We start from the raw sequence: 144,179 nt of genomic DNA, 5'->3' as shown, positions 1-144,179 counted from the left end.
TGTAGTTTGCAGAGAGAAAAAAAAAGAAATGCATTTTTAAAAACAATAACCAGCCCTTACTTGAAAAACAAGCAAACCCGTGTGATTGGCCTCTCTCTCCATAGAAGAAGAGTATATGGAATGAGTGAATACAAGCATTAGGGATTGAACAAATGAATCAATTCTACTCATAAAACATCCCCCACAGCAAGCTTGCGTGACAGCAAGCTTTTAAAGAAGAGTACAAAAACTCTACTCTTTACAATATGGCTGGTAGCTGTGTTACCTTCGACTGTTAACATTTTTTGTATGTTTATGTGTGGTTTTTTTTGAGACAGGGTTTTCACTTTGTCTCCCAAGCTGGAGTGCAGTGGTGCAATCACAGCTCACTGCAGCCTCCAACTCCTTGGCTCAAGCGATCCTCATACCTCAGTCCCCCAAATAGCTGGAATCACAGGTGCATACCACCAAGCTTGGCTGATTTTTTAAATTTTTAGTAGAGAAAGGGTCTCATGATGTTGCCAGGCTGGTCTCAAACTCCTGGGCTCAAGTGATCCACCTGCCTCAGCCTCCCAAAGTGCTAGGATTACAAGTGTTAGCCACTGCACCCGGCCACATTTATGTATCGCATTAGCATGGGAGCCCAAGTGTATCTCTCCTACCTGCCTACATGGTACCTGGCATATAGTTGGGACTCATAGCAATTTTTGCAGCTGCTCAGTAACTTCTCCCCATTGAGTGTAGGGCCCATATGTTGACAGATGGGACAGAATGCGAGCTTCCCGCTGCTCATAAAGGCAGCCCCCATTTCTTTTCCTGCTCCTCACCACTAGGCGAGGTCTGCTAGTCCACACCAACCCCGTGTCCTTTGTGACCTTCCATAAGGTAGGAGAGGTAGGCTTTGTCCTTACTAGAGACCCAATCTCACAGCAGGGCTGACACTTTGGAGATAGGAAAGTATAGTAGGCCTCAGATGATCCAGTTTATAGAGTAGTCAAAAGCCCAGACACCACCTGTTTTCAATATGAGTTTCTCCATTACCAAACACACATTTTTACTTAGGCTTCTGGTTAGGCCAAAGGCTGAACCAGCCTCCAGTTCCCCACCGGCCCAGCCCTCCCCACAGTAGGGATCCACCTGTATAATTCAGCTTGCCTGGGCCATGGTGGTCTAGCTGGCATCCACTCATGGTGCCCTTGAGCCTAAGTGCTCACTCAGCATATCTGCTATCCAAATAGCCACCCGACAAGTCTGGCTACATCACCAGACAGGGTCCTTCTTGCCTGTTATTAAATAAATGAATGGGATGAGCCACATCTTCCCTCTGAGGAATAGCCAGAAGCACAGACAAAATGTAAACCATATTCCTCTCAGCTAGTCATGACAAGGTTCTGAAGACCATCTGATATGGTTTGGCTGTGTCCCCACTCAAATCTCATCTTGAATTGTAGCTCCCACATTCCCACATGTTGTGGGAGGGACCTGGTGGGAGATAATTGAATCATGGCGGTGGGTCTTTCCCATGCAGTTCTCCTGATAGTGAATAAGTCTCATGAGATCTGATGGTTTTAAAAGGGGAGTTTCCCTGCACAAGTTCCCTTCTCTTGTCTGCCACCATATGAGATGTGACTTTCACCTTCTGCCATGATTGTAAGGCCAACCCAGCCATGTGGAACTGTGAGCCTATTAAACCTCTTTCTTTTGTAAATTACCCAGTCTCAGGTATGTCTTTATTAGCAGCATGAAAACAGACTAATAAACCATCTTAGTGACATGTTCTCTTGAGGATGTGAAACTGTCCAGCGGCTGGTGTTTGTTTGGAGCTAATGAGTGATATGGGAAACTTGGAAGCAGCCACCCACACCCATCCCTTCCTCTCCACCCTTGCCTCAAATCCCCAAGTGACAATGTCATAGTTTCAGTTCCAATGTTTGCTCTCTGTGAAAATGTAGATCCTCCAGGAGGGAAAGCAGACCATCAGAACCTCTGGGGCTTGTAGGGTGGAGGTAAGAAGGAGCTGATATCTGGGAGGTTGAGTGGGCCTGGGACAAATTTGACTTGCCTCACACTTTTTTTCCGGAGCAAATTCTGAATTGTACACAACTCACAAAATTCCAGATGGAATTTCAGTTGGTGACCCTGTTATAATGTAGTATATATTATTGCCACTCAAAGTGGAGTCCCCAGACCAGCAGCAGTGGCATCAGCTAGGAGCTTATGGTATATGAAACCTCAGGCTTCACCCCAGACCTACTAAATCAGAAGCTGTATCTAAAAAGATTCATAGATGATTGATGTGACATTGAAAATTGGAGAGTTATTAGTATATGGAGACTCAAAGAGCCCTGGTTACAAATGCTGGATGTAGAACTTACTAACTTTGTGATCTTGGGAAAGGTCATTAAATTCTCTGAGCCTCAGTGTCCTCACCTGGAAAATAAGGATTATATTCCCTGTCTCACAGGGTTGTTATAAGGATTAAATAATAGTGTTTATTATAATATTAGTTAGCACAGTGGCTGGTACATGGTAAGTATAGACTAAGAAGTAGCAATCAATTCATTATAATCCCAGCACACTGGGAGGCCAAAGAGGGTGGATCACTTAAGCCCAGGAGTTCAAGGCCAGCCTTGGCAACATAGTGAGACCCCATCTCTTAAAAAAAAAATTAGCCAGGCCTGGTGGCACGCACCTGTGGTCCTAGTGACTCAGGAAGCTGAGGTGGGAGGATTGCTTGATCCCAGGAGGTCAAGGCTACAGTGAGCCATGACCCTGCCATTGCACTCCAGCCTGGGAGACAGAGTGAGACCCAAACAAAAAACAAACAAAAAAAGGTGACAGGCAAGGTGGCCGAATAGGAACAGCTCCGGTCTACAGCTCCCAGTGAGATCAATGCAGAAGTCGGGTAATTTCTGCATTTCCAGCTGAGGTACCTGGCTCATCTCATTGGGGCTGGTTAGACAGCAGTTGCAGCCCACGGAGGGTGAGCCGAAGCAGGGTGGGGCATCACCTCACCTGGGAAGTGCAGGGTATGGGGGAACTCCTTCCTCTAGCCAAGGGAAGCCCTGAGGGACTGTGACATGAGGAACAGTGTACTGCGGCCCAGATACTATGCTTTTCCCATGGTCTTTGCAAGCCACAGACCAGGAGATTCCCTTGGGTTCCTATGCCACCAGGGCCGTGGGTTTCAAGCACAAAACTGGGCAACTGTTTGGGCAGACACCAAGCTAGCTGCATGAGTTTTTTCATACCCCAGTGATGCCTGGAATGCCAGCGAGACAGAACCATTCACTCCCCTGGAAAGCGGGCTGCAGTCAGGGAGCAAAGTGGTCTAGCTCAGCGGAACCCACCCCCATGGAGTCCAGCAAGCTAAGATCCACTGGCTTGAAATTCTTGCTGCAAGCAGAGCAGTCTGAAGTCCACCATTACTGAGGCTAGAGTAGGCGGTTTTCCCCTCACAGTGTAAACAAAGCCTCAGGGAAGTTTAGACTGGGTGGAGCCCACCACAGCTCCACAAAGCTGCTGTAGTCAGACTGCCTCTCTAGATTCCTCCTTTCTGGGCAGGGCATCTCTGAAACAAAGGCAGCAGCCCCAGTCAGGTGCTTAGAGATAAAACTCCCATCTCCCTGGGACAGAGCACCTGGGGGAAGGGGCGGCTGTGGGCTCAGCTTCCGCAGACTTAAATGTTCCTGCCTGCCGGCTCTGAATAGAGTGGCGGATCTCCCAGCACAGCACTAGAGCTCTGCTAAGGGAGAGACTGCCTCCTCAAGACAGTTCCTGATCCCCGTGCCTCCTGACCCCAGGAGACACCTCCCAGCAGGGGTCGACAGATACTTAATACAAGAGAGCTCTGGCTGGCATCTGGCAGATGCCCCTTTGGGAGTAAGCTTCCAGAGGAAGGAACAGGCAGCAATCTTTGCTCTTCTGCAGCCTCCTCTGTTGATACCCAGGCAAACAGGGTCTGGAGTGGATCTCCAGCAAACTCCAACAGACCTGTAGCTGAGGGGGCTGATGGTTGGAAGTAAAACCAACAACAGGAAAGGAACAGCATCAACATCAACAAAAAGGACATCCACACAGAAACCCCATCCGAAGGTCACCAACATCAAAGACCAAAGGTAGATAAATCCGTGAAGATGAGGAAAAACCAGTGCAAAAACGCTGAAAATTCCAAAAACCAAAATGCCTCTTCTCCTCCAAAGGATCACAGCTCCTCACCAGGAAGGAACAAAACTGGACAGAGAATGAGTTTGACAAATTGACAGAAGTAGGCTTCAGAAGGTGGGTAATAACAAACTAATCCGAGCTAAAGGAGCATATTCTAACCCAATGCAAGAAAGTTAAGAACCTTGAAAAAAGGTTAGAGGAATTGCTAACGAGAATAAGCAGTTTAGAGAAGAACATAAATGACCTGAGGGAGCTGAAAAACAAGCACGAGATCTTTGTGAAGCATACACAAGTATCAATAGCTGAATCAATCAAGGGGAAGAAAGGATATCAGAGATTGAAGATCAACTTAATGAAATAAAGCATGAAGACAAGATTAGAGAAAAAAAGAATGAAAAGGAACAAACAAAGCTTCCAAGAAATATGGGACTATGTGAAAAGACCAAACCTACGTTTGATTGGTATACTTGAAAGTGACAGGGAGAATGGAACCAAGTTGGAAAACACTCTTCAGGATATTATCCAGAAGAACCTTCCCCAAGCTAGCAAGATAGGCCAACATTCAAATTCAGGAAATACAGAGAACACCACTAAGATACTTTTTGAGAAGAGCAACCCCAAGGCACATAATCATCAGATTCAGCAAGGTTGAAATGAAGGAAAAAATATTAAGGGCAGCCAAAGAGAAAGGCTGGGTTACCCATAAAGGGAAGCCCATCATACTAACATCAAATCTCTGCAGAAACTCTACAAGCCAGAAGAGAGTGGGGGCCAATATTCAACGTTCTTAAAGAAAAGAATTTTCAGCCCAGAATTTCATATCCAACCAAACTAAACTTCATAAGTGAAGGAGAAATAAAACCCTTTATAGACAAGCAAATGCTGAGAGATTCTGTCACCACCAGGCCTGTCTTACAAGAGGTCCTGAAGGAAGCACTAAACATGGAAAGCAAAAACCAGTACCAGACACTGCAAAAATATACCAAATTGTAAAGAAAATTGACACTATCAAGAAACTTCATCAACTAATGGGCAAAATAACCAGCTAGCATCATAATGACAGGACCAGATTCACACATAACAATATTAACCATAAACCTAAATGCTTATGGTTAATATTGATGTGAATGAACATTAATGCGAAAATTCTCTATAAAATACTGGCAAATGGGCCAGGCGCAGTGGCTCACACCTGTAATCCCAGCACTTTGGGAGGCCGAGGCGGGTAGATCACGAGGTCAGGAGATCGAGACCATCCTGGCTAACATGGTGAAACCTCGTCTCTACTAAAAATACAAAAAATTAGCCGGGCTTGGTGGCAGCGGGCACCTGTAGTCCCAGCTACTCGGGAGGCTGAGGCAGGAGAACGGAGTGAACCCGGGAGGTGGAGCTTGCAGTGAGCCGAGATTGCGCCATTGCGCTCCAGCCTGGGCGACAGAGCGAGACTCCTTCTCAAAAAAAAAAAAAAAAAAAAAAAAAAAGGACTGGCAAACCAAATTCAGCAGCATATCAAAAAGCTTATCCACCATGATCAAGTTAGCTTCACCCATGGGATGCAAGGCTGGTTCAACATAGCCAAATCAATCAATGTAATCCATCACATAAACAGAACCAATGACAAAAACCACATGATTATCTCAATAGATGTAGAAAAGGCCTTCAGAAAAATTCAACACCCCTTCATGCTAAAAATTCTCAATAAACTAGGTATTGATGGAATGTATCTCAAAATAATAAGAGTTATTTATGACAAACCCACAGCCAATATCATACTGAATGGGCAAAAGCTGGAAGCATTCCCTTTGAAAACCAGCACAAGACAAGGATGCCCTTTCTCACCACTCCTATTCAACACAGTATTGGAAGTTCTGACCAGGATAATCAGGAAAGAGAAAGAAATAAAGTGTATTAAAATAGGAAGAGAGGAAGTCAAATTGTCTCTGTTTGCAGATGACATGATTGTACATTTAGAAAACCCCATCATCTCAGCCCAAAATTTCCTTAAGCTGGTAAGCAACTTCAGCAAAGTCTCAGGATACAAAATCAATGTGCAAATATCACAAGCATTCCTATACACCAATAATAGATAGACAGAAAACCAAATCATGAGTGGACTCCCATTCACAATTACTACAAAGAGATTAAAATACCTAGGAATACAACTTACAAGGAATGTGAAGGACTTCTTCAAGGAGAACTACAAACCACTGCTCAAGGAAATAAGACACAAACAAATGGAAAAATATTCCATGCTCATGGATAGGAAGAATCAATAACGTGAAAGTGGCCATACTTTCCAAAGTAAATTATAGATTCAATGCTATCTTCATCAAGCTACCATTGACTTTCTTCACAGAATTAGAAAAAACTACTTTAAGTTTCATATAAAACCCAAAAAGAGCCCATATAGCCAAGATGATCCTAAGCAAAAAGAACAAAGCTGGAGACATCATGCTACTTGGCTTCAAACTATACTACAAGGCCATGGTAACCAAAACACCATGGTACTGGTACCAAAACAGATATATAGACCAATTGAACAGAACAGAGGCCTCAGAAATAATGCTGCACATTTACAACCATCTGATCTTTGACAAACCTGACAAAAACAAGCAATGGGGAAAGGATTCCCTATTTAACAAATCGTGTTAGGAAAACTGGCTAGCCCTATGCAGAAAACTGAGACTGGACCCCTTCCTTACACCTTATACAAAAATGTACTCAAGATGGATTAAAGACTTAAATGTAAACCCTAAAACCATCAAAACCCTAGAAGAAAACCTAAGCAATACCATTCAGGACACAGGCATGGGCAAAGACTTCATGACCAAAACACCAAAAGCAATGGCAACAAAATTGACAAATGTTATCTAATTAAACTGAAGAGCTTCTGCACAGCAAAATAAACTATCATCAGAGTGAAGAGGCCACCTACAGGATGGGAGAAAATTTTTGTGATCTATCCATCTGACAAAGGGCTAATATCCAGAATCTACAAAGAACTTAAACAAATTTACAAGAAGAAAACAAACAGCCCCATCAAAAAGTGAGCAAAGGATATGAACAGATGCTTCTCAAAAGAAGACATTCATGCAGCCAACAGACATGAAAAAATGCTCGTCATCACTGGCCATTAGAGAAATGCAAATCAAAACCACAATGAGATACCATTTCATGCCAGTTAGAATGGCGATCATTGAAAAGTCAGGAAACAACAGATGCTGGAGAGGATGTGCAGAAACAGGGACGGTTTTACACTGTTGGTGGGAGTGTAAACTAGTTCAACCATTGTGGAAGACAGTGTGGCAATTCCTCAAGGATCTAGAATGAGAAATACCATTTGACCCAGCAATCACATTACTGGGTACATACCCAAAGGATTTTAAATCATTCTACTATAAAGACATATGCACATGCATGTTTGTTGCAGCACTGTTCCCAATAGCAAAGACCTGGAACCAACCAAAATGCCCATTAATGATAGACTGGATAAACAAAATGTGGCACGTGTACACCATGGAATACTATGCAGCTATAAAAAAGGATGAGTTCATGTCCTTTGCAGGGACATGCATGAAGCTGGAAACCATCATTCTCAGCAAACTAACACAGGAACAGAAAACCAAACACCGCATGTTCTCACTCATAAGTGGGAGTTGAACAATGAGAATACATGGACAGAGGGAGGGGAACATCACATACCGGGACCTTTCGGGGCGGGGGTGGGCTTGGGGAGGGATTGCATTAGGAGAAATGCTTAATGGAGATGACAGGTTGATGGATGCAGCAAACCACCATGGCACGTGTATACCTATGTAACAAACCTGCACATTCTGCACACATATCTCAGAACTTAAAGGATAATAAAAAAAAGAAAAAAAATCATTATTACTTGTGCATCTGATGCTCAACTGCTGGTGTATAATCACATTCATTTCCTTTTTGTCTCCCTCAGGACTGAAACGGCAGTGGAAGTCCACTGACAAGTCAGGTCTAAGTCCTTAATGGAAAAGGTACACACAAGCCCAAATATTAATTCAAAGCACACTTCTCATCCTTTCCGCTCTGTGCTAACTAGAAAAATGGTTTTATTTTTTGAACTCTGTCAGAATCTGTAAGTCCGAGATTGTGCAGATTTCATTATGATTAGTCTGGTCATGCCAGAGAAGTATGACATGGGTGACAAGATGACACAGTCCAACCTTTAAGGAAGCTGGATAAGAGCTAATGATGCTGGTTACCACCAAGCTGATATGACTTCCTGTCACAGCCTTGCATCAGCCACTATGTGTCCATACAGTAAGGAGACCGATGACTTTTGACAAAAGAGCAGAACTGGCACCTCCAAGAATACCGGCTCCTAAAGACAGAGGTTCCTTGGGAGACCATCGCCTGGCTCCAGCCATATGGCCTCACTCATGTGAGTTGAAACACTGCTTCAAGACCTGCCTTTGGAACCCATTCTGTGCCACGTGAGAAAAAAATCTCTCTTTTTCTTTCCTAGTCACATCCCATTTCTCAGCAAAACTGCTCACCTGGAGACTGAGGGAAACCTGTGAGGTCTTGGCTTCCCTGACATCTAGATTACAAACAAAAGGATCTGGTTGATGAAAGAACCATTTGGTCAATGCTCTGGGATTGGTCTTTACTAACTTTTGGCTATTTAAATAATCATAGCCCTCATCAGAGGCTGAAGATATGCCCCAAGGTGGGGGTTATTCCAAGTGTGCTGCAAGGTGGGAAGGCATTCCCCACTGAGTTGCAGTAACAGTGGCTAACCTCTTGATGAGACGACCTAAACAGATACTACTTGAAAAGTGAAGTCGTATTTTTTTTTTCTTTTTTGAGACGGAGTCTCGCTCTGTTGCCCAGGCTGGAGCACAGTGGCACAATCTCAGCTCATTGCAAGCTCCGCCTCCCAGATTCACGCCATTCTGCCTCAGCCTCCGGAGTAGCTGGGACTACAGGCGCCCGCCACCACGCCCGGCTAATTTTTTGTATTTTTAGTAGAGACTGAGTTTCACCATGTTAGTCAGGATGGTCTCGATCTCCTGACCTCGTGATCTGCCCACCTTGGCCTCCCAAAGTGCTGGGATTACAAGCGTGAGCCACCGTGCCCAGCCCGTATTTGTTAAAGGAGAAGAAAGACCAAGTGTGATGATGATGAGGAGGAGGAGGAGGATGATGATTATTATTTTGAGACAGAGTCTCACTCTGTCACTCAGGCTGGAGTGCAGTGGCACGATCTCAGGTCATTGCAGTCTCAACCAAGCTCAAGCGATCCTCCCACCTTGGTCTCCCAAGTAGCTGGGACTAGAGACACATGCCACCATGCCTGGCTGTTTTTCTGTTATTATGATTTTTTTTTAAGAGACAGGGTCTCACTATGTTGCCCAGGCTGGTCTTGAACTCCTGGGCTGAAGCAATCCTCCCATCTTGGCTTCCCAAGTAGCTGGGAGGCCAAGTAGCTGGGACTATGCCTAGCTAAGTTTTTCTATTTTTTCTAAAGACGGGGTTTTGCGTGTTGCCCAGGGTGGTCTCATACTCCTGAGCTCAAGCAGTCCACCCGCCTTGGCCTCCCAAAATCCTGGGATTACAGGCATGAGCCAGTGTGCCCAGTCAAGTATGACTACTAGGAACTGGGAGCAATTGTCTGAAGGAAGGGAGAGTCTACAGTTACATCAAGCTCTTGGCCACAGCTAGAGAAGGATGAATCTGCATTAACCATATTTTGACAAAGCCAAAAACCAAATTGAAAGGCCATGTCTGAATATAGGACAACTAGGCCTGAAGAAGGGAGGTGGATGGAAGGAGTAGAGCTGCTGTAAGGACAGTGGCTTCAGGGTTGGTGGTGGAGAAAGAGACACACATCAAGGAGGGTGGTGAGGAGACGAGTATCATCATAGATAGAATCAATCTTGAAATCAAAAGTAATATGTCCTTTGGCTGTGCACGGTGGCTCATGCCTGTTATTCCAGAACTTTGGGAGGTCGAGGTGGGTGGATCACTTGAGGTTAGAAGTTCAAGACCAGCCTGGCCAACATGGTGAAACCCCATCTCTACTAAAAATACAAAGATTAGCCAGGCGTGGTGGCATGTGCCTGTGACCCCAGCTACTGAGGAAGCTGAGGCAGGAGAATCACTTGAACCCAGGAGGAGGAGGTTGCAGTGAGCCAAGATCGTACTACTGCATTCCAGCCTGGGCAAAAGAGCGAGCTTCTGTCTCGAGAAAGAAAAAGGGCGGAGGGAAGTAATATTATGTCCTTTGAAAGATAGAAAGTGCCCTGACAATGCAGGCATAATTAAGGGCACACATCCCAGCTGGAAATAGAACAAATCTTTCCATAGCAACATACTGATATTCGAGAACAACTGACTAGAATCCATGACTCTGGTGAATCTGGGCTCCTCCCTCTGGTCTGGTCAGGCAGTGATGATCCACATAGCCAGAGAAGAACAGAATCACTGGAGCACAAATGGTCTCCTGATCTCTACCCCAAGCCTTCCCTTGGGTACCACCACCAACCCCTAACCCATGGCAGCACATGACAGTCAATACTACCAACCTCTGAACAGTCTTGGCCAAGGTTGGGAATCATTGTTATTCCCCATTCACCCAGATTCATGTGAACACACCAAATATACCATCCAACTCTCACTGTTTGTGGTGGCACCAAGGGAAGTGCTTCCCTCCTGCCATAGGGACAACCAGGAATTCAACTAGGCTTCTCCAGTGTAATTGGAGAGGGGACCATGTGGGGCCAACATACAATCACTACTTTCAAGGTTAATGCTACAAGGCATTTCCTGAAAACATTTCCTCCCAAAATGTTAGTTATTAGGTTATGCTATGGTCTAATCTCTTGTTAAAATTTAAAGCGTTCAAACTAAAAATGGGTTTGGAGTATGAAAAATATCTACAGATCTTAACACAGAAAAGCCAGTTTTTTCCTAGAATTATTTGGTTGTTTATTTGTTTTAAGTATCTCTTGGCAACACATATGATCCTGCAAGGACATTTTTGTTAGCAACTTCTGAAAACATCCATTTCCAGTGGAAATACTAATGGAAACTTCAAAGGCTTTCCCACCTAATCACTGAGCAAACAGTACATTTGTGTACACTTTGGAGTCTGTGGAGAAAACTTTCTAATATTGAGAGCTGCCCAAAGATAGAGTATCATTGTAAGTAATGACATCCCTGTCACTGGAAGTGTTCAAGCACTGATTGGGCAACCACTTGACAGGACTTTTGTAGAGGACAACCAATTATCAAGGATTTAAGATTGGCTGACCGAGGTGGCTCAAGCCTGTAATCCTGGCATTTTAGGAGGCCACAATGGGAGGCTCACTTGAGCCCAGCCTGGGCAGCATAGTAATACCCTGTCTCTACAAAAACACAAACAAACAAACAAGCTGGGCATGGTGGTGTGTGCCTGTAGTTCCAGCTATTTGAGAGGCTGATGTGGGAGGATCCCTTGAACCCAGGAGGTTGAGGTTGCAACAAGCTGTATTTTCACACCACTACACTCCAGCCGGGGTGACAGAGTGAGACCTTATCTCCAAAAAAAAAAAAAAAAGGATTCAAGATTGACTTGACTTGGATGACCTTTAAAGGACTGTGGGAGGTAAACTGAGCTGGTGTGTCTAGAAAGTGATATATTGATTTCCATGTAGCTCTACCTTCCGGAATCCCTGAAGCTCAATTAAGTTTCCCGTTCATGCCAAAGTTGCCGATTGCTAATGCACTGATATAGTGCTCCATTTCTCTATCCCAGATGTAGCAAGAGTACCCTATATTCCTACTAGTGTTACCCTCTGGTAGTACACAGGTGTAGCCAACCCAGTTATCTGCCTACCCAATAGCCATTCCTCCCTTATACCTTGTCAGTTATCTTCTGATGTGTTCAGTGTTCATCCTCCTTCCTGCAGCCATGTCTATTAGGTAGGACTGGCCTCAGCTCCTGGCACGAAACTTGGATCATATTTATACTCTGCAGTTTAGGGCATGTGAGCTGATTCTACGCACCAAGAGGTGAGGGGACATCTGCTGGAAGAAGGTATGTACTGGGAAAGATTGGTTAGCTTTTCAAATGAAACTTGAGGGAAATAGTCTTTTATTGCTACCAGCAGAAAGTGTTATGTGGAGATGTGTTCTTACTAGAACTGTTTCAGCCATCTTGCAGCCATGAGGAGTTTCAACATGTTGAAATTAGCAGAGCTGAAATATGGAAAAAACCTTGATACTTGATAACTACATTGAGAATTAACCATCCCTGAAGCTTCTCTACATCATGGCTTTTTGTTATGTGAGATGATAAGTCCCTTATGGTTTGAATCATTTTGAGTTGGATTCATCATTGTTTGCAGCCAAGAGCATTGTAACTAATACTACAGTCTTTGAAGCGATCTTGTTCTGAAACCACTCTTAACCCATGGGATCTGGGCCAGAAGATTATTTTTTAAATGGACAAGAGAAGTACTCAGAAATACCCCTTCCCTTCAACTCTGATCTATAAGCATCCCCATAACCTTTATATCCTCACTTGATTTTCTCTTGAGGAGTGATCATGCTCAGAGTGACTCCTTGATTTCTTAGAAAATGACATCCTCCACACCGTTTTTTTTTTGTTTTTTTTTGTTTTTTTTTTTTTGTTTTTTTTTTTTTGAGACGGAATCTTGCTCTGTCTCCCAGATTGGAGTGCAGTGGTTTGATCTTGGCTCACTGCAACCTCTGGCTCCAGGGTTCAGGCAATTCTCCTGACTCGGCATCCCAAGTAGCTGGGACTGCAGGCATGCACCACCACGCCCAGCTAATTTTTGTATTTTTAGTAGAGACAGGGTTTCGCTATGTTGGCCAGGCTGGTCTGGAACTCCTGACCTCAGGTGATCTGTCCACCTTGGCCTCCCAAAGTGCTGGGATTACAGGCACGAGCCACCGCGCCCAGCCACACCCTCCACACTTGCTTGACCTTTTCTGGATCCTGGGATATGGTGAACATAGCTCAGGTTCTATTTAGGAATACTCCTAACTAAAGCCCAACCTGTCAGTGTGACAGGATCATTGCAGTCTGAAGCAATTCACCTGATTCCTTTCTTCCCAGTATTTCTCTGGAGGCACCCTGATTTACTGCTCAATAGGGCTATGTGCCCTGCATCAAAGGCCAGGCTCAAAATCCCTCTCCTTAGGCCAATGGTTTTCAAAGGGTAGTCACTGGACCAGCGGCATCACATGGAAACTTGGTAGAAATGAATTCTTGAGTCCCATCCCAGACCTACTAAATCAGAACCTCTGCGGATGGGGCCTGGGTAACTGTGTCTTATCAAGCCCTCCAGGATACTGTCATAGACTTTGGCTACAGCCATGACTCCATGACTCGTAACTGGAAGTGTGAAAGCTTCCCAGGGCTCTAACTTGATTATTTTGCATTGAGAGAGTCCCACCTGACTCTATAAGCTTTTATTTTTATTTTTTGAAACAGAAAAGTCCCACTCTGTCACCCAGGCTGCAGTGCAGTGGCATGATCTCAACTCACTGCAACCTCTGCCTCCTGGGTTCAAGCGATTCTCCTGCCTCAGCCTCCTAAGTAGCTGGGATTACAGGTGCGCACCACCACACCCAGCTAATTTTGTATTTTTAGTAAAGACGGGGTTTTCACCATGTTGGCCAGGCTGGTCTCAAACTCCTGGCCTCAAGTGATCCGCCCACCTTGGCCTCCCAAAATGCTGGGATTATAGACATGAGCCACTGCGCCTGTCCTGATTCTGTAATTATACTTTCATCACTCACTATTTGATTGTCTTTCTTTTGCACTAGTGGTGAGCTCCACTGGAATGGACACCAAGTCTGTTTTTCTTCATTACTGTATTCCCAGTGCCTAGCACAATACCTGGCACATAGCATGTACTCAACCAATGTTTGTGGAATGGGTTAAGAAGGGCCCTCATGGGCCACACAAATTACTGGGTGGCATATTTTGTTCTGTACCACATTCAGCAAATTCCTAAGGTAATTCTCTAGTTAAAATGTTCCAAGTTGTACAATATGTTTTCTTTGTCTTAGTCCATTTTCTGCTGCCATAACAAAATACAACAAACTGGGTAATGTACAAAGGAAAGAAATGTATTGGTCAGGTGTGGTGGCTCACGCCTGTAATCCCAACACTTTGGGAGGCTGAGGCGGGTGGATCGCTTGAGTCCAGAAGTTTGAGACCACCTCGGGCAACATGGTGAAACCCTGTCTCTACAAAAAATACAAATATTAGCTTGGTGTGGTGGTGCATGACTGTAGTTCCACCTACTTGAGAGGCTGAGGTGGGAGAATCACTTGAGCCCAAGAGGTTGAGGCTGCAGTGAGCCATGATTGTGTCACTGCACTCGAGCCTGAGTGAGACCATGTCTCAAAAAAAGAAAAGAAAAGAAAAAACATTTATTTTTGACAGTTTTAGAGGCTGGGAAACCCAAAAGCAGCCGCCAGTATCTGGCAAAGGCCATCCCATGGTGGAAGGGCAGAAGGCAGAAGTGAGCACATGAGATGGAGAGAGCAAGATGGAGGCCAAACTTAATCCTTTTTATCAGGAGTCAACTCCTGCAATAATTAACCCACTCCTGCAACATAGGCATTGATCACTTCCTAAGGGTCCCACCTCTTAACACTCTTATAATGGCAATTAAGTTTCAACATAAGTTTTGGTAAAACCAAAACCACAGCCAAACCATAGCACTGTCCAAGCTGCGTACAACTGATAAATCGACTTTCAGGTTTTCTCAAATTGAACTCCAAAAATGAAGACAACTTCAAATTATTCCAGAATGTGACTTCTACTTAGACAACTGTCATGCTAAGAAGCCATGGGTACTGACCACTGTCCATTATAGATAGTGTATAGACAGTGTCCTGAGGGATACTTCCCTTTGTTTTTGTAAAAGACTTGACTCTGAAGAACACTAAAGACCCAAGGGCCAGTCTAAGAAGAAACATGCATAAATCCACCTCTACTCACCCACCCACCATGCCCTTCCAAGACCACATGGATTTTTGGGGAAAAACAGATTGGAATTAGGTACTAGGAAACACTTCTGCATAGCTTTCTCCTTTCTCCCTGTCAACTCTGGAACCAGAGGAGATAGTGCAGCTTTGCTATGTAACCAGGAGATTTAAGAACTTTAATTTACAGAAGGGATGGCACCTCCCCAGGACCTCAGAGTCTTAGGTAATTGGCAGGAGGGATGGGGTTAGGGATGGGCAACTGAGAGGTGCTCTTCTGAGCACCCTGCCTGCCTTCTAGGGAAGAGTTTTATGTGTGGAATTCTTTTCCTCTAGTTGCACTGATAGAAAAGAGTAGAAAGAGACACGTGTTAAGGATGGAGGAAGGTGAAAAGGCCAGGTAAAGGTACCATTGGGAGCTTTTCCTATTTGAAATCCCTAAAAGCAGAATATGTCATTATTGAAGATTTTGAATCTTTTCTTGCTAGGAAGAACCAGGCTTTACACTCCCATCTGCTCATTTTCTGTAGAACCTCAGCCATGCAGATTTCATCTAAATGGAGCCCTTCCTGGTATCACTTGGCAATGGCAGACATACAGAGACACAGCCTTTGCAGGAAAGCTCCATTCTACATGTTTACAGTGCATAGCCCACAGAGGGCACAATAATTCAGATGGGCTGAGGTCCATCTCAGAGTCCCCGCATCAGGAGCTCTTCCCTGCCCAGGCTCCAACCTATGCCCAGTGCAGGAGGTGGGGCTCAGTGGCCAGGTCTCAGAAATGCAGCTAGCCCTCATCCAAGGGCCCAAGTGACCATTGAGCCTGGTGAGCAAGGCACCATAAAATAGCCACTGCTCTGGGCAAAAGCCTGTGATGGAGCAGCTCCTGTCACCCTAGTCCCTGGAAGGGCACTCCCAACCTTGGAACACCATTGTATGTGTGCATCTTCCCAGTATCTCCTTATAACAATCCCAGCAGTAGGCAGGGCCCTTAAGAGAAAAGCCCCTAAAGTTAAACAGCCGTTTTGTAGTTTTCCAGCTGTGATCTAGGGTACTCAAGTGGTAACTTGACATAAGTCACTTGGGGTGGGGAAAGACAAGTAGGTAAGTGTCTGTCCCTCTCACACCTCACCGGAGTGGCTCCTCCTTAACCTGATTTATACTTGGTGCCCTCAACCCACCAGCTGGCTGCCTAATGCCCGAAGAGGTTTTCCAACTCCCATGTAAGCCCAGGTCCCTGCAGGATGGTGTCTGGGGAAGTAGACCCCAGGGATACCTCTCGTGTTTCTTTCCAGCTAGGAGGCCAGAGCAGAATAGAGTGGCCTAAGACATCTGGGATCTCTGGAATGACTGGCAGTAGGAGTGAGGGTGGGGCACCTAGAAGCAATGTTTGAAGATGTGGCAAAGATATGTGCATGTGACTGACCAGAATTCAAAGGTGTGACGGTGTGGGAGATGGGGAAGACCACTTAAAATATGTCTTACTACATTCCAAATCTGGACATCCAAAACATACCCCTTGAATTGAACTGAAATATCTTCACTGGAAAGCTCTGAATCAAAATTGTTGGGGGAGGCTGGTGTGTATTAGGTGTAAAGGGAGATGAACCTCCTAGGGTTGCATAGTATAGCACTGAGCACACTGTCAAGCCCAAGTATGACTCCAGTGAATCCATACTTCATACGCCAACGTAGTTCTTCTTTACATACCCTGTGCATCATGTCTCGTCCTACTCAAGAAACTGTTAGGACCTGCCCACTTGAATGCTAAATTGCCTTGCCTGGCTTTTGAGGGCTTCATAGTCTGATCCCATCCTTCACCAGTCCTGTACTAGGAAACCCATCACCTCTGCCTTTCAGACACATTTCCCTTCTGCTTCCTCACTCCCCACACTTACCCCACCACCCCACCCAGACCACACTTAGTCCCACCTCCCTGCCCTTACTCCTACAATTCCAAACCAGCCAGTGCTTTATTGAGTGTGGAAGGCAACCTGTAGCATAATAGTAAGAACTAATGACTTGTCCTGCTCATGAGAGCTCCTAGGAGAATTTCCTCCCCTCTCCTCCCTTCCTAGTCAAATTCTCCCCTCCAACCATGCCTGGTTCTAGCCCTGCCTCCCAAGCAAGTCACCCTGAACTTTCCAATGTGCACCCCTCTCCCTTGACCTGCAAGACAGCTCAGAGCTCGTGATTTCACTGGCACGTTTCCTGAGGAGCCTTGTCTCCCCAATGGAGACAGAGGCCCCATCCTATGTCAAGTTTTCCTCTTGCCCTCCTATTCAAAGGCCAGGGCCAGACCTGTCATAAATCATATGACTGCCTCAAATTCCTTGTGGTTTTGGAAGCCAGACATCCAGAGCCACATGACTGCTAGTCAAGGGCTGGCCTCTCTGGACACTTTATTTTTGGAGTCTCTGTTTCAACATGACAAGCACCTTCAAATTCTTCAGTTGGACATAAATTACCTATTTATGAACCCAAACTATGCAATGTTGGGCACACAGGGGTTCATCCAGCCCTGACTTAGGTGCAGGCTGATGGTCCAAAGGGTGGGTTGAAGAGTAATGAATACCTAGCTCCAATGGCCACCTCAGATAGTGCTGCCCTCTCCTCATTCCACTCTGATTCACCTTTTGAGTCCAGGGACTTTGTTCAGCATCAGCTGATCACCAGCAGCCTAGAGTATTAAAAAAGAAAAGTTTAATTTTTTCCTTTTTTTGTTACAGAGTCTCACTCTGTTGCCCACGCTGGAGTGCAGTAGCATAATCTCGGCTCACTGCAACCTCTGCCTCCCGGGTTCAAGCAATTCTCCTACCTCAGCCTCCCGAGTAGCTGGGATTACAGGCGTGCACCTCCACATCCGGTTAATTTTTGTATTTTTGGTAGAGACTTGATTTCACCATGTTGCCCAAGCTGGTGTCAAAATCCTGACCTCAAGTGATCCACCCACCTCAGTCTCCAAAAGTGCTGGGATTACAGCTGTGAGCCACCACGCCTGGCCAGCATCTTTAATTTGAGCAATTACATAAATCACTGCTCATTAAGACAGAACTCCTTTTTTATCAAAATGGATCGTTTACTCATTCTGAGGGGGTACTGTGCCTTTAGTTCCAGGAATTCAACTTCCCCACAGCCCCAATTATATAGGTTTGAGTCTCTGTCTTTGCAGACTAGTGAGGCATCACTTGTCATTCACTTGGAGGTAGAGCCCTCAGTTCCTGCTGATTTTGCTGCTCATCTCTGGACTTTATATCAAGGTGGTGGTCAAACCCAGAGTACAAAGCACTCCTAGGTCAAGACCTTTCCCATACTGTTCTGCACATACTGCCCTATGGGAATGCTGGGACACGTGATCAGCACACAACCAACAAAAAGCTCTGCGTTTCTTTCCTAGGTAGGAAGTGGGAATTTAAAATCTCTCCTTCCTAACACACAGATTTTGTCTGTAGATATCTTTTGTAATGTGCACTAAGACCAGTCGTGCAGGAAAAACCTATTGTTATATTCCCCCTCTAGAATAGTGCCTGTTCATCCCTATTCTTTGTGTCTAATTTCTGACCCAGGTGTAAACTTTAAGATGGAGTCTTGTCAAGGGCTCTTTAAGAAGCCCAGATGGTGTTCACTGGCCCCTACTTATCCCAAGATGTGTTTACCTCCCACACAGAGCCCCAGCTGATCAAGCAGGTATGAATTTTTCCCATGTAAACCATGATATTTTTCTCAACAAACTGTATTTCTTTAAGTGTTCAGCCTTCTCAGCCCTGTCACTGCAAGGGCACCCCCAGAACCATTGACACAGCCTGTGAATGGATAATTTCACATTCGCAGGCTGTCCTGGAAAGGGTAGACAAGATACCTTGAGTTAATAATTGTTTCTTCAGGCTGGGCACAGTGGCTTACGCCTGTAATCCCAGCACTTTGGGAGGCAGAGGCTGGCAGATCACTTGAGGTCAGGAGTTCAAGAACAGCCTGGCCTACATGGTGAAACCTTGTCTCTACACTACAAATACGAAAATTTGCTGGACATAGTGGCAAAAGACTGTAATCCCAGCTACTTGGGAGGCTGAGGCACGAGAATCACTTGAACTGGGGAGGCAGAGTTTGCAGTGAGCCAAGGTCACTCCAGCCTGGGCGACAGAGTGAGATTCTGCATCAAATACATAATAATAAAATAAATAAATTAAATTAAATTAAAATAAAATAAAATAAAATAAAGTTCTTCAAGAACCAGCACATCAATGATGGCACACAATCTGCATGCACTGAAACTCTTTCTGCTTTGAAGTCCACAGAGCAAGGAGCCACACCGTGTGAAGTCAAAAACTCTCATCATCATCAAGATTTGCCTCCAGGTGGCCCCGGACTCCTTGGCCCATACTCAGGTCAGCCAAATTAATCAGCACCTCCTATGGCCATTAACCCGACCCTTCCTCAGGGACAGGGCAGCTCTACATGTGGTAAGCTTGACAAGCCTTGTCCCTTCCTAATGATTCAGACAATGTGGGGGTAACGGAAAAGCAGCAATCAAAGGAAAAGTAGCACTTGAGCAGGTTCGGCCTGATGGCAGACCCACCGATGCTTCAAATCTGGTTCTTGCATTTCTTATATGGGTGTCACCCCTGGCCAAGTTACCTGACTTCTTTGCATCCTTTGAGTCATCTGTGAAATGGACTCACTTCTACTCTGCAGAATTCTGTAACAGAATCGATATGGCCCAGCCTTAGTGCCAGGCACACAGGTTCTTCCTGCCTCATTTTTTTTTTTCAAAGTTTTTGAGATGGAATCTTGCTCTGTTGCCCAGGGTGGAGTGCAGTGCTACGATCTCAGCTCACAGCAACCTCCAACTCCCGGGTTCAAGCGATTATCATGCTTCAGCCTCCCGAGTAGCTGGGATTATAGTTGCCCGCCACCACACCCCGCTAATTTTTGTATTTTTAGTAGAGACAGGGTTTCACCATGTTGGCCAGGCTGGTCTTGAACTCCTGACCTCAAGTAATCTGCCTGCCTCGGCCTCCCAAAATGTTGGTATTACACGTGTGAGCCACCAGGCCCAGCCCCTGCCTCACTTCTCAGTCAGGAAGTTACAAGTAAATCAACAGCAAATAACTAGTTTCTTTAAATAATAAATGTCTAAATGTTCATTACCGCTACCAGATCCTGTTGCAAAGTGTTCTGAACTGAAACAGCAGAGTAAAAACCGTTTGTCATTACATTTTAAAAGAAAGGTGCCAGTGGGGACAGTAAAGACCTTTAAAGACAAATGCACTGAAAAAGGACCAAGAGATCCTAATGGGTGTGTTCAGAAAACCACCCACTAGCTGTGATTCTTTCTTTTTGGCCAACCTGGCACCAAAATGCTCTGTGCAGTGAGTCACCATGAACAGCAGGTTACAGTCAGCTTTAGGTTATCTGTGGTGATGCAGAAAAGCACACACAGGCAGTGGTAAATCTAAGAAATTCTATTTGGTCTCTGGTATGCATTTTATATATGTGTATTTTCTTTTTCTTGGCAGGAGACTTACCTTCTTAATTATGTTTCCCTTAGGCTGTTATTAAAATGAGTCTACATTCCCCAAGCACACCCCACTGACAGCCATGGGAAGGCAGCCCATAAGTGACAGGGTAAGATCTACCTGGTATTTAGTGTTTGAAAATACACAATTACTCAATAAATCTCTCTGTGGGTAGGTCTGTGTACACGTACACACATACACACACACACACACACACACACACACACATCTTCTAATCCTACTATGCAAGAAACACAGGAATTAAGAATAACATGGAGTGGCAACAAAGTTGCTGCCAAAGGCTTCCTCAAAGACCAGAGAACAGGATCATAAAAGCCTCCTGGGGTCATCACACATATACCTTTATCTTTACTCTTTAAACACACTCGTTATCTTTCATCAGCTTTTACCTAGGATTGATGCGTGAAGATCTTTGTCTTTCCAACAACACTGTGCTTTTGTTTCCAGAATTCCTAACATTTAAGAAATGTCAAAAGTAGAGTAGAATGTACATTTAATTGCACATGTGGACGCTCATGCTGAGGAACTGATTTCTTTAGATTTTACTGAACTCAGAAGTCTCTCAAACACTGATTCATAAAAATTCAACTTCACAAGAAAACTGAAGTTGGAAAAATTTATTTGCATATTCTAATGACTGAACCATTGGACACAGTAACCTAGGGTCTAGTTACACATTTTCCTAGTACCCTCATCTCCATTCTGTGTGGTGGCTGATGCTGCTGCAAGGCATCTGGGCTTTTGAAAGCATTAAAAGTACTTTTAGGCCAGTGTGGTGGCTCATGCCTGTAATCCCAGCACCATGGGAGGCCAAGGCAGGAGAACTGCTTGAAGTCAGAAATTGAAGGTCAGCTTGAGCAACATGGCGATACCCTGTCTTTACCAAAAAAAAAAAAAAAAAAAAAAAAAAGCTGGGTATGGTGGCATATGCCTGTAGTCCCAGGTACTTAGGAGCCTGAGGTGGGAGGATCACTCAAGTACAGAAGTCCAAGGTTGCAGTGAGCTCTGATGGCGCCACTGCACTCCAGCCTGGGTGACAGAGTAATACCCTGTCTCAAAAAAAGAGAATACTTTATTCTAATAGAACATGAGTAAATTCCAGGTCACAGCAGGTCCTGTGAAGCATTTCGAAGCATGAACTGTGGTACTAACATGCTGTATTCTGAGAGGATCTTCCAAACTATTTTGGCTAATGTCTTCTGCACCGGCGATGATATGAAAACAAACTCCCAAAAGTAAACCTTAACAAAAACAGAGAGCATTCAAATTGTACACTCTGGGGTTATAGTACTATAATGCCAAATTATTCCTCACTCTATTCAATGCTTGTTTCTTGTAAAACTACTTAAATTAATCTGGGCCAAAATGCAGTAAAACACAAAATGTGCTACTACTGAGAAGCCATGCCTTTAGAATAGGAATCCTAAACTTAATTACAGAGCTGTATCCTCAGAGTCTCCTATTCTCAATATTCAAAACATTAACCTAAAGAAATAGGACATTATAAGCATAAAATACTACCTTTTTGATGGGTGCAGTGGCTCATGCCTGCAATTCCAGCATTTTGGGAGACCGAGGTGGGAGTATCACTTGAGCCCAGGAGTTCGAGACCAGCCTGGCCAACATGGTGAAATCCTGTCTCTACTAAAAATACAAAATTAGCTGGATGTGGTGGCGCACACCTGTAATCCCAGCTATTCATGAGGCTGAGATGGGAGGATTGCTTGAGCCGGAAGGTGGAGGTTGCAGTGAGCTGAGATTGCGCCACTGTACTTCAGCCTTGGGGACACAGGGAGTCTCCATCTCAAAAAAAAACAAAAAACAAAAACAAAAAAAACACAAAAAAACAAAAAAACTCTACCTTTTATATGACAAAAAGGAGTAAATTTCTATTCATATTTGCTTGTATATGCATAAATAAACTTTGGAAGAAGACATACATAAATAACTAGTAAGAGCTTACTTAGGGTGTGGGGACAACTTGGCAGATGGAAGCAGGAATGGGAGGAAAATTCACTCAGTCTCTTGATATATGTTCTGTTTTTTAAACCCTGTCAATATACTACCTAATTTAAAACTATGTACACAGTAAATATTATTTGGCATTTGGCTCATTGATGGAATAGAATTCCTGTTACCAAATGTCATCTCTCAGGTATTTTTCACATACATAAAAAGGAATTTTAGAAGAATTTTAGAAGTTAAAAAGTAGAAACTGAGTTTTGTGAAGTGTATCACGGCATGCAGTTATATTTTTCCCCATGAAGTTCAAAGTCAGAAGAATTTTGTGAGTACTTTGTTGTTGTTTCAAAAAAGGTAAAAAGTTACATTTGGCTTAGCAGTGACATTACATGTGCGTGCGCGCGCGCGCGCGCGCGCGCACACACACACACACACACACACACACACACACACACACACACCCTCCTCTAGTAGATAACTGTATTTTGCCATTGAAAGTAATGGCAAAAACTGCAATTACTTTTGCAGTAACCTAATAACTTACTACCCTTTAGCTATGTAAATAGACATATTCTGCTAACAAAGGGGAAGCAGAAATTTGTGTAGCACCATTCACACCTATTTTTATTTTGATTCTGTAATCACAAATGACAATTTTTACTTCATGTGAACTGTTAGGTTTTGAACACTCAGTAACTAAACTTTAGAAATTTATGTCAATTCTTCACAGTGTCTTTTAATCAAAATAACAGGTGCTAGTTACGATTTTTGAAATAAAATATAAACCTAAGAGTTGTAAAATGTTTCTTTAAGGTACAGAGTAGGTGACGTGTTTTAAAGAAAAATAATTTATAAATGACTTTGTAAAACACAAGCCCTTCACATGCTGTTAACTTTGGAAAACTCAGGTCTTCTCCTAACAAGGCTTTTATTCTACCTCATACTCCAAACTCTTAAGGTTTTAAAATATTCAACTTGCCTTTCTTCTTTTTTGGGGAGTGGGGGTGAGCTTGCCAGCTGGTTAGAAGCCAACAGTTATCCAGTCAGACCTGAATGGAAAAATCTATGATTTGTTTATTTCATAGTTGAAGTTCAAAAACAAGAGATAATTTAAATAATAAAAGAGTAACAGGAAAAAATGCAAAGAAAGAAAACAAATCAGTAAGAGACCAGAAGAACCTTCAGGAATATTTAATTCGGAAAATGTTATTGGTTTAGAGAACTTGACTGGAAGAAAACAACTGGGCACAGTTCAAGGTTTTAAATTAAAAACAATCTAACAAGGTCTATGGGGATAACTCTCTGAGCCATATTTTGGAGACCAGATTCATTTCTACCAAGTAAAAGTAATAGCAGTCTAAGCTAAAAAGGAAATTCCTCACAACTGAGGTAGTTACTAAGTATCAGCACATTTTCCAAGTTCTCACAAGGCCCCTTAGCTATTTACAATCTATTTTCCCTCATATATAAATGGAGTGCCTTTTCAATTTTATGTCTTCTGTGATTTGTTTAAAAAAAAACACTTATACACACCAGCCAGAATATGCCTATTTTATTAACATCATGCTTTAATAAATAACTGACTACTTCTAATAAAATTAAGCCTCTGTTTACAACAGCCCCCAATATTCCATTTTGACCACTCTGCAGAATTTGGTGTAAAAAGTTGAATGAAATGTAGACCCTGAGCTATCAAGTAATTATGTTTCAATATAAAAATAGAGAATTACTCTTACAACTGAAGATTGAACAATAACACAAACAACCTCTTTGTGGGTTTTAGGTTCAGTAAAATTAGTTAGGATCTTAATGGCTGTCTAAAGCAGGAAGAGACTTACAGAATTTTAGTCTTTCTGAAGACTTCTGGGAACTCCTTTGAAAGTGATTTGTTACATTATCAGAGTTTTATGAGCTATCATTTGGTAAGGACACAAGGAAGGGATTCCCAAGGGGCCAAGACAGTTGTTAGTCTTTGGCCTGGGACAACAGATATGGCCATGGCCTTTGCCACTTCACCCACATGGCTAAAGGTCACTGCTAAGATGTAGTCTTCTCAGCTCTACCTACTCCCACCCCGCCCCACCCCTGAAGAAAAACAACACGTACAAAAATCTGGACACCTAGTTCTCCCCTAAGTGGGCTCCTTGGCTGATATCTTGGATCGCAGCACATTGCTGTGAACCATGGCAAGTCCTTTGTTTTACTGTTAAGAGGGGGCCGGGTAAGAAAAAGACTCAAATGAAACACCTTATACTCTCTTAAAACAAAAACTGGGATCCCAAAACAAATGGAGATACACATGCACAGACAAAAACTTTGCCTGAGTGTTGACAGCTATTCCCTGAGCCCAGACTGTATCCCAGTTCTGGCTAGCTCCCAGACAGCTCCCTGTACATAGTTGGGTTTGAAATCTGGACCACTCTAACAAGGGGGATCAAGTGAGATTGTTGGTCACTTATTGCTGCCATTGGGATATTAATTCAAATAGGGTCAGTGTGAACATGAAAACTAGCACACGGTGGGCTAGCTAACCTGCCTGATTTTTAAAAAACACCCCCAAATCCAAGTGTGAACATGTGATAACTGGGACATCCTGAACGCCTTCTATCCTTCAAGGGGGAGGATATCCAGAATCTTTTTCTAAATGGGTTACAGTTTATATATAAGTGGGTTCAAGAAATGGACCCACAGTGATCTTAGCTTATGTAATTCAACTCATTCAAAGCAGTAGTCTGCAGTCTCTTCCAATTACCACCTATAAATGAAGTACGTATAACCTTCTTGGATTGATGCTTTGAATACAATCTGACAAGTGGCTCAGAAGCCTGCTCGTGTCCTCACATTCTGTCCTAACTTAATAATAATTTAAAAAAAGAAAATCACCTCCACGTCTCTCCAGATAAGGCAACTAAAATAACAGGGAGAAATGGAAATTTTACTGCTTGTTGGCCTTTTTCTTTTAATAACATGATAAATAAAACCTGCTTCTGTACAGCTATTTAATATTTCAGAAATACGTACATGTTACATGCCAAGAAGGAACCCTGGTTTGCTTGTAAGAAACAAGGTGAGATCATAGTTGGAAAAAAAAACCCACAAACGAAATGAGAAAAAAACATACAAACAAATAATAGAGTGATAAAATCACAAATGCACAACTAACTATAGTTCTTGTACCTACACTGTTAGCCACATTTAACATGGTTTGGGGGAGCAGGAACCAACTCAATGCACAGTCCCTTTTCCTCCCAAAACTGAATGAAAAAACAAAGTCAGCATTTCTTAAACCAGTGGCCACATAGTAAAAACTGTACATTGTTGTCCATTCATTTAAAAAGCAAAGTCACTAGGATGGTAGAAAAGTGATAACTGGTGCCTTTTAACTTTTTGATGATGAACACTTTTTCTCAGAGTTTGAGAATTATCTCCACTCTCTCTGCATAACCAGGAACAAGATGCAGAAGGCAGTGAGGAGGTAGGCCTGTGCCCCAGGACGGACACCTGCACTGTCGGCTTTCTCATTGGCACTCTTCCCAGCGTGGTCAGTGGCATTATAGTCAAACTCTGAAGGGCACTGCTGATACTCACAGCCACTTCCACTTCCTTCTCCACTACTTTCATCACCTAGTTTAAAAAAAATGGAATAGAGATTTCATTCCACTTGTTCTCATCAGAAGGCATACAAGAGCAATTTGTTCTTTCAAACCACAAATGCTTACTGTTATCAAAGAAGTCCACATCGTTCCCATTGTATGCATTCTTCATCTTGCTGGTCATCACTCGAAGAGCCATGATTTGACGAAGGATCAGTATGTCTGGTTTGCTGGTGTCAACCTGGACCTCTGGGTTGTTGCCCTGGTTGGCTAATCCATTTCCTGTCACTGCAAACAGGTACCTGGAATGTAAAATGACCCCAGTAAGAAGATTTGTAAAGCAAAAAGATTTTATCTGTCTGCCTCCCAAAGTGCTGGGATTACAGGCTTGAAGATTATCAAGATTATACAAGAGATTATCAAATATTTCTGCTAGATTATAGTATTTCCACTAAGCAAAATTAGATGGAAGTTCTTCAATTCCTAATGAACTCTAATCTTTCTTGTTCCTGTGGATTCTTCATTTCTCCAATTTGATGGAAACCTTCTTGAAAGCTATCCCAGCACTTTTGGAGGCTGAGGTGGGTGGATCACTTGAGGTCAGGCATTCAAGACCAACCCTGCCAACATAGCGAAACCCTGTCTCTACTGAAAATATAAAAATGAGCTGCGTGTGGTGGTGTGTGCCTGTAATCCCAGATACTCAGGAGGCTGACACAGAAAATTAACTTGAACCCAGGAGGCAAAGGTTGCAGGGAGCTGAGATTGCACCACTGCATTCCAGCGGCTGAGATTGCAGTGAGGTTGCAGAGAGCTGAGATTTCACCACTGCATTCTAGCAGGTTGACAGTGATACTCTGTGGAAGGAAGGATGGAAGGAAGGAAGGAAGGAAGCTATCCCTCTTGAGGAGGTTGGTGGGTTGAAGTAAAGAAGTATGGGTACTGGCTGGGCGTGGTGGCTCACACCTGTAATCCCAGCACTTTGGGAGGCTGAGGAGGGTGAATCACAAGGTCAGAAGATCAAGACCATCCTGGCTAACACGGTGAAAACCCGTCTCTACTAAAAATACAAAAAAAAAAAAAAAAAAAAAATTAGCTAGGCATGGTAGCAGGCACCTGTAGTCCTAGCTACTCAGGAGACTGAGGCAGGAGAACTGCTTGAACCTGGGAGGTGGAGGTTGCAGTAAGCCAAGATTGTGCCACTACACTCCAGTCTGGGCAAAAGAGCGAGACTCCATCTCAAACAAACAAACAAACAAACAGAAGTATGGGTACTTCTCTAACTTATTGAGTGTCTAAGGGAGGGACACAGGGCATCAAGTCAGAGAATAGAAGCTTTGAGAAATGGTTATTTATTAGGCTAGGCCATTGGGCAAACAGCAACGGGCATTAAATATTTTTAAAATAATGACACTATTGGAACGGCCCTAATACGAGACTATAACTACTGTCAAACTTTTGACTCAGCACTCTTTGTAAGTAACTGGGTGCCTTCTCAACACTCCCAGTGCAAAGCCTGTTCCTAAGAATGCCTAGAAGCCTTCCATGTTGTTGCTACCTACTGTGAATTGCTTCCTGATGCCTCAGTTGACAATTGCGAGAACCCTCTCTGAAGGTCACCCAGGCATCTAGGAAGGGACAGACTTCAAATTCATTCAACAGACACTAACCTGCTTTTGCCTTTCCCATTCCAGCAGTCATCCTCATTGCCGTTTCCTGCAGCCATCCTCTCATCATTGCAAACGTTGCTCGGAAGGGAGGACCAGAATTTCTTGGCCTGTTTCAGTTTCTCCTTGACATCAGTAACCTAATTATGAAACAACAAAAAAAGGATCATTGTAAGACAAGACAAAACTACCTACAAATATGCCTTCTGGCCATTTCCAAAGTATCTCCAGAGTGATATGCAATTCATTTTCAACTTTAGTTAGAAGAGGAAGATGCAACTCCAATTTATATCTTAGAAGTACAAAACCACTCAAATGAATAGTTGAAATGCAAGTTCCAAAAGGAGTGGCCTAGATCCCTCGTGCACCTCATTGTAAGTACTATCTGAGGCCTACCAGGTTCCATGCCCTGTAGGCACAAAGATAATACGCAATCTCTTCTCCTAAGGCTTTTAGAGTCAGGATCAAGCGCATATATTATGCACTCTGTGAAACATAGCTGCTATTGCTCTTTCTCTCCATCCCTGTCTCCGCAGACTCCCTCTTCTGTGTTCCTACTACTGTAGGAATACTTTCTTACATTTTTGTAGCATATTACTGTGGATAAAGCAATTTGCCTACAGTTATTCACTCTTCTCCCATCTCAGCATTTACTAAACATCATTTTATGTTAATAAGCCTGGAACATCTACTTCTCCCTCTTTGCCTCCTTGTTGGTACCTTTTGAGAACAAGGATTTGCCTTATTTCTCTGAGCTTCTCTGTGCCTAGCACAGTGATGGACACATAGTAGATGTTCAGTAAATGCATGGTGAATCTAAAGAGAAGTTCTGAGACAAGACTTATTGCATCATAACTCCTTGACTACCCAGGAACTTTCTGAGCTAGAAAATGGGACAGGCAGATTGACAGACATCCACATCCTATTTGCTTGAAAAGTGACACCCGAAAGACCCACACTTGTCAGCCTTCCAGCTAAAAATTCATTCTGAGGAAGAGTTTTCAGTTCATTGTCATTAAACACGGCCCTTCCTGCCAAAATGCTCACCAGTCGGTCCAAACTAGTGCCAGCTGCTGTGGTTGGGCGCTCCTCGGGGTGATGTGGTCTGAAGCGAGCACTGAAGGCACTTTCAGAGATGGAACGAGAAATTCGTCCAGCTGGGAGGGGCTTGGGGGGTCCACATCCCTGGAAAACCTGCATTGGAGTAAGTGTAGTCATGTTAGGGAAGTCACATGCCAACGCGGGGCGGGGCAGGGGGGAGGTAGTTCCCCAGCTCCCCTTTCCAGCATCTTGCCTTCGTTACCTTCTGAGACACTTGAACACTATTATCCTGCATGTTCATAATAGCATCAGAAATCTTCACATCAATGGGATCCATGACCGATTCAATGTTGAAAGGACCCTCTAGCCTTTCTGCCACCATCAGCATAGCATCTAATATGAGGTTTGGGGAAGAACAACACAGCATAAAAAGTCAATCATTAGTTTGGCCTTGGGTAAATCAATCTAATTCTTTTTCCTGTTTCCTGCATGGGGGCGGGGGAAGTAAGACATGGATCATAATGAATTCTTGTTTTTATGTTTTTATATCTATTTCCCTTACACCAAACTGCATTTAGTCACTATGTAACACTAGCTCTCTGAAGTGTGAAATGGCCAGATGAAGGCTTAGTTCTACAGCAGGAAACCAAATCAGGAACTTTCCTCAATACTGATTATTCGTGTGTCAGCCACTGTCACTGCAAGGCTTAGTTAGCTCCCAGAAGACAAACCTAAGGCTGGAGGCAAAATAACATGCCAGTTCTCCCAGAGACTTCCCTGGGATCTTTTCGTTTCACATTCCATTTATAAGAGTCAAAAACAAATCAGTTAAGATGCTGGCATATTAATTCTTTTCTTTCATTTTTAAAAACAAAACCCCTCAGATCCTTGAGTGCACCGTTGGAAAATACAAATGAAAGGATTCCTAGGAATTCTAATGACTTTTCAAATAATAAAACTTTGAATAATCCAATTTTTGTATTAAGAAAAACTTCTCATTGCAAATACAATGGCCTCAATTGCTCTTAAAGCATGTACCTCCTTTTTTTTTCCAAAGTGAAAAGATGACACAAGACACAGTATACAAAATTAGTGGGCTCACAGTATATATCTTCACCGATTATCCTGCTTTAGACTCTGGAGTAGTCTAGCATTTTCCAGTAAGCACTGAATCGCTTCAATAAAATACATTGTCTTTGTTTTCTTGCCATACATGTTTCTAAGGAGTATGAGGCTTAGTATTTTTGCCTGCTACCTGTTTTACAAAATTAGAAGAACTTGGAAATGAAAACCCCAAATGACAAAAAGGATGCTTCATTAATGACAAACAGTGAACTTTTAAACTTGTTTATCCCCGCTTTACACTCTAGTGCTTAGTGTATGGCAAGAAAGGAGTTAGACCAACATTATCTATCACCTTCAGGTAGTGCAAGGATGGTTACTAGAAAGAAGGGCTAGTTTCCGGAAGATTGTGCCCTTCCCAAAGAAAACCGATGACAACTGCAGCCCCCAGCTGAGCTTCTACCTAAGCTTTCTAGTGGAAAGGAACATAGGCATCAGCATATCAATGAAACCAAATCTGGTCATCAACCTTTCACCTTCAACCTAGAACAAATGCTACACAACATTTGAATGCATGGGGTCATTTCTCTAAACTACAATTCCGATGTCACAAACCACAAATAGATTTCCGTGAAATGCAATTTTTAAAACAGTAATAACAAATGAAGTTTCAGAATGCATTGTGGTAAGCGCCAATCAAGTGATGCTTCTAACTCTAAGTAAGGGCTGAAAGCATGAATATACCATTGTACTAGAGGAGAGAAAAAAATGCTTTTGATGTGCTAGCAAAAGGAGACTTTTGTAAACAAGTGGAGCACAACTTAAATGTGTTCTTCATTGTCAAATCATCAGGGCTGCCATGTACAGAAAGCACATTCCTCCATAAGCTGAGAAGAAATCACCTGCTCCCAATAAAAAGATTATGAATAGACAGATAATAAACATCTAAAATGCATACGTTTAAACAACAACAACAACAATACCCAGTGCATTTTGTATCTCCTTATTCCCCTAGTGGCGAGGAATGGCCAGATCACTAATGTGTTTGTGAAAGACTGAAAGGAAACATAAACCCCAATTCTTCTGGCTCTTTGGCGTCTTTGTAAACTCTGAGCGAGCCAGCTATACACAAGGGCCTGGGAATGGAGGGGGAAGCTGGGCCTTTGTTGGGGCCGGTGCCATGGCGTTGCATGCTGCGCAGCTGAAGAATGCAACTGAAGAGCACTCTGCCTGCATTCTGCAGCCCGGGAGCCAAAGCTGCCTCTAACCCTGGAGGAAGTCATGATTGGCTATCAATCGGCTCTTCTGTAACAGCAGCCAGCCCTGATAAGAAGCCTCAAGAGAAAGCCAAAGATGACTGGTTTGGAGTTTGGGTTTTCTTCTGGCTGATACGAGCCACGGGGCCCTTGTTTGTGGGATATCCGACTGGCTCCTGCCAGGACCTGGCTGGTGCCCCCGCCAGCAATCCCCATACTAAATTCCCACTGGCAGCAACATGCGACATTAATAGGGTTGGCCCTGAGTCAAATGAGTGTTAACACAGCTACAGTATGTGATGGAGAACAAGGTGCACTTTAGCATAATTTATGATTCTCCAGAAACTGACTTTTGTTGGTAGGGGCAAGGCAGATATTTGGTTTGTTTTTCCAAGTGAAGGTTTCATATAAACCAGCCTCTTATAAAACCAAGTTCCAAGGTGTTTTAATTATTTGGATCCATCCTGATAAAAGGTTGACGAGACTTCAACATTTACTAAAGGGTCTCAATTCATGGCTAGTTGCAGATGCAGTTAAGAGAGGAGAGGAAGAGCATGGCAACAAGAAGACAGATTTGGAAAACCGGTTCATCCTTAGTCTCTTAAAGGGTCTAGTCCAACTGCATGATTTCAGTGCTCAAGACACTGGCACTGAGTCTCCCCCCACACCCCCAGCAACAAAGCATCCCCTTCTCACTAGGGAAAGCGATTCCTTTTGCATTGTGCTGCCAATAATCAGAAACCCACATCTTCAGCCTCACGACCTGACTGGAAGAACAAAAGGCAGTTTCCCGACTTAACCCCAAGATCTGATTTAAAGAAGGGGGAAAAGCCCTTGACCATTCATTAGCTGCAGTCATTTAAAGGGGAAAGAAAAATTCCTTGCAAAGAGAAAAAAAAGGAGAGAGACAAGAAATAAAAAAAGAATTTACAGCAGAGGCATGTAAATTGGGACTGAATTCTACAACCACAAAGCAGATTAATTAAACCCTTGTGAAAAATTCATGAAAAAGCACTGGAGATTAACAATGTCTATTACTCCTGGTCTTTTATATCTGCTTATTAGGAATCAAGAATAGTATACCCATTAAAAACAAAGTTTAGATACAACTATATACCTCATCCCTCCAAAAAGTTATCACTTAAAATAACTAGGGAAAAATCGATTCAGAAATCCTATCAACTTCTACTTGGGTTTAATTTTGTTTCTTCAAAGACAACAAATGTAGTTTTAAAAATGCACAACAAGAACAGCAGCAACTTAAGTCCTCTTTGTTTCAGAGTAACTGATTTAAAACGTCAATTAAGAAAGCCAGAGTATGGTTTTGATTTGATATGGACCTGTAAACTCTAGGAAAAATACATAGGAGCATTTGTATTTTAATATAAGGATATGAGTTTAGTTATGGCTGCTGCTAGACATGTTAGAGTATCAAAATAGTGGCAGGGTCATGCCCTTCTGCGTTCCATTCCCAATGTGTGTGTAGAAAAGTCAGCAAAATTTGATCACTGTCACCATACATTTTTTTGTACCATATGGCAAATTCTACTACCTTGCCTGGAGAAACAGTGAATTATAGGGGAAATTGAAGAGGATCACGAACTTTCTTTAAAAATTCAATTTAGCAAAAGAGAACTGCAAACTTGACATTTGGGTGTGGGGATGAGAATGGGATAAAAGAGAGAGAGAAAAAAACAAAAATAGCGACTTTAGATCTGGAAATGCTATGGGTTTTTACTTTCATGAGAAATACTTTGAATCAACAATTTCTCCCATGGCTTCATTCTGGGCATGATGTGCCATTTGGCCTGTGTGTCTTTGCTGGTCTTATGCCTTCCCTTTCATGAGATTCTGCTTTTCTGTGTGTAGAAGATTTTTTCAGGTCTTCTAGCTTTGAGCTATTTAGGCTACAATTGTGCTGAAGTGCTTAATATTCACATCTTTTTTTTCCCCCTGTGTCAGTGTTCTTAAGAATCTGTTGGAGCCAATTTATTGATGCACTTTCAAATGGAGTTAATATGGTAATTAGCTCTCACACAGACTAAAAAGCATTCCCCAACCTTAACACCCCTCACTTCCCCCCAGAAAAACAAGCCAGCAAACTGCATGCACGTTCCCATGATTTGGACAAATAAGTGAAAAACAGGTGCTTATAAAGACACTCAAATTTGGCAATTATGCAAAGGTGACTGGGGTGGGGAAAAATGTGAGTTTCCTTTTGTGAGCTGTTAGTATGTGTGTGCGGTCCTACTAATACTCAGCATAATGAACTTCAACACTGGTCACTGTTGTTTCAGGCATCAAGGTAATTGACAATTGGACATTTAAATTCTCCTTAATTTGTCCTTTCCCCAAAATCATAACTAACCCTCTCAGCAATTGGCCACTTCATTTACATTGCTGTCTGGGCTCTGAGAATGGTTTTCTAGGTGGAAGATATATGCAGGAATACGTATCCCTTACATTCTCAGGGCTAAAGTCCTTCCACTCTCACCAGAGCAGACTACTATTGCTAAATCGTGTACAGAAACAGAATCCCTAAATTTCTCAATCAGATTTCACCTGATCCAAATAACAAATACATATCTGGCCAGTTTACAGAAGATTTGGTTGCAGTGTAACAGATATAACATTTTAAAAGCCACTTTTACAACTCCATGAGGACTGTACTCCAGCATTTACTTGGATACAAGCCTATAATCATAAACACAACTGACTTTTAGGGGGAAAATATCAAAAAGGCACTTTCTCAGGGAGTGGCTCATGCCTATAACCCCAGGACTTTTGGGGGGCTGAGGGTGGGAGGATCGCTTGAACCCAGGAGTTTCAGGTTACACACAGCTATGACTGTGCTGCTATACTCCAGCCTAGGTGATAGAAAGAGACTCTGTCTCTGAGAAAAAAGCATTTTCTCGTTATTAAAACCTGGCAGTCACTGTACCTATTACCTTCAGAAATGCCACCATTAGTTCAAGGGAATATTCACTTGTAGTAATGTTTTTACTATACTCAAAGTAGTTGAGTATGATCTACATAGTCAGGATTCTGACAAACACTAAATAACTAACACTAAAACAAACAAATTTCATAGCTGCCAATTACAACATTCCTTGTGACTGGAGGCTAAGCTATCTCTAGCAACGCAAATATGTTAATCACTTGCTCACCTATGAAATTGTTCCATTCAAAATCGAGATCCCCTTGGTTGGCCAAACAGCCTCTCATGATGTTTGAGCAGTAGTTGTAACATGGCTTCACAGTCACGAGACCCCGGCAGTGGGAGCAGTAGATCATCTTCAACAGGGCATGGGTACACTGGGCTGTGGGGTTTACCTAATACGTGAAAAGAAAAAAAGACAGTAGTGGTGGGGCTAAAATAGAGACAGAAATTGCTTCTATCACACTGACACTGAAGACTTGGCCATTAACTTAAGAATGAGTTGTAATTGATCACAATTAGTAAGCCTGGACTGCCTCCTGAAGACGTAGATTAGATAAAAGATACGTGCTGGGACAGGGCAGAGGAGGGAGATGAACATCACATGACCCAAAACAAACAAGGCACACCAACTCTCACCCTGTAAACACCCATTCCTCCCCCACACCCCCTTCCCTCCTGGAGTCTCTCTCTCACACACATAAATTGCTCGAATATCTCAAAATCCTTTTACAAATAACTATCCAGTGTGAGCCATGAAATGCGGTCGAGGAGACTACCTTCATGTGCCCACCATGCACGCCCTGCTAATAGCCTCAACCATCAGTGTTTGTCTTTGCCAGACTGGAACAGAAGCACATCTTCTGAATCACATTGACTACAAGGCTGTCCTTTGAACCCTAACCCCAAATCAAGGTTTAGAAGGATATCTACGGTGTCTTCTGTTCTGTGCCAAGAGCTGTGCAGAAGGCAAAGTTAACATATTCTACCGGGCAGAATATGAGTAATCTTAAACTTGGGGGGTATGTGAAGGCTTTCCAAGGCTTGGGAGTACTAAAGCACAGAGTGTTCATGGAACACTTGATGAAAGAGGTGGGGCTTTGGTTAAATTTTCAAGACAAGGGCTGGACTTAAGTGGTCAAACAAAGGGAGAGCATCCTAAGTAAGTTCAATGAAATGAACAAAACCTGTAGGAGAGTACAGGACATATCACTGCATCTCAGAATGGGGTTGGGAAATTGTGGGAAATAAGGTCAGGTGCACAGGAGTATGTGTGTGGCCAGAATTTAGAGGGGCTTAAACATCAAGCAGAAACTGGGACACCAGCTGCCGGGTGCAGTGGCTCACGCTTGTAATCCCAGCACTTTGGGAGGCCAAGGCTGGCAGATCACGAGGTCAGGAGTTCGAGACCAGCCTGGCCAGTATGGTGAAACCCCCATCTCTACTAAAAATACAAAAATTAGCCAGGCATGGTGGCGTGTGCCTGTAGTCCCAGCTACTCAAAAGGCTGAGGCAGAAGAATTGCTTGAAGCTGGGAGATGGAGGTTGCAGTGAGCTGAGATCTTACCACTGCACTCCAGACTGTGTGACAGAATGAGATGAAGGAAGGAAGGAAGGAAGGAAGGAAGGAAGGAAGGAAGGAAGGAAGGAAGGAAGGGAGGGAGGGAGGGAGGGAGGGAGGGAGGGAGGCAGGCAAGCAGGGAAGGAAGGAAACAAATTGGGACACCATATGGCAATACACATGGGGCTATGACTGGAAGTTCGTGAGGAAGGAAAGGAAGAATGACGGAAACATTACTCAAGTCAGATTGGGCTAGCCGTCCTCTGCAGAGAAATGGGACTTCATTTCATCTAGTTTTATAAGGTGAAATTATTTGAGGTATAGAAGAGCTGATTCCATCTGGTCACTTGTTTTCTTCAATGCTTAGAAAGGATTGGGGCTAGGCATAGCATTCTAGCAGCTAATTAAAAGTTCCTGTCTCCTCATTCTTTCTGCCCCACCCTCCTCTTTTGGAGTCAATATCAGAGGATTAGTGCATTCTTCTGTATAAGTACCCACCAGTTCTGCAAACATAGACTTTTGGAGGCAGATACCACAACAGGGAACAGATGCTGGGATGCAGGGCAGCCCGGCAATGCACTTCACCTGCTCTGGAGTGTTACTTTGGATATCACTTATCAGCAGTACCCTTAGGAACAGGAACAGGGGATTAGTAGTGTCAGGAGAAAAAATAAACTATCAGGCTCCTATGTGATGCATGCGCACATCCATTCCCCTCATCCTAAACAAGGCTCTAGCCTAAAAGGGGGGAATACGTGTTAACAATAAAATGGTAATTGTATACACTAAAGTCAACATTCCCTACCAAGAATTAAGATTTTTCCACAGTTTTAACCATTCCCAAATGTTTTCCTAGGCAGTAAATTAGTCCTAACTATGTATTAATGTACAGTAAAATTTTGGCTAACCAATATACCCTGGAGGAATGGCCTTTTCTGGATAGCCAGATTTGCTGGACAGCTAAAAGTTAATTCCTTTAAAGTCACAGATTGTTAAGACTTCCCTACATATCTCCCTCTCCTTTTATAAAGGAGCAAACAGGACTGGAGGGGGGAGGTGGCTTGAGAAGCATAGGATCACAGAAGTCTTAGAGTTGGAAGGGACCATAGGATCACTGAGTGTTGCTCTCACATTTGATAGATAAGAAAACCAAAGCCAAAGCCAAAGAGATTAAGCAACTTGCTGACAGTCACCTCACAACATTGGATTCCAATACTGTACCTTATCAAGCATTTGTGATGAAAAGATTTCCCAGATGTATCATGTTTCCCTGTCAGATGACAGGAAACTGTAATCTTAGGCACTGGTTATTTTCTACTTTAGTTTTAGTTGTGTTCCACATTGATGAGACTGCAAAATGGCTAGATTTTAAAGAGGTAAAAGTTATGCAAGTGGCTACGAAATGAAAAAAAAATCACTGAATAGCACGTGACATTTGTTGAATGTTATGCTTAACAGGAGACAATGCCCTAGTAAGAAGAAATGTAGAAAGCTATGGGGTCAACAAATAGTTACTGAACACCTACTATGTGCCAGCGATTATTCTGGAATGCATTTGAATTTAGGTAGCAAGGCAAGTTAAGAATTTCTATATTAGAATACAAAACCTGTTCTACAAAATACAAAGCAGTTCCAAAGTGGTAAAGGACTTTAGGAAATGAGCAAAAATTTTAGACCCAAGATAGTTATATTCAGAAAACACTTTTTTTTTTTTTTTCAAATAAGCCCTTTCTCATTCTTCTAAAAAATAACTCTAGGAAATGGTTCATTGTATTCTTAGTTCAATTGCAAGTCAAATCATTTATGCAATAGACCTTGTAGTACCCTTCCCTAAAATAGCGTGATGGAGGCTCAAGTTTTAAAAAGAGACCAAACTAAATGACACAGTAGAGTTGTATTAAGGGAAATTATGATGCTGAGTTTGGCAGAGTTCTTCCATTTCATTATTTGGCTAAGTGCTGGCTCATGCTCTGTACATGATTTGTTGTGTAACTACTAAAAATGGTCACAGGGAACTCAGCTGTAACGTCCTACAGAAACACTAAATAATACCAGAACTGAAAAGAGAGATGAGGAAGTTATAAGAAAAATGGAAAGAGAAAAGACACATAAAATATTAAAGTTAGAAAAAAATCTGTCTTTTGTCTCATAACCACTAGTCAGACCACCATGCACTATTTCACATGAAGGGAATTCAGAATCTGGAAAGCAAACCTATTTTAGTGGGATGAGGCCCTAATATAAAGGGAAGAGTTTTAAAACAGTCACAAGACCTAAAGAAACAGGTCTCCCCTGCAAAGCCTCATCCCCCTAGAAAAAACAGCAATAATGCTAGCACTGCCCAGGCCTTGGGGCCCCACCCTTGTCGACCTGCCCAGACTCAGAATGGTGAGCCCAGAGTGTCAAGGACTCTGGACTACCCTAATGGGTAAACAAAATGGCTGTCTCTCTTTTAGAGTCTTTAGGGGCATCTTAGTAAGAAGCAATGTAAGTTGGTTTAAGAGCCAAAAGTGTGCCACCACCATGGAAGAAAAAGTTACACAGTATATGGCACATGTTGAGTAGCCCTTATCAAAAATGCTTGGGACAAGAAGTGCTTGGGTTTTTTTTTTTTTAATATTCACATTATACTTATGGTTTGAGCATCCCTAAACCGAACACCCAAAATCTAAAATGCTCCAATGAGCATTTCTTTAAGCATCAGGTTGGTATTCAAAAAGTTTCAGATTTAGAGCATTTCGGATCTTAACTTTTCACATTTGGTATGTTCAATCTGCAACTTTAATTTAAGCTCTCTCGTGGAGCTTCTGGTGAAAGTCAGAGATCTCCTGGATCCAGTGGTGGCACTTACTGTCACATGGTAATATACCAGGCACTGCTGGGGGCTCTTTCATTAGCTCTCAATGGTCTCTCCACACTATTAGAGGCAAACCTTTCACCCTTAAGCAAATATAACAGTGGACTAAGTCAGACTTTGTTCTGGGGCTTTATTCATTTTGAATAGAAATTCAAGTTCATTCACATTCTACTCCCTGGTAACCCTCAAAATCAATTACTTCTTTTGAGTCTTCAAAAACTTATTTGCTGAAGTAGATTTATTCTGTAAGACCCAAAACCAAGCAGTAGATCATACCACACAGGGATTAACAAAAAGGTCTTCCTTTAATCTTCAGTTGTGTATTTATTCTCCATGGCATGGCATGGCATGGCGTGCCACTTAAATTGTTCAATTTGATTGTTACCTTGGGGCACAGCTCTTGACTAACATTTAGTATGTTTTTTCTTTTATTTAGAAGGGTTGGTTGAGCCTAGATATTAGTAAGTTCCAGAATCCTTGGGGCTGGGTTAAGAGCAGGGGTAGGAGTTATGACTACTTTTTACTAAAGTTACATTTTTCAGACCTCTCTTAGTGATTTAATAGTTACTTCTTAAAATCATATGAAGAAATGGGAAAAGAAAAACTGTACATTCCTCCCTTCCCCCTTCAAATAAAAAGAATGGTTTAATGATCTCTTAAAGAAAATGCTTATTTAGCTTTTATGGTTTCATGGTCATGAGGGTTTTGAGGTCAAGATTCAAGAGAAAATTTTTCTGTTCTATGGCAGAGTTACTACTGATAGATTTTACTGGATTTTATTGGTTTCTATGATACATTTAAACAGTATTTAGTATGTACCAGGTTTTGTTCTAAGTACTCTACATGTATTAACTCATTTAAGCCTCAAAATAATCATACAACGTGAATATTATCTCATTTCACAGATGAGGAAGTGGAGTCCCAAAGAGATTAAGGGACTTACACAAAGTCTTCCAGTCAATGGCCAAACCAGGAATTGAATCTAGGCAATTTGGTTGCAGAGTAGGTGTAGTTGACTTCCATGATATGTACCTAAATGGCTTCTTTTGAGTAACAGACTATAGGAACCTTGATGGCAGTACATAAGCCTAATCCTTTTGCCAGAGCTCCTAGACCTAGTACAGTATCTCCATGTACAATGTACACTCCACTACGGAGCTGGATGTTTTCTAGTGACAATTTTCAGTTTTCAATGTTTATTGACCAGATGAATCAATTTTTATGTTGGAGGGTAATTTAGGATCAACCGTTCTACATGGAGCAATATCTCACTAGATACTTGGATGAGATGACATATTGTTTAGTAAAACAATAATGACTTACTGAGCCAGTGCTATGTCTTTAGAACTATTCAAGGTGCCACGGGTGAGAAAAAGGATATGAAGATATATATATATTACTCATCAGTCCCTGCTCACAAATAATTCAAAGGCTCAAGACAACACTGCTGGATGTGGAGAGAAAAAAGTTCACTTGAACAAAACCAACCAGAAATCAATTACATAGTTTACCAAAGTTTTAACGTTTTGAAAGAACTATAGCTAATGTAGCAGAGATGATCAATTCCTACTATAAAATGGGACATATTTTGCATAAAAATAAAAAGATTTTGACATTATTTACATAAGAATGAGGTTTGATTCATTTACTTTTGTGGGGTGGTATGATAGAAAGGGAATAATATCTGGACTGAGTACTTCCATGTTAACTCATATATCAAAATCAATCTGAATTATTGACCCATAATGACAATACATTGATACCAAATTTTCAAGCCTATAAAATCCTTCAAGACTGACCAAGGTCTTTCTTAATGATAAGGTAACTGTAGTCGGTATCTTAAAATTTAAGATTTTAGGAGTCAATCTATGTTTCATGACAAAAGTTAGTGTGTATGTGGGGGGAAGACGCCTCATTTCCTTCTCAACTTATTAAAACTCTTTTAAAAATACTCATTCCTGCCTTCCTCAGGATATATACATTTATCATGACATCTGCATGCCATGATGATCTGCTATAAAAAGCCTTTTCTGCAAAGACTCTTTTCATATACATTGAGGCTTTCTACCCAATAACCTGCATTTTCCAAACACCACATTAAAAACTACTGCAAGCAGCCTGAAAAAAAATGCTGGAACAGAACTCTTCACATAGCCTGGATTTCATTTCAGTAATTCAGAATGAGCCTTAAGCCACATTACACAGTGATGATAGTCAACACGCTGTACTGAAGCTAGAAATACATTTCCTTTTAGTTTATTTCACCTCCTAACATACATTCATTGTACTATTTTTTTGTTTGTTTTTTGCACAGCCAATAGTAGCAAGCAAGCAGAAAAGGTCTAGATTTTTTTTTTTTTTTTTGAGACAGAGTCTCGCTCTGTCGCCCAGGCTGGAGTGCAGTGGTGCGATCTCCGCTCACTGCAAGCTCCGCTGCCTCCCAGGTTCACGACATTCTCTTGCCTCCGCCTCCCTAGAAGCTGGGACTACAGGTGCCCGCCACCACGCCCGGCTAATTTTGTTTGTATTTTTAGTAGAGACAGGGTTTCACCGCGTTCGCCAGGATGGTCTCGATCTCCTGACCTCGTGATCCGCCCGCTTTGGCCTCCCAAAGTGCTGGGATTACAGGCATGAGCCCCCGTGCTCGGCCAAGGTCTAGATTTTATCTGTTGCTTGGTAACAAAAGCACCCAATAGGAATAACAGAACTATTTCCAAAATTACGGTAAGAGTGATAGGGAATCCACACTTGCCATGTTATGTGATGAGTTTCTTCAACAATTTCCTAACCAGTTTTGAATTAAATGCATATACACAAAGAAAGGAGGATTTACATTTACAATTACAATTCAAACTTCCTAATGATTCCTAATGATTCTTCTAATAATAAAATCTAAAAAGCATAACAAAATACCCATTCAGGAATATTTCTGGAGATGTTGTAGATAAAACTGAAGCTTCATAAATACTTGAAATGTGTCTTGTCTTTGTTTCAAATGATTAGACTCAGTTAACACTTACAAGTCAACCCCCTTGAAAAGGGCTCTATTTTTGTTTCGTGAGTATGTAAACTCAATTTATTCAATTTGACACCTACCATCCTCACCCTTTCCATAGCTTGAGTCCCATCTTCCTCTTTGCAATTCTAGATTTTAAGATTGTGAGTGAAAAAGAATATTGAGAGTTGAATATGTGTCTACACTTTGCTTAAGAGCTTTTTGTATTGACTATTTTTTAAAATTTATATTTATAATGATTTTGAGAAGTGGTAAAATAGTTTGTTTAGTACTCTTGTAGGCTTCTTGGTTTCCCACAGTTAATTCTGAGAAGGATGTCCAGAAGAATGCAACACAGGGAAGGCACAACTGCTTACTTCCCCAACCCTAACCTGGGATGTGGGGAGATGCAAAACAAAGGCAAATAGAAATAAAGAGGGAGCAATGAAAATTGTTTTCAAGGCAGGACAGTCATTTAGACATCCCAATGATGAGGCACTGATTTCTAATTATAGCTTCTGTAGTTTGGGGTGAGGTGTAGACATAGTCCCATTATGTCAGTGTTAAATGAAACCATGAGAATGCAACTCTCTTTGGCATAGGAGCTATTAATTTTCATGGTGCATGTAACCACTTGTGCATTTCTGAAAGACCACAACAGACTTCATCCTTCCAGGCAAAACTGCTGCTACAAGCAGGTGAATAAGAAATGTATCATGAACCACGACAAATAAAGATGAAGTAATACAAAGATATGTAGTACAAAGGTATTCTTGAACCATCTGTTACTAATTTAAGGGGCTTTTAGGAAGTTGGAATTGTAAAGCTCAATGGAGTGAGCTGAAATCACTGGAGATTTGAGCCCAGAAAAAACAAAAGCAAGGCAAGTGTACTTCAACTACGAAGTGCCTTTCTCTTGAAGTAACTTAAGCTTGCTAGTGCTAACGGTCTTGCAAAGGTTCAGTGATAATCAAATCATTGCTCAACTTTTAACTGCAACCCTTTAGCTACAAAAGTAAACTGGGCATCCACTCATGAAGAGAAAATGGGAACATCTCTAAGTATGCAAACAAGACCATGATGCTTTTCGTATTTCACTTTAAAGACCTCTTTGCAGGCTGGGCGCAGTGGCTTATGCCTGTAATTCCAGCACTTTGGGAGACTAAGGTGGGAGGATCACTTGAGCCCAGGAATTTGAGACCAGCCTGGGCAACATAACGAGAACCCCATCTCTACAAAAAACAAAAAATTAGCTGGGTGTGGTGGCATGTGCCTGTAGTGCTAGCTATTTGGGAGGCTGAGGCAGGAGGATTGCTCCAGTCCCAGAGGTTGAGGCTACAGTGAGCTGTGATCATGCCACTGCACTCCAGCCTGGGTGACAGAGCAAGACTCCATGGAAAGAAAAGAAAGAAAAGAAAGGAAGGAAGGAAAAAAGAAAAGAAAGAAAAGAAACAAAGAAAAAACAAAGAAAGAAAGGAAGAAAGACCTCTTTGTAGATGAAGTGGCTGATGAGGTGGCTCTCTTCAATTAGGGAACACATCCCTTACTTTGAAAGGTCTTTTTTCAGGCCCGAAGCAATTAATATTATTGGGCACCAAAAGAAGAAATGTTCGTTTTTTGGGTTGTTCTAGATCCACCTGCAAACTGCTTCTTGGGCAGGGGTTAGCAAAGGTGGGAACCCATATATATATAAAACATTACGTGGGTATCCAAACTGGTAGAGAATCTTATTTATAAATTAATCAAATGAATTATTCAACATGTTCATTTTCAAATGTTTTTGATAGCCAGATCCTTTATTGTCTTTCCAATACCACTGTATCTCAAATTTTTTAACTGGTTGTTATACTCCGAAAATTAATGTAATAAATATTTTTTCAGGTATGCAAGTATGCCTTGCATGCTTGTATACAGATGCATTCCACAGATGGTAGATATTTATGGAATTCTTGTTTCAGCACCTTTAGAAACTGACTTGATGCCTATATGCCTTATTCATTTAGATAATAAAATTTAATTAAAGGGTTTGATTTCAAGTCAGTCCTTAAGTTTAGAAGCTCAGTTGTGAAGCAAAAACATTGTCTTTTTTAGGCATTCCCAATTGTGACCACAATACTTAAAGTAGCCACAAAACTTTATTTTCAACTAAACAATTGGCAAGTTATGTTTTACGCTATGTAAATTCAGCCATATTGCTCCTATTCACTGTATTCCCATACAACTACATAATTATCTCTTAGGATGACATGAGAATACAATGTCTATAGAATAGAGATCAAGTTTGAAAACAAAAATCGTTAGGGTTATATTTAGAAAGTAAATTTCTCAAGGCCAGGCGTGGTGGCTCATGCCTATAATTCCAGCACTTTGGGAGGCCAAGGCGGGCGAATCACCTGAGGTCGGGAGTTCAACTGGTCTGACCAACACGGAGAAACCCTGTCTCTACTAAAAATACAAAATTAGTCGGGTATGGGCGCATGCCTGTAATCCCAGCTACGTGGGAGGCTGAGGCAGAAAAATTGCTTGAACCCGGGAGGTAGAGGTTGCGGTGCATCGAGATTGTGCCATTGCACTCCAGCCTGGGCAACAAGAGTGAAACTCTGTCCCAAAAAAAAAAAAAAAAAAAAAAAAAAGTAAATTTCTCAAAGAATTTAACAATACTAAGGTAGACAGGGACTCTTTTTCTTTCTATTAAGAAAAATTCATACCAAAAGCAACATCAGAAAGTGATTATCCCTGCAATCCCAGTGCTTTGGGAAGCTGAGGTGGGAGGATCGCTTGAGGCCAGGAGTTCAAGACCAGCCTGAGCAACACAGCGCAACTCTGTCTCTACAAAAAAAAAAAAAAAAAAAAAAAAAAAAAAAAATTTACCCAGGCATGATAGTGCATGCCTGTGGTCCCAGCTACTCAGGAGGCTGAGGCAGGAGGATTGCTGGAGCCCAGGAGATCGAGGCTGCAGTGAGCTATGATCGTGCCACTGAGCTCCAGCCTGGGTGAAAGAGCAAGATCCTGCCTCTTTTTAAAAAGAAAGGAGAAAGAAAAAGTGACTGTGACTATTTCACATTGGGTCACATATCTTTGTTGCAAAAGTAAGAGTGTCTGCATCTTAAATATCAAAGTCAAGCTTCTTGGTTTCCCACGGTTAATTCTGAGAATGATGTCCAGAAGAATGCAACATAGGGAAGGCACAACTGCTTACTTCCCCGTAACCTGGGAGGTAGGGAGACGCAAAACAAAGGCAAGCCTTTTCTAGCCTTCAATCCTCTAACCTGCAATCACTTGTCTCTAAAACTTCTTGGTTTGGCTACCCTCCCTATCCATGTTTGTAGGTTCAGTTCTCTAAAGTATGCTCCAACCTTGCAAAGTGAGGCTAACACCAAGGCAGGCTTGAGTCTGCTGTCTGGCCCTTTTTCTCCAAGAATCAACACTGAAACTCAAAGGAAGGGGAGAGGGTTAACATAAAGAAAGTACTTTTCAAACACTAGCAAAGGGCTCTTGACCCTCTTTCTCTTTGGCACAAGTGTACACGCACATGCACATGCATGCACAGATGTCCAAGTCACACGACAGTGTCTTTCTGCCCTTTCAGTAGAGGATGAACATGAAGAATTGTTGAAGGAGAGCAAATGTGCTGGGTGCACCACAATGCAAACAACTTTGATCTGATTCACTGTGCACTGCTTTAGGGACTCTGACAAAAGTATGTCCAAGATTAATAATGGTTGCTGGGGTTGGCAGAAGTTCAAGAATCAGATATTATTCCTTCAATTTATAACAATCATCTCCCCACTTACCCTCAACTCCACCCTCATATGCCCCAATAAATATTTGCAATTTATGATGAAAATATCAAAGAAGGAGTGAACAAAAACATACTAGAAAGAATTGTTTCCTGACAGTTTATGGCCTGGAGATGAGAGAGAGAACAAACAACATAATGAATGCAATCAATCAACTAATCCTTATTATCACCCAATTCTAATATGAAAAATCCCATGAGCACCTGTTTTTCCTAATAAACCATGCTTTAGAATCTTTATCTTCACTCTGGTGAATGTAAGTTTTCTAACTAGAGTGACCCGTGTATCCTGGCCAGTCCACGACAGTCCTGGTTGCTTATTAACAATTAGTGATACTTGGCCAGCGTGGTGGCTCATGCCTGTAATCCCAGCACTTTGGGAGGCCAAGGCAGTCGGATCACCTGAGGTCAGGAGTTCAAGACCAGCCTGGCCAACATGGTGAAACTCAATCTCTACTAAAAATACAAAAATTACCTGAGTGTGATGGCACATGCCTGTAATTCCAGCTACCAGGGAGGCTGAGGCAGGAGAATCGTTTGAGTCTGGGAGGTGGAGGTTGCAGTGAGCAGAGATCTCACCACTGCATTCAAGCCTGGGTGACAGAACAAGAGTCCGGGAAAAAAAAAAAAATTGGTGACACCTGTTGTCATCTGAGCCCGGGAAGTGGAGGTTGCAGTGAGCGGAGATCTCACCACTGCACTCAAGCCTGGGTGACAGAGTGAGACTCTGTGAAAAAAAAAAAAAAAAAAAAAGTGACACCTGTTGTCTGTGAATAATTTGCTAATAAGCACCTCTTGATTTAGACAGTAAGTGTCCTGTATGGACAATAAATTATATGGTCACCTTAACTGTAGATAAACTGTGAGAGGCAATCAGGTGTCTATTTTCATGTTTGTAGTGCTGTCCAGTTTTTATGCTGTCCATTCTTCCAGTCCTCAAAACAATCAAATGGCCTCGGCAGAATCTGATGTTGTTGTGCATCCAGGCTTTTTAGCAGAGGCTGACATTTGGCTTTCTCTTTGAGGGCCTAAAGTTGACAGCACTAAGACCAGCCTTGCAAAGATCACTTTGCCCCAGTATATTTATGTTTCTTCCCTGGTATCAACTTATGGAAAGGTAGAGGTGGTAGGGTCTTCAAGAAGTTTTCAGATTTCATTTGGGGGAGGGGAGTGGCAGTGAAGGAGCAGTGGAACCCTTTTCCCCTTGAAATCTTGCTCAGATCCCCACTGTGTGAAGTCAAAGAAAGCAAAGACTCTCTGGTGGAACTGGGAGGTAAAGGCACAATTGCATAGTCTCACCCACAGAAGACTTCTTTCTCCGTTGCTTCTGCTCAAGGAATCCCCTAATGCAAGATCCTGCTCAAGAACAGAGTCTATCGGCCAGGCGTGGTGGCTCTCACTTGTAATCCCAGCACTCTGAGAAGCCAAGACAGGAGGATCACTTGAGGCCAGGAGTTCGAGACCAGCCTGGCCAACATGGTGAAACCCCATCTCTACTACAAATACAAAAAATTAGCCAGGCGTACTGGCACACACCTGTAATCCCAACTACTAGGGAGGCTGTGGCAGTAGAATTGCTTGAGCCCCAGAGGTGGAGGGTGCAGTGAGCTGAGATCCTGTCACTGCACTCTGGCCTGGGCAGCAGAGCAAGACCCTGTCCCCATCTCCAAAAAAAAAAAAAGAACAGAGTCTATCTAGTTCAATTTGCTGAATTTCCCAATGAGGAAACAGGTTCATTTCATCAGCTCCTGATCACATATTACAATTTCACTTTCTGTATTGGTAATCCTACAAAGTCATGAGTCAACAGCAGTGTAGTCCACACTGATTGTCATAGAAACCTATCTTCCAAAGAGCTCGGGGTATACCTTCTAACAAGGAAACATACGCTCACAGAGATTAAATGCTTTTCTAGATTATAACTAGTAGGCTCATAGTTACACAAAACAACCAAATGTGGAGCCTGTGTGTGTATGTTTGTTTGTATAGAAAGGAAGTAGAATAAGAGCTAAAAGGGGTATGGCAGTATTAACCCACTTTTAAAATTAAGATTCCTGAGTAAACATATATTTCCCCTTCTAAGAATAGCTACAAAAGAAACCACAATAATAATGATAGGTGAAGATTCTGATCACAGTATTGTTTAGTAACTCTAAAATGTACATGTGTAAGGACAAAGTATGGGACAGAAGAGGTAAGACAGGAACAAAAGGCTGCTATTGAGCCAACAGAATTCTGGTGATTTATTTTTCTACCTTTCCCAAACGTTCTTTTAACATGAAACAAAACAAAACAAAAACAAAAACAGAGAAGACAAAGAGTGCTTACCACGGAGACCTTGCTCACAACATCTCCGGCAACTGCTAAGCCTTGAGCAAAAGTACGGGCTGCTACAAATGCACGAGTAACCTGGAGCTTCAGTTTGCGAGGGACATCTCCGAAGGGCTTCAGCTGCTCCGTATACTTGCTCACACATTCCAGATACTCATCTGTAAAGTGGTACTGGGAGTTCACCAGGCGGAACATCCGCTCCAGGAGGCGAGCCCAGAAGTCATTTAGCATTTCTTCCAGGTTCACATTTCCCACCACGTAGTAACGCTTCAACTCTACGAAGAGATCTTTAAATAGCTCAGAATTTTGCATGTATAAATGGCCATATGTCTTCACAAACATATCATTCAGGGATTTCTCTGCATTTTCAAGTAGTTCTTTGAAGAATTCTAAAACCAACACCAAAAAAAAAAAAAAAAAAAAAAAAAAAAGGAAAAACGAAAGAGTTTTCAGTATTTAAATAACTGCTTTTCCAGTGAATTTGAAAACGGAAAAAAAAACCCACAATTAAATTGGAAAACATGTTTGTATATAGGGTGAATTTCCTTTGGGGAATGTGGCATCTCAGATCCTTTGCCAATGAAAGGAAACCTATGTCACAAAGTCACTTACATAGGTGTCTGAGAGAGGAAAAAAATGAAAATTTAAACTAACAATTTCTCAGGAGTCAGTACAATGCACACATTCTCTCATTCTCTCTCTCTTTCTCTCTGTCATAGGTGGATAAAGAAAAAATGGAAAAAAATGGGCACATGAAGTCTAAAACATGAGATTTCCCTCAACTTTTTACTTAAGAATCTAAGCCAAAATTAACCATGCCTTCTAATTGTAACCTAAGAGCAGGACAGGTGTCTTCAAAAAGTTGTTATTTTACTTGGGCCTGAATTTTTTTTCATTTCTCCTTTTTACTTATCTATATGATCATGCACTATAGCTGCCTGGAAAATGCTTGAGGCCAAAAAATATCATCAAACACCCCTACAAGCAAGCATATAAGTTTTCTGAAAATAAGTTCCTGGGCGTTTCTCTGTGACAGTAGTACAAATTGGGAGTATCCAGCTTGATCCTGGGTTTCTAAAGGATTTATACAATAACATCATGAGACTCTTTTCAATGTTCCTTCTGATTGTGTGTGTGTGTGTGTGTGTGTGAGAGAGAGAGAGAGAGAGAGAGAGAGAGCATGCATAATGGACTTAATAATAAATATAGTATATTTATGAGACAACATGAAAAAACTGAAAAATGTAAATGAGAATACCTGGTTATTTCAGATTTACTTTTTGGCCGCCATACAGCCACAGACTAAGTGTTAGATATTTTAATCTTTTAACTACAAATGGCAAACTAGTTTTCTCCTGAAGCTTTCCTCAGGAACTTCAATGAAAAAACAAGCCAACAGTGTATCTGTAACATTAATCATTCTTAAAGAATCTCTTGCCTGGTATAAAAATAAACACCTCATGATATCAAGTTTATAAGCAGGAAATATAACAAATACCAAAGCAAAATATAAGGACCACATCAAATAAGAAACTGCCTCTGAGTAAATATGGAACAGAAAAGAAAATATGACACTTACTTCAAAGCCAGAACATTGGTGAGCTTATCAAAATGCAATAGTCCTACAAAACCATTCTCTTCTCATGTTGGGTGGACAACTCAGAGACTGGCCACTAATTCCAAATAGCTTTTCAAAATCTGGATGGAGGAAACTGAATACTTTTGCAGGGAGATGTATGTGTGTGACTTTCCTGACATGCCAAGAGATTCTATACTTATACCTCTCAGCCCCTAACTCATCACTTAGTGGTTCCTTGAGGCCTAAGGATGAAGTCCACAGTCCTCCCTGGTTCCAGCTTTTCAAACATTGTAGGTATGATTTGTGTGTGTGTGTGTGTGTGTGTGTGTGTGTTTTTCTTTGCTTCTCTCCTTTTCATCTGGTTCTTTTCCCTACTATTGCTTGCCTTTTGTTTACTGGGCTTTCTTCAGAGAAACAAAGGGAAACAGACTTCCTCTGCATAGTAAACAAATAGACAGGTCAACTCATCCCCATTACAAGTGTGCAGCCTGACATTTTAACCAAAGCTCTCTCCCTGAAAGTGAGAGGGCAGAAACTGCACAAAGAGTTAGGAGAACAATAAAAGAAGCATACCAATCAGCTACCTGGGATGGCCTTTTATTCTCTCCAAAATCCCCTGAGTGGTTCTCAAAGTGTGGGCCTGGGACCAGCAGGATCAGCATCACCTGGGCACTTGCTATAAATGCAAATTCTCAGCCCCACCCCAGACTTACTGAATCAGAAACCCTGGAGGGTCCCTTTTGCTGTGCATCATTCCATTTCTACTAAGGGCACTCTCAGCACCAGCTAGGCAACTGGCTTGTCCAGGCCAAATGGTTTGGTGGACAGGCCAAAATTTTCAGCTATCTGTGATGCCGATATACCCTAAAGTTGGAGAACAACTGCTCTAGCTGCTGAAACTTCTCCCATTTCACCTATCAGTTGCAAGCACCAACAACTCAGGGGCTGTGTTGAGTGTGAAGCTGTCAGGGTAAGCATTAATGTTTTAATTAAGAGAAAATGTCTTTCCAATGAATTGTGTTTTTTAATAAATTTGTTGCATTCCTAGGAATGACTGTTTTATTGTCTTGGGGACAAATTTTCTTGTGTGGAACTCTCTCAACTAAGTGTTAACATAGATGATTAAATGTACGCAGTACTTTTCTAGAGTTCAAAGTTGAGAAGGGACCTTAAATACCATCTGGTCCATGTCCCACACCATGCTTGAATTTTGCTACCATCCTTGCCAAGTGGTGATTGCTCATGGAGGGCATTAAAGGCACATGTGGGTTGCGTTATTAAATGACCAGTGTGTTGCACACATAGCTATCATATAGTGGAAAAATAAAGCCTTGTCATCATTGAGAATAATATGCAAGCCTTGTGTCAATCCAGTGCTATTAATATTTCATGACCAAAGAAAGTGGATTCCAACAGCAACCACAGGTCCTTCCTTATATTGAATTTTTATTATATGGCTCAAAAAATTGGCACATATCAGCAGAGATTGGACATTCAGAATTATTTGACTTGTGCTTTCAGACTCATTTAGTAAGTAATTCCCTAAACTCACTTGTATTTTTAAGGAATGTTACCTGGAGTCATGTTGGTTTTTAGGGGTGGGGTGCAGTGTGACATTTCAAGCTTAGTTTTAATTTAAAACTTCTAATAAATGTCAAAGTTTAGCCTTTTGACAAAGTGCTGCAAGTCAAACAAACACTAAATCACTGAACACTTTATGGAAAAAGTAAAATGTTATCTATCTTGGAGTTCCTCATTCAGGTCAAGAGCTTGTGGGTGGATGTAGCCATATATAACATAGCTACTTTGGAGTGTAAGAGAAATGGCCTAATGAACAGGAGACCGATTTGAAACTGACATGCCCCTGTCCAACACCCACCATGGACCATACTTTGGTTTGCATGACTCACATTCTGTCTAGGAAAGTTTCTCTGTGTGTGTGTGTGTGTGTGTGTGTGTGTTTATGCTAGTGTGTACTTTAAGAGCCTAGCTTGGTGTTATATACATACTAAATCCTAATTCATTTCATCACTCAGAAAATTTATTTTCTTTCCTTCACATTTTAAAAGACTCTTTAATGTGGCTATATAAGTTGCAAATATAAAGAGCATTTGAGTGAGCATGTGGTTAATAAATGCTTGAGAAATTCTATAAAACTGATATAACGAGTTAAAACATCACAATTTCTCCAAATGGGTATGCAATTTGACAAGTATGTACTGAGTGGCTCTTATGGGCTCAAATCAAAGCACATGGTGTTTTACCATGTATCTTAACCTTCTCTCTGCCCAATCAGACCATAATGAAAATTTCTGGTAAGACAAATTTCCCCCAACCAATTCACCTTTACCATACACTGCCACTCTCCACATACGGTTTTATGAGAATACCAGAGATTTTTTTTTAAACGTCTATAAAATTGTTAATCCCGCACTACATACAAAAGGTTCCTAAATATTCATATATTTAATCTATGAGAGTCAACCAGACAAAAATCAGGGGATCCAGAAGACCCAGACTCATTTCTTTTTAGACGGATTCTTACTAGCCCTGTTACATGGGACTATTCTACCTATGCCTTTTGCCTCAAAGGGACCTCATAAGGATGGCAGACATCTTTTAAATTCTAAAATCCATAGCAATTAGGGACAATATCAACCAAAGCATAATAATTTGCTATTAGAAAGAAGGGGAAAAAATCCTTTTGCATCTATTCCTTTTATTAAACTAGCAGCTCGCATGTTCTTGCATAATTCTTTCACATCCCCAATCCTCCTTTCTATTCCCATGACATTTACCTTTACAATGACGAAAGAAGCATAAATTAGCCATTCAGATCCCGGTCCACAGCCATCAATAGCAACTTCAGTAATCGCTGCAATGTTCATCTCCATTTTTTTTTTTTTTTCCAATTATTCTCAGAACTCAGAATCAGGGTCAGATCTTAACTGCTGAAGAAGAGCTGTACAGGCCCTAGACACCTAGCAATCTTTGCTCATAATCATTATGCCTGAAACTAATTACAATACACTTGGTGACTAAGAAAGAACCAGCCAAGAGCAATGTAAACCAGGATTCCACAACGATCAAAAGCCAAGCAAATTGGAAGTTAGATCTGTGCAGCAATTGCTTGTATTCATGTAAAAATGCTGCTCAGGGAATCTGTTTTAAGTAAAGCTACTGGTATCTGAAAGAAAGTTTGAGAGGTGGTGGTTTGCAAGAATTTGAAATATAGTGTCTGTGATCAGGGTTTATTTCCCCTTCAATTTTCAGTTTGAAGGCTTAAGTATATACATTCTAAAGATAAAGCAGCTGCTACTCCTTGAACTCATGAATGGCCACTAAACACAGGGATGGAAATAAACACTGTAACACGCTATGAATCTAAAGCAGGAGGACACAGTGGGAAAAAACAGGAGATCTCTCACTCGGGGACTCTATGACCCTGCTGGGGGAAAAGGACTAATCTCTCTGAGTCTCTTTTATCCCATCCATAAAATGGGGCTATTATCACTCACCTCATATGGATAATGTTTGGCATAAAGTAGATGCTCAACAAATAAACGTTATTACTAATATGTGAGATAATAGTGTTGTCACTCTTAGAGTTTCTTTGTATCTACAATCATTTAAAAAAATCTTTAAAGACTGGTTTTTATTTTTCCTAGTGGAGTCAAACATTATCTATCTGAGGGTACATAAATGAAGCCAAAGCTGCTGGAGGTCTTCTAAGAAGACCTAAGGCCTTATAAAATTGGGAACTGTTTATCCTAAGGGAAATGCTTAATGGTTCTACCTTCAAAGGTTGTGAAATGTCCCAGATATCTATGAAGGTGGGAGTGACTGCTGGGTGAAAAATAGGGAATGGGGAAACCTCACCCTTGAGAGGAGAGTTTACATTATATTAAACAAGAGAATAACACACGCACCACATATATATAAAAAATAAGAATTAATCAGCAGGTCAACACCCTCCACCCATGTATTTCATCTGCATACTACCTTCTTTGCCAGAAGTCCACTTGGTACAAGGATTGAGCTAGGGAAGTGTAAGTACTTTCCAGTTCTAAAATATAATCATTCTAAACGCAAGTAGTACCAATTTAACATGGGAAAAACTAGAGTGAAAAGGCGAAAATTTTCCATATAAAAGTTTTCTATGTAAATATCCTGTCTTTTAAAAAAGAGAAGAACATCACGTACTTCTGGAACTTCTATCCCCAGCTACTTGTCTTACATCAAACAAACATTCAAAATTCTTGAAATAGGCCAAAGAACCTCCAGTTCTGCTACTAAATGCCACATTAGTTACTCCTTTATAAACAATCAACTGGCTATTGATTAATGAACTAGAATGCATTCTAGAATTAACCCATAACCTTAAGAGATTGGGGCCCTTTTTATTTGATCAATTTTTTTGGTGCTATAAATTACCACCTGGTATTTACATTATTAGGAAGCTGCCTTTTACATATAAGGATTGATTTTTCTCTTACTATAAATGCTGTATTTCATACCCCTGGTGTAGCATGCAAACATTAAGTTACTAGATCAACAAAAGTGCTGAAAAAAGAAGCCTCCTTGTAAATGCTACAAATCATGCCTTTCAAACTTCTAAGAAAATTTAAAGAGTTACACCCATCGACTCTTTCACCTAAGATCAAGTAATTAATGAAGAACAGCAAACATAAGCATCTAAGAATGCAAGGAAAAAAAGGAAAAGTAGCAAGTATTTTACTGACAACCTGAAACTTTGGTTTATCACTATCTCCTCCTGTTTTGCTTTTTTGATAAAGTCTGCATAATTTTTTCTGTTTTTTAAACAGGCATTTTTTTTCGAGCATGGCATAATCTCACTCCTCAAAAGTGCCTGCTAAGGCATGGTGTACCAAAAGATCATATACTCAACTTACGTTTATCAACTGATAGCAAATCAATATGCTGCTCCTTGGCCAGGTGCAGCAGCTCATGCCTGTAATCCCAACACTTTAGGAGGCCAAGATGGGAGGACTGCTTGAAGCTAGGAGTTTTAGACCACCCTGAAAAGTGAGATCCCATCTCTACAAAAATTTAAAAACTTACCCAGTCATGGTGCTGCATGCCTGTAGTCGTAGCTACTAGGGAGGCTGAGGTGGGAGAATCGCTTAAGCTCAAGAGTTCAAGGCTGCAGTGAGCTATGATTACACCACTGCACTCCAGCCTGGGCAACAGAGTGAGACCCTAACTCTAAGGAAAAAACAAAACAAAAAACCAGGCTGCTCCTTGGTGGACAGGCCAATCACCAGCTGTAGCTCTTATTAGGAGCTATTAGCATATCACAGAGTACTAGAGGATTCTGCCAAAATAAGATCAGCCTTTCTTCCCAAGGTTGCTTTTATTCGTGAACACATTTTGAATGCTAAGGCTCCAAGGGAATAAATACAATGTTTACTGATGGCCCTCATCTTTGGCTAATATGGCCAGGGACACAGGCTCAGTATTGTAAGGTCCCTTCTGCTGGGCATCATTCCATTTCTACTAAGGGTACTCTCAGTACCAGCTAGGCAATTGGCTTTAGCATGCCCAGAGTTCTGTGCATTCAGAAATGCCCAGAGAAGGTTTCAGGCATGTATAAGTAAGCTAGGGAGCTGGAGGAGCCATTGCAAGTGTTCCATGTTCTCAACTCTATGTGGATCAGTCAAAGAGGTACCATATAGCTTCAAATACACATCTCATAATAGAGTCTATCTGTTAATAATCTAATGTCAAGAGAAAAATCAGGCCAGGCACAGTGGCTCACGCCTGTAATCCAAGCACTTTGAGAGGCCAAGGTGGGCAGATCACTTGAGGTCAGGAGTTCGAAACCAGCCTGACCGATATGGTGAAACTCTGTCTCTACTAAAAATACAAAAATTAGCCAGGTGTGGTGGCATGCGCCTGTAATCCCAGCTACTTGGGAGGCTGGGGCGTGAGAATCACTTGAACCTGGGAGACAGAGGTTGAAGTGAGCTGAGATCGAGCCACTGCACTCCAGCCTGAGTGAGACTCTGTCTCAAAAAAAAAAAAAAAAAAATCAGAACATGAAATAGCAAATCATTATGATACCAATTTGCATGTAGGTATAGGTATTATCTAGGTACACAAAAAGATGAGGTAAATCACCCAAGAGTGATGGTTGGGTGCTGGGGATCAAGGATAATTTTTTTCATTCTATCTTTCTTGATTTTGTTCCCTCAGATATTTCAGTGACATTTTATAATCAGAAAAGTGACATACCTTCATGCTTTCAAAAGTAACTTTATTTCCCTTTATTCCCTTCATTCTATTTAACCACTGGAGGATTTGATGTATTTTTCTACTTTTCCAAATTTCACTGTAATACTTAATAAAAAGAAAAACATTATTTTAAAACTTCACCAAAGCAGTTTCCATATTTTTTCATAAAGAATTATGTAATTTTTTTTCCTAAAAAGTATTCCTCATTATAGCAACTTGAAAAATACGGATAGGTATGAAGAAAATACAAATATAATCCCCACTGTTAAAAGACAGTGAAAATGGCTTATCAAATTTCCTTCCTACCTTTTCCCTTGAAAATACATGTTGTTACATGGTTGAAATCAAAATGTATTTGCACCGCGTTCTTATGTAACACTATATGGTTTGTATTTTCTATGTATTTGAAACTTCTTCAGAAGCATCATTTTTTTTTTTTTTTTCGAGACAGAGTCTTGCTCTGTCACCCAGGCTGGAGTGCAGTAGTGCGATCTCAACTCACTGCAACCTCCAACTCTCTGGTTCAAGTGAGTCTTCTGACAGCCTCCGGAGTAGCTGGGATTACAGGCGTGCACCACCACGCCTGGCTAATTTTTGTATTTTAGTAGAGACGGGGTTTCACCATGTTGGCCAGGCTGGTCTCAAACTCCTGATCTCAAGTGATCCACCCAATTTGGCCTCCCAAACTGCTAGGATGACAGGCGTTAGCCACTGCGCCCAGCAGAAGCATCATTTTTAATGACTGCATACAATGACACCACATGGACGGAGAATAATGTAATCACTGTGGGGCATGCAGGCTTATTTCCAATTTCCTACTACTAGAAATAATGCTGTGATGAACATCCTATTAACATTGTACATAAGTGTTTATGCAGATCTTTCTTTCCTTGGGATACACACCCAGAAGTGGAATTACTAAATCAATAAGTATGAACATATTCAAAACTGCTGACACATTGCCAAATCTATCTGCAGAAAGGTTGTGTCCATGTACCATCCTTGCTGTCAGAGTCATATTTATTACAAGAGTTTCCATTGCTCTGCTAATTCTTTCAAGAGAGAGGGTGATGAAGATGGGTGTGGACAATGAACAAGAAAGGGCTGAAGCCTGTCTGGATAGGGAATTCTCTCAGTCAATCAGCTGGAGTCAGTGCTAGATCAACTAACCCCTGTTCTTTGCCTGGACAGACAGACATATAGAAGCAGAGCAGGCAGTGATGAACAACATTCCAAACTCCCAGGCCCAAAGAGTAATGAACCAACAGAGTTGATACAAGCAGTTCATTTGAAGCTCCTCTAAGTATTTACTTCCCTCCAGACAGATCCATTGCTTCTTGCTGATGTCATGCCTTCTGAAGAAGTCAAAGCTAATAGGAGAAGACCCAAAGTTAAAGTACTTCGGGCTCTGTAGAAGCTACACATGCATTTTCAATCCGATGAGACAGCCAATGCTACAGCCACAATTGGTCACACTTCAGATAACAACTCAAAAGGCAGAAAACCTTTGTCAATAGAGAAATGTGTGCATTTTGTCTGAGCTATTGATTTGATTACAGTAAGCTTGCAGTGGCTCATTCTGGTCAAGTTTCACAGAGAGATTATAAGAGAATTAGCAAAAGTGGCTGGCTTTTTAGTCTCTTTCATATGGAAGGAAAAGAAAATAGAATCATAAAGGAAAGAGTAGCAGTGCTTTCGAACTAAATCGAAGACCACTGGCATAAGCTGGAAGAAACACTGCATTTGCAGGAAGGCCAGAAGGCCTCGTGTCTTTCTCTGTACTTTTGAGGCTACTCAGCCTACGAAATGTTGCCCGCTGTACTGTAGCAGAGGTTTTAGAAAGCAATGATTTTTTTAAATATCTTAATGAAATGTGAGGTGAGGATTAAAAACCAATCAGTGTTGTATGTTATGCTATGCATATCTACGACACACTTTGAGGATGTTTTAGACTTTTTCCAATCTAAAACCCTCTCAGGGGATCTTTAGTAAGTAACTGTGGCCATATAAATGATAATAATCTATCTAGAAATTTCAGCTTAGTTAATGGCCATGAAGCTTAGCTGGACATATTTGTCTTTTAAGGTTAGCAGACAGCTCACTTCCACTGAGATATGCCTTTCACGGGCATATAAATTCTAATGCCTCCCACTCACTGAGCCTCTGCACTGGTTAATGGCTAATATGAACTACAGAAAATTTGCAGTTAGTGATTAAAACGCAGACTCTGCTAAGTCTGAAGAGTGCTTCATGCCCTGCCTCTGTGAAGTGATAGGAAACAAGGGGCCTTAGGGCTTAAGGGAAGGGTAGCTGCTTGGTTTACACTTGGCCCATGCAGATAGATGGGACAGACAATTATTTCTTTTATGTGCGTTTTAAGCTAATTCAGAAAATTTCTACTATTATTCAAGTTAACAAGCTTCAGGCTCATGGGAGGGTTTTTCAAAGACCTGGTGAAAGTAGCTGAGAGTTAAAAAATGATAGAGGGAAAATAGAGGGTACCATACAGACGGCTAATTAACATCTTGTAAGGCCTTTCACTAAAGCAGCTGGTCTAGTCACATGTTTAAAAGATTCACAGAATTGGTAGAATTGAAAGGGTTTTAAAGAGCATCTAGCTCAACCCCCTCATTTTATGGATGGGAAAACTGAGACTCAATTAATTGCCCCAGGTCACAGTCACAGTGGGTTCACTGCAGAACTAGGATGATAATTCACTGTGCACTGCCTCCCATCCAAAGTTGCTAAATTTGCTCTAAAAATGACAAAGGAGTTTTCCCAATAGACTAGCATCAGACAACATGCATTTCCTTAGTTCTTCAAACACGCAAAATATCTACAGTTTGATACAGGCAGTTATATAGCAATGATATTACTTCATAGTTATAACATCATTTTTACTAGGTAATTCAGAAATACATTTAACGTGGCAGCTGTAATCACCTTAACCTATTTGGGTTTTTAACTATGCTTCTTTTAAAAACTATTTTCTCACAAAATGCCAGGCATTTGGGGATGGGTCTTCATGCTGTAGTCCCAAAACACGGATTATGCCCCACTTCTATTTCTATTCCCTTTGCCAAGCAATTTTCCCTAACTCCCTCCTGAATTAAGTATGTGATTAGCATATTCATGAGATGACTAATTCAGCTAAGTTAATTAGCAGCTCTACTATCAAAAAATTCCCAGAATTGGCCAAGAGGGGGAGCAGCTAGCTCTGTCACTACCACAATCTGGCTCTGTCTCCAGCAGACAGCAGATTTCTGGTATTAAACACCCTAAGTTATAAAGTGGGTTTAAAAAACGACAGCATACAAAAACAGAGATGCCAATCTTTAAACTCAGTTATATGTATTTAAAATATAAGAAATGTGATAATTTTTGAGGCGGAGGAAGTTTTCTCTTGTACTTCACCCAAATCCAAACACACACACATGTTTATATCTTAAAAACTGATACAGAGTGTAGTCTCTTGAGATGTACAAACGATAGAAAATTAAAAGTACAGAACAAAAAAGGGCCTTAGAGGTAAGGGACCTGGAGAAGGAACTCATCTCTCAAATCCAATGACTCCAAAAATGCCAGAGCTGGCAACTATAACCCTGACCAGGGTCAACTGAGGAAGAATGATGGAAAACTGGGATAATGGAATTATTTCCGGTAACAGAAGGCTAACTCTCTACAAGCCCCCAAACATTTTTTTTGTTGGAAAGTTTTTTCTTTTTCAATAATTACTTTAAAAGTAATTATTTCTACCTTAGAAAGTAGTATCTCATAGACATAGACAGGTTTTGATGGTAGACAAAGTTGTCTGGGGTCAAAGTCACCACTTTGAATTTACACTATAAGCTTGCAGATGACAAAAGGTACTCCCTTGAAGTTGCCTGACCCAGAATATTTCCATGTGTCCTTTTACTATTTCCTTACTATATGTCCCCAGCTGTCTCTGTGCAACTTCACTGCTCCATCTTGGTTCCCTACCACCAACTTTTTAGTCTGCCCAAATTTCTCTCTTCGATTCACACCAAAGAGCCAGGGTTTAGCTATTATAATAGTTTGGATAATTCTTTGACCAAAGCAACTACCCTTGAATTTCTGAAAATCAAGACATATCCTATAGGCAGCCTGTTAATCAATGCCCTTGGATTGGCAGGCCTTGAGAATTACTGGCAAGTCCTAATTGACAGTCTTAAAAATTAGTCAATCATTGGCAGGCGTGGTGGCTCACGCCTGTAATCCCAGAGCTTTGGGAGGCCGAGGCGGGCGCATCACCTGAGGTCAGGAGTTCGAGACTAGCCTGGCCAACATGGTGAAACCACGTCTCTACTAAAAATACAAAAATTAGCTGGGTGTGGTGGTGTGTGCCTGTAATCCCAGCTACTTGGGAGGCTGAGACAGGAGAATCACTTGAACCCAGGAGGTGGAGGTTGCAGTGAGCCAAGATTGAGCCACTGCACTCCAGCCTGGGCAATAGAGCAAGGCTCCATCTCAAAACAAACAAACAAAAAATTAGTCAATCAATGCAGCACCCACAAGGGGACTATGATTTGCATATTCATAGTCAACTATTAGTACCAGTCAACTAAGATTTTTATAAAATTATCTCATTGTTTCTGTAACCTAACATGGAGAAAATGTGCAAAGTATTCTGGCATTCCAGTATTCCAGCATTCCAGTATACTGATCTCTAGATCAAATACATTTCAGCTACTACCTATTTAAAAAAACTTGTATCTATGTTCCCTAACTTTATTGTCTATGCTGTATTTTGTTATATTATTTCATTTATTTGTTTTGAGACAGGGTCTTGTTCTGTTGCCTAGGCTGGAGTGCAGTGGCATGATCTTGGCTCACTGCAGCCTTGAACTCCCAGGCTCAAGTGTTCCTCTCACCTCAACCTCCCAAATAGCTGGGACCATAGGCGCACACCACCACTCCTGGCTAAGTTTCGTATTTTTAGTAGAGACAGGGTTTTGCCATGTTGCTCAGAACTCCTGGGCTTAAGCAATCTGCCCACCGTGGCCTCCTAAAGTGCTGGGATTACAGACATGAGCCACCATGCCCAGCCTATGCCATATTTTAATTTGAAGTCAGAAAAAAACACTGGAGTTTCATAATCATTAAAGTTTTGGAACTGATCAAGGCATAGTGTTAACATATTTATTGAATGTGAAGCCTGGTAGGGAAGAGCAAGAAAAACTGTTTTTCTATCCTTTTTAAAAAACACATGTTAACACTTACAGATAAAGTTTCTCTGTATGGTTTAAGAAGAAAAAAGAAAGCAAAACAAAACAAAACAAAAACTACACATTGGAATCATAGTAGTGCTATAAAACCATGGGGAGCGAGAAGGGAAAAGAATAGCTAAACCAGCAGGCCCATAGGCAATGACTGTGGGCTCCCTGCCAGGAAGACAGAAGTCTAACAAGAAATGAGGTGGCTTGGAGTAGAAGGCCTTGGAACTTAGAAACAACTCTATCTCCACTACATTGTGCTGCCAACAGGAGAGTCATTTCTAAAGAGCAGATTTTTTTTTCCTTCTAAATTCCATTATGAAGCCCCTAAGTGGTGATTTTTAAATATCAACATCTTAAGTTTTCAAAGATGACCATTTAATTATCTAAGTTTTCTCTCCAAAGTAAAACAAAAGACTTAGGTTATTATCTTGAATGAGAAATGTCATAGTCAAGAAAACACCATTATTTTCAATAATAATAATTCAGTGATCAGGAGAGACAGGGGAGGTCTAATGATAGATTTTGCCAGTAACACCCATTTTCATGTGGTATTAACATACTGTTAAATATTCTTAACAGCTACAGCATATATGTAGAGGGATGCGGGTAATAAGAAGGATATATAGATATATAAATTGTTCCCATTCATCCAGGGAAAGGTAATAGAACTAAGACACAATTTTCCACATAGTGTGTTTGAAAAAATGGGTAGGATCAATGGCATACTACATAGACAGTGTTTTAGTTCAACTACATTATAGATTAAATATGCTTTTGTGGTCTCACCTGGGAACCTAACACTTATTAAATTGGCTATAAGTTTGAAATAACAAATCTCAAAGCCAACATTTGAAATACAACCTGTTCTTTAACTGAGGACTGCCTTATCAGCTATATCAAATCTAATTTAGTCTAACTTTCTCACCATGGTAACAAGCCCTTTGCAGAAATACTCAAAGACATTTCATATCTAGAAAATTTGTCTTGTACTTCTTCACCACACGTAATGTCAAGAAAAGCATGCTTCAAAGGTACTATGTAATTAGAATGGCCTTTAAAACAGGCACAAAGGAAATCATTCCTCTTAAAACTAAATCTACTTCATAACAATCTTCAAACTGAGTGAACAGCACCAGGGAAAAGAATCCTGAGGTGTTTTGGACTCCATATTCTATTTTTTAAAGTCTGTTATCTGTACCATTGTCCAGATAGGACCAAAGTACACTCTCAATTGGCTCATATTGGCTATTTCTTCAATATTAAGAGAAAGTGTGCCTGTGAGAAGTCATGTCTGGCACAGGTGATTAGAATGGGTTCTGTTGTGGCTTTTACATGGAAAGACTATGCAAGAGCTTCAGTTAATGTGAGGCTGGATGGAGCCCAGCTTAATGAAGGCTATAGTAAAATAGCTACTTTTGGGTCTCTGCTGCATGGAAACTCAAGAACTTTAATCCTGTCTGTGTTCTGCAAAACTTTTAGGAATTCTAGTTGTCTTTGGGGATCCATTTTGAAATTTAATTTGAAGTCTAGCATCTGTAAATTCTATTTTGACTAAGACAGTTTTCAGATGCCTGCTTTTTATTAGGAGGTCTTTTTTTCTAAAAAGGGATTTGCGTCAATAACACTATTCTGTGTTCATCCAAGAAAATAAATGAAAGCATTTAAGTTAAACTAATCTATTTTTTGGCTCCTTGTGACCATATTTCCATAATGCCTACCATACAGATTCCAGTGCATCCGGAAGTGTTCTAGCCATAAAGCTACGGGGCTAACTCGTCTCTGGTATCCAACAAGGACAACATCTTGGGAGAAAACTTAAGCACTGAGGGAGCAGAGGAGCTGTGAAAAAGCTACAGTACAGACTTAACTGCCGGCTCTTACATATGACTTGAATAACATACCATCAAACTTCTTGTAACGTGAAGCAAAGACAGCCTGCAAATGATTGCACTGTTCGCTGACCACACTTTTGAAATCATCTTTACTTTGCAGGCTGTACTTCTCCTCCATCTCTTGAGAGCAGCAGGTAGAACCCTGGGGACAGATCTTCAAATGATCACCTGCAAGATAAAAAGTAGGACAGTCAATGTCTATCATCATTCATCAAGTCTAAGAGGGAAGGGTTTGATTTAGGTTCATTTCAACCTGTGAGGTTCCTGCAAAGGCCCAGGCATTATGTGTACCTAACAAGTTCCAGGAAGCCTAAAAATATTCATTCCCTTTTTGAGAAAATAAATAAAGCCCTCTCCAAAAAGCAAAAGAACTTTCCAATCAGAGAGATGGCTAAACCACAGGAAAATTGGTGTGGTCAATAAACAATATAGTATTCCATGTCAACTAAAGTCTCTTTTATAAATTCCCAGAGATTCTCATATTCTATGCTAAATACTGCAGAAGTCATGCAAACGAGACACAGTTTTTCCAGATTTGGGAGTTTACACTCCAAGAGAGATTGTCCTTAATGACGAATGATTTATAAAATATGTGACAACAGACAAAAACTGAGCAAATATATGTGCAATAGTTATATTGTGGGGAAACAAAGGGATTTGTGCATTTCAAGGGTTGTCAGCAAAGAGGAAACTATAGGGGTTTATGTTGGATGATCTGAGCCTATGATAAATCACAAAGGGGTAATGGTAATCCTCAATCCTTAAGTTTCAGATTTTTTTTAATCCAATGTATTCTGTGCAGATGTCAGAGACTATATCTACCCTATGATTCTGTATATGTAGCATCATCCCAGTATAGACCAACAACTTCCAATAAACGCCTTTATGTAGTGATGCAGCCCCAAGAGTCAAGGGAAATGTCAAAGACACATCACTCCACAGCAACCCAACCCACGAAGTATTTCCCTCCCTTATACCAATTGCGTTTCGCTTGCAGTTTGAAGGTGAGGTTTAGGCAGGGTTTTTTTCTATACGTCCCAGAGTTCCCCCCTTGTTCTCCGTCACAGAACAAAAATTGTGCTTTGAAGAGACAATGTCTCTTCCCTCATAATGACCACAAGATGCAATGCCACTCAAAAATAAACCCCACTAGCTACTATCACTTCAGTCTCTCCAATATTAATTGGTGTGGTATAATTTTGTACACATGTTTACAAGGATTCACTTTCACTGTTCCTTCTGCTATTGCTGTCCGTGTTCTATGTAAGTCAAAACGGATCCGAAGAGAGAGGTGATCTGAGGAACTCAGGAATGAGTATATTGAAGACATATGAACCTGTCAATGGTAAGTGTGTCCAATCAACAAAGTGATGGGGAATTAAAAGCTAATCATTCAAACAACACTAATCATGGAAAACGAAATGGTCCATGAGCTGGTCATTGCTGTTTCTTGGCCATGTGTACTTACAGGAAATAGGGCTTCGCCTAATAGAGATATCAAAGCAGCTTTAGGGTAGCAGGGTATTTCAGATAAAATTGAGCTGGCAATTTATTTGACTAACACTAGATTGTCTACTGCACATATGCAAATAATTATATAATCATATATGTTCCCGATCATTCTTCCTTCCTGGCAATTAAAAAGTAAGGAGAATGTTACTGCCCCCAAAAAAGGGGAGTATGCAGCATTAAAGGACAATGTAAGAAAGGCAGAAAGGGCAACAATCTTCAAATAACTTCCTCATCCAGAAACTGCTAAAAGTTTCTTTTGGCATTTCTGAAAACCGTGGTCAACAGATAATTCTAACAGTAAAAAAAGGAAAAAAAAAAAAAAAAAAAAAAAGGTTGTGTAATCAAGTTTAGAGCTGTGAGACTGCAGAATATCTTAGATCTCGTTAGTGGCAGAAGAGGGGTTGCTATGGCTCGGTTTTATGGAAACACCTTTGTTACAACCAAAAACAAAACTCCCTCTTCACTGGCTTAACAAGTTCACAGCAGGCCTTTGGTACTGGGACATATAATTAACACAGAAAGATTCAGCTGTCTCCTGGTTTCAGGGTTGAGGTAAGGGTTCCCTCCATTACAGTCTTAACACATAAAACAATATGAAGGCCCTCAAATAGTACAGTGTTGTCGCTATATTAAATAATACATATTACACTCATACCCCCTCTAGAAAATGAATTGGATTGCTCAGAATGAGAACCCACAGAGGATGGTTCAAATGAATTACTTCATAATAAAGACTTTCAATAAAATTTTTAAAGATTGTTATAAGCTAAAATTCATTATAGGATAGGCTGTTTTTTCAAGCACCTGCAAAGATTCCATTGTGGTATGGATGAATTTTTAAGGCAAAATAACTTGTGAGTTTGGAAAATAAACTATGCTCACCTAATGTCAACAGGGTTCACACATAAGGGTCACTTACTGGATCCTATCAAAATAGGTTTCTAAGCTCACAGAAAAGTACCCATCTTTTTTCCCTGCCCCCAATGTACATGGGTACATGCACAAACACATGCGCACACACACACATACACCTCAAAGCAAGAAAATACCAAGAGACAGCAGGAAATAATAATTTTCTCTGTTGAAGAAGGTGCTAGATGTTGACAGGCTTAAACTCACCCACAGGAAATTTATACTAAGGATATACCCTTCAAAAACGGGTAGCAGCAATAAAAGTTTTCCTAGTAACCTCGTCTGAGTGGATGGCACCATTTACACTGGCACACATTAAAGGCCCAGAGTGGCCCAGGCACTCCACCCATCTCATCTCCACCAGTGACCTTCAAGCAGAACCTTATCGAGACTTGTTGATACTGGAACACTGGGGCATGACTTTGTTTTAGTGCCCCTTTCCTTCCTTCTTTCCTTCTTTCCTTCTTTCCTTCCTCCCTCCCTCCTTCCCTCCCTCTCTCCCTCTCTCTCTCTCTCTCTTTCTTTCTTTTTTTCTTTCTTTCCTTTCTTTCTGAGACAGAATCTCAGTCTACTGCCCAGGCTGAAGTACAGTGTGGTGATCTCAGCTCACTGCAACCTCCGCCTCCTGAGTTCAAGGGATTCTCGTGCCTCCGCCTCCCAAGTAACTGGGATTACAGGCATGTGCCACCATGCCCGGCTAATTTTTATATTTTTAGTAGAGACAGGGTTTCACCATGTTGGCCAGGCTGGTCTCAAACTCCTGACCTCAGGTGATCCACCCGCCTCGGCCTCCTAAAGTGCTGGGATTACAAGAATGAGCCACCGTGCCTGGCCTGCAATATCTAATTTTAAAAAGAAAAAAAATAGTGCACTTTCATCTCAGAGAGATCTTTCCGGGAAGATTTTGTCTAATGGTGAAAGGCTTGCCTTATGTAAAGGACAACAACAGGGTAGATACTTGGCTAATGTTTCTGTTGGCAAAGTTATCTGCCCCTCAGTGCAAAGTTCGCACTTTGGGCCATATAGCCCTGAATGCACCACTTATCCTGTCTGCATTTCTAAAAAGCATTACTTGAAAATGTAATTTGACATTCTTGCCAAAAGCCCTGTGACACACGTAGGCCAAGACATACTTGTGAATTAAACCCCAAGACATACTTGGGCTACTGGGGATTCAGTGCCATAACTAGTTAGTGCTAATGAGAAGCACAGGGAGGAAAAGGAGGACAAGTCTGGGTGCATTTGAAAATGAAATTATAGCTCCATATTCTGGTAAAAAATCTTTGAAGACTCGAGCAACTAATTCAGCTTTTTTAAAAAAACTTGAATATTTCTACTTTAAGCACCCAAAATGGTTTATTTTGAAAGCTAGGGCGTGCATATTATTTAAAAGGCATTCTGTCTTATGTGTTTGAGACTGCTTCTAAAATGCTGTGTCTGAGTGAGAAATCTTTTCTTTCTGGAGATTTCCTTCCTAAGCCCGGTGATCTTATATTCTTCTCATTGAAGAAAGATGCCACAAATTTTCCTTTAGGCTGAGACAGCTGAACACGAGGACAACAGAATAAAGATGGGACAGGTAGACAGCCACTGTGGGGGTAGCATCAGACACTTGTACTTTTTAACAAGGGCTCTAGGTGATTCTGACCCTTCCTTAAGAATTGTTGCTAGAAAGGCTTCTGAATTCCAGCTGTGGAACAGCTGGTTACAGCAGTTGACCATTAGTCTACTACCTTAGCGAATAGTAGATTATGATCTACAACTGGCATTTCTCTCCCATATTTCCCTAATTCAATCTCCTGCTTCCATGACTCTTGACATATAGTTTCTTCTTCATGTATCGCTTCTAGTCCCTCAAGACTCTCCTGTCTGCTTTCCACTCTCTTTTCACTCTACCCATGTAGTTCTATCTGACCCCACCCCACCTCTTAAATGGTGCATAATATGAAACTGAAGGGTTTTTTTATTTGTTGTACTTGTTGAGAATTCCTTGTTCTTAATTTAAAAAGCAGGTGAATTCAATGCTTTATGGTTTCCTAAGGAAGCACCTAAATTAAGTTGCTTTTTGTACATGGCCCTTGATTAGTTTTTTTCTTTGTGGGTCAGTGGCCCTCAATAGAAAAAAGGTCCCCCAGCCCTGTCCTAGGAGGCTTGGATGGGATTCAATGAAGCGTGCTTTTAAAGCTTAACTCTCTGGCATTAAAAACAAAAAAATCACTCGAAAGAGCCAAACTTTTTTCAATCACACCAGCTCTATGTAATTTCTCTTTAGTCTTAATATCAATGCCTTAGTTTTCAAAGCTGAACAAAGACAATCACAATAAATTACTCTCAATCCTGCTGAGTATGTATTGGTTCTTTTTTTGAAGCACTTCAAATCAATGGTTAAAGAAGTAGGCATTGAATATGAGGAATCTATTCCGTCATTTAACAGCGCTCTGAGGCAAACAATCTGTGAAACTGTGCTTTCTCGTTTTATCTCATTTATTCCTCTCACCAAAGGCTGGCTCTGATGTACAAATGGGATACAGCTCATGTTCGTTTATTTTCGGTTGCTCATAACTCAGCTTCCCATAGAAAATGTTATAAATGGTAGATAGGTTCTCAGGCCAGCCCTCAGCTTATTTACTACTAACTTGACTATTTTCAACTATGTCTAACAACCATTTTCTATATGTCTCTCAGAAAATACATTTAGAAATCCAACTAGATGCCAAGAAAGTGTCTCTCCAATTCTCACACTTTTTTGGGAGGTGGGGCAGTAATAGAGGAATACTGGTAGTTACCACTGAGGGGTCAACTTTCTTTCTGTACCTGCAGGAAATAAAGTAAATCTCTAGTGTTTACTCCCCCAGTGTCCTAAATGGAGAAAACAGAGCCAGAAAATATTGCAAGACACTGGGAGAGAATCCAGGCTTTGCCTGCACCAGTGGGATTTTTAAGGTAGACACTCTTGGTACTCGGACTGATTTTACCAATAATGCAACCAAATGCCTTTGGTAAATAAGAGAGACAAACTGTTCCCGAAGGGTAAGGACTGTAGTGAGGAACATTTGAGAAGAACAGACTGGAAAGCACTATGTAAATTGCAAACATAAGAGACTATGATTTTGCATTGGCCTTTCTTGAAGAGTGCCTCACTTGAGTTATGAAGAAAACTTAGCTTTTTACAAGGGGTTTTTAAGGAGTGAATTTAAAAGGTTCCAAATATTTAAAACTACTTGGATCTTTTATTCTGCAGAGATAGCAGCGGTCTAGGGATAAGAAGTTTGATCTAGCCGGGCACGGTAGCTCACACCTGTAATCCTAGCACTTTGGGAGGCCAAGGTGGACAGATCACGAGGTCAGGAGATCGAGACCATCCTAGCTAACAGGATGAAACTCTGTCTCTACTAAAAATACAAAAAGATTAGCCGGGTGCCTGTAGTCCCAGCTACTCAGGAGGCTGAGGCAGGAGAATGGCGTGAACCCGGGAGGCGGAGCTTGCAGTGAGACGAGATCGCGTCACTGCACTCCAGCATGGGTGACAGAGCGAGACTCTGCCTCATAAAAAAAAAAAAGAAGTTTGAGCTAGAAGTCAGGAATATGGATTTGAAGCCCAGCGCTACATGATTGGAAGCTTTTGGTAAAGACTCTTGGGAAAGTCAGTTACCCACTGGAACCTTAAAATGAAAAAAGCCCTTTGAAAACAAGGAGGTATTATGTAAATGTAAAACAGTACAATTGCAAAACAAAGAAAGAAATGAACATATCTTATGCTAAGTTACTGAAGTTTTGTGTGAAGAACAATTTCTGACAACTTGTACTAGGTGAGGGAGGGGGGCCAGAAAAGCAGCACCTTGTTAAATTCAGTTCAGCCTAAAGCTGCCTCCTTACACATTTAAAGTTTGGTCTAAAGGTTTCTCCATACATAGTGAACTGTAACCTAAACTGGGTGTGTAAACAGACTGTAACCTGCTCTTGTACCAATCACAGGTGGCCAACGGTTCAAATCATGTTCAAATAAGGAAATCACTGAGCTGTAACCAACTCAGCTGTTTCTGTACCTCACTTCCGTTTTCTGTAAGTCACTTTCCCTTTTCTGTCCATAAATCCTCTCCAACTACATGGCAGTACTGGAATCCCTCTGAACATATTCTGGTTGTCGGGAGGGGTGATAAATTTGCAAATCATTCTTTGCTCAGTTAAATTCTGTTAAAATTAATTTGTCTGTTACCAGTAGAGGGTCTTGACTGCAAGTTGTCCAGCTTCTTGGTGTTTTGAACAAAGAATTGGACAAAATGCACAGCAAAGCAAGGAAAGAATGAAGCAACAAAAGTCGAGACTTATAGAAAATTAAAGTATTCTCCACAGGGTGTGAGCCACCCAAGTAGTAGCTCATGGGCCCCGGTTACAGAATCTTCTGGGGTTCAAATACCCCCTAGAGGTTTCGATTGGCCACTTGGTGTTTACCTCATGCAAATGTAGTGGCCTGCAATCAGTCTGAGGCTAAAATGAAGTTACATAGTTACACTCTTATGCAAATGTCTGATTGGGAAAGCAACCAATCAAGAGGTACTTTATTTTTTATTTTTATTTTTATTTTTTGAGACAGAGTGTTGCTGTCGTCCAGGCTGGAGTTGAACGGCGTGATCTCGGCTCACTGCAAGCTCCGCCTCCCGGGTTCACGCCATTCTCCTGCTTCAGCCTCCTGAGCTGGGACTACAGGCGCCCACCACTGCGCCCAGCTAATTTTTTGTATTTTTAGTAGAGATGGGGTTTCACCATGGTCTCAATCTCCTGACCTCGTGATCCACCCGCCTAGGCCTCCCAAAGTGCTGGGATTACAGGTGTGAGTCACTGCGCCCAGCCCAGTCAGAGGTACTTTCAGTTTTCCTCCTGCCACACAGAAAAAGGGGGAAGGCAGGGTGTGGTGTTGCAAAGGAAGTAGCCTCTGGTCCTTCTGTCACTTAAGCGTGGAAAGTTGTGGTTTTCCTTTCAGTTTAGTTCTTGGAAGTCAGCATGAATTAGCCTCAGGTTCTCTGCCTCCAGACCCTATTCTCCTGCCTCATGTCCAAAGTTTTTCTTTTAACAAACTTTTCTCTTCTAGCAAGTACAGAAAGATGTGGAAATAGGGCACATCAAGGAGTTGAACGGCATGCATATGTGATGGTGAACTGATGGCGACCAAGCCATCAACCAAGGAATTCAAATGGCCATCAAAAGCAAAGCCACAGAAGCTTAAGGAGACATGAGGAGGAAATACAATGTGACATCCTGGATGGGATCCTGGAACAGAATAAGGACACTGGTGGGGGCAGGGGTGAACTAAGGAAATCAAACAAAAAGTTGTATGCAAATATTCATAGCAGCATTATTCATAATAGCCAAATTTCCATCAGCAAATGAATGGATAAACAAAATGTGGTCTACTGTATCTGTAAAATAGAATATTACTCAGCCTTTAGAAGGAAGGAAATTCAGATACATGTTACAACATGGATGAATCTCAAAAACACTGCTAAGTGGAAAAAATCCACATTCATATAAAATGTCCAGCATAAGCAAATCTAGAGATAGAATGTAGATTCTTAGTTGCCCAGGGCTGGGGGAGAGGGGAAAGGATGAAAGTGAGGATGCCAGCTAAAAGGTACAGGGTTTCTCTTGGGGGTGATGAAAAATTGATTTTGGTGATGGAGGTACAACCTTGTAGATTTAAAGTCACTGTACACTTCAAATAGGTGAATTATTTGTTGCATTAACTATATCCCAATAAGACAGTTACCAAAAAACTCAGGAAATCAGAATTAAGTGTGGACTTTAGTTAATAATTTTGTATCAATATTGGTTCATCAATCATGAGAAACATACCACCCTAATGTAAGATGTTAATAACAGAACACTGGGGGTGAGATATAGGAAAGTCTATGTGCTATCTTCCCAACTTCTGTAAATCTAAAACTCTTCTATTAGAAGTTATTTTTTTAAAGAAAAGCGAGTCTTGGCTTTCAAATTAAAAAGCATAAATACATGTGGCCAGCAGGGAAAAACTTTCATCACGCTTTCAAAAATATAAATACTTGATGTAATTCTAATATTGGGGAGCTGTATTAAGCTATTATTTGCTGGAGCAATTTTCCTAATCCCTCAATTGCTACTTTACTCTTTTTCTAATTTTTATTGTTCTAAAAGTAAAATAATTCTTTGCTGTTGGTCTAAAGCATTACCAAAACAGTTTCTGTTCATTTCTTAGATCTAAATTCATGTAGCCACAAAGTGAACTAAAATGCAGGTTGCTATATAACTCCAGCCCCTCTAAGCTATCTAAGAACCCCATGAGGAACATACAATGCTCTGCTTCATGGGAACAAAGAAAGAAAATCTCTAAAGGTTTTTAATAACTCCAGGGAGGTGGAGGGACGTGTACATTAATCCATCCTCCCTCCTTCCAAAAAGGAATGAAATTACTGCATAAAATGTGCTATGTGCATCCAAAGCCTGGAGTCATCTGACCTTAATAACAAAGCACGTAAATTACAGTCATTATGCAGATATATGATTTGAGATCACCTACCAATCAGTAGGAGAAATGCAGCCAGTTAGCATTTTGCAAAACCTTGCCAAAATATAGCTCTGGAGGGCTTAAGACTGCCAATTATTTCTAGGTCCACTAATCCTGCAAGGTAGGATACAGAAGGCCAGTCAGAAACACATACAGTTCAATAATCAGTTTTATTATATTTTTGTAAGAATAATTTTATGTAAGGGTAGTTGGAAGAGTTAGGGTTGCTACTTTAAAACTCTACATTTCATTTCAATGAGCTTATAACAGCTTTAAACTGCACTCCAGATAGAAATCAATCAAGGCTTCTTACTGCTTTTTAAATGATAAGCAAATTGTGAACCAATCTGACAAATTAAGAACCAATTCTCACAATCTTAGATCCCCATTTTAACTGTACCAAAGATTTATTAAGGCACACCAAACCAAACCGAGTGAATGGCCTGAAATGCACACTTGGACCTTGTGTTGCCATCACTTCTGAGCAGCTAGAGCAACTGCATCTATTTTGCACATTTACAACCACTACCTCCAGGACTCAAAAGGAATAGTAATACTACTAGTGATTAACCCAAAACTCTCCAAAAATTCTGAGGCTCCTGTAAATACTTTCTAAGCAGTGCTAATAAAAGGCTCACAGAAGTGTGCTGGGGACCCTTGCGGGATAGCAAGGAGCAGACAGGAAAAGATGGAGTTCTCTTACTTGTTTCGCAACTAACAAAGGAGATCTTTTCTGTCAATAATTCAGGTGCACATATCTTGGTAGCATCGTTAGAGAATTTCTCTTAAGTAGCAATTATGATTTTCACTAGGCTCATAATTTAACAGAAGGCCTAGGGATAAATAAATGATTCCAAATGCCTCTATGGATTTCATACTCATTCAAGTGATTTAAAGGCATCACATGTGAGTTTCAAGCTCTTTAAGAGAAAAACAAACACACAGACTTTGAGGGTGTTTGTTACATGGTGCCTATGAAATTAAGATTTCCACAACTCTCCTCAAAGTCCTTCTTGTTTTACTGGTGAATTTTTCTCATACTCCCACTCCCCCAACTCTGAGGTTTTCTTTTTACAGAGAGTGAGATGAGAGACAGTATAGAGACTGAGATTCCCAGGGTTGATCACATCTGTTAGAGCCCCAGTGATACATTCAGTTACGAATAAAAAGCAGCCTAGACAGAAAACGCCATGGGTGAGGATTTTATTTTCCCTCTGGAACCTGTACCCCCAAGCCACGCATCATAATCGCTGGTAGACCAAGGCCTCGGCAGGGCCATCTCTGAGACAGCTGATCAGACCTGGCTTGGAAGGTCATGGTGATTCCCAGAGTAGGAGAGGGCTAGCCGCCAGCCCTTTGCCCTTTCTTTGCATCTCCAGTGACTGCCCCAGTGGGCAGTCTCCTGCACACCATCACAGAAGACCTCGGAGAAAGCAAAAGGAGGAAGGTATCCTCAAGAAGACATCAGAGACACCCCTTTCCTCCTCCCCCAGGGGCTGACTCAACACTGACTTCCAACAGCAGGTAATTTTCCTTATTCTTTCCAAATAATCTCTAAAGAAGATCCTGGGAATCTCATTCTCAGATAGCCTGCCACAGCCATTTAGAATTCACAGGAATATCCGAAATGGTCAACAGCTGAATTTGCTGCAAGTATAGAAGAAAATACAGTTGGTGGGTGGGGAGGCTCACAGATATCAGACATTTCTCTGATTGTTCTAATTGAATGATTAAAGCCTGCCTTTTTACATACATTTCATGGATTGTGTGAGTCATGACGATTTGTTGTTGTTGTTGAGACACAGGGTCTTTGCTCTGTCACCCAGGATGGAGCACAGTGGCATGAGCATAGCTCACTGCAGTCTCGACCTCCTGGGCTCAAGTGATCTTCCCACCTCAGCCTCCTAAGTAGCTGGGATTACAGGTGTGTGCCACCACACCTGGTTAATTTTTGTACTTTTTGTAGAGATGGGATTTCACTACGTTGCCCAGGCTGGTCTCAAACTCCTGAGCTCATGCGATCCTCCCCCTCAGCCTCCCTAAGTGCTGAGATTACAGGCATGAGCCACTGCACTTGGTTGAGTCATGACAATTTTTAACATCAAATTATTTTCTCTTTCTTAGTAATTGCTTTCAGCTTAAACAAAAGGGAAGGTAAAAGCTGTCTTTACCTTCTCTTAACCCTCCTTTTCACAGTATACCCAAAATTTCTCCCCTCAAAATACAGCATGATAAGAGGTTTTCAGTAAATTTACTGTCTAGAAAAAATACACCAGAAGAATAACATTTTCATTCGTCATGAATTCTCCAAAAGCTATTTCTCCAAATGGCTATCTAGAAAGCCTTTATGTAAACCTACTGATGGCAAAGTCCACTTCCTCACATAAAGAAAAATGATTCTGGGAGGGGCACAGTGGCTCATGCCCGTAATCCTACCATTTTGGGAGGTCAAAGTGGGAGGATTGCTTCAGCCCATGATTTCAAGATCAGCATGGACAACATAGTGAGACCCTGTCTCTACAAAAAATTTAAAAATTAGCCGGGCATGGTGCCACACACCTGTAATCCCAGCTAGTCAGGGAGGCTGAGGTGGGAGAATCACCTGAGCCCAGGAGGCTGAGGCTATAGTGAACCATGATCATGCCACTGCACTCAAGCCTTGGGGTGGGGGAGGGGGGAATGTTTCATTCTGAAAACAAAACAAAAACACACAACAACAAAAAGCAGTAATCCATGCAAACCATTACTCAAAATTCTAGCTAGGCATCAATAAAATGGTGCAGAGGAAAGTAAAATTTACATTTTTAATGTTTGTGCTTAATTACATCCTTTAAAACCCACTTCCACAAAATTCTTGTTAAACGTCATAGTTAAGTTACAGCTTACTCTAATACAGATCTGGACTGAAGGACTCTTAATAAGTCCCAGTCCCCATGGATATGGACATGAGCCACCGTTGACCAGGGGTTAATTTTATAACATGAGAAAAAAAATTGTTCTAAACCTTGGAATGGGCAGATGAGGGAGGGGCAGAGCCCTCCTCATACTCCCCATCGTTTTGCAAGGCTGAGTTTCCCCAACCCTCCCAATTGGCCATGAAAAGTCTTCAAGCAGCATGTTATGCAATATGAAGCATGCCATTTTCAGTAAAAGCAAAACAAAAACTCCTTCTCCCCCATTATCTAATGCCCTAGCACCTGGGGCACATGCCCTACAATTTACTACCATTTAATAGGCTCTTTTGTTATTTAGAAAAGTTTTGTTGACAAATGTAAAGATTTCAATGCGTACTTCCTTTTCTAGGTCAGTTCCTGGAGCTTTAAGTAAAACTTGTCTCAGTCCTAATTTTGGAGTGAATGCCACTGTTGATGTTGCTATCCAGAGAATTACCTGTGTTTATCCCTTACCCTTTGTTTCCTGCCTCAAAGTCAATCGTAATATTTGATGAAACAGTCCCACAATTCCATGGTGTGCCAGTTATTTTGAGTTTCCTTGGCTTGGTGTGAACCCCTACCCCCTCCCCCGGCCACCGCCCCCCTCCCCACCACCAAGAAAAGCTTTTTGAAAACCTAAATAGATCACATGCACTGGTTTTCCTTTCTCGACATATGCATTAGCCACTTAAGAAACACAAGGTCACTAGCAAAGCACAGATTCCCCTTATTTAACGAAGTTGCCTTTCCTGGAAGACCGAGTTTGCTCAAGTTTTCAGCGTCCTCAGCCTTTATTATAGACTCTACCAGCTTGCCTTTATTAGTGAGGCACCCCAGGTCTGACTGGGACTTATCCTAGTGGCTTCTTAACACCATTTGATTCTCCAATCTCACCTTTCAGAACCTTTCCTTTAGAATCAAACCTGTTAATTAACCACATTTGATTTATTCAGTAGGATTAGAAAATCCAGTATATTTACCACTTCGTGAACTCGTTACTTCAAGTAGACCACTGCAAGAGATTATCTGGGAATGGAACTCTGCCCTAACATTTTCCCTAAGTCGAAGTCAAAGATTTGATTCACTTCTCCCAAACTAACCTTTGACCTGATTTGGCAACACAAAAACATTGTTCGTGCTTAATGCAGTATTTATCAAGTGTCTCTTATGTGCCAGATGCCATCCATCAGTGCAGAAAATACAAAAGGCTTGGTCTCCACCCTCTTGAAAATTACAAGATGAACAGACATGGATTTTATTGTTGTTCTCTAGGCTTTTTCTCTCTCCTTCTTACTCTATAATGTTAATTCCTCCAACCCCCTCCCCACCACAAGATCTCTGAGGTCCTCTAATCTTATCTTGGAACAACTCAAGTCCAAAAGACAGGAGGAGAGATGATGCTAAATCAGGCAAATCAACTCAACCCATGTTTCTTCTCACTTTGAAACTTCAACCGATGTGCCATAGGAGGTGCCTTTGGACAAAGTAGGAGAGTGTCGCACACTCAGATATAACCTATACATTGCCATATATACTATAGCCATTTTTTTCGAGACAACCAAAACTACTGAAGGCATTATCTCAGACTCAGAGCAATATCTGACAAGGTAAGGGTGAATAAACAAACTCCTTGGGGACCTAGTTCTGCTGCCTTTCTTGGTCAACAAAGCAAAATCGGCAGAACAAAGACTTCCTACACACATGCTGTTTCATTTCCTTGGCTTGACAAATCAGAAATCACTAAACATTCAAATCTTCTTAAAAAAAAACAAAAACAAACAAACAAAAAACTCAGACAATGTCAGTGCTTTGATTTTTAAAGGACCTAACCTGGTCACTTGATAACAAGCTTCCCTAAACTTATATTTGGATAGTCAATAAATTATTGGCATAGCTCCGTTCAATTTTTGTAGCAGAGGTCTCACCAGAGGAGAGCTTCTATGCCCTCAAGTGACTGATATATGCTCAACAGTGAACAACTTGAGATACCACCCAGTGCCTCCCGAGCACACACCAGGAATAATCCCTGTTTTTTTCTGGGCTCTGTAAAACACTGATAAAAAGGTGCCTGAAATCAAAGGCAAGGTATTGATCAGCCAATTCTTCAGCTGGGCTGCCTTGCCATCCAGCCACCCACCATTTTCCTCTGGTTTCTTAAGTACCACAGGGAAGGAAAAATAAAGCCAGATCTTAGGTGCTATATTAAAGTATTAATGTGTCTACTTATTCATGACATAAAAAAATGTACTCCCTTAGAGAAGAAGATGGAAAAGTTATTGCCTCTTTGTCAGCAAGTGACACAGAAAAGAGAGAAACCAGTCATTTACTACACATTCAAGTCAGGCCTGCTCAATTCCTAGCCATCTTCAGATAACCCTAACCATACCAGGGCCCTCTTAGGCAACACTGGGCCAAAGAGATAGATATGAATGCTCCAAAAAGTGCACTGCAAGTGTCCTGGCCTTCTTTACTGAAGAACTAACCAAGAATGAAACGGCTGCCTGTGACCATTTTTGCTTTGGGTATGAATGAAAGGATAGGAGCCACTCTAATTTGAGCCTCTAAGAACTTAGGGTTCCTTCCATGGGGCTGATGTTGGAGTCACTATACAATGTAATGCCTGTCACAGAAGCTAAGAGAGACACCAGCACTTCAGAAATCTGGCCCATAGACAAGCTTGAGACCTGATGCTCACAAATTGAAAGTATCAGACAGCTTTCTCTAACCCAGTGCAACTGGGTGAGTGGGTGCTCATTCCGTTATTTCAATGTCTAGCTTGCCCTCCCTAACTCTTTTTGGTAATGGGCCAACTGCTCACTCACAAACCAATTGATTTGGTCAAACATTTGGTCCCAAAGAAGTTCCAATTACTCCTCTACTCCTAGAATGTGGCCTGTCAGCTACTTTAGGATAAGCAACAAACATGGGGGATGGGGAAGTTCTTTCTCTCTTACTCCTGCACATTAGAGGCCTGTAGGAGTGAGAGAGAAAGAAATGGAAAGAAGTGGGCCAAAGGAGGGAGGGAGAAAAAAAGACAGTATATATGACCAAGGGCCCAGGAGTGGGAGAGTCACCTACAATTGATGCAAGTGGTGATCTGGAACCAGGGCCTTTCGTTCTATGGTAACTCCCATCAAGCACAGGGACACGTCTTTCTCCCTAGTTTCCATTACACAGAGCCTGCAGATGGCACGCAGCATTACTACTGCAATTACTGACTATAATTATCATGAAAAGTCTTTGATGTGATAGCAAAAATTATTAAAATAGCCTTTCTTAGAAAAGAAGGGCAATAAATACAACCTCATTTGGAAAATTCAAGGACCTAATTTTGCACCAGGACCTTCTGCCAGAAAAGAGTAAGTCACTTTAATATACTTGTTTTTGTCCCCTCTCCTTGAGGATGTTTCATCTTATGTGGAAAACACACAATGGTATGCAGTTCAGGATATATTTTAAGAGTACACTTAAAGGTACTTCAAAGGAAAATAAAAAATAAAGTAACCTTCTCCTTTCAGACACACATATATTTACATAAGCTCCTAGTTTTTCCTGATCCCACAGTAACCAATGAGAGGCAACTGTTTTTTAAACTGCCTTCAAGGATGAGAACAAATGACAACTGAATTAAATGTCGGTCTTGTTTTAAAGATAATACTTGGCGGCAGTGCTATGCTTATCGGTTTGAAATAGTAAACACTGTAGTGTACTTTAAAAAGTATCAGTAACTAGAAGTACGAAAGAACAGAGAACAGCCCACTTTGTTCTCTTTATCTTTCATTGGATCATAAACCGTGCAAGGTCATGTTTGATTTTTTAATCTAACTACTCTTATGTTTTAACTCTGAGTCAAGACAGCATAATCCTAAATTGTATGCAATGCTACAGCAGCACATACATTAAATCATATTCTGAAATCAGTTTCAATGTGGGGAAGAATGGCCTTTCAAAGGCTGAAGCCAAACTAAATGTCCAGCATTATAAGACCTAATTTTTGCAAATGAACTGCCTATATAAAAATGAGTTCCACCAGGCTATCCAGAAAACATGCTTATGTTTTTGCCCATGAGTGTTTCTACTAATATTTTTTATATATGACAATTAACACAGACTAGTACAAAGATCAACTAGCCTAACCCAAATTTACTTGACTAGAGTTAAGTTCAGTCATATAGAATGACTATACTAGAACTGCATGAGCTTGAAAAAGAACAATAGTTCAATCTCAAGTTTCATAAATATACATAGAAAAAGGTGCTCAGTGGCACCAAGTCTGAGCTTCCATTTGGTCGAATGACTTGGTGGGTATGGGCAAGTAGAATATATACTCTTATAAAAAAAGCATTGTTTCATTATTATGAGATGAACTTTCATAGCTCCATGATTTGTGGCTACAAACATAACACAAATTACATCAGGGACTATTACAAAATGAGCCTATATCAAGAAATAGTCATGATGCATTTTACTTATTGGTTTAAAACTCTTCTAATAGCACTGACACATCTGGTAGCCTTGGGATCGCATACAGAACCCAAACTTCTTTTTATTCCACCAGTAAGTAGCAACTTAGAACAAGAAGGGTCAATGATAATGTTTTGGATGTGTGCACCATCCAAATTGCATGTTGAAAAGTGACTCCCAATGTTGGAGATGGGTCCTAGTGTAAGGTGACTGGGTCGTGTGGGTGGGTCCCTCATGAATGGCTTAGCACCATCCCCTGGGAGAAAAGTGAGTTCTTGCTCTGAGTTCCCATGAGACCTGGTTGGTTAAGAGAGTATGGCACCTCCCCACTCTTTCTCCCTTGATCCCGCTATCACCATGTGACATGCTGGCTCCTCCTTTCCCTTCCACCATGACTGGGAGCTCCCTGAGGCCTCGTTAGAAGCAAATGCTGGAGCCATGCTTGTACAAACTGCAGAACCATGAGTCAATTAAACCTCTTTTCTTTATAAATTACCCAGCCTCCAGTATGTCTTTATAGTGATGCAAAAATGGTGTAACAGTCAGGCACTTCAAGAACCAAGAGTTTTAGGTTATTCTGTGCTATCGTGTAGATATGGTTTGTACGGCCCCTTCAAGTCTCATGTTGAAATCTGATCCCCAATGTTGAAGGTGGGGCCTGGTGGGAGATGTTTGGATTATGGAGGGCAGATCCTTAGTGAATGGCTTGGATCTCGCAGCAGTGAATTCTTTTTTTATTTGAGATGAAGTCTTGCTCCGTCGCCCAGACTGGAGTGCAGTGGCACAATCTCAGCTCACTGCAACCTCTGCCTCCTGGGTTCAAGTGATTCTCCTGCCTCAGCCTCCCAAATAGCTGGGATTACAGACACCTGCCACTACACCCGACTAATTTTTGTATTTTTAGTAGAGACGGGGTTTCACCATGTTGGCCAGGCTGGTTTCGAACTCCTGACCTCAGGTGATCCACCCACCTCAGCCTCCCAAAGTGCTGGAATCACAGGTGTGAGCCACCACACCCGGCAGTGAATTCTTACTCTTAGTTCCCAAGAGAGAACTGGTTGGTAAAAAGAGCTTGGCACCTCCTCTCTCACCATGTGATGCCTGCTCCCCTTCCCTTTCCACCATGAGTAGAGGCTTCCTGAGACCCTCACCAGAAGCAGATACTGACAATATGCTTCTTGTACAGCCTGCAGAACCATGAGCCAAATACATCTCTTTTCTTTACAAATTACCCAGTCTCAGGTATTCCTTCATAGCAACACAAATGGACTAAGACACTCCACATCACCAAGGATCCTCAATCAGAACAGTTCAGTAAAAAACCTCAATCAGAACAGTTCAGTAAAAAACAAAAAACAAATGGATAAAGTCACAACAAATGGGAAACTCAAGAGAACAGAAAAGCTTGTCTGGACTATGATTTACTATCTAACTACATACTATATAGTGTACATGTCAGAACAATGTAGAAAATTAGCTGTAAATGTTTTGACTGGACTCTCTTTTCTGAGTCTCTGAGGCAGGGAGGCATCATGTTATATGGAAAGCATAACAGCTTCAGAGGTAAATAAGCCCAAGTTTAGGCTATTTCTTTTTTCTTTTTTCTTTTTTTTTTTTTTTTTTGACGGAGTCTCGCTCTGTCGCCCAGGCTGGAGTGCAGTGGCCGGATCTCAGCTCACTGCAAGCTCCGCCTCCCGGGTTCACACCATTCTCCTGCCTCAGCCTCCCCAGTAGCTGGGACTACAGGCGCCCACCACCAGGCCTGGCTATTTTTTTTTTTTTTTTGTATTTTTAGTAGAGACGGGGTTTCACCGGGTTAGCCAGGATGGTCTCGATCTCCTGACCTCGTGATCCACCCATCTCGGCCTCCCAAAGTGCTGGGATTACAGGCTTGAGCCACCACGCCCGGCCTAGGCTAAGTTCTTTCTTAATTAAAAAAATGATTTTTAGGGCCAGGTGCAGTGGGTCATGCCTGTAATCTCAGCACTTTGGGAGGCCGAGGCAGGTGGATCACTTGAGGCCAGAAGTTCGAGACCAGCCTGGGCAACATGGCAAAACCCTGTCTCTACTAATACAAAAATTAGCCAGGCATAGTGGTGCATGCCTGTAGTCCCAGCTACTTGGGAGGCTGAGGCAGGAGAATTGCTTGAGCCTGGGAGGTGGTTACAGTGAACCGAGATAGCACCACTGCACTCCAGCCTAGGCGACAGAGGAAGACTTTGCCTCAAAAAAAAAAAAAAAAAATTTTTTTTAGAGATGGCGTCTCTGTCACCCACACTGGAGTGCAGTGGCATCATCGTACCTCACTGTACCCTCAAACTCCTGTGTTCAAATGATCCTCCCACCTCAGCCTCCTGAACAGTTAGGACTACAGGTATACACCATCACATCTGGTTATTTTTTCGTTTTTTTAAGAGACAGGGTCTCACCGTGTTGCTCGGGCTAGTCTGAAACTCCTGGCCTCAAGCAGGAGCCACCTCACAGTGGCTGGGATGAAAGGCCCATGCCACCATGCCCAGCTTAGGCTCAGTTCTGTTGCTTGCCAACTGTGCAAGTTTGAGCCACTCTCCTAACTTCTCTGAGACTAGTTCATCTTCTGTAAAATGAGGACAAGAGCAGAACCTATCTCAGAGAGTTGTTGGAAGCATTAAAATTATACAGTATACCTCAATCAACAGTAGCTATTATTATAAACACTGATATCAGAAGCTGCTATGTATTTCTCAGAAAGGGGATCCTTTCTGTGTATCAGAGTTCAGCTATGTTTAACCAATGGGGGAGTGTTTGTTTTCTTGTTGTTGCTATTGTTATCATTACTATTATTTTTAGTCTTTGGAAATATTTATTTCTAAAAATTACAGACCAAATGGAAGTTTAGCTTTATTTAGCAGAAAGACAAAATAGTCCCTTGATAAAAATTCAGGCTACAGCCTGCAATACTGCTCTAGGATTGTGAGCTACAGAATCTTTTCTTTAGCTTTTGACATGGTTCTGTTATGAGCTTTGAGAGATTAAATAAAAACAAAATATTAAAGGCTGATTCTTATGAGAGTGCCATTATTTTAGGCCAAATAGGTCAAATATCAGCAACTTCACATAATCTGACCAAATATTTTGGGAAATCAACTTGGCAACAATATCCAAAGGTTTCTACGTATAAATATGATTCACTTGCATCCTAGAATACCCAACTCATGAATAAAATTCAAAAGATTAAAACAAGACACTATTTGCTTGAGTAGATATGCATCTGACTTTACAAAAAATATTGTGTGCCCAGAATATGCACTATGTCTGCTGCACTATCCTGACAAATGATCAATTTCTTCCTAATAGCCAATCATTTTGTTGAAAGAACTCTCTGCTCTATGAAATAAAGGCAGATGCTTTGGAAATTTAGACTGTCTAAGGATAAATGCATGTCAAATAAAAACAACAAAAAAGAATCCACCCTGAGATGAAGGGAGTTTGCTCCCTATCACATCAAAGGAAGGGAGAACAAAGATGGAAATGACAGCTCTCTGTACCATTGTGATGCATTTAAGTGCTGATTTTTTTTTTATGTTGCTGATGAGAGTATACCAACCTTAGAGCGTCTGTCAGTTTATCACCAGATCACCTCCCTTATACTATCTTTATGTCTTAAATATTTCTGTCAAATAGGTCTTCCTCTACTCAGCTTTAGATTGGTACCATAGATTTCCCTCCATTATCCCCTTACATTTGTGCATAAGATTCACAGACATGAATGAAAAAAAATCATCAGCATAATACTTACCTGCCAACATCTACAGCCAAGATTTGGAGACATGAAAAATGATTACTTCCTGAACAAGTGTTTCTAGAATGGGAGTACGGGGGATGGAGGGGGGAAGGGAAGAAAGAACAGGTGTCCCAAGAGATACCTGGCCTCAGTCTTGAGTAGTGTATAGGACTTAGGACACCAAGTAAGTGTGGATAAGCAAATGTGTAATGGTGACCACACAGCAATATTAAATTTAACAACATGATGAGAGAGGAAAAGTACAAACTCCCGTATATAATTTTTGCTATATTAGAGTAAGAAACTGTGACAAAAGCAGGGCATTACTGAGGGAGTTTGGAAAGTAAACAACCCTCAAGATTCCTGGAGACTGGTTTAAAAAGGGGAAAGAAAAAAATTTACTTATAGTTGCCCCAGAATAATTACTTATATTTGCGGGGGGTGGAGGCTGGAGAGAGAAGAGAACCTTCATTGTGGTTAAAAGGCAGAAGAAAAAGCAGTGGTAATTAAAGAGAAAAAAAAAAAAAAAAAAGTCCAGAGAAGGAATAGAGAAAATCCTGTAAGGCACAGCAGGTTAAACACAAAATAAAATCTAGGCAGGAGCAACTTGCAAGAGGTTGCAAAGCCAATAGTAAGAGGCTCTTTTGCTCTATCAAAGGGAGGAAGCCAGTTAGAGGAACCACTTAATCTCAGTCACAGGGCTAAAAAGGAGATGGTGGAGAGACTGAATGAATTCTTTGTCTTGTAAGGAGATGCGCATTTCCAAACCAGAACACTGAACTCGGCAGGTCAGAGGTACTAGATCAAATAGTGGTAAACATGATGCCCTGCGTCTAATCAACAAATCAGGAGTAGATAAATCACTGGGACCAGATGGTATCCACCAGCCAGTTTTGAAGTAACTCAAGGGTGAAATTGTTTTGGCCAACATGTGTAGGCTGTCTTTATAAACAGCCACTGTGCCCAAGAGACTGGTGCTTGTCAATGTGATTCCTATTCATAAGAGGGTTTCTAGAAGGGACCCTGGGAAGTAGAAACCAGTAAAGCTCATTTCAATATCAAGCAGGCTGGCCAACTTTACAGGAAAGGTGAAATCACTACACATTTATGAAAATAAGGCCTATGGTGGCGGGGGCGGGTTGGGGTGGGGGTCAGGGGAGAGAAAACCAAGTATTTTGGCAAAGGAGAAAAATCATGTTCATCTAATAAACCAGGGCTCTTGGGGTGGGTGGTGCAAGGAGAATATATGAATAAAGGGGACCCTGAGGATATAATTTATACAAAGCGTGCTAAAAACACAACAGAAAGTATTCTCATGTTATCTACATTACTGTGCATTGTCATTGAATCTTAAAGGACACACACAAATGAGATAAGGAAAATTCAGATGTTAGATTAAAAGGTCAGGGCAATTATTTGCTTTATGAGAGGTTAGGAAGACAAATGAAAATATATTAAGGTTCAGTGTGCAAAGACAAGAATATTATTCCTTTTAATTAAACATATGGAGAGGTTTTAAAATGGTTGTCTCTTTTATCACCTCCTGATAATACTAAGTTTATTCAATAAACAACCCTAGAAGTATAGCAATGGCTTGCTTATACATTACTTCAAATTGTGGGATGACCCAATAAGCAAAGGAAGCCTTGGTTTGCCAGAAAAAATAAAAAAATAAGAAACATTCAAAGTCTGTAAATTTACTGTAGAAGACTGAAGCCACCCTCTGGAACATAGTCTTTATTTTGTACACAAATACTCCAGTTGCATATTTAACCAACTCTGCTGTCTGATTTCTAGACATTCAGTTCTGCACTGGGTTAAAAAGGGTCAAAGAGTGAACTCAAATCAATGACAGCAGAAGTGACAGCTGAAAAGGAAGGCAGAAGCAACTGCAGCAGAACAGTCTGGGGCCATTTAGCTCAGGGGCAAATAGTCCCTCATACTTCAAAGAGCCCTAAGGACATTGCTGCATTAGAGCACCATTTATTAAATGATTCTCATAATGATGACCCTGAGTGTTTTTTAACTGATTACAGTTTTTATCCTTCTGTTTAATAAGTTAGGAGAATAAATATTTTAGAAATATTTTCATTGAAATGTTTAAAACATGTTTAAAAGACAGTTTGATAGGTAAAGGAAAAATCTCTTACTCATAATATTTTCTTTTCAGATGAAGCAAGATAACTAAGACATTATTTTAAAGCTACAAGCAAAAGGTCAACAGTTGGTATAGTTTGTAACTCAAGAGCTTCACAAAAATTCTAGATGTTAGAGAAAACAGACCTACGAGGTGATTTATTAAGGAAAACTGGTTTGTTCGGTATACATTTATAACCTTTGAAATGTTCCAAAAGAGAACATTCATTTTCCTTCTACCTGAGTGTGATGTCCTTGCTGGTGATGCACTACCAGAAAACTGACTCATGCAGCAAGGCTGTTACTTTCAAAGGGCATCACACAGCTGGTTCACATTACTAAAAGTATCAATCCCAGAAGATATAGAAGAAAAGAGCTACGTAAACAGGAAAATAGGGTTTATATCTTAGAATGGGCTTATTTATTTCTTGAAACACATAGTTTGCCATTTGGGAAGAGAGATTCTGCTAAATACACTTCACACCATTCATGAGTTCTCTCAAGACAACTTGGACTCAATGGAGGAAATAGATCCAAAACACTCAAGAAAAAAACAAAAACAAGATGATTAAGTAGAGCCAACTCTCAAACCACATGCCTTAGAACAAGCTGCTGCATACACCAGAAAAGCACCATTGCTGGTCTTTGTCATTAAACGTGTTAAGTGCTCCAGGGAAATGAAATGACACAAAACCTGGGTAACCTTGAAGGCGGAAATAATAAATTTTCTAGAAAACAAAACTGCATAAATTGTATCGTTCATCTTCCTGCAAATTAGAGTGTCCAAAAGCAAAAGTTGCTCTTCTCTCACAAAAGAGAAAGAATGATGAGGCAGGATTCTGAGTAAGAAAGAAACTCCAAAACAAAATAAATACAATAATAGAAACAAAGATCTTGAAAAATACAGAAAAGGCCCAAAGCAATGGCTCATGCCTGTAATCCCAGCATTTTGGGGAGGCTGAGTCGGGAGGATTGCTTGAGCTCAAGAGTTCAAGATCAGCCTGGGCAACAGATTGAGACCTCGTCTCTATATAAAACTTAAAAATTAGCTGAGCATGGTGGGGTGTGCCTGTGGTCCCAGTTACACAGGAGACTGAAGCAGGAGGATCACTTGAGCCCAGGAGGTCGAGGCTTCAGTGAGCTGTAATTGTGCCAATGCACTCGAGCCAGGGTGACAGAGTAAGACAGTTTCAAAAAAACAAAAAACAAACAAACAAACAAAAAAGACGGAAAGGAAAGGAAAGGAAAGGAAAGGAAAGGAAAGGAAAGGAAAGGAAAAATACAGACAGAGAAGGGAAGAGAAGAGGCAAGAAAAAACAATGGGTCACTCATTTTCATTCTAAAAATGCCAATGTACCAAATGTCACATGTCATATCTGTGCCCTACATGTAACACAAACATAATACAAATGTTCTACATTTGAAAGAACAAATTAAGAATGGTTTTACAATTTTAAATGGCATTGATTTTGAGATTGAACTTTGATATAAACCCAGCAGTACTCCCAGTTTTATAAGGCATTTTATAAATGGACATGTGTGTGGCCATAGATGGCACTTAGCACTGATATTTGGGGATCATTTCTTTAGAACAATGCCTTCTTAACATTTCCTATTTTTTAGCAGAACCAGACACTAAAAGCACCAGAGTGATGCCCTGCTAAAGAAGGGATGAAAAGCTTACAATATTGCCAACAGTTCTGGAAGGAACAAACATCCTCTGTGAGAGTTGTCCTGAAAACAGCCCTGTGTGATGGCTCACACAATCTTTATTTCATGAAAACCTACACAATGATGACTTTTCAGTGAAAGCTTATAAACTGCTTGTTTCCTCTCTGAGTGATGAATGAGTGCTGCTGTAGTCCTAGAAAAGGTTTCTGGGCTCCCTCAAGCTCCCATCCATTGCACAGCTGTCTCCCACTACAAAGAACAGGTAAATTCGGAAAAAAAAAAGCCAGGCTGACGGCAGAATGGGGCAAAAGGGTGTTCCTTCTGGAAAAGCAAGTGTCAGCTACGATTTGCTATTCTGACAGACAGCTGGGAATGCCATGGCAGAGAGACCAAGGGGTGTCTGGATAAGCTGTAGTCAAAATCTTGCCTGGTTCAGTATTAGGAATTAACTACACATACACATCCTCATCCTGAGGAATAATGTTTATTTCTATGTTTTTAATATTATTTTTTAGTTATTTTTAGTGTTTTTTTTCCCCCCAGGAATGAGGTCTCACTATGTTGCCCAGGCTGGTCTAGAATTCCTAGGTTCAAGTGGTCCACCTGCCTCAGTCACCCTAAAGTGCTGGGATTACAGGCATGAACCACCACACCTGCCTGGCCTGTTTCTATTTTTAAACATACAGCTCTTTTTTCTCTTGTCCTTCCCCAAATACTCAATCATTTAATTATGAAAAGGATATACAGTTTTTCTCACTCCTCTCTTCCCAACATCTACAAGGTTGCACAGTAGAAATGTATTTGATCAGGACAAGAACCCTAGTCTCCTGTGGTCCAGCTTTTGATTTTCTTTTTCCCCATCCCTTACCAGCCACGCAAACCCTGCTGTTAGCATTAGAGTACTACAAATCTGAAACTCAAGTGAACAATGTCCTGCTGGGCATGTTGCTTGCTCCCCGCTCCAGAAATTGCCCCCCTATCATGTTTTTAAATTAAAATGTAATTCACATATTGCACAATACACTCATTTAAAGTGTACACTTCATTGAGTTTTAGTATATTCACAGGGCTGTGCAACCATCACCACTATCTAATCCCAGAACATTTCCATTACCCCAAAAAGAAATCCTGTGCCTATCAGCAGTCACTCTTCCAACCCTCCCCCAACACACACACCAGCCCTGGGCAAGCATAATCTATTTTCTGTCTTTATGAATTTGCCTATTTTGTACATTTCATATAAAAAAATTCGTGCACATTGTAATATTTCTGAACTGGCTTTTTCCATAAAACATAGTGTTTTTAAGGTTCATCCATGTTGTAGCATGTATCAGTATTTCATTCCTATTTATGGCTGTATAATATTCCATTTCATGGGCATGCCACATTTTGTTTATTCAACAGTCGATATCGACATTTAGGTTGTTTCCACCTTTTGGCAACTGTGAATAATGCTGCTACCAACATGCCTATATTATTTGATTTTTATTCCAATGCTGGATATATTTGATATAGAAACCCTTTTAGAACACTAAAATTTCAAGAATTTCCAAAGTTAGAATGAGTCCCAACCCCCATCCCAGCATAGGGTTTCAATTCTCTTGGGTCATATGAACCAAAAATTCTATGTTAAACTTTCTGAGGAAATGCCATTCACAGACATTCTGGAGTGAAGAATTCCATCTGGACTGGCCTCAAATGTAAGCTTAACACAAGTTATTGGTCTCCACAAGCTGATGTTTCATACTGCTCAGGCCACCAGAAACAACAATAGCATTTAAATTGAGAGTGATGACCAAAACAAAACAAAACAAATTCCAAAACAAGGGTTTTAATCCCTCAAATAAGAAAACACACTTAAATTTAGTCACAACTTCCTGTTTTCAACCTAAAATTTAGACAGGGCATTCTGAACTTCAATATACACACATAATTGTAAAAGTGGAATGAAATAGTAAATAAGAATCAGATAACCCTCTGTTTAATAACTTTCATGTGAATTACATCTTTCAGAAATGGTAAAGGGAACACATAATCAACTCTCAGGATCAGAACACAACAAATTATTCCAAAGATATCTAGACACGAATGCTGCTGAAAATCTAAGAATACTCACTGTTCCAAACACAGCTAAAAAACGTGCTTCCTAGTAGCTGAGAAATTTAAGCCCGTTTCATTCTATATCAAGATGTTCTACTAATACAGCGAGTGCAAACATTATCAACTTATTTTAGAAGCCGGCATGGGTGGGTAAATGTCATTCTCAAAAGATGGTGGGAGGCAGAAATTGGCCTTTCTGGCGGGGGGAGTCACAGAGCTTGTTGATTTCTTTTCTCTCTGAAAATTCTTCTTATTCATTACTCAGGCTGCTGGGCAGAGCATTTTCCCTGATTACAGCTGTGGAATTTTAGCTCCAAAGCCAAGTACATTCTTTTTTGTTAAAGCTTCTCAATTTTTTTTTCCTTAATGTTTTATTTTATTGCAACTGCAGTTTTGGTGGCTGCCTGTAGACACACCCTGTGGTTTCCACCTAATTTTTAAAACTTCATCTTTTTATGAGTTTCATCAACCATTTACCACTACTGTGTTTGCTCTACCTCGACCTTCACCAACTTTCTTTTCTTTCTCTAGTCATTCAACCAACATTTATTGAGTAACTAGAATACGTCAGGTACAGTGCCAAATGCTAAAGATAAAAATGAGCACATTCTCTGCCCTCAGGGAGCTTAGAGTCTAATGTGGATCATGCCATAAATCCACCTCTTCTCACTTCCATTTCCATTGCAGTTATGACAATATCTTACCAAACCTCCAAGTCAAAACTACCTATTTGAGAGGCTGCTGAGTTTCAGATTTGGGTCTCTTGAGCCCCACTACCCTCAAGCAGACCCTCCAACTAACAGCTCTATCGTACTCAAATTACTTGATTTTTAATCTGATGCTGGATGCAAACAATGATAGTAAAGATGCTTCAGAACACTAACATCTTAGGAATCTCTATTAAAGAGATAAAAGTTATAATGCATTCATTTTCAAAGATCTAAACCTGCAGACTCACTTCTCTTTAGTTTTTGGTAGAAGAGGAAATAAGCCTGTTAAAACCTGCAAATATGCACTATTTTCTGCATTACTCATCTTTCCTAAACAGTTACAGCTGTTTCACATACTTTTCTCTGCAAAAAGATGAAGCAACGTCTTATACTGGATGTTAGGTTACAGGGCACACTTTTTAGTCAGTAAGATCAGAAATGGCAGATGACTGGATAATGAAATGTTAATAAGCAATCCCTCAAGAGCTGGACAGAAAGGATATAACACTACAGCAGAACATTCATCAGCCTTCTAAGTGTTTACATGCTATGAGAGCACCCTTCCCAAGTCCTTATCAGCTTCATGGATTTCAGAGGTCAAAAGTATGTAATGAAGGCATGAATCAGGTATGCACTGAGATGATTCAAGTGTAAAAGCATGTCAGATCATAATATCAAGTTCCAAGACCAAAGCTCCAAATGTTATTACATAATAGCACACACATATGTTTTCAATGGTTCAGTTCTGTGATTCCCAGCCTATGGATCTTAGAGATATTTCCAAAAGTCCATGGATTTATAGTCCTGCCAAGTACCTTCTGCACACTGAATACTGTCTCACTTATAGAGCACACCACTGGTTTTCTCAGACTACAAAAGGTTGGGCTCCACTACAGCCAGCACTAAGCACTACAATGCATGGGATCTTCAGAGAATAGAACACAGGCCAGCTTGTGAGACTTTGTGGGCAGAAAAAGTGGCAGGTAAACCTCAGTAAGCCACTGCACTTAAGAAAAATTATCAAAATGATTTATAATAGGATGGAGAACACTTCTCACTTATGGACTCAGCAAACGGTCACCATAGATCAGGTGTCTCCAACCCCCTAGGCCTCAAACCAGTACCAGTCCATGGCCTGTTAGGAACCAACCTGCACAGCAGGAGGTGAACAGTGGGTGAGCAAGTGAAGTTTCATCTGTATTTACAGCTGCTTCCTACTGCTCGCATTACCACCTGAGCTCTACCTGTTAGATCACAGGTGGCATCAGATTCTTCTAGGAGCATTAGCCCTATTGTGAACTGCACATGCAAGAGATCTAGGTTGCACACTCCTGATGAGAATCTAATGCCTGATGATCTGTCACTGTCTCCCATCACCCCCAGATGAGACCATCTAGTTGCATGAAAACAAACTCAAGGCACCCAATGATTCTACATTAAGTTGTATAATTATTTCATTACACACAAGTTGTAAAATTATTTCATTACATACATTACATACTACAATGTAATAATAGAAACAGCCAGGCACAGTGGCTCACGCCTGTAATCCCAACACTTTGGGAGACTGAAGTGGGTGGATCACTTGAAGTCAGGAGTTCTAGAGCAGCCTGGCCTACATGGTGAAATCCTGTCTCTACTAAAAGTATAAAAATTAGTTAGGCATGGTGGCACATGCTTGTAATCCCAGCTACTCGGGAGGCTGAGGCAGAAGAATCGCTTGAACCTGGGAAGTGGAAGTTGCAGTAAGCCAAGACCACACCACTGTACCCCAGTCTGGGGCAACAGAGCAAGACTCCATCTCAAACAAACAAAGAAATAAAGTACACAATGTAATGTGCCTGAATCATCCTGAAACCACTCTCCCGACCCCCAACAACAGTCCATGGAAAAATTGTCTTCCACGAAACCAGTCCCTGGTGCCAAAAATGTTGGGGACTGCTGCCATAGATGACAACAAACCAAATACACTGTTGGGGCCAAAAAGAGGGAATGCAACATTGTACAGTATCATTTAAAGAACAATAATACAGTTAGATAGAAGGAATAAGTTAGTGTTCCACAGCACAGTAGGGCGACTATAGTTAACAATAGTTTTTTTTTTTTTTTTCTTTATGAAATGGGGTCCCACTCTGTCACCCAGCTGGAACTCAGTGGCATAATCAGAGCTCCCTGCAACCTCGAACTCCTGGGTTCAAGCCAATCCTCCACTTCAGCCTCCTGAGTAGCTACAACTATAGGTGAATGCCACCATGCCAAGATAATTTTTAAATTTTTTTTAGAGATGAGGTCTTGCTATGTTGCCCAGGCTGGTCTCAAACTCCTGGGCTCACAATCCTCCTGCCTCAGCCTCCCAAAGTGCTGGGATTACAGGTGTAAGCCACTACATCTGGACTCAACAGTAAGTTACTGTTCATTTCAAAATAGCAAGAAGATTTGAAATATTCCCAAAGAAATAATAGAGGCGATAGCTATCCTAATTATCCGGATTTGATTGTTATACATTGTATACATTTATCAAAATATCACACGTACTCCATAAATATGAACATTATGTATATGTATCAATTTTTAAATTTTTTTTAAAAAAGAAAAGAATGGCAAAGATCAGAAACCTTGGTCCTCAACCTAATTCTGCCAAAACGTGGCTAGGTGACATTGGGGAAGGTTCTATTTCCCTCTTTGGGTCTTAATGACCTCATCTGTAAAATGTCTTCTGAGTTCTTCTCTGGCTCCAACATTGATAAGAGTTCCAAGATGCTAGGTTCCTGTGATTGTGGGTCTAAGGGGCACTCAGGAGTGAATTATGGGAGGGGAGAGCTGATGAGTATCAGCCCCCAAATGAAATTCAAGACTGTGTGTTCCTCCAGTAGCCAGGGCTTTATTTTTATTCGCCTGAGCATCCTCAGGCGAATAAAAATAAACTGAACCGGGGCCGGGCGCGGTGGCTCAAGCCTGTAATCCCAGCACTTTGGGAGGCCGAGACGGGCGGATCACGAGGTCAGGAGATCGAGACCATCCTGGCTAACACGGTGAAACCCCGTCTCTACTAAAAAATACAAAAAACTAGCCGGGCGAGGTGGCGGGCGCCTGTAGTCCCAGCTACTCAGGAGGCTGAGGCAGGAGAATGGCGTGAACCCGGGAGGCGGAGCTTGCAGTGAGCTGAGATCCGGCCACAGCACTCCAGCCTGGGCGACAGAGCGAGACTCCGTCTCAAAAAAAATAAAAATAAAAATAAAAATAAACTGAACCTGGTTCAGTTGCTCTCAGTAAATACTTGTCAGATGAATGTGAGGGCTGGTAAGGATCTTCAGAGCAACCAATGACCCATTTCTTAATCAACTGAGATCCTCAGAGGTTCTTAGGAAGATATTCTGATCATTTCTGATTCCTTCTGCAGTATACTTTTTCTTCCCTAACTCTGCCTCTACCAAGTTCATTGGTTGATTTCTGCATTCTGCCTTTAGTTAGCAGGCCAAATAGGTTGCTCTATTTTTGTAAATTATGTGACTAATTCTATGTCTACCTCTGCAGGGTGGTTCAGTCTGTACATTACAATCTATGAATGCTGAAAGCTGGGAGCCAGCAGTTTTCCATCTATAACATCTGCAGGGCTGGAGGCCTGCCAAAGCTAATGGGGTGGGGGGATTTCTAAAATAATAAATGGGACCCCTTCGCAGACTACTTTTGCTTCGGAAACCAATTTAAACTTATCCACTGACAAACAATATGATTCCTGCTCTATGCAAGGATAACTGAAAAACAGCAATGACTTAAAGTAAAACATTCTTCCCATGGCCACTGGCAGACTAACCCATCCTCAACACAGGCCTGGCAGAACAGAAGTTCATACGACCAACTTCATAAACTTTATTTAAGCAAAGCACTTACCTCTTGGGGTTTCAGTTTCCCCATCAAACTGGATGTCTCACAGACTACTTGCAGCTCTAACATACTGTGGTCTTTTTCTACTTAATTTTTCATTTAAAAGAATCCAGTGCTCTAGAGGAAATCAATCACAACTGATTAAGGAAATGAAATCCTAACAAGTAAGTGTTTGAATAACCACTGAAAGGGAAAGTCAGCAAAACTAACATAACTTGCTCAACATTACTGTAAAGGCCATACCTGGAGCCCTTGGACCATGAACTGCAAGGGCATAGAGCACCAAAGAAAGCATGCTTAGATGGTCTAGAAACTTCTAGGTACCGAATCTACCCTTTAAAAGCTAATGTACTTTCTGACCCTGAGGATTCATTGTTTAATCATTGCTACTTGTTCTGTTCTCTTCTCTATCATTGTATCTCTGAATGAGACTGCTTAAGAGGTATTTACCAACTGCTACAAGATAATGCAGTTATCTTGACTACTGATATCTACTGGTAAGCAAGCAACTTAACTGCCCTAACCACTAGTGCCCAAATAACTAGGTTTTACTATACTCAGAAAGGACTGGACTAGGACCCCATCCTGGCCTGCCTTAAAGCTTTATTTACCAGAGAACCCTGCCACTCAAGGCTCCAGTTTAATACACTGCCCTCAAAAGGGAGCTGACCCACCCTAGTGCCGCTGGAACTAAAAATAAGCCTGCACACCTGCAGGCTAGCCAGCTCCAGCCCAGAGGAGCAGGTGTTCAGGCCTTCTTACGTCCCACTAGACTTAGGATGCACATTCTTGCGAAAGGACTATATTCTGAGTCTCATTATACTCCAGGCTTGGGGCAAGGGTTGGAGTGAAGGCAATTGTAAAGCCCTCCATGACCTCTCCTATTTTATCAAGTGAGACACAAGGGTAAGTGAGTGAATACATCTCCAGGAAGCAAGCAATTCACTTTTTTAACCCCAAGAGAGGATTTCTTGTGGCCTTGTTAAGCCCCAGAAAATAAAAAAGAGACCTAAGGCACAAAGTGATTAAGTGACTTACCCAAGGTCATCCACTATAGCCCAGGAATCAGTATCCTAGCTCCAAGTCCACCAAACCATATGCCATGATAATCAACACATAAATCCGATTCCAAAACACCTATTCTACATTATTTGGACATTTCTGTACAACTCAAGTATTATGCTGTTCCCTAAGCTGATGATCTTTGATCACTGGACACAAAACCATAATTCATACTTTAGTTTAAAACACCATAACCAGCTTAAAAAACAAAATGCACCAGTGAAATAGAAAAGAGTGCTTTTTTGCTGCTTTTGTGGCTTCCTGGAAAAAGATTCACAAAGAATGAGATTCAATTTATCGGTCATATCAAAAAGAAAAACATCAACAGGCCCTAGAAAAACGCAGTTGCACATTCGGCATTCAACTTTCACACAGAAGCAATATAGGGAGGGAGGCAGATATTTGGGACTTTGTCCACACAATTCTTTCTAGAGTGTGGGCCTGGCCTCTTACTGCATCTGTGTGTGTAGCCAGGGTAGAAGTTAAGAGATATTCGAAATGATGGCCCTGAGGTGCCACTGAGGCAGGAGAATAGGGTCTAGAGGCAGGGAACCTAAGGCTGATTCACAGTGACTTCCCAGAACTAAATCGAAAGGAAAACCCCAACTTTCCACACCTAAGTAACAAAAGGACCAGAGGCTACTCCCTTTGCAAACCCCCATCCCTTAGAGAGTGGCAGATGGAAAACTGAAAGTACCTCTGGTTGGTTAATTTCCACAATCAATCAGATTGCAAACTAAGTCTTCATTTGCATAGGAGTATAACCTTGTTACTTCACTTTAGCCTCTGATTGGTTGCATAAGGTATAACCTTTGTAACTTCACTTCAGCCTCTGATTGCCGGCCGCTACTTTATTTACATGGGATGTACACCAAGTGGCCAATAAGAAACCTCTAGGGGGTATCTGGACTCCAGAAGATTCTGTAACCAGGGCCCTTGAGCCGCTGCTCAGGTGGCTCCCACCCTGTGGAGTGTACTTTTTAAACTTTCAATAAATCTCTGCTTTCATTGCTTCTTTTATTCCTTGTTTTGCTGTGCATTTTGTCCAATTCTTTGTTCAAAACGCCAAGAACCTGGACAACTTGTAGTCAAGACCCTCCACTGGTAACACCATCAGAATCAGATTAAATTCTACTCTGCGTGATCCTTTTCAGACATTGGGGTATAGGGCTTTCTTGCCTCTTTGTCAAGTGCTCTTGCAATGTATGTGTAACCTGCTTAGCCAGGGGATCAACTTGATGGTGTCTCCTTCCTCAACCTTAGGCTAAGTTATGTCTAGGAAAAAATGTAAAGTTCTCCTAACCTTTTTTTACTAAGCAAAACTATTTTAAATCATTTTTAATTAGCAAGTTCTTTTTGTGAATATACTGTTTCCTGCTCTTAGGGTGACCATAAATTATAGGCCAAACCAGGACACACTGGAGAGTGAAAGAAGGTGCCATTAACAATTATGCTGAGGGCTGGGTGTGGTGGCTATGCCTGTAATCCCAGCACTTTGGGAGGCTGAGGCGGGAGAATGCTTGAGCCTGGGAGTTTGAGACCAGCCTGGGCAACAAAGCAAGACTCAGTATCTACAAAAAATTAAAAAATTACCTGGGCATGGTGGTGCCTGCCTGTAGTCCCAGCTACTTGGGAGGCTGAAGTGAGAGGATCACTTGAGCCCAGGAGGTTCAGGCTGCAGTGAGCCATAATTGTGCCACTGCACTCCAGGTAAATTGACAAAGCCAGACCAGACCCTGTCTCCAAACAACAACTATGCTAGGACAACAGGTGTAAAGCTGAACTGTGCTAGGCGAACTGGAACAATGAGCCGCTCCCTCACCTATAATTTTTCAAGAAAAGTGGCCAGGCACAGTGGCCCAGTACTTTGAGAGGCAGAGGCAGGACTGCTTGAGGCCAGGAGTTTTAGGCTGCAGCAAGCTATGATTGTGCCACTGCACTCCAGCCTAAGTGAGACCCCATCTCTTTTATAAAATTTAAAAAGAAAAGTATCTATTTGCTGAGATTGATAACAAAAACATGGCATACCTGTTAAACACCATGTTACCTATCTTCCAATTGTGAATCATCTTAAAACACTATTGGAGTTTAACTGGATGTGTTATTGTTTCCTTGGCAGCATATGAAGTTTTACTTTAATTTCAATTATGTGGATAGCCAATCTAGGCCCAAGACACCTTGGAGGCAGCAACACTTCATTTACACAGCTCTGCAGCACATTTTCCAGGACTCCAAACATCCACGGTGATTGTGGAATTCATTCTAGCCTCCGTATCTAAGACTAAGGGAAGGTTTTCAATTCATAAAAGCACTGTTAATAAAATTTACCATTTTTCTATGCGTTTTGTGTTCTCATGACATATCATCTAAAAATTGTGTTGATTCACTTAGAACTTCAAAGATTTTTTTAAGATCATGGTAATGTTATCATCTAAGAATATATAGAAAAATTAATTCAATATAACATTGAGTAACATTATTATTATTTTAGATAAAGTCTAGCTCTATTGCCCAGGCTGGAGTACAGTGGCACGATCTTGGCTCACTGCAACCTCCGCCTACCAGGTTCAAGACATTCTCCTGCCTCAGCCTCCCGAGTAGCTGGGAGTACAGGTGCCCACCGCCACACCCAGCTAATTTTTTGTATTTTTAGTAGAGATGGGGTTTCACTATGTTGGCCAGGCTGGTCTTGAACTCCTGACCTCAGGTGATCTGCCTGCCTTGACCTCCCAACGTGCTGGGATTACAGACCTGAACCACCACATTCGGCCGAGTTACATTATTTTTATACTTTGACATGGTTTCTTAATTTTGTTCGCATATCCAAGTCTAGGTACTACCTTAAACACAAAAATCACAGCAGATATAAATTACAATATCTTATGATATGCAAAACCAGGAAACTAATCTTATTCTACTCACAATAATTTTATATAAAACTGCCTCTTTTAATCCCCCCCAAAGCATGGCACACCATTAATTTAATCTTCGTTAGTGCTATATGTTTTCTTTAAATCCTGTTACTGCATTCCTTCATGCAATCAAGTGCCCTTTAAAAACTAGTATATCAGTTACATTTTCCTCCTCTGAGAGAGGTTATGACCCTTTTATACCCTGTGGGGCTTTTGACCCTAGTTCCTGTTTTTCTTATATTTCTGTTAAGTTACAGTACCCCCAGAACAATTGTCACTCAAATGAGATAACTAGTCTGTCTTAAATGATATTGAACTTTTTCCCATTAGACAGTGTGACTTAAGCAAAGAAACCTAATATAGTAGTACGATGCATTTGATAAAGAGTGACATGAAAACTTAGTCAAAAATGTCAAAATATTTTAAAAATACTTTGCTCACAATGTGCATTATAATGCAGCCATTTTGTAGTATTCTCTTCTAAATGAATTTAAATTGAATTAAACACCGAAGTATTTACAAAGCTTTCTTTGCAGGATAAATAATTATTTCTGCATATGATATGATTATTTATGTGAGGATTCTTGAAAAGCAAGTAACTAGTTAGGGGTGCAGTACTGGTCATTTAATTATCCTAAAGGATTGTGAAAAGCAATAGGTCGAGAATTGGAGTTTAAATAAATCATTTTCAACAGAAAATTGTTTAATGACCTATGAAATATTGAACCAAGGAATCTGGAGTTGAGCACTCACATACCAGCTATGACTAATATCACTATTAACAAACCACCATTCAAGAGGCAGATCAAAATAATTAACACTCAACTTGATAAAAAAAAAAAAAGGCTAAATTGCTCCCATATGATTGCTTTTAAAATAAGCATGTTATGTCAACTAGTTGATTACTTCGTTAAAAATCAAAGTTGACAAGGTAGATAGAGTGGAGGTGGGAGGTCAGCTCTCTCAAGCCAGTACATATGAAAATAAAATTTCAAAGTCAAGTGTCTTCTTACCAAATGCTTTAAAACAAAAACAGAAGAGCACGCCTCAAAACCCACCCACATCGCTTCAAAAATAAGTTTTTGCCCTGAAAATAGAAGATATGCAATCTGAGGTTTTTGTTCACGTCAGAAGCAACAGCAGCAAAATCTGTCCCCAAAAGTTTCTGGTAAAAAGTCAACAATCTGTTTTGTCTTTTACTTTTAACCCAAAACAAAACATGGCTGGAGGGAAGACAGAGGGGAGCCATTTTGCAAGAGTTGGTTAAGACTTCCAAGGTTATTTCATTTGATGGAGAAAGACAATTTTCTAGAGAACAATTTGAAATAAAGAAGCAAATAACTATTGATGGAGAATTGGAAAACCTCATCATTTTGGCTAATCTGTACCAACTGATAGTTCCTATACCTATAAAGTTCTTCAGGGTTTTTGTTTGTTTGTTTTTGAGATTGGAGCTTATTTTTTCATACCTTCACTGTTCCAATGGAACAGTTCCATCATCTCTACTTTTCAACCTGGATCACATTTCCAGGCTTACACAACAGATGCTTGAAATGCTCCAGTTGTAATAAGCCTTTATTCTCCTTGGATGTTCTTCGACCTCCAGAAGCCACTTACAGATTTAACTAATTTCCCTTCTAAGGATTGAATGACCACTAGCTCAATAACTATTTGAGGACCTAGTTCTACATTCAGAAAAAAATCCATAGAACTGCTAACCAAAAGAGATGTCCTTTTAAGACTGTAGCTCTTGGGGGTGGGGTGGAGGGAACTCAAAGCAAAAAGGAAGTTTCAATTACTTTGTGAAGTGAAGCAGAAAAATTAAGTGAGATCCAAGAAAACTTTATTAGCTATGACAAGCAATCCTTAAGGCTTTTGTTTCATGAGTGCTCAGAAACCTTTGCTAAAATATTTGAAAACTCATCCAACTATGGCATCCCAACTTAGTTAATATGTGTGTCTCTGTGGGTGTGTATACACCCAGACACACACCCACACACATACATACAATTAGTCTTAAAGCAAATTCCCATTCACTATGTTTTATCAGCACCATTAAGAAATGAAGAAAAGAACTAAGACTCCTTCCTGTTCAAATATAAATGTAATTGGAAACTATGGCAAAGTTTTAAACTGTTAACTAAAAGTCTACTTTCATTCTTGACTTCTAGGGCTCAGACTAGCCTCAAAAGCTCTTCTCAGAGTTATCCATGACCAGTGGAACAAACAAGACAGAGTATAAAACTACAAATCGCTAAGAAGCAATTCGTTCTGTGTTATTTTCTTAAGGCAAATATGTAGTCCTTTGAATTCTGGTGTTCATTATTTAAAATTACTTTCCGTTTCAGAACTTAAAAACTCACATACACGTATATTACTACAAACTCTTGCTTTACTCAAATCACTGTTGTCTTTTTGGAGAGATCAGCAAACCCCTGCCCTAATGCTAAAATATGTTCATGTTTTGTAATCTAAACAAACTCATCAAATAAAAGCCTGCAGCCATCATTTCTAAATATAAATAAAGTCATCTTTATATACAAAATTTGTCCTTAATGGGTATAGCATTTCTTTGACAGAAAAAAAAATTGCTTGAGTTGATTTCTCTTTGTCCAAATTGGTTAATATAAATATAACAAACCTTAGGCCATTATACCACTTACAATGTTTTTCATAAGGAGAGGCAATTAACTCATCCAACAGAAACTGAGGCCCCAAGATAAGCAATTTACTTCCCAGGGTCATTCTAAAATGGAGCCAAGGTCTGCAGGTGATTTCATAGAAATGAGTGCTACTCCTATCCCAAACACAAGCCACTCCACCCAGATCCTGGGACAACAGCTTAAAAGAGGTTATAGGAGGCCGGGCGCGGTGGCTCACACCTGTAATTCCAGCACTTTAGGAGGCCGAGGTGGGCGGATTACCTGACATCAGGGGTTCGAGTCCAGCCTGGCCAACATGGTGAAACCACATTTCTACTAAAAATACAAAATTAGCTGGGTGTGGTGGTGGGCACCCAGCCACTCAGGAGCCTGAAGCAGGAGAATCGCTTGAACCTGAGAGGTGGAGGCTGCTGTGAGCCAAGATCGTGCCACTGCACTCCAGCCTGGGTGACACAGTGAGGCTCTGTCTCAAAAAAAAAAAAAAAAAAAAAAAATGTTATAGGAAACCCCAATTTTTCTTTTAACTTTCCAAAGGTATTTCTGTTTTGTACGGAGCCCCCAAGGATATCTGTTATGTATCCTTAGGGGCTCCTTACAAAACAGAAATATGTATAGTAGGGAGAGTACTCTAGGAGAGAGTCATGCCAGCTCTGAAAAGAGAAGCCCTTTCAAAGTCCCTCCTTTTTCTTATCAATTCCTTTTCTACTCACCCACCACCATCTTTTAGAAAGGTCCACCTGCCTTGATAGTTGAAAGTAGAATGAAATGGCAATTCTCCACTCCCCACCCTATGATTCAGAGGTTAAGCTCAACTAATACCTCATAATTGCTGAACTGGAAGTTTTGCAAAGCCCTTTGATAAGGTCTCTGGTACAATTAGGAGCATTTTAGGTTTCTGCTTAAGAGCATGCACATGTCTTAGGAAGTGCTGCACTTCCTGCTTATCACACTTTTTGAAAGTTGCTAGGATATTTTAGATAGTTAGCTCTGAAAGTTCAAAGCAATTTTCAATATTCTGCTCCTTAGTGTGTGGCTTTTAAAGTCCTATTGTTGGATAGCATTAAAGCCAAATGACCCTATAGGTTTCACTTTTGAGTTTTTGCTGATACCAGAGGGATGTGAACATATGCTGTGCCTTGAAATGCTCTGAACTCCTTGAGTATCTCCATCAACGCTTTATTGACACCTTCTCAACTTCTATATCAGGCCCACTGTTACGGCAGTTGGAGGGGTTTGAGATGGAATCTCTTTATTTCCATATATTTTTGGACTGACAATAGGAGTGTACCGGATTGCAAGTAAAAGTACTCCCTGCCAGATGTTCATCCTCAGGTAAAGAAGAAAGGAACTAAAGAGAATCAAAGCAGCTACTTGGAGTACTGTTTTCTATAGCATTTTTAGAAAACAATAAATAAAAACATGTTCTCTAAACCTCCATTTTCTTCCCTAAAACATAAAGTCTCATCTTGTTTTCTCCTGGATAGGAATCAAACATACAAGAAACAAAAAGTAGGGAGAAATGCATCCATTTCTGCTACGTACACAAGATGGGATGCACCTAGAATTTATTCTGAAACCAGCTTTACTTGCTATTTTTTAAATGATTCTACAGTTGGGTTATTGACACACACACACAGAGCATAAATAAGCTCAATTAGTTCATAGTGACAGGTGTGTCAAAAAGGTATGGTAATTCCATCTTAACAGTATTAAGTTCATTCATTCAGTGACACTGAGTATCTATGTGGCAGGCAGGCAGGCATCAGGCTCAGCGCTGGGGTTACAAAATCCCCACCTCAAGGGAACTTTCAGTTCTTGGGGTTTCCCATCACCAGGGCTCAGAGACAAAGGGTAGTTGATGATCTGCCAAAAATGGGGTTGCAGAAAGTCAGAGATCAGAAAGACAATTCACTCCAAGGTTGTCCAAGGTCCCTTTCTGGAGTCTCTAGAATAGGAAAGGAGAGGTAAACTATCTCCAACTTTGACACTAAAGTAATTAGTGACATGTCAAATTAATGGAAGAAAATGAGCAAACATCAGGCAGGCCACTGTCAAGGTGAGCAAGTAAGCAGCCACATGACTCCTCTTATTACAGGAAAGTGATTGTAGACCGGGCCCTCAGAACATAACTCCATAGACAGAAAGCAGATTAGTGGTTGCCTAGGACAGAAAGGGAGGGAGGGAGATGAGGGGTGACTGTTAATGGTACACAGTTAATTTGAGGGCGGTGATAAAAATGTTCTAAATAGACTGTGGTAATGGTTGCATAACTCCATGAATATACTAAAAACCACTGAATTGTACACTTAAACAAGGTGAGTTTTATAGTATATGAATTATATATCAATAAAGCTGGGAGAAGGACACCAATCCATGATAGTGCTGAGCGGCAAGTGTTCGGCAACATGGGGAAGAGTTTGAGAAAACCCATAGCCACCAAAGGGATAAAACAAGCCTGCTCTTTATACAAAAGGGTAATATGCTTGTGCCTAGAGTGCCATGTGCTATTCTCAAACTCATGAACACTATGAAGAAAAGTTTTAGAGAAGGGCAGCAAAAATTAAAGGAATAGGAAGGCAGAAGCCCAGTGGTAGGAACAGACTAAAGGTGGAAGGTAGGTAGGGAAAGAGAAAGGAAATGTGCAAAGTCACAAAGAGTAAGGCCAGGGTGAACCAAGAACTTATTTAAGTAAGGAAATCTTTCAAAATTTAAAAGTGTTAAATCGCAGGGGTTGGGAATGAAAGGGGCAAAAGCAACCTACAGTCTGTTACACATGTAGAGAGGAAACAAGACCTCACGAGTTGATCTGACTGTATGACCTTGAGAAAAAAATCAGTGACCCTTCTTGGGATCCCACTTCCCAGTCTTCAAATGCAATGTGATTCTTAATCATGCTCAAATTCTCTGATTAATCAAGTGGAGCCCTTAAAGAATCAGGAGCTCCTCATAGCAGGGCTATCATATTCTGCTCTGAGTCTACAATACAAAAATGTATTAAGAAAGCCATTTCACAGGTATGTGGATGGCATTTAAATGGATTTGTGTTTCACATGAGATACCCAAACGCTCCAATTATCCATAGGGTTTTAAGATCTTGGCAAAACTTTTGATTAACCTTGTTGATTTAGGCTGGAAAAACTCCCCAGCAACCTTTAGGTTTGTTATGAAATTGTTGTACTCTATTATGAGACTGTATATTTTTTGCTGCCTGGTTGGCCAACATGGTCTAAAACAATCTAAACACTTCCACTTCCACATACTGCACAATAAAGCATCTTCAAAGCTTCTGACCATTTCAGACCTCAATTTGTAAATATCATCTATCATGCATGACAAAGTATCTCACAGGATTAATACAATCATTGAAATTCTGCCAACATTTGTGTACTGTGGGATTACAGAAACTGAACTACGCACCCCTGGTATGTGTATATGTAGTAGTCTATAGCTTTTTGATTTGTTAATGCGTCCTCAGGGAAACAACAGTAATGGAAGCAGTTCAGAGTTAAGTCCTCCCCAAGTACCACAGTAGACATGGTAAAAAGATGTATAAAGGCATTTTTTGTACATTTACACTAATGGGTAGTTTATGAAAAATGCAAACATCTCCCTATCTATTGTAATACAATCAGATTTGCAAAAACAATGTTCATAATAATGGAATACTATTTTTAAAAGGTAAAAACCATCAAAACCAAAAAAGAATCCTTAATAGAAAAACCACTTTACAACTGAGGCAATTTCCATTTCTTAACAATATTAAACAAGCAAAACTGCAAGTAGTTACATATTTTTGAAAACAAACCACTTGTACTTGGGAATACCATAGTCTCTGGACATTTAGAAATTCAATTCTCATGCTCTGTTCAGAGGAGCCAAGCCCCCTCCTTTCTTTTTCTTTCCAGCCACTGAAAAGCGTACTTTTTCTTTTTTTAAGAATGAGAAATGCTAACCCAGGAAAGCATGTGGTGGCTCTAACTTGTATAACTATTTAAAATGAGTATCCAGATTTGAACCTTACTTCATATTGTCCATTTCAACAGTCCTTAAAATATTTTATTGGTCCTGATACTGGTCTAATCCCCTCCATAGGAGCAGAATCACAAAAGTACACTAGGGGATTATGCAGTAGGGTTTGCAACAGTGAAAACTCGTTTAGGAAGGGAGAGAAGAATGTAACTTGAAATAAGACAGAGAGAAATGGGCCCTCTTCAAATTTCCCAGCATAGCTTTGAGAGCTGTCCTATAGCCAAGTCTCCCCAGGGTTCTCCTAATCCTCGGCAGCCACTGAAGAGAGCCAGGATGAAACTTTTTTCTGAACAAAGAAAACTGAAAAGGGCCAAGTCTCAAAGTCACAGGCTCCCAGCTCGCCACTGGCTCAAAGCCAAGAAAAGCCCATGTGCTCAGGCCAGCAGCCATGCAGCTGATGGACAGACAGCAGGCTGAGAAGGGCACTGCGTATGTTGGGGAGGGAAGCACACAACCCACCGAAGGCTCTCCCCTGCCACCCAGGGCCACAGGGCTGCTCTCTCTGTCCCCCAGCCCTCACCAATGGCATTTTACACTCGCTTCCAGCAATTAAGTCCCCATATCTGACATGATTATCCCCTGGCATGTGTGCATGCATATGTGTGCTTGCGTGTGCATTTGTGCACATGCATCTTTGGCTGACATAAGCATTCCTACCTCCATGATGGAATCTAACACAAATATCCTTGCAGATATAAGACATTCATGTTGAGGGTTCTCTCAATGTCAAGTGACTTAACGTGTTGGCAGCTCAGTTTTCCCAGCTGTAAAACAGAACCAGTTCATGCACTGCAGTGGTTTATTGAAAGGAAGCAATAAAAATGGCAGTAAAGCACTCTGTAACTGTGACCCATATTGCCTCGGCACTATACACATGGGGTCTTGTGAGCTGGTTCTCTGAAAGTGTTCTTCCATGCTTTCATATGTCGGTTTTCGGGTTCTGTCTCCTGAAGGAACTGGGAAGGCTAGCTGTCTTTGCTTTTGTCTCTCCCCTACATGGGACATTGACAAGGAGACACCAGGCAGATAGTCAATGTCTGTGGCCTGCAAACATGGACACAGACAACAGTGAGGACACTTCTCCTGGAAGGCCTTCAACCTCAGAGCAACAGGACAAGCAGAACAGCTTGGTGTTTTGTTCTTCTTTTTGCACTCCTAGATCCATGGGTCAGACTCCTGCCTTCCATACTGTCCCAGTTTTTTCCTCCATTTCCCTTGAAAAGCTGCTAGTTTCTTTACTAGCATAAGCACCTACCTACCTCTAGTTCCTCGAGACCCTCAGGATGGGAGCCATTAGGGAAAGAGAGAAGAAAACATATCCAAGAAAGCTAATCTACACCAGGGCTCCGCCAACTGTGGGATCATGACCTCCAAAGAACCTGGAGAGAATTTCAAGGGGGTCAGAGGCCCTGGAGCCCAGAGCCTAAGACCTCCCAACATCTGTTGTCAGTGAGGGCAGAGCAGCCTTTTTAATACAATTTCCTCACATGCATCAGCACCAGTTCTTTTTTCAGCCCTTAAGTGTACCCAACACCCACTCCCATATGACCTCATCTCCCAGTACTATCCAAATTATTGTCCCATTATATTGTCCTGTAGTGCTCATTTCCCTTGGCAGCAGCGTTGAACAAAGAATTTAAATTTTAAGAGGAATGCTATGTGTTTCCAGTCTTTGCTGCCCTATCATGAACACCATCCATCAGTTGGAACTTCAAAAAAATATTTTATGATGCTTATATTAATAGTTACCAACATGCATTGAGCATTTGTTATGTGTCAGGCACCATGCCAAGCACTATATCATCTATATTAGCTCCTTTGATCTTCACAACTCAATGAGGTAGGTACAGAACTATTATCTTACCCTCCCCCACTTTAAACATATGAATCCTGGAACAGAGTCACTAAGGAACATGTCCAAGTTCAGAGCTAATAAGTGGCAGTGAGGCTCTAGAGACTACACTTTAAATAATTCTTTCATGAGATATAATTCACATACCATACAATACATGTTTAAAGTATACTATCCTTTTTTTTTTTTTTTTTTTTTTTTTTTTTGCTGTTGAGACAGGCTTTCGCTCTGTCACCCTGGCTGGAGTGCAGCGGTGTGACCATGGCTCTCTGCAGCTTTAACCTCCCGGGTTCAAGCGATCCTCCCACCTCAGCTTCCAGAGTAGCTGGGACTACAGGTGTGCACCACCACACCCAGCTAATTTTTGTAGAGACAGGGTTTTGTCATATTGCCCAGGCTGGTCTCAAACTCCTGGGCTCAACTGATCTGCCCACCTTGGCCTCCCAAAATGCTGGGATTACAGGCATGAGCCATCATGCCCAGCCCATGCAATGGTTTTTAGTGTATTCACAAAGTTGAACCACCTCTTCAGCCATCACTACAAGCATTAATAGAACATTTTTATTATACCAAAAAGAAATCCCATACCTTAACTATCACTCCCTAAATTTTAGACAGCCACTGATCCTACTGTCTATGGATTTCCTTATGCTGGACATTTCAAAGAACTGGAATCATACTAAATGTAGTTCCAGAGCCCATACTCTTAACTACTACCTGACACAGAGGAAGAGGAGGTTGTCCATTGACAAATCTCTGACACATGTTCTTTCACCAAGGCAAAAAGCCCTATTACCAACACCATCCCCTCACAACATGAGACACCCTGCAGCATGCTTCTGTGTTGGCTGGAGGTGTGCCTTGGCAGGCAATTGCTGGGGCCCTTGAGGAGTAATTAGGAGATGACATGGCCTAAGAAAATGAGCACAGACTCTGGATCCGAAAGACATGGGTTCACTTCATACACTGCTGGTGGGAATGTAAACTGTAGTTGCCACCGTGGAAAATGCTTTGGCATTTCCTCAAGAGGTAAAACATAGAATTACCATATGGCCCAATAATTCCAATCTAAGAAAACTGAAAACAGGTGTTCACATACAAAGCCGTATACAAATGTTCACAGCAGCACTATTCACCATAGCCAAAAGGCAGAAGCAACCTAAGCACCCATCAATTGATGAATGGATGATGAAATTGTGGTATGTCCATACAGTGCAATATTCTTCAGCCACCATGAAGGGAATAAAGTGCCAGTAGATTACGTTAAGTGAAAGAAACTAGACACAAAAGTCATATATTGTATGATTCCATTTATATGAAATGTCTAGAAAGAGCAAATCTAGAGAGACTGAAAGCAGATTAGTGGTTGCCAGGGGCTGGTGGGAGGGTGAACAAGAAGTGGTGTCTTAATGGGTACAGAATTTTACTTTTGAAGTCGCGGAAATGTTCTAGAACTAGATAGTCTTAATGGTTGGATGACACTATTTATATACTAAATGCCACTGATACTTTAAGTTGGTTGAAATGGTGAATTTTATTTGACGTGAGTTTTGCTTCAGTGAAAAAAATGAAATCGTTTAAAAATGAAAGATCTAGGTTCAAATCCATGCTGACTGATCCTGTGCAAGTGACTTAGACAAGTCTTAGTTCCCTTATATGGAAAGTGGGGGAGGGGTCATTTTACACGGTTTTGTGAGCATTAAAGGAGATAACCCATAAAAATCACAATGCTGGCACATAGAAAGTGCTTAAGAAAGAGAAACAATTGGTCAGCCAAGAATAAAAACCACTGCCCTCGCTCTCTAGACAAAAATATCATATGTCCTATTTTCCACCTCAAACAGTTACATCTCTGTAGACTACAGCAATCCTAAATAGCAAATAATAACAGAATAACATGAAAACTGGACTTCGTTGACCTGGAGACTGAGGAGTCCTGAATTTTCCTTACAAAAACTTCAAAAGTGCCAGATCCTAACTCCAAGATTCCATTCCTAATCAAGCAGTGGAGTCCTATACATGTGATGCAGGCTGAGTGTGGTGGCTTATGCCTGTAATCCCAGCACTTTGGGAGGCCAAGGTGGGAGGATCACTTGAGGCCAGGAGTTCAAGACCAGCCTGACCAAGATGGCAAAACTCCATCTCTACTAAAGGTACAAATATTAGCCAGGCGTGGTGGCGGGTGCCTGTAATCCCAGCTACTCGGGAGGCTGAGGTGGGAGAATGGCGTGAACCCAGGAGGCGGAGGTTGCAGGTGAGCCGAGATCACACCACTGCACTCCAGCCTGGGCGACAGATCAAGACTCTGTCTGCCCCCACCCCACCCCCCAAAAAAAGTGATGCAGTTCCTGGATGGCAAGAAGTTGTAAGGCTAAGGATCTATCTCAGCCAATCTTTGGAAAACCCCAAAACTTTCTAAGAATAATACAACCCCTCTGAATCCAAAGCATCTTTAGTGAGGGGATTACCGGAAATGATAGAGAAGAACGGTTTTAGTTTGAGAAGAATCCCTCCCGCCAAACTGAATATAAGGTATTTATTTCCTGGAACAGAAGGGCAGAATTTTGTTGTTGTTGTTGTTGTTGAAACACTTATCTATATACATTTATATGCAATGTGGATGTCCATTTTTGAAAATAAATTCCTGGCCAGGCGCGGTATCTCACGCCTGTAATCCCAGCACTTTGGGAGGCCAAGGCGGACGGATCACGAGATCAGGAGATCAAGACCATCCTGGCTAACATGATGAAAATCCGTCTCTACTAAAAATACAAAAAAAATTAGCTGGGCGTGGTGGCGGGTGCCTGTAGTCCCAGCTATTCAGGAGGCTGAGGCACAAGAATGGTGTGAACCCAGGAGGCGGAGCTTGCAGTGAGCTGAGATCACGCCACTGCACTCCAGCCTGGGCGACACAGTGAGACTTGGTCTCAAAAAAAAAAAAAAAAAAAAGAGAGAGAAAAAGAAAATAAATTCCTTTCTAAGGTGTTGTTTTCCCTTGGTAAATGAGTCTTTAACATGACTGAAAGCTTCCCCAGCAAGAGATGGTTTCCATAATCCATGAGGGACAAATTGCACACAAAACAGATGTAGACATAACTGAATACAGTCCTGCTAGAGATTAGAAAGATGTACTTCCAATATGCTTTTAATTACTTTATGAAGACAGTCCATTTGAGGGCTCAAATATGCAGTGAGCCCTAGTTAGACAAGCTCCAGATAAGCCTTCTAGGGCTCAGCCCTGGTGGATGCCTCATCCACACCAGCAATTTTTAGTAAGCAATAGCTCTTACCAGCTCAGCACTCCTCCCTCAATATAGAACCAGAAGTCTACTCTTTGCATACTAACTGGCCCTCCTAAGCAGCACAAGAGGCACATGGTAGAAGAAAGGGACAGGTGATAAAAGAACCAAGGTCAGTGGGCCCCAGACACCAACACTTCTGGGCAGCACATACAAAGGAGATCATATGTGAGCAGCTACTATGAGGATGAAAGGAACATATGCTCAAGAATGCAACAAAGGATATTAGTTACAGTCTATTATGCTATCATATTTATTTTGAAAATGTGAATTTGTTTCAATGCAATTGGTATATTAAGGAACGAGTTGAGCATAATGAAAATTTCATGTTTCCTTATGCGTGAGCCTGTCTTCCAGAAATAGGAGGTGAATGTAGAAAACCGCAACCAGCTGTACCCAGCCATGTAGAAATACACAAAACACATACATCAAACATCCACCAGCTCCCTCAGTCCAGTGGTAGGAGCCACCTCTACCTCCACAGTTAGTGCTACAGCTTTCCATCAGATTTCAGATAACTCTCCATCCACTACTTCATAATGATTCACACAAGCTGGAACCTTTCTGACTTCCCCATCCACAGGCAAACTTCAGATGTTCTTCAAGGTCACATGCCATATTTATGGCAATATTTCTGTATTTCTTAACCATTTAGCATGTGTGAAACTGCTCCTGAGTTTCTTCGGTTCCTTTTTACTTTTTTAATGTGGCAGTGGAGAAGTCTGTTAGTGTTGTACCCTAACCCCAATTTTCCCATAACGCTTACTGTTGTCCTACCACACAATTTGGCATAGCATGGTGATTTTTAGAAATGAATATGTTGTGTTATAGTGAACTGACTATACTTTCCTGTAAGGTTTGTACATTCAGTGGGTTAAATGGCACATTTAGTTGATCACTCTCACTTTTTACATGCCCTTTCACCAGAATCATGTTATTAAAAGTGAATCCTTCAGCAAGCCCAAGGGAACATATACCAGGCATAATCTGACTTAAGTCCTACATATCTAAATGGAATATGTAATCAAAACCACAATGTCCAGCTAACCAAATTAACACTTGTCATAGGATGAAAAGGTATTAAGAACATAAGAAAACAACTTGATTACAAAATAGGCAAAAGGTCTCAGCAAACTCCTCACTGAAGATATATACATGGTAAATAAACATGTGAAAATATGTTCAACATCATATGTCATTAGGGAATTGCAAATGAAAACAACAGTGAGGCATGTAATGGTATCTCACAACTCCAAATGCTGGCAAGGATATAGCACAACAGAAACTCTCATTGTTAGTGGGAATGTAACATGGTACAGCCACTTTGGAAGGCAGTTTGGCAGTTTCTTACAAAACTAAATACACCCTTATCATATGATCTAGCAACTGCTCTCCTTGGTATTTATTCAAATGAGTTGAAAACATATTCACACAAAACCTTGCACACAGATGTTTATAGCAGCTTATTCCTAATTGCCAAAATTTGCCAAAACTTGGAAGCAACTAAGATACCCTTCAGTAGGTGAATCTATGGCTCATCCAGACAATAGAATATTATTTGGTGCTAAAATGAAATGAACTATCAAGCCAAGAAAACACAAAGAAACCTTAAATGCATATTACTAAGTGAAAGAAGTCAATCTGAAAAGGCTACATACTGTTTCCAACTATATGACATATGGAATGTCATATAGATTCCAACTATATGACATTCTGGAAAGGACATAACTATGGAGACAGTCAGAAAGACAAGTGGTTGCCAAGAGTTGATGGAAGGAAGGGATGAATAGGTGGGGCACAGAATTTTAGAGCAGTGAAACTACCCTGTCTGATACAATAATGATGGATGTATGTCATGATACATTTGTCCAAGCCCATAGAATATACAACATCAAGAGTGAACCCTACTGTTGCCTGGACGCAGGGGCTCACACCTGGAATTCCATCACTTTGGGAGGTGGAGGCAGGCGGATCTCTTGAGGCCAGGAGATTGAGACCAGCCTGGGCAACATGGTGAAACCCTGTCTCTACTAAAAATATCTTAAAAACTAGCCAGGTGTTGTGGTGCGTGCCTGTAATTCCAGCTACTCAGGAGGCTGAGGCAGAAGGATCGCTTGAGCCTGGGAGGCGAAGGTTGCAGTGCGCTGAGATCACACCACTGCACTTCAGCCTAAGTGGCAAAGTAAGACTGTCTCAAAAAACAACGAGTGAACCCTATCATAAAATTACAGACTTTGGGTGATGGTGATGTGTCAATGTAGGTTCACTGACTGTAAGAAATGCACCATTGTGGTGGGGAATGTTGATCATGGGGGAGGCTATGCATGTGTTGGGGTAGACGGTACATTAGAACTCTCTGTACTACTGTAACAATACAACACGAGAATTTTCTTCAGGGAACTGGAAATGCACAGAGACATGCACTTTAATGTGTCCAAATGAACTAGACAATCCCCACTACCCAGAGCAAATGGCCATGTGCAAGATGAAAATGTAAAAGGCCTAACAAATTCTGACAATTTTAACTTCTTTGTTAAAAGGAGCTATACAGTCTTTTTCTTTTTCTTTTTTGCTGGAAGGAATAGTGCTATTGATTTTTCAAAAGTTAATAAGTTTTAAGGATCTCTGTCAAACAAAGCCATTTCCTTCAGATGAAAACAAGAGAGTGGCCATACCCTGTTGTTAAAACCTGCAGTGAATTAAAGTCATTTCTTAAAAAAAAAAAAAAAAAAAAACACTTTTTTCCCCCTGAGAATCTCAAAGTTCAAACTTTGAAAGAGGAAAGAGGAGATGAGAGGAACTTTAGGGTTGCTATAAATGTCTCAGTCTTCAGTTTGAAAGGTTACGTAAGGATGCACAATTACCTGAGTAGGAGTGAGAGCCCAAGCCAAAAACAGACGCTGAGCATTGTCCTGGTACATGTGGAGCATTTCTGTGAAGCATTTCTGGAAGGCTCCAGAAGGCTCAGGCCCCGGGCTATAGCGCGACAGGTGCAAGCAGGAACCCTGAAACGTCCCAGGTCGGGCATCATTTCCGAAGGGTGTCATCAAAGACCTCAAGAGTAAAAAGGAGTGCTGAGAAGCTACCAGCACAGATGTTAGATCTCAGGCAAACCCTTCCCTTATCCCTCCTGTAAATCTCTTACTAGCCAGTGTTCCCTTTTCTGACCTACTGCTGGCTCCCAACACAACAGAAAGAGTATCTGTGCTAGCTATCAAGCTGGACTCCGCTTAAACACTCTCTCTGTAGAGTCTCTAACACGGCAGGAAAGCACTGCGTTGTAGGATCTCTGCAGAATCCCTCTGAAACTCCCACAGGCCTCAGGTCAGAGCTAGAGAACCCTAAATCAGGACTTATAATCAACTCACATCTGTTTGTACAAAAATATTAAAATGCATCTTAATACAAGTAACTAACTGATGTCCCCAAGAGTCTAGGATTACCTCGTTATCACTGTCCTGCACCTTTCCAGCTATGAGTGAATAAAGTAAGTATATTTAAGTACAACACAGCCTCTATCTCACAGGAAAGCATTCTTTTTGACTTGTAGTAGAGCATTCAGCTCAAGGACTCAGTATTGCTTGGGGTTGCAAACAGGGTGACTTGCAGTGATATTTGCAAGTCATATACTCTTCAAGGCAATTTTTATGGGTTGTCAGATTGGGGGAGATGGGGAAAAGAGCATGTAAGTGTTCATAATCTACATGGTCTTAGAAGAAATGTAAGAAACACCGAAGAATTCAGTTGTTAAACATCGGGAACAGTCAAAAGGTCTGGCTAATTTGTTTTTGATCTTTACTTGAAAGTATTTATCATCAGAATAGAAGTAACTGTCATAAAAATGGCAATGCTTCACATACATATGGTGCTTAAAGCATCTTCACGTATATTATCATTTTATTTTGTCTGCACCATAACCCTTGAAGGCATTATCCTATTTTACAGTTACAGAAACTATGGTTCAGTTTCTGATCAGAAAAATGAAGATAAAAATACTCCGCTCTGAGATGCTTGTGAAGTTAACAGATTCATCCAAATTAAACACTTAAAGTTCCTGGCCCCAAGCTTAACCCAGAACAGGCATTCCAATACTAGCTAAAATGCAAGTCATCTAATTGCTGAGCTTTTATTCCTTTCCCACATCACCACCCCAACAGTGTGGCAGCCAAAACTAACGTTTGATTTGTGGGTGTATTATACATGTGTACATATTATTAGGCTAATGCTAAAATGAAAGGACATTCCCAAAATACCAGCTAGGCAGGGGGACAGGACTGAGATTGAGGCTTTGTTGATATTTGTTTTCTGTGCAGCAACTTTCCTATGTGGGGGCCTAGGGAGGAGGGGGCTCTTAAATAGCTTTAACAGTAAGCACTGGAGTCCATTTTAACTCAAAAAATAAAAATAAATAAAATAAATACAAAATTAAAACAAAATTAAAAAAAAAAACCTCTGGCCCAGCACAGTGGCTCATGCCTGTAATCTCAGCACTTTGGGAGGCTGAGGTGGGTGGATCGCTTGAGCCAAGGAAGTCGAGGTTGCAGTGGGCTATGATTGTACCACTGCAGTCCAGCCTGGGTGACAGAAAGAGACTCTGTCTCAAAAAAAAAAAAAAAAAAAAAAAAAAAAAAAAAATTCCAAGCAATTCTTTCAGATGATTCTACCAGGGACACAAATGGAATAGGAAAATGTTTAAACAAAGAATACATATTTGCTTGTTTAAATTAAAATTGCTCTAGGCACATTATCAGGAAACTTTATCTGAAAAGTAACTGGGCAAAGCCTAAGGGATCTTAATTTTAATACAAAATGTTTCAGATAGAATGAAAGGGACATGATTTTATTCCGTTTCAAAGAACAGCAATAAAGACCCTGATGATCCTGTATTATATACAATATGCAGCTCCTAATGACATTAATGGAAATGGGAGGCAGGTGCATATTCTCAGAGACTAAAGAACAACCTGAGACATGGCTATTAAGTCAGAGATCTGTCTATTCAGATGCCCCCTCGCCTCCCTTGTTTTAAGGACCATCTCAATAACTAGCAGTTTTGTTAGAGCATTAATAGTCCTAATTCGCTCTGACATACTTGAAGTAAAAGTATCTATTCTCTGAGTACAAAGACTACTACCCCACCCCCAGTTTCTAGTCTGTCTAGTTTTTGGTTTTGAGACTAGAGCCAATTTTATGCAGAATTAGATTTTGGAAAAAATAACCCACATGCTAATCCACCCAATGCTTTTCCACACCAAGCTAATTCTCATGGCCATTAGAGGGAAGGTTCTGTCTTAATACTTGAAGGAGGAGGCAGCCAGAAGCCCCTAGTCCCTCCCTCTGAGTGTTTAATCAGGGAGTTTCATGCGACCTGACATGTTGGTGTCAGAAGTTGGAATCTTCACTACATAAAAAAAGGAATACCTATACCGCTAGTGAGCTGGCTGTTTCAATCTGTGCTGACACAGGATTCGATGTACCCTGACAGGATCCCATTTTCACATACATCCACTAAATCTCACTTGGCTATAGCATATCAGCCTCAGCTCACAAGAGCAAAGTAGCTTTATGGACAAAGGCCTGCAGTTATCCTTGGGGTGGGCTGAGACGCTCTACTTTGGTCTCCCAGTATTTCCTGTTATTGTAGTAATGCTGCATGAAAGAAAACAGTGGGTTTCAATTATATGCTGTGAATAATGTCCCAAAACATTTTGCAGGAATATTAATTTCTTCTTATTTATAGTTGTCTGCCAGAATGTAAACAGTAGAGAACTGAAGCATTTCACCAAAGAAAAGGAATGACAGAAAAAGGAAGAAAAGGAGAGAGAGAGAAAAGAAAAGAAAAGAAGAAAAAAGGAAAGAAGGAGAAAAAAAGAAGGAAAAGTGCACAGAAGACTAAATGAGATTTCATTTCAACCTTGTTGGTGAATTATACCTTATGAGTTTAAGGTATTATTCTCAAATTCTTTCCTGAAAGGTTTAGGAATAATTATATAGGACTTAAAGGATAGGCAAAGCCAGATAAACCTAATAAATCTATCATTTGTAATAGAGGCAGTGTTTCCTGTAAAAGAGAGCTGGATTTCATTTCATAATCATACTTTGAAATGTTTGTTGATTATTAATCACATGGTACACATTGGACTTGTGAGGTCATAGCTTTTTATTTTCCTAACTCTAGCGCAGCACCAATTGGGCTCAAATGATCGAATTGAGTTCCCCAGTAGGTTCTTCAGTTTCTAACATTAAGTATCCATCCAGCTCAGTGTAAATCATACCTAGCTGTATTATTTTCAAGTTAAGACTTAAGCTCAAAACTAGATGGCTCAGGAACTGTTTTTCCCACAACTTTGTGTGGTCTAAAAGCCTTATGGGACAAGTCTTCTGCAAGGTTCTTCCATGCCATAGATGACATCAAATCTTTTCAATAGATACACAGATTTGTTGCTAAAGGGACTTTAGCAATGCTGGCCATCAGGTAGGTGGCAGACTGGAACATACACTTACCTGGGACCACAAATGGGCGAAGTCCTTACTTTAAAGGCTTCACAGTGAAAAGGCCCTTTACGTACCTGCCAGTGACCGGTCTTAACCTTCTGTGTTTTTAGTCACTTGATGTTGAGGGAAAAATGTGCTTCAAAGCCTAACATACCCACTGTTGTTATATCAAAGTGCTACACCAAAGATGATGCCTTGGAACAGGCTTCTGGAAATGTATGACTTTTCTTAACAGAAAAGAAACTGGGCATTTTCCAAACTGAGCTAATAACACTTATTGAGCCCCTGTACTATATGTAAGGCATGATAGGGGATTATAAAGCTGAGCAAGACATAATACCTAATGACTTCAAGGAGCTTACATCCCTGTAGAAGTAACAAAACCAACAGCCAACTCTTTTTTTTTTTTTTTTTTTGGAGACGGAGTCTTGCTCTGTTACCTAGGCTGGAGTGCAGTGGTCCAATCTCGGCTCACTGCAAGCGCCGCCTCTCGGGGTTCACACAGGTGCCCGCCACTACGCCTGGCTAATTTTTTCTATTTTTAGTAGAGACGAGGTTTTCACCATGTTAGCCAGGATGGTCTCGATCTCCTGACTTCGTGATCCACCCGCCTCGGCCTCCCAAAGTGCTGGGATTACAGGCGTGAGCCACCGCACCTGGGCAGCCAACTCTTTTTAAGAGATGGACTCTCACTATGTTGCTCAGGCTGGAGTGCAGTGGCTATTCAAAGGCATGATCCTAGCACACTTTGACCCCAAACTCCTGGGCTCAAGTGATCCTTCTGCCTCAGCACCAGCACAGCTACCTATAGCCTTTTTTTTTTTTTTTTTTTTTTTTTTTTTTTTGAGACAGGGTCTGGGTCTGTCACCCAGATTGAAGTGTAGTGGCACAATCTGAGCTCACTGCAACCTCCACCTCCTGGGCTGAAGCCATCCTCCCACCTCAGCCTCCTGAATACCTGGGACTACAGGCGTGTGCCACCATACCCAGCTAATTCTTTTGTATTCTTAGTAGAATGTTTTTGTATTTTTAGTAGAGACAGGGTTTCACCATGTTGCCCAGGCTGGTCTCGAACTCCTGAATTCAAGTGATCCAACCACCTTGGCCTCCCAAACTGCTGGGATTATAGGCATGAACCACCACACCCAGCCGCCAATTTTAATATAAGGTAAGATATTGCCTTGAGAACTGGAACTGCATCTGTCTTACTCTCTCTTATATCCCTAGTAACTGACACTTAGCTGGGCACGCAGAAGATATTTGGTAAATGCTTACAGAATAAATGAATGAACAATTCATCATTCTAATGTCCATTCATTCATTCATGGCAAAATGCTATGGGGCAAAAGCAATTTCCAGATGGGCATCTGAGAAAACAGATGTAAAGATCTACAAGATATGAGAAGGATTTTTTTTTTTTTTTTTTTTTTTTTTTTTTTTTTGAGATGGAGTCTCACTTTGTGGCCCAGGCTGGAGTGCAGTGGCCGGATCTCAGCTCACTGCAAGCTCTGCCTCCCGGGTTTATGCCATTCTCCTGCCTCAGCCTCCCGAGTAGCTGGGACTACAGGCGCCCGCCACCTCGCCCGGCTAGTTTTTTTTGTATTTTTTAGTAGAGACGGGGTTTCACTGTGTTAGCCAGGATGGTCTCGATCTCCTGACCTCGTGATCCGCCCGTCTCGGCCTCCCAAAGTGCTGGGATTACAGGCTTGAGCCACCGCGCCCAGCCCGAGAAGGACTGTTAATCAGCAGAAGTAGGGAGGGCAAAATTTAGGCTAAAGGAAGAACATGTGTATAAAGGCCTGCGGGTGAGACGAGAAGACAGTCCCAGCTGTCTTGGGGAAACGACTCATCTGGTTTCACTATATGTAGAGTACAGGGAGTGGGAAGAGGGGGACATCAAATTGGGAAAGGTAGAAAGATGGGGGGGGAAATAACCGAGGGTCTCTATCTAAGATGACTCTGTTGTGACCACGAAATATACATGTGGCCAGCGCCATGGACTGTGGGTACATACTGCTGTTGGACCTGATAGCCTGAAAGACTCTTCTGAACATAATGAGTGCTCATCAGTGTTAGATTTCGGGCAGGAGGATCCTAAAGCAAATTTTGAGTAAGACGACATATCTGAATGTTAACGCCTTGACATTTAACCTTCTGAAGGAAGAACTGCTGGGTTCAAATTCATACTCAGCGACTATGCAGTCACACAAGGGGAGCAGGGTCTCCACAGTCTTTCAGAAGTTCATGTACAACATTCCAGGCACTGGCTGAGGCAGCATGTTCTTCCCAGTGCACAACTTCAAGAAGAGAAGCATGAAGTGAGAGAGGTACACCCAAGCCAGCATTCTCATTATGATCTAAGCTACAGGTCTAACTCCAGCTGTCTCGAAAAAGACTCCACAGCCTACTTCTTCATCTCAAACTGCTTTTTTTGATCTTTTCTAAAATGAGGCCTCTTCTGATGTACACATAACTTGACTCCCTTGCCTCCTCTCACCCACCTACTCATCTTTCATAATGAACTAGCGTATTAACTAATATCTAGCCTAAGACAAATGGGGACATAGTAACACATTACCTATCTGGAACCTAAATAAAGCCCCCAAAGGGTTCCATCAGCCAAAAACCCATGCACCACAGCCATAGGAGAAGCCCTCCCCTCACAGCTTTATGTACACTGACTTGGCATAGAGTTTTGATCAGCTTAATGCTATGGTTCCAAAGAGCACAAGGGAAGTAGCCAAGAAGGAGGGACAGGAGTTGCTAAAAGCGAGCAAGCTAACAGCAGTACAGAATGACAGCTGACAGCAAGGAAGGAGACAAAAACCATTCAGAAAGCTCAGTTACCCAGAACTGCTCATTTCAAGGTTTTATTATATTCAAGAATACATATGCAATGAGGAAAGAGCTTTCCTCTTATTCCCCTTATCTTTCCAGATCATCTCATCAGCTCTCAACGCATTTGCAGTGAAACACAGACTATTATGGCTGGAAAGGATCCTAGCAATATAATCAAGTTTAACGCCCTCCTTTCATGAACACCAGGAACAAGACCTTGATGTGCTCACTTGTTGAATGCCCATCCCCCAGCTGGTCAGCAGCAAGGCAGGGACTAGCATCCAGGCTTCCTGATCCCCAAAGGTTCTTTCTCCTGCCTGGCAGTGATGTTTATGTGCTTATGTTGTAGTTTGTGTCCACTTAGAATAGGAAAAAATAAATCAGCCTAGAGTCTAGTGTAAATATTGGAATTTGATAACATCAAACTGGAAAGAAAATATCTTAGAACTTCTGAAAAGGTCAGTAAAAAGAATTAAAAGCTATGTATACTGTCAAGTTTCTAAAAACCCATCCCGAATCAAATTTTTATTACTGTTGTTGTTGTTATCATCTGCCTACACTTATGAGCTTGAAGACACCTTCCCTAATGAGGGCTCTATAAGTTACAGTGAATCCCTAAAAGGCCATGCAACAAACATCCCTTCATAACAGAAAGCTCTCTCTGCTTCAGCAGATGGCCCTCTTTCCAAGCAGTCTTTGTTAACAACAGTTCTAGTACAAAAAGGCAATGTGGGCTGCTTTTTGCTCCCGGTTTCTACCCTTACTGATCACTTCCTTTCTTCCCAAGAGGCCACTTGTAAACCAGGACTGGGATAGAACAAGAAGAGAAGGTCTGGAAAAGAATGGCCTGGATCGCAAATCCTTTTAGTTCTGTATTGTTAGAGGTTCCGTGGTTTTCTGCTGGTTAATTTTGTAAATCGATTTGGACCTTACATATTGTTCTTAATTATTAACAGGCTTTAATCTGTTAAATGTACTGCAGTCAACAATACCCAAAAAAATTGCTTCATGAACAGAAGGAGAGCATGGGAATCAGAACATAATACATTCTCCTACCTTTCTGCAAAGCACCTGGAACATTATTGTATAATTCTGGGCTATGCACATCAAGCAAGATATAAGCTGAACTGAGGACTCAGCTGAGGGCAGCTGACATTATTGGAGAGTCAGGGAAAGGGTGGGATAAGAAGTGAGGAAAGTCTGGTACGGAAAAGAAGATTTAAAGGGAAACATTCATCCTCACTCCTGTGGCATAATAAAGGCCCATTAACTCTACAAATGACAATCTAGGGAAGCTACCAAAGGTTAGAAGAGGTGAGGAGTTGTATTCACTTACAATAGGTTTTGCACGGTGGCTCATGCCTGTAATCCCAGCACTTTGGGAGGCCGAGGCTGGTGGATCACCTGAGGTCAGGAGTTCAAGACCAGCCTGGCCAACATGGTAAAACCCCGTCTCTACTAAAACTACAAAAATTAGCTGGGCATGGTGGCGCATGCCTGTAATCCCAGCTACTCAGGAGGCTGAGGCACGAGAATTGCTTGAACCCGGGAGGCAGAGGTTGCAGTGAGCTGAGATTGTGCCACTGCACTCCAGCCTGGGAGACAGAGCAAAATTGTCTCAAAATAAATAAATAAATATTCACTTACAATAAAGAGAAGCACTATCTTATATCCAGTAGCCAGTCAACAGTCAATCTGTTATTCCTGGAGGTGGGATAAACTAAAGAAAGCATGGCCAAAGCAAATTAGGGCTACTGGGAGATATCCCTGAACACCCTGGGACCATCTGAGATAATCACACTGGCCTGGACTCTGTGGCTTATCCAGTGAGACAGCTCCTACTGATAAGGACACCTAGCTTTTCAATGACTTATCACTCTTGTTCATTACAGGAAATTAATCTATACAGCTGCATCTTGTATGTCCCAATTGTGTTTCCATAGGGGGTACCCCAGCCTTTTAAGGTAAAGAAAGAGACAGAAATGGTCCTAAAAAGGATACAGCTGTCTTCCAACTTCAGGCTTTATTGGCAAACTCCTTTTCAAAAATAAAACAAAAAAAAAAAAAAAAAAAAAAGGAGAGCATAATAATCACTTGCCATTTGTCAGACAGCCCCAAAAGAAGCAGCTAAACTCTTTCCTCTCCTTCCGCTTATATGGCCCTCCTCCTTTACCGACCCTTTGAGCACCTCTTTCACCAACCACCTGTCAAAATAAAGCAAGCCATGGATCTTTCAAAAACTGACACTGGAAAGAAGCCGTTGGATGATTTCTTTCCAGGACCCGTTGAAAGATAAAAGATGAGGCAGACAATTTAAAAGGCGAGACTGTACCCTCTGGATCACAAAGCTGTAAGCAGACAAACCGTGGAAGCCAATGACACAGGAAACGCCCTTTGACCAGAGACAGACACTAGGCATAGCAAAGTTATTTTCAATAAAGAATAAGAAACTGAATTAAGCCATTTCACAACTAATAGTCATAGAATCATTTCATTGTAAAAAAGTGGGAGAGGAGGGAGAATGGAGGGTTATTACGAGCTCCTCCTTTTAGAAACAATGACACTGCTTTCTAGGAAGTTCTGTTCAGATGACAAATGTTTTAGGAAAGGTTTTGTTTGGGGTTTCTTTCCTTTGTTTTATTTTTAAAAGTGAGACACACAGACATGTGGGAAACCCTTTTCCAATCAAAAGGACAGAAGAACCACAAGAAAAGGCACTACCTTCAAGCAACTAATTTGTAGTTTAGGTTTAACCCCTTCTCCCACCAGCCAACAGTTTAGCTGTTTCTGGGAATATTGCTGAACTAGGTTTTTAGAAACCAGAGTAGATGCAGGTTCCTGGCCAGAACTAAGAAAGGGTGAATCTGGGAAGTGCTTAGAGGGAAAAAAAAAAAAAAAAAAAAAGAAAGAAAGAAAGAAAAAAAAAAAACCTGAACTCTCAGAATTAATGCCCTGGGTTCAACTTCACATTTCCTTCGCTCCCCCACACACTTCTAAACAGAGGAATTTGGCATGTGCTGATGTTAGACTAGGCTTTAGGCATAAAAGGGGAAAGTTTCCTTCCTTTCAACCTTCTGAAAGAAAGATTATTAAAAAAAACAAAATGTATCATAAAATTGAACTTAAGGAAGTTATTCAACAGAAGCCAAACACACAGGAATGATCATTGCTGTATTCCAATATAAAACCAAACACACAAAAACACACATTCAAAACACCAAAAACAATCTAAATATCCATTTGTGGTACATATAATAGATTACAGTACATTAGCTTAAGGGAATATTATTCAGCCATTTGCAATTTTTAACTGTATAAAACCACAAAAGCATTTTTATAGTTGTTATACTAAAAACAGCATATACACCCAGTAATACATACTACAATTTAAGCCATATAAAAACATATGCACGCCAGGCACAGTGGCTCATGCCTGTAATCCCAGCACTTAGGGAGGCCAAGGTGGGCAGATAACTTGAGGTCAGGAGTTGGAGACCAGCCTGGCCGACATGGTGAAACCCTGTCTCTACTAAAACTACAAAAATTAGCCAGGCATGGTAGCGGGTGCCTTTAATCCCAGATACATGGGAGGCTGAGGCGGGAGAATCGCTTGAACGGGGAGGTGGAGGTTGCAGTGAGCCGAGATTGCACCATTTCACTCCAGCCTGGGTGACAGAGCAAGATTCCATCTCAAAATATATATATATATATATATGGATTGGATCGTGATATGTAAAACATACAGAAGTTACTCTTATCACCACTGTATTCTATCATCTCTTCAACTGGAAAACATTTATCCTACCATAAACCATAATCTCTGGAGTTCTAATGACAGTATGACAACTCTTAGTGCCAGGTACAAAGTCCTGAGAGCAGAGTTGATCAGGGCAAGGAGAAAAGTGGGCTGAAGAGAAGATGCTGTCCAGCTCACCCCAATTATTTCACTTCCAAGTTCTAAAGTGGCTTCAGTACACAGGTTCTTGCTTCCTCAGTGTGCAACTTTTTCCAGGTTTCTGGCCACTGGAGGTAGCTGTATTTATTATTGTCATCATGGTGTTGGTAGCTACTTATCAGGAGAACTCTGACTCAGAGACTAAGAGATATGATCTCATACAGAAGAAAGAAGCAGTTACCACTAAAGACAGAAAGAGTTTGATTCTTTAGTCTAAAGACCCAAGACAACTCCATGGACCTAAAAGCCTGACTTTCTCACCTGTTGTTTTGGTTGATCTTCTATTGGAAGATCAGTAGAAGAAATGGTCATGTGAAATTATGTTGACAACACTGATTATTAAGCTGTTTAGTGTCGTTTACATAACAGCCTCCATAAAACATTCTTTCTAGATTGAGCAACAACAAGAAAATACCTTGCCTGAAGAGCTCTTATGTTTCTTTTTATCAGATAAACAAAAAATGCATAACCAGTTAGTGCTCCTGTTTTACCCAGCTACCCGCAAGCCCACAGTTCATTCACTGTAATAGCCTTTCAAAATTCTTTACTCCATTTAAAATTCTCCACTCCATCCTCCATCTTTTTTATTTTCTGTTTACATTAAATGGGTTAATCTACATGATGCGTTCAAAATAGGCCCATAGTGAGTGCTCAGTAGCTGTTACCTATTGTTATTAAAATAATAATAATTATCATCATGATTGTAGGAATCCTATTGAATATGATTAAATAATTTTAAGTAGATAGGGCTTATAATATCTTTAAAATTTTTTGGCCAGGCATGGTGGCTCACGCCTGTAATCTCAGCATTGTGGGAGGCCAAGGTGGATGTATTACCTTAGGTGAGGAGTTCAAGACCAGCCTGACCAACATGGTGAAACCCTGTCTCTACTAAAAAAAATACAAAATTAGCTGGGTGTGGTGGTACATGCCTGTAATCCCAGCTACTTGGGAGGCTGAGGCCTGAAAAAAAATTTGAGGCCTGAAAAAAAATTATCAATATTGACTGATTAAAAGAAAACAAATATTAGGAAAAGAAGAGAGATATGAGATGAGAAAGGAGAGCTCTGGTTTACAATAAATTGTCTGAAAAGGAAAACTGGCACAAAGTCAATTGCTTCAGTGGACAGAATTCAATATAACTAAGAAACCTAAGTTATATGGTATTAGAAGAAATCTTCAATACTTTACATTTACTTAGTGTAAAATGCTGTTATTCTTTCTTAATGATCAAATTTTTCCTTCATTTCAAAAGAAAATGACTATCACAACTGAAATACTTTAAAGTACAAATTAATGGTCCCTAGGAAACTGCCTGCAGTTGAGGTTATACTTTCAACAACAGCATATACTACTAAATATACAACATTAGAAAAATTCAAGGTTTGACACAACCCTCTGATCACACATCTGGTAACTGTTGAAAATAGCGATAAATTCCTTTACCATCAATTTTTGCTCAGAAAACTACTTAATACTTGAGGCAATTTATATTTGGCAAATGTAGCATCTAAATCTACATTCCCTAAATGTCACCCCAGGAAGCCACAAAGCATTGGCATAACACTCATGCATGTAACAGAGATTCAAAGACATTTCTGAAATCAATAACTGCACCAAATGCAATCATTTCCCTTTATTCTTAGTGATCAGCTTGCATTTCCCTCACATTAAAAACACATCTCATTTTTTTTAGTTGTTTTTCCTTTCTGAAAAACATGAGGATACAACAGCTGCTAGGACTTCAAGAAGAAAAACAAATATCCTGTCCTAACAGCTGAGTTGCCATTAGTCTCTCGTTAAATTGGTTGATTACAGAAATGCCTTCTATAAATTTGACTTATTGGAGGGAATATAGGCTGAATTATACAGTATTTTAAAGAAACATGAACTTATCACTTTCAAACACGAAGTGACCACAGGAAGTATTAGCAACTAAAGCAACTTAAAGACCTACTTTAATAAACAGATATTTTTGTAATTAACACAATGGTTTCGATTAAAATGGTTGTTCCTGAGGTGTTTGGGAAGAGTCTCTTTCCCTATGTAGGTGTTAAACATTTCCTGATATAATATTTACACCATTTATTTGCTTAACAAATCTTTCATTACAGACCCAGCAGAGAGATAAGCATGCTTATCCCCAGAATCTCATTGTATATTACTTCATTCTTGAGCTTAGAAGCTAACCAAGAAAATCTCAGCACTCCAAGAGAAACACTAAAAGATTACTGGTAAAAATGGCAAATGCTTTGTCTGTTTCTAAACTAAAGCAGAGGCTGGGCGCAGCAGCTCACACCCGTAATCCCAGCACTCTGGGAGGCCAAGGCAGGCAGATCACTGGAGCCCAGAAGCTCGAGACCAGCCTGGGCAACACGGCAAAACCTCGTCTCTACAAAAAATACAAAAATTAGCCAGGTGTGGTGGCACACGCCTCTAGTCCCAGCACTTTGGGAAGCTGAGGCAGGCAGATACTTGAGCCCAGGAGTTCGAGACTGGCCTGGGCGATATGGCAAAACTCCCTCTCTAGAAAAAAATATAAAAATTAGCTAGGCATGGTGGTGTGTGCCTGTGATCTCAGCTACTTGGGAGGGTGAGGTGGGAGGATCATCTAAGGCCGGGACGTTGAGGCTGCAGTGAGCTGTGATCACACCACTGCCCTCAAGGCTGGGTGACAGAGTGAGACCTTGTCTCAAAAAAAAAAAAAAAAAAAAAAAAAAAAAAAAAAAAAAAAAAGCAGAGACAATCACACACCCATAAACTTAAAGCTAGGTTTAGATAGTTAAAGATTGGTTTGCTCTGTCATAAACTCATGCAGCTCAGCCCACACCCTGAATCCCTCCTAGAAAATGGACCATTAGAACCATTAGAAGAGAAATTAAACACTTCTATTCTTAATCAAAAAACTTATCCTTATAATAATAGTAAGCTGAGGCCGGGCACAGTGGCTCACGCCTGTAATCCCAGCACTTTGGGAGGCCAAGGCGGGCAGATCACCTGAGCTCAGGAGTTCGAGACCAGCCTGGGCGACATGGCGAATCCCTGTCTCTACTAAAAATCCAAAACTCAGCTGGGCGTGGTGGTGGCTCACCCCTGTAATCCCAGCTACTTGGGAGGCTGAGGCAGGAGAATCACTTGAACCCCGGAGGCAGAAGTTGCCATGAGCCAAGATTGCCCCATTGCACTCCAGCCTGGGCGACAGAGAGAGACTTAGTCTCAAACGAACAAAATATAGTAAGCCTATAGTATTTAAAATAGGGCATAGACCATAATCTTCATATTTAAATTCATATTTAAAGTAGGGCCCACCTTAGTCTTCATATTTAAGCAAACTCGCCCCTTGCCTACAAACTTACTCCCAATTTACAACAAGGCAGTCGGTTCACTGCATTAAATAGAGAGGTTGGGGCTTCAGCCTTTGTCATGGCTATGCAGTGTGCCCTTCAGAAGAGGGGTCCACATTAGAAAATGGCTGAAAACACTTGCTTGTAACCCAAAAACACTGAGATGTCACAGCTACTCACGTATCTCTAGGTAAAATTGTCAGGCATCCAAGCTAGTGTCTCTATACATACCCTAGCCTCAGGGTTCCTCACTAGGACTTTGAATTTCTGAACAAACTAAGACATAGGGATCTATCAGTCAGGTGCCATGGCTCACGCCTGTAATCCCAGCACTTTGGGAGGTTGAAACGGGTGGATCACCTGAGGTCAGGAGTTCGAGACCAGCCTGGCCAATGTGGTAAAACCCCTCCTCTACTAAAAATACAAAATTAACCAGGTGTGGTAGCATTCACCTGTAATCCCAGTTACTCGGGAGGCTGAGGCAGGAGAATCACTTGAACCTGGGAGGTGGAAGTTGCAGTGAGACAAGATTGTGCCACCGCACTTTAGCCTAGGTGACAGAGTGAGACTCTATCTCAGAGAAAAGAAAAAAAATAAATAAAAAGAAATAGGGACCTATCTCACAGTGTTCATCTAAAATTCTGAAAAAACAATCTTTCTTGAAATACAGAAGACTCTGTTCTCAGAGCAGCAACATGTGGCAAGGAAGGTTCCTTCCCATCCTGTTATGATAACTGCTAGGACTTATCACTCAGGCTGCATTTGCTTACAATCCTAAACTCCCTGGCCAGCCTCTGCACATGCTCCCTGCACAGCCAGGACCCTCCTCTCCTTGAGACAACCTGCACATGCAGTCACCATTGATAAAGGCTTGGAGAGGGAAGGAATCTTGTTACAACTGACAGGTGCATTCCATCCACATTTTGCTAAACCAGAGTTTTACTACTGCAGGGCCAGAGGGCTTCATCTTGAGTCACTCACCAATCAAATGACAGTATTTCTGTGGTCTCTATGAAAACGAGAGTGGACTCAGACCTTTCATAAAAGCCTAAAGGCTTTAGCACTAATTGTCTGGTTCCTCTGCAGACCACCTAGAGAACAGAAAACAACAGTGCAAAGTGACACAAGCGTTAACTTTGCATTTCCCAGTGCCCCTGTAAACCCAATCCTTAAAATGATGGCCACAGTATTGTAAACAAATGTGAATCTGAAAGAGCCAGTCCTTCAAGGTGGATCCCAAGTGGTTAACTGGGCCTAAGTTTAAAATAGAACCAAGAGGTCATTTGCTAATGAAGGGGTGACACACTTCCTCTGAGTTTCCTGAAAACACCCACCTCTGTTTAACTTTGGGACTTTCAGAACTCCCCTGAAGCAACCAGTCAGAGCTCACCTGTAGCAACCAATCAGGGCTTACTTGTATCAACCAATCAGGGCTCAGCTGAGTCAACCAATTGGAATTAAGCAAATTTCAGTCTTTCATTTGCATAACACTAGTTTAGGAACCTGGGTGTGAACTTTCGTTCTAAAACCAGAATCCAGCCAGGCACAGTGGCTCACACCTGTAATCCCAACACTTTGGGAGCCCAAGGTGGGCAGATCGCTTGAGGCCAGGAGTCTGAGTCCAGCCTGGCCAACATGGCAAAACCCCATCTCTACAAAAATTAGCCAGGAGTGGTGGTGTGCACCTGTAGTTCCAGCAACTTGGGAGGCTGAATTGGGAGAATTGTTCGAACCTGGGAGGCAGAGGCTGCAGTGAGCCGAGATCACACCACTGTACTCCAGCCTGGGCGACAGAGCAAGACTCTGTCCCAAAACAAAAACAACCAGAAACCAGAATCCTCTCTTTGGTCTCTGGAATGTGCACTTTTGTTTTACACTGAAGGACGTGTCTCCCCAGTTTACAAACTGTTCACTGGAATGAAATCTTTTTCCTCCAAATTCCTTTCCAGAGAACTTTTGTTCACAATATGCAACCAGAGAAAGTGTTCCATGTAAGCCAGAATAACTCAGGCCTATCTTCCCTGCACCACTGCACAAGTGCTCTAGGACTCATCTCAGGATCCACTGCCAGAAACACAAACCCTGGCCATTCACTGGGGGCAGGAGCTTGTGATGATGTAAAAAGCACTACTCCTAGAAAATGAGAAGGCCTTATAGGCCCATAATGTTCAAGAAAACTATGCTTTGCCCTGATTGCCATTCCCTTACCCCACACCCAAGACCAAGGGCTTCTCCTTGGAAGTAGTTATCACAACTGTAACTAATTACCAATTTGCAGAATTACTGAATGACTCAATGTCTATCTCACCATTTAGACTGTGAGCTCCATGAGGGTGAGACCTGGCTTGTATCCTTTTTATTCACTGTTCTGTCACCAGTGCCTAGTAATTAATAGGCACTTGCTAAATATCTGCTGAATGAATGAATCCAGCCTAGGCATCCCCTTTCTACAGATGGCAGTTCATATGTATAATCTCATATTCAGAAGTCCTAAAGAGTCAACTATGCCCTCTGAAAGCTTTTTGCCTAAGAGCAACCTATTTGCAAGGAGTACTCATTCATGTATTCATTCAACAAACATTTTTGAGTATTAGCCAATGTGGTAGACATTGAGTATAGGGCAGTGAATAAAAGAGGCAAAGCCCCTGCCCACAGGTCAGGTGGTGATAACTAAGAAGAAAGCAGAGAGGAAGGAGGACGAAGTATATGAATATATGTGTGTGTGTGCAGGGGGTGGGGGCATGGGGGTATCCTATTTTATTTTTTTGGGGGAGGAGTATCCTACTTTATACAGAGACCAGGAAAAGCTTCTCTATTAAGGTGACAGGTAATCAAAGGCCCGAAACATGTGAGGGAGTGAACCATGCTGCTATCTGGCAGCAGGGTGTTCAAGGCATTGAAAATAAGAAGTGCAAAGGCCCCTAAACGTGCCTGGTGTGCTTGAAGGAAAACAGAGAGACCAACATGGCTAGAATGGGATGGGGCCTTAGATAAAGATAAAGCCTGAGAAGAGAAGACCTCGTGGGCTGGCACAGGAGAAGGCAGATGTGCTCATAAGCCTCGATTTTCACTCTGGTTGGCATGGGGAACCATTGGAGCATTTTGAGCAAAGCAGTGATATGATCTGATTTAAGTTTAAGAGAATACCATCACACTGACTGCTATGCTGAGAACACAGGCTGGCGAGAGCCAGAGCCAGAGAGCTAGAGCAGGGGAACTGGTATGGGTGACTGCAATAATCCAGACAAGAGGTAATGAGGGGTGAGACCAGGATAGTAGTCACTGAGATGGTAAGATGACAAATTTTACATATATCTTGAAAGCAAAGCCCTAAGGTAGAGATTATGAAACATTAGCTAAGCTGAAACATATCCCATCCAATCACCTAAATCTTCATTCAGATTACAAGAAAATTGATGCAGTCCCTTATTTTGGATGTTATTTCATCATTTGCTCTCCAACCTAAAGAATACAAGAACATCTTCTAAGACTGCCTCACTGCTTAATAATCCATTGACCTCCTACCAGAAGAGCCTCCCAGAATGTGTCCAGGCCCATCAGATCTGAGAGGGCAGAAAGAAAAGCTAGTTCCAAACCGGGGGTAAACAACAAGGCAGAACATTAACCAACCAGCCAGCTGAGGGCATTTAATTCAAATTCAGTTTAAAGTAAACTCATTTCACTACTCTCCTTTAAAAAACAATATCCCCATAAACACAAAGAACTAATCCTCACCATAGCCTCCAACATTCTGGTGACGCGTGATGTTTAAGGACCATTTCTAAAGTACACTGGTAAAAAGTTGTCTTATTTTACTTTTTAAAATCTTAACATGGGGAAATCGTCTATAATTAAGGCAATTTAAACAATAGTAGATAATAATTTGACTATAAATTGTAAGGAATGTAATGACTGCTTATTCTGGCACCAAAAAAACAAGACTTTCTGTGAAGTCACTGCCAAGAAAAATGATACTCCCACTCAGACTGGACCATTGCAAGTAGTAACTGCTAACCACATGCTTTACACTGCAGTTTGCAAGGACACAGTGCTTTGTTTTCATCTCTGACCAAACACTAGACTGAAAACTCAATGGAGACAAACATGTGGTGAAACAGAAACAATAACTGAAGGAAAAAAATATTCTGGTGGCTTAATGCTTGCTGGGATGACTACATCAAGGGTTTGGTGAACTAAGGAAACATCTACAATCCAAAAGAAACAACTTCCAGCCTGCTCTGGTAGGTAGAAGGTGAACAGAAGAAAGAAGACAGGCTTTAAGAGGCCTGCAAAAGCCAAACTGACAAAGTGGCTTTGTGAAGAAAGAACTAGCATGAAAAGAATGGCTGTGATGAAGCAGAGATCAAGCCCTGACCCAAGCCTCCAGGAGAAGACAGAAGTGAGCACCTAGTAGAAAGGCTGATGCAACAAAAAGGAGCAAAGGTAGCCTCTTCTAAAAGCACCTCTGAGTCCAGGTACAGTGGCTCATGCCTGTAATCCCAGCACTTTGGGAGGCCGAGGCAGGCAGATCACCTGAAGTCAGGGGTTCAAGACCAGCCCGGCTAACATGGTGAAACCTGTCTCTACCAAAATCAGCCGAGCATGATGGCAGGTGCCTGTAGTCCCAGCTACACAGGAGGCTGGGGCATGAGAATCACTTGACCCCAGCAGGCAGAGGTTGCAGTGAGCCGAGATTATGCCATTGCACTCCAGCCTGGGCAATAAGAGTGAAACTATGTCCCAAAAGGAGGGAGGGAGAAAGAGAGAGAGAAAGAAGGAGAGAAAGAAAGAAAAGAAGGAAGGAAGGAAGGAAGGGAGGGAGGGAGGGAGGGAGGGAGGGAGAGAGGGAGAGAGAGGGAGAGAGGGAGAGAGAGAGAGAGAGAGAGAGAGAGACAGAAAGAAAGAAAGAAAGAGAAAGAAAGAAAGAAAGAAAGAGAAAAGAAACGAAAGAGCACCTCTGCAGGCACAGCCAAGTTGCTGCTACTGTCTGAATGTCTGGAACAGACAGCATAAGAAGTAGCAATCATTTATCTACTGGGATTAAAATAAACCACATGAAATACTAAGCGCCCACCTCCAAGCAAGCCAAGAAAGAGCACCACACTCTAGGTTAAGGGGTAAGAAAACACGTTTTCCTTTTCCTTTCCTTACTTAGGCATCTAGTACTGAATGTATGCAAAAGTTACCAAAAAAAAAAAAAAAGGGATAGCTTAAAATAATTAGATTTATAAAGAGTTATCTTAGCCTGTTTGGGCTGCTAAAACAAAACACCAAAGACTGGGTGGCTTCTAAACAACAGAAATGTATTGCTTGCAGTTCTAGAGGCCAGGAAGTCCAAGATCAAGATGCTCCTCACAGAGGGCCATCTTCTCACCATAATTTCATGTGGCACAAGTGTCAAGGGTTTTCTCTGGGGCCTCTACATTCATGAGGGTTTACTTCCCAAAGGCTCCACCTCCTAATACCATCACCTTGAGGGTTAGGATTTTAACATATGAATTTTGGAAGAATATAGTAAGACCATAGCAGATATGAATAAAAATATCTCATCCTGGAATGAGTACAGAAGTAAAAAGTCATGCTTAAGGTTCTTGAGCACCTACCACCATGCCATGCAGTGTGATAAGAACCGGGGATACATGGTCTCTCAGATCTGGCATGACAGGACACATAGAGCTGCACTTTTTTTTTTTTTTTTTTTTTTTTTGGACAGAGTCTGACTCTGTCACCCAGGCTGGGGTGCAGTGGTGTGATCTCGTCTTGCTGCAATCTCTGCCTCCCGGGTTCAAGCAATCCTTGTGCCTCAGCCTCCCGAGTAGCTGGGATTACAGGTGCACACCACCACACCCAGCTAATTTTTGTAGTTTTAGTAGAGATGGGGTTTCACCATGTTGGCCAGGCTGGTCTTGAACTCCTGGCCTCAAGTGATCTGCCTGCCTTGACCTCCCAAAGTGATGGGATTACAGGCGAGAGCCCCACACTCAGCCGAGCTTTGCTTTTATTTAAGGTTCAAACAGCTACACAGTCAGAGACTATCCTTAACTTCTAGTGTTTCTTATGATTATACATTTACCTAGTTTGGTAAGTATTTACAAGGGAAATCAATATTCAAATGTGTCACCCTTAACTAGGAACCAACTGTTGTTGACTTCATGTCAAAATGTCAGTTTCCTAAACTGACCACAGCAGGTAGTACAGTACCAGGAACTAAGTCAAACTTGGATGTTCTAGAGGGCTTTCAAAAGAAGGTGCAGAGGGGCTGGGCGTGGTGGCTCATACCTGTCCCAGCACTTTGGGATGCTGAGGGATCACTTTAGGCCAGGAGTTCGAGACCAGCCTGGCCAACATGGTGAAAGCCCATCTCTACTAAAAATATAAAAATTAGCCAGACGTGGTGGTGCACGCCTATAATCACAGCTACTTGTAAGGCTGAGGCAGGATAATCCCTTGAACCTGGGTGGCAGAGGTTGCAGGGAGCAGAGATCATGCCACTGCATTCCAGCCTGGACAAAAGAGTAAGACCCTGTCTCAAAAAAAAAAAAAAGAAAAGAAAAAAGAAAAAAAAAGAAGGTGCAGAGGAACAAAATCATAAACCACAAGCTCTGAGGTGAAAAAGCCACTGAATTAATAATATATAATCATTAACATATTTTTTAAAATAAAAAGACAAAGTGACATGTAGAATGACTCCTTGTTGATCCAGCACTGTTGGGAAACTGGGTGCTCTAAATAGGTAAATGTGTAAGTTAACTAAATTTCCCCTTTTTTAAAGGGTGGTTTTCATATTTTGAATATTTCTAATAGAACTTTTTTTTTTTTCTTTTTGAGACAGAGTTTCGCTCTTGTTGCCCAAGCTGGAGTACAATGGCTCGATGTCGGTTCACTGCAACTTCCGCCTCCCGGGTTCAAGTGATTCTCCTGACTCAGCCTCCCGAGTAGCTGGGATCACAAGCGTGTGCCACCACGCCTGGCTAATTTTGATATTTTTAGTAGAGACGGGGTTTCTCCATGTTGGTCAGGCTGGTCTCGAACTCCCAACCTCAGGTGATCCGCCCACCTCGGCCTCCCAAAGTGCTGGGATTACAGGCGTGAGCCATCGCACCCAGTAATGGAACTCTTTCTAAAATGTACTTTCTGAACTTTTAAATCAGAATAAGCCAAACACCATTATTTAATACTATAATGAAATATACTACTGCCCTCGATAGTTATGGTTACAAAGGTGGCTTTGAGCATTCACCCATTCTAGGAGATCTCAAACTGCCAAGACCAGCAAGTTCTGGGTCTCCCGTTTAGCTTCTGGTCACCCTCCAACTGTCCTCTCTCACTTCTTCCAGATGTCAAGTCTCACCTGCCTCCAACACAATCCCTTCCTGTGATTCCCATTGGCCCCCAACCAGTACCATTTGCTACTTCTAATCTGCCATAGACTGGGAAACTGGATAACTGAAGCATTTTATCTTCTCACGTATAAACCCTATCTACCTAATTTGAATGCAAGCTCCTCAAAAGCTTGATTCCTGCTTGACACCTCTTGGAATCCCCTGCACCCAGCATACTGCTCTGGATACAGGAGTCATTCAATAATTGCTGATAATAAATTCTGAAGGCCTTTTCTCCACATAGAATGCATGGGCTTTATGACAGCTGTTTCCATCATTTGGCTTTTCTGCTTACTTCCACATTCCCAGCTGTGTTCTGGACGGTTACACCAGCTAGAAGCCTAGGGATTTACTGTACTTCTATTTCTTGATAAGATACTTGAAGAGAATAAACACATGGCAAAGAGGACATTAAAGTAAGGGATGAAGAGATTTTTTAAATTTTACCAATAAAGAAAAAGGGAAGAAGTATCACCTAGCATGTTGACACTTAATCAATAAATGACAGCAAGGCTGGATTCCTTTCTAATTCTTTCCAAAATATTCTCATTGTCCTTGTCTTATGTCTACCTGCAGCAAAGCATCACCCAGTTGTGGTTCACACTTATATCTTGATTGAAAATATTTTCCTCCATGTTTGACACACCTTTCTCTTAAATCCAAGTTAGCCAAAATTAAAACAACCATGCACTGAGTCTAAACTAAAGGCTTTATCTCAAACAACACTTCGTGATAAATCCTCATTGGAAAATTTAGAATAATAGAATCTCAGAGATGGAAGGGAACTAGGCCGGGCATGGTGGCTCACGCCTGTAATCCCAGCACTTTAGGAGGCCGAGGCGGGCAGATCATGAGGTCAGGAGTTCAAGACCAGCCTGGCCAACATGGTGAAACCCTGTCTCTACTAAAAATATAAAAAATTAGACAGGAGTAGTGGTGCACGCCTGTAATCCCGGCTACTCAGGAGGCTGAGGCAGGAGAATCACTTGAACTCAGGAGGCAGAGGTTGCAGTGAGTGGAGATCATGCCATTTCGCCCAGCCTTGGCGACAGAGCAAGACTTTGTCTAAAAAAAAAATTTTTTTTTAATTAAAAAAAAATCTACCATGGGCCAGGCACAGTGGCTCATGCCTGTAACACCAGCACTTTGGGAGGCCAAGGTGGGTGGATCACTTTAGGCCAGGAGTTCAAGACCAGCCTGGCCAACATGGTGAATCCCCATCTCTACTAAAAATACAAAAATTAGCCGGGCGTGGCAGCACGCACCTGTAGTCCCAGCTACTCAGGAGGCTGAGGCAGAAGGATTGCTTGAACCCAGGAGGTGGAGGCTACAGTAAGTTGAGATCACGCCATTGCACTCCAGCCTGAGTGACAAGAGCAAGACTCCATCTCAAAATAAATAAATTTTAAAAAAATACACACACGCACACACACATATCCATCCATTCATCCACCCATGGCCTCGTCCCTCCTGAAGAAAGTATTATTTCATTGGTATGGGGTGGTACCCAGGTATTAGTATATTTTAAAAGCTCCCCAGGCACCAGGTGGTTCAATTTCACCCCATTTTTCAAAGAGGGAAGAACCTCACCAAAGGTATTTGACAACTAATTTGCCAGAGTTAGGTTAGAACTACTCATTCCAATAAGCCATGTCTTCTCCACGTAAACTACTCCATCTACAACAGTGGAGTCTCTTCCCTCCTTCACTCTTCCTCTCTGTCTAACTATCCCCACCTATCTCAAAGTAAACATATTTTCTGAATATTCCTTGCCTTAGAATCCCATTGCATAATTTTTTAAAACCTAAATGATGTATATCTGTTTCCCTGTATCCTCATGCTTTTTTTTCTCACAAAGAACCCTGAGAGATCAATCAGGCACAGTTTACCCTTAAAGAAGCCATACTGCTTCTCTTCAGATAGGTTGGACTCAACCTACCCTTTTCACCATTATTATCACACAGGCCATCTTTCAAATCCCTTGCAAGGTTCAACTTCAATTCTCTGTCAGCCCACTTAATTTCTAGTTTGTACCTGAGCCTTGTCAAACCTAGTGGACTTCCCTCTTCTGGCTTAAACTCCTTCTATTTTGTGAAAGATGCCTTTTTCCCCGAAGCAGCCTCTTTTACTCTGCCAGTTAGTCATGCCGGGTTCTTTTTATCTTCCCCCAAGCAGTTGGTCTTTTTGATGTCTGGCACACATTTATCTGGGCTTCCAATAAGATGTTTTTACATAGTTTCCAGGCTTCCTGGAGGTTATTGACTTTTTTAACTCTCCCATTCGATTTTTTCCACTAATTTCTAACATTTGTTAGAGTTTCTTTTTCAAAAGTTGAATACCTGGCTGATGCAGCTCTTTGATTTTTCTCTCCCACCAGATTGCTGAATTAAATGCATCAGAACTTAAACATAATATTTCAAATTACCTCCAGGATGGAATCGCTTCATGAATTTTCTGCACTTTCATGTTCTCTATAGTAAGCAACAGATGTTTAACCAAGTAGATTTGAAAATGCTAGTTTTTACCTGTTTGTATTTTAGTATTCTGTTTATTTATATAAAATATTCTGATAACCTTCAAAGCTTGTGTTCTTCTTGGTAAAGACAATAAACTTGAGTTTTTTTGTGTTAAAAGGTAACTGATGCACACTGAACAAGCTCTATGTTCTGAATCTAATGTGGTAAATTTGCCCCAAATTGCCTAATCACAACAGTCTCAACTGTTCATTCTTTAAAGAAGTATATCTCAAGGCATTAAGAAAAACAATTTTGAATCTTTCTGAAAAAAAATCCTGGCCAGTGCAGTAGCTCATGCCTTTAATCCCAGCACTTTGGGAGGCCAAGGTGGGCGGATCACCTGAGGTCGGGAGTTCAAGACCAGCCTGACCAACATGGAGAAACCCCATCTCTACTAAAAATACAAAATTAGCCGGGTGTGGTGGTACATGCCTATAATCCCAGCTGTTCGGGAGGCTGAGGCAGGAGAATCCTTTGAACCTAGGAGGTGGAGACTGCAGTGAGCTGAGATCATGTGACTGCAATCCAACCTGGGCAACAGAGACTCAGTCTCAAAAAAAAAAAAAAAAAAAAAAATAGCCAGGCAGTAGTGGCTCATACCTATAATCCCAACTACTCTGGAGGCTGAGGCAGGAGAATTGTTTGAGCCTGGGAGGCAGAGGTTGAGATGAGGCAAGATCACTCCACTGCACTCCAGTCTGGGCGACAGTGAGACCCAGTCTTAAAAAAAAAAAAAAAAAAAAAAAAAAAAGCGTTTAGATCCAAAAGATTCCTAGGAGATCAAGAGACAGGCAGTATACTGCCTATCAAGGCAGTATAATCTCATTACAGCACTAGTGTCCTGACAGAAAACACAATAGAATTATCTATGTCATTCTCCCACTTGTTTAACAAATATTGCACTGACCTACCACATTTGGTACTCCTACCTACAGACAAGACCAGGAGTTGCCATCTTTGCCCTCAAGTTGCTTCCAGTTGAGGAGAGAAGACAAACACGTGCCTGCACAAACAGTTAACTATAATACAAGGCAGTTATGTACAAAGACCATGGATCTGGTTCCAACAGGGAATTAGGAAGAAGCAGGCACATAACCCTGGCAAGTTCAGAAGTGACTCAATGAAAGAAGTATAATTTGAGATGCTTGGAGCCACTGAAGCTCAAAGCACAGGAATGCTTCGACTCTAAATCGAAGCAGTGATGTAAGGAAATTAAGCTGTCGATGTTCAGGATAGAACAGGGAGTTAGGAGGCGGAGACAGACAAGAGGCAGGTAGACCAATTAAGAACTATTTAAAAGGGGAGTGTGCTGACAGACCTCCCTGTCTTTATCTCTTGCCTTGCCAACCCTTAACCCAAAGAGCCACTAGTTATCTTCCTAAAACAGCTTGACTGACGACATTCCCCTCCCTCAGAAACCCTCATTGGCTCCTCAATTGTATTGTCCAGGAAATACAATTTATATTCCTTCTACCATTAACGCTAGATTGCCTATGTCTGGGTTTGATCAGATGTGACTGGATCCTCTCCACTATAATGCGAAAATTGTGCTGTTTTGATGATGGTCCCTTACTAGTTGGCTGAAGGTCCTCCCATAGTTTATATCTCAACAACCTCTATGGGAATAAAGAAGGTACTTTTTTGTCTTACTATCTGTACAACATAGCATGAACTATACTCTAGAACAAATAAGACCTGGGTTCAAATCCCACCTCTGTCATTCACTAGCTATAAGATTGTGGACATATTTCATAATCCCTTTGAATCTGTTTTCTTATCTGTAAAATGGAGATAATTCTGATGTCATATGGTTGTTGTGGGTTTTAAATGAGAGAATCATGTAAGTTCCTTGGTATAGGGCCAGGTCCAGAGAAAGCATTCGATAGCTACAAACCCTTATCATGAGGCCAAAATACATTTTTTAAAACATAAATGAGAAAAAACCTCAGTGCTAAAACAGTTAAGGTCACTGGGGAGCCAGAGAGACTCACTTCCAACTGCCTCAGATTAACACCAATGTTGTTTCCCTTGTACAGATAACAAAAAAACTTCCTTTTTCATTCCTCAGTCTAGTCTCCAGTTAATCCTGAAATTGCATGTGACCCCACGTGAATCAAATAAAAAAGGAAAACAGTAATTATGCTGAATCAGACATTTTATATTTATATGTTTTAACCAGAGACTGAGCTGCAGAAGCCAGAACTTTTACTAAATTTTTTTTTTTAACATGTCCAGAAGATACCTCCTGTAAACTACTTGGGACAATTTCTACAGTGATAGGCCCTATGGTTCAATTTGACCCTCCCCAAGTGAAACACAGAGCCAAACTGATGATTCCAACAAAACAGGAGATCACAAATTCATTGCAAAATCCAATACATTACTTAAGGTGGGGAAGGGGGACTACAAATCTTAAAGACACATGCTGTGTGTCATATATAATCAACTCACTATTAGAAAGTATTGCTACCTCTCCAACACACATACACATGCACTTTTTTTCCACGTAGTCATAACAGCTTATGAGTCCTGGAATCCTTTGTGCATGTACATATGTATGTGTGTGTGTGGGCACATGATCATAGATGCATTGCTCATGAACACAAAAGGGAACAAGAAATAAAAACTCCAAAACTGCAACTAGGGCACAAAGTTCTGAGTATCATTCAATGTCATTGTGAAGAGGACCTTTGGCAAGTTCATGAACGCTTCTAACCCATTGCCTCACTCTTAAAAACAATTTCAACATAGATGAGTAATAAAATGCCCATTGTTGCATACCCTTTACCTTTCCTTTGTCTTTATGGAGGGAGGCATAACGAAAATGGTTAGATTTTTTAACTTATTATCATTAGCATTTTCATTTTTACTAGTGAACTAGCTTTACCCAGTTAATATTCTATAGTATTAGAGTCCTAAATCCCTTTTGTCTTTGAAATGCCTGGGCACTCCCTTCTTGTCATCTGTATCACTTGTATGGCACTTATCACCACAGTGTTGTATTCTAATTTTGTGTGTGCCTGGTTTATCTCCCTACTAACAGGAAAGGTCCTGGTGGCAGAAGCCCCTCCTGCCTTTCTTGCTGTCTCCACAATGCTGAGTAGAAGATACTGCACATAGTAGGAGCTCCAAAAACACACAGTCATTGAAATCTGAACAAAAACAACCTTTGTGTTAAAGATCCCTTTTGATCATGGCACCTGGGCTCAGCATTATTTGAAAAGTACAGGGGTCAAGCAGACAGGCAATGCAGGACCTCAGTTGGAAGCCCTGTCAGCATGATGTACTCCCTGACACCCTTGAGAGCACATGAGATTATCCTAACTATGATCATAAAGACTGAGACTCCTCCAGAACATGGAGTATTCTTAAAGCCTGTTCAAACCTCTAGAAGGCAAGTGCAAGGCCATCTGGAATAAAACATTAAACTTGGGCTGAGCCTGGGGTTCAATGAGCTAGGAACCCAGACTTTGTGATACTTCACCTGGAAAATGATCCTGGGTGTTTTGCACTGAAAAAAGCACATCCCCCATCCCTGGGAAAGTGCCTGGCAATTAATCCATTCAGACCTAGGCTGAATACAAGTCACTATATTGACTATCCCCCTTAAAAAATGACCAAAATTATCTGAGTGTAGCCCAGAGAAGACAAGGCTAATGTATGCATCTGGAGAGGCCAGGGCAATGGTAAAGATTATGCCTGTTTCTATACTGGCCGTCTAAAGGTATTTACTTGGGTCCGTCTGTGTTGTGACAGTGTCCTAGACTCAAATGAATGCCTCTAACACTCCACATTTTTGAGCCATTCAGTCATGCATTTTTGTTATTGTTGAAAGTGGTGCGAAATTGCACTGCATGAGCTAAAGTCCTTGGTGGTCTTCCAAGGATTCCAGCTAAAAAGGCACTTCCTTTGTTCCTCAGGAGAATGCAGTCCAGTAGGTCATTCAAAAGGGGAAATAAAAGCAGCAGCCCTGGGAGGGAGATGAAGGACAAGACAAAAAGAATAAAATGTTTTGGGTGTGAGCACATTAGCTTCCATTTCCTGCTGCTGGTCACTAATAACTCCCCTATCTTTGGCATGGGGGAGTGTCCAGATAGACATATATGCAAATATCCCTCAGGTGATTTCTGGGGATGATGACAATCAAAGGGAACACCCAGCACAGAGTCTCTGAGCACCCTTCAAGCTTCCTTTTTCCTGAGATGCTGGCTGGGGAAGATGCCCTGCCACAGCGAAAGACTGCACAGAGCAAAGTTGGGGAAACTGGGGAGGGCAATTTCACAACCCCACTCGCTGAATGCCTGCAGTCAATATCAAAGGCACATATTGTTTGCATGAGCAGAAGATGAAACCTTGTCACATTCCCATTAAGTACAGAGCTGCATCTACCCCTTCAAAATGTGGGAATGACAACTGTAACCTTCACGCCAATCATCTCCACTGTGCCCAGGCCCAAACTGTGCAGGGCACAAAGGCCCCAGGTTTGACCTGCAGAGCCCCCAAGCTTCAGCGGCTGCTAGTTCACTTCATTTTTTTTTTCTGGCGGGGCCTGAGGAAGGGAAAGAAAGAGGGCTTTTCAGGGCTCTACAACCAATAAAATCGTGCCGCTTTGAGGACATACTTGAGCTCCCGAAAAGACAGGCAACTGAAGGGCAAACAGTGTCTAATCAGTAGTGAGCATGTTATTTGGTAACTGCCAAGGTGCAGTGGGCGCCTGGGCTGCTCCAACAATTTCTTCGGTTCTATTTCTAGACAGATGCCAGTTACACTCCAAAAGTTCCCAACAACTTCCCTCAATTACCTTTGTAATTTATATGTAATTGATGACTGCACTTAATCTCCAAGGTTATTAATAGCCCTTCCAAAAAATGACCCCCAAATCTCCCTAAGCCTTTGGAAGCGCCTGGTTGAAATTACAGTATTTCCTTTGCTGGCTGCCCGCCCCACCCGGAGACCAGCACGGCAAGGCAAAGGCGCGCTCCACTCACTTCCATGAAAGGTTCGGAGTGGAGGCTCGGCCCCCCGGGCTCGAATCTCTCACTCCTCCGTTAGATTACGCTGGCCACCAGCCAGCTAGATTCATGGTGTTTTCTGAGCCCCCAGGGCGAACGGGCTACCTGCGCGGCCGGCGGAGCTGCGCGCAACAGTTGGCCGCTGCTAAGAAGAGAGTGCGACCCGGAGGGGACCCGGCCGGACACCGCCGCCGGCCTCGCTGGGAAGGACGCAGGGCACCCGCCGAACGCTGCCTCCCCAGCGCTCCGAGAGAGGCTTTCACAAATACCCCCATACACGCCCCCATCCCACCCCACCGGCGCCAAAATCCGGTAAACTTTTTCACAGGCTAAACCGTCTCTATTTGCATAACCATCTCCAAACTGAGATTCAGGTTTCCTGTAATCAGTCCTTTCAAAGGTCTGTAATTGAAAGTGCAATTAACCCTTAAAATGAGGTAAGAAAAAAGAAAGAGGAGAAAAATACTCCTCTGGTCCGATACCTTCCGGAAAGTAGGAGACTTCCCAAAAGTCAGGGTTTGGAGGGGTGGAGAGTAGGGGTAGTCGTTTGCTTTTTAAAGGCGACTTCTAAAGCCGTTGAGGCTACTAAAACTCCTAATCCGTGTCAGCGGTTCAAGAGAGGCGGGGAGAGAGTTTTAAAAGAACAACAATGAAACATCAACTCAAGTTCCACGTTTTCCGACCCCCAGAATCTAGCAAGCTCCGGAAGGTTTCCCTCCACCACACCCCACTGGCAACCCCCACCCCCACCCGACCTCTCGTGGTCACCCATACAACAAAGCGGGGCGTCCTATAAGGAGTTCAACCCGGAAAAGGCGAGGAAGCCGGTAACACGCACTTTGACGACCAGTATCCCCAGGGGCTTCCCGGGACGGCGAATAATGCAGGGGGGAGGCGGAGCGGGAGTGGGGAGCGGAGCGCGACAGTGGCACCGGGCAACCCGGCGGCTCCCCTCCACTCGCAGTGCTGGAGGCGGGGAGCGCCGCGCCGGCGGGGAACGTCCTGCGCCCGGGCTGCCTGGCTCTCTCGCTCGCTCCTGCTCTCTCGACTGCCCATTTCTCCCTCTAGTGTACCTGCGTCCGGCGCTGAGGGCGGCGGGGCGGGGGAAGGGGGTTGCAGCCACCTTCCCGAGGTGTCGGTCTCTACGCCCACCTCCCGGGGGTGCCCACCTACCGTTGATCTCGTGGAGGGGGGCATCGTTCTTGTTGAAGCCTTTGGACACGTAAAGACGTCGCACTTCCGAGCAACTTTTCGACTTGAGCTCGGCAGCCTGCAGCAAGGCGTTGAGCACTGCCAGGGTGCAGAGAAGCGCGGGCAAGCCGAACCGTGCCATGGTGCGGGCCGGGGCGGACGCGTTCCCACCTTTGGGATTGGACAGGAAGCGGCGCTACGGCAGCGGGCCGAGGGCTGGCGGAGTCGGGGACTAGCGAGTGGAGCTAGAGGGAGAAGGAGTTGGAGTTGGTGGAACAAGCGAGCAGGCGGAGGAGCCGCGGGGCAAAAAGTAGAGCTGGGCCTCGCGTCAGGCAACGGTCCCCGGTGCCAGGCGGCGGGCCAGGGTAAAAGGAGGAGAAGGAGGGCGTGGAGGCTGCGTGCGGCCCAGGGAAGCAGAGGCGAGGGCCAGTGACCTCGGGGTTCCGCGGGGCAGCGAACCCGGCAAGCTGGCTGGCCGGCGAGGCGGGGACGTGGAGAAGGAGGGAAGGGTGGCAGGCGCCGCAGGGACCGCAGAGGGTGTCGGCGGCGGCGGGCGTTCGCTGCGCGCGGCTTGCGCTGCCCTGCGCTGGTCCGCTCGTCCGGCTGGACTCGGCTCGGCTGACTCTGCCCTCCGCCGCGCGGCTGTGCCCTTCTCAGCTCTGCCGCTGATTGACTGGCCGGCGTGCGCGGCGACGCTCCGCAAACTTGGCCAAGCGGGCTGCACTCGGGGGGAGGGGGCGGGCGTCGGGGGGGCCGGAGACAGGCGGGAGCACGCTGGGCCGGGCCGGGAGAAAACCTGGAAGCCGGGTTGGATCCGGAGCGGTCAAATCCACTTCCTAGGGGGCCGCACCGGGCGCCCGGCGCTCCTTCGCATGACACGCCCCACCCGGCTCCTCCTTCCTCCCCTCCTCCTCGGAGGCGGGGAGCTCGCCCACCGCCCCCCAACCGCGAAGGGAAGGCCAACTACTCCCGGCTGAAGGGCCCAGGTTCTGGGGAACGGGACGGCCTGGGACTTGTCCCCGAAGCCCACGTCTGAGCCGCAGGCCTTGCGCGCGGCCACCTGACCCGCCGCCTATGGGCAAAAGCCGCGCGGAGCCCCTCCCGCCGCGATATCCGCCTCCCCGCTGCCATCCCGCACCCGCGGACGCTCCTATGCGCTCAGCTCCCGGGCTGGGCGGGGAAGGCGCATTATTCACATTGTTTCGCTGCAGGCAGCGGGGGGATTTGGGGCTCTGAGCGCGTCCTAGAGCCTCACCTGGTCTCCCCAGACCTGCTACCAATAGGACGGTGCTCGTGAAACACCAATTTGTCCAGGACCCCGTCAGGCATTCTCCTTTCCGCATTCGCAACACTCCACCCCCTCGACGCCACTCCCACCCCGACCCGGTTCTGCTACAAGTCTAACCGAACCCTGAAGCGGGAAAAATCCGCAACCGCGAGGTGAGGGGGCAAAGTCAGGGTTGACCGCAGAGATCTTGGAGACCATTTGGCCCAACCCTTCCTTCTATTAGGTAGGGGAACTGGGGCCCAGAAACGGGAAGCGACTTGGTAATAGCACGCCGGGGTAGGGGGCGTCCAGAACCCGGGACTCTTGACTCGAATTTCATGGAATAATGGTAGCCCAGGACCCCCAAACCCCCTACCCACTCAAGCCCCGTGAGAGAGACTGACACCCCTCTGGGACTCAGTCCCCACTTTTCCACCAGAAAACTGGAAATGGGCGAGACTTCCTATCTTGCAAGCTTTGTCAGATTCCATTAATGAGTGTTTTTTGAAGCTCCCAGGGCTCCTTAAATGAAGGGAACTGTGCAGCTCGGGAACTTGTCATTACCGTTGTTATTGTTACAATCTTCTTTAAGAGGTTGGGGTGAGAAGTGCCTCAGACACCTCGGGAGTGTGCTGGGAACTGGACAGATAAAAAGGGCTGGAACTTATTATTTGGCTAGACTCTCAATTCCCATAAAATTACATAGGGCAAAGATACGAACCATCATTACAGTTATCACCCTCAGAGGGTTTGTTGAGACTTTCTCCACTGTTGTTTGTAAACCACGTTGATATGGCTGGCTATGAGTAGCTGTTATTTTGAATGCCCGCTTGCAAACTCTTCTACATTTTGTTAACAGACCATCAACATAAACAGATAGATTGTGACCCGTCTATAACTGTGACTTCCAATTTCTGTGGGCTGGCAGAACATTTAACTCTGAAACTAGGAGAGCAGTTTTTTTTTTAATGTGCAAACTCAACTACAATTGAATTTCCTGCCATTTTCAAGACTTTCCTTAAACTGGTAACCATCAAGTCCT

At 41.7% G+C, this 144,179-nt stretch overlaps 1 protein-coding gene across 1 annotated transcript; it reads right to left on the bottom strand.

The window, feature by feature from the left end:
• Positions 1 to 24,167: 24,167 nt before the first annotated feature.
• GPC4 (glypican 4) lies at positions 24,168 to 142,675 on the bottom strand. Its single transcript, XM_007992736.3, has 9 exons — positions 141,853 to 142,675; positions 62,703 to 62,861; positions 47,728 to 48,119; positions 34,417 to 34,582; positions 29,194 to 29,324; positions 28,938 to 29,084; positions 27,894 to 28,030; positions 26,350 to 26,525; positions 24,168 to 26,254 (listed from the first exon to the last, which is right to left on the bottom strand). The coding sequence occupies exons 1-9, from the start codon at positions 142,010 to 142,012 to the stop codon at positions 26,052 to 26,054; spliced, it is 1,671 nt and encodes a 556-aa protein (XP_007990927.1). The 5' UTR covers positions 142,013 to 142,675; the 3' UTR covers positions 24,168 to 26,051.
• Positions 142,676 to 144,179: the final 1,504 nt, after the last annotated feature.

This window comes from Chlorocebus sabaeus, chromosome X, assembly GCF_047675955.1.
Source record: "Chlorocebus sabaeus isolate Y175 chromosome X, mChlSab1.0.hap1, whole genome shotgun sequence".
Lineage (NCBI taxonomy): Eukaryota > Metazoa > Chordata > Mammalia > Primates > Cercopithecidae > Chlorocebus > Chlorocebus sabaeus.
Note: the sequence above shows the minus strand (reverse complement) of the source record. Positions and strands in the feature narration are given on the sequence as shown.

Bases quoted from the DNA above. Each gene is read 5' to 3' on its own strand.
- GPC4 (XM_007992736.3), bottom strand. From the start codon at position 142,012: ATGGCACGGTTCGGCTTGCCCGCGCTTCTCTGCACCCTGGCAGTGCTC. The intron at 29,085-29,193 runs GTAACGAAGGCA...ACTCCAATGCAG, and splicing joins GTGTTCAAGTGTCTCAGAAG to GTTTTCCAGGGATGTGGACC. The intron at 26,255-26,349 runs GTAAGCATTTGT...TTTTTAAACTAG, and splicing joins TGTGGACTTCTTTGATAACA to GTGATGAAAGTAGTGGAGAA.